Source organism: Lissotriton helveticus, chromosome 2_2 (assembly GCF_964261635.1).
Source record: "Lissotriton helveticus chromosome 2_2, aLisHel1.1, whole genome shotgun sequence".
NCBI classification, from domain to species: Eukaryota; Metazoa; Chordata; class Amphibia; order Caudata; family Salamandridae; genus Lissotriton; species Lissotriton helveticus.
The window spans coordinates 286,384,469-286,528,647 of record NC_136060.1 but is presented as its reverse complement, the minus strand read 5'-3'; positions in this window follow the sequence as shown (position 1 = coordinate 286,528,647).

The window sequence follows — 144,179 nt, the reverse complement described above, 5'->3', positions numbered from 1 at the left end:
TTTATTGCAAGTTTGGGGGGCCAAGGACCACTATACCAGCAGTGGCGGTGCGACCACAGTGAGCTCGCGGTCGGAGCACCGTATTATCAGTTAGACAGATTTGCTTACCAAAGACCGCTGCCAAACCGCTGACAGCGCCAGCCAACTCTGAGTTTGGCAGCCACAGAGCGGGCTTATAGGGTTGTGGGTGTCTCGGACCGCCAGTGAAACCACCTGTCGTATTACAAGTTACTTTGCTGGGGCCCTGTTTGCACGTCTGACATACTCCATGTGCACTTTGCCTGGAAACTGAAATATATCAGGGACAGCCAATACCATAATCAAGGGTCATGCAGGTGTAGGCAATGAGTACGTGCAACTTACGAAAGCAAACACAGCACTAAGAGCACATGTGGCACACATCTCAAATGAAGTAGCTGTATGGTACACACTACAAAATGGACACATGTCCATGCAGAACTCCACAAATGTATGACACGTTGACACCCTCCATGTGTGGATATGCAAATATCTAACTTCAACACCAGAGACACATTTCCAACTGATACCATAGGGAGAAGTGCAACCTAAAAGACGTTGACAGTGGCTAGGCTAATCTGAAATACTTACCACATCACATGTCATCCAATGCAATGTATGTCCCATTCGGATGTCAACCCACATTGACATCCATCCAACGTTTCCCCTTGTCCTGTCTAACTCCAGCACTGGCTCCAAAGGCACATCATACTACCCACTTCAACTGGATCAGCATTTGTGGTCATCTGATGACTAACCTCAACCCTGGTCTTGATCGACACTGTCAGTGCCAGCCCACTAACATCATGTATGCCAGGGCCATCGTACATGGAATGTGATGTGAGCCACCATCACACGCAATACATCATTTTTACCTTCTGAGCGGTAAACTACTTGTGCATGACTGTGCAAACACATTTCCTGCCAGGCTCATTGCATTGATGCATAATGTCCATTGAGGCAAGTACCATAATATACACAACATCCTAAGACTAAGGTCACAAGGTAAGGGCTGGAATGTGTGACATTGAGAGCTACCTCTCTAGGGGCTGTGTGGGCATGTGCACTACTTATTTGAGTATTGCAGTAAGTCAACATAAGTTTGTTAAGCCACTATAGGACACCCCTTTTGCCAAATGAGGCACTGTATAAGGGATCACAATCAACATCCCATTGTATGTGTTGTGTGATAGTGAATATTGTAGCTTAGCAGATGGTTCACATTTCTAAATCTCTTCAAGAGTAACCCACTATCTACACTGTTCATGTCTTAGATGTGCAATAGGCCTGTACATTGGAATCAGCCCTATTAGAAGTGTCTACAGCCCTGTATGAGTAAATGGACAGTCATTAGTGACAGACACACATTGACACTGTGGGTCAATGGAAAGAAGTATAAGGTCAGGGGTCACCTCAGTCACCATGTATCATATGATCCATATAACAGCTATTAGGGTTACTAGTGGTACAGATCCTTGTGGGAACATCCCTGGATCAGCAGGTCTACTGGGGCATGTCTCTGTGCCTTAGTTCTCCGGCCACAGAAACTGTGGCCCAGGGTGGGCCACGGTCCAGACTGACCACTTATCAAAGTCAGGCCTTGTTCCCTGCAGGCTGAGGCTACTTATCCCACATAAACCTCACATTCCCACCTTTACCACCAAATCAATACTGAAAAGTCAAACTTCTGGCCATCCCTTCTGTGAAAATACAGTTGTTTGGCTCTCTGAAGAGGTATAGCTACCTACGACGCAACTGTTTTTCAAAGTCTGATGTGGGCTTAGTGGTCAGTGGGAGGGTATACTTGGCTAACATCATCCTTACATGCTTTTAACAGCACATAGACATGTCTCATGGTGTGAGGCCTATTCATTACAATACACACATACCATGATGTGATTTCAAACTCATTGTAGCTACTACGACCTTGAGCCCTGCATAGAGATATGCCTATAACACAAGTAGAAATCACACTGTCCAATGTTGGCCTTCTCCCAAAGGTCTAGGGCCCCATAATTCATTACATGTGTGCCCTATGTAGGGGCCACATAAAATATACAAGCAACATATTGCTTACACTCTGACACCCAGAGGCAACTTATAGCCTATGATAATAGAAAGGAAGCACTGAAAATGAGTTAAATATGTATGTGGGAAACTTACTTGTTCCTCTGGTGAGCCATAAAGCTGAGGATACAGGGAAAGGTGTCCAACACCTGTGAGTGAAGGGACAGACACCATCTCCTGTAGTCAATTTCATGATTGCTCCCTGAGGGTTCACTGACAGAATATCAACACCTAAAATATCCGCAACAACTCTATGCGATGAGAGCCACCTACTTTGTGCACCGTGAGCTTGTCATCCAAAATATCAAATTCCTACAGCAATCTAATGACAATTTTTAGACACTCCACTTGGAATGGCCCACCGCGAAAGCCACTAAACTTGAACATTTTATACAATAACCAAGGAGTATCTTATATCCTAACTGTAAACTTTAAGAAAAAACACTTTAAAGCAGGCTTGCTTCTTCTTTTTATTTTCACACTTCAAGTGATTTTTAGACGAGATGATTCAATGATATCGATACAGTTCATATGTTGGTCAAGTAGAGCCAGATAGAGCCTACGCGTTTCGTCCCCCATGGGACATCATCAGGGCTGTAAAAAGTAGAAAGAAAATACAAATAACTAGCCATTCGCTGACATCAACAATATGTTTACCTTTAGTTCATTGATTTAACAGAAACTGGTCTTGCCCTGCCTATTTAACATTCTAAACAAGCTCCTGCCTATATACCATTCTACAAGCCAAAATCATCTTATTGAGATCAAAAACGGAACACCCCATACTAAGTGGGAACATTTGATGCCTTCAACCATTCTCATCATGGTATCAATAACACACCATATTAAAAAACATATTTATTTGAAAAACCACCCATCTTGTCAAATACATTAGTCATGACCTATAATCCCCTAGGTTAGCCGGAAACCCCAGCAGTCCCTCACCTTTAGCTAAGGTCAATGCTATCTTGTCTCAAAAATCAGGCAATCTTTATGATGCTCCCCCTTGACTCGTTCTGTCACGTTTGAGGGCAATCTGAATTAAAAAAGTAAACAAAACAGTACATTCAGGGTCAATAGGAGGGCTAAGTGACTGACCACTATCACCCGCCCACTACAAGTGGTGTAGAGAACAGAAATTGTACTAACCCACCTAATGTTCAAAATTTCATAGATGCGGTTGTGGGGTAAGTTTCCAATACATTTCTTTTTTTGATCAGAAGATAATCTCGTTCACGTGGTCTGTATAGCTGTTGAAATACAGAAGTATATATCCGGTCCTAACCGAATCGGTTTCTAAGCCGTATGCATCGTACGATAACCGGAAGTCGTTGAAGTATATCCGGTCGAAATATTTCAGCCTATTGCCATCAGTTATGCATGGGTAATACACCCACGCTACCCCCGTGCGTTCCACCAATCGAACCTCATTTACCCAATTATGCCACGCCCTCAAAGGCGCAAATGAAGTCCTCTCTACGGTCTACACCTTTCATTATGTTTCCACATTCCTCTAATGTCAAAAAGCGTGTATAATCTGTCCCAATCAAATCTACACGCATGTAAGCAACCACTTTCACAATATGCGTCCTCCATTCAAACAATCCCTCCTATGCGAGCACCCTCACATTTATGGCATTATCGTACGGATACCGGAAATCATTGAATTATATCCGGTCGGGATATTTCAGCTAATGGCCATCCAATATTCACGAGTAATAGACACGCGCTAGCCCCGGGCATTCCACCAATAGCGCATTATTTACCCTATTCTGCCACGCCCCCAAAGGTGCGATTAAAGTCCTCACTGCGATCTACACCTGTTAATATATTGTAAATACGGAATTTCTCCAATGCCAAACAAACGTATAGAGTCTATCCAAATTAAATCTTCCCTGCACGCATGTAAGTGACCACCTTTAAAACGTACATTCTATATCAAGCAATAGGCCCTATTCGAGCACTCTCACATTTGTTCGCCTTGTACCATTATGTGTGTGTACCCACGGCTAGCCAGAAATGTCTATTCAAAAGCGTCCATTAAACTTACAGCCTGTCACGTTCTCCCCTTTATCCTATGTTTCAAAAATGCTCTATTAATGTGTAAACGAAGCATGTTCTAAAAGTTTTCCCTGCTTAAAAGCCCAAAGGTTGCCATCGCGACAGTCTCATTCTCTAAGCCAATCAAGACTTTATTATCTCTATTAGTCCATATTATCCTATCTGGCATAACCGTATAATTGTATTTGGAACCGCCAAATCTCAATCCATTTCTAAAATTCACTGTAGCCATTCAGGGAGAATAGAAGGCTGGGAGTAATATACATTGAAACTGCTTCGACCTACCCTTGAGAGGTTTTTATACAATTCAATTTGCAACACCTTCCCCCAACACCACTTGTATCAATTCATGATGTACCACCCAGCATGAACAATTAGTCATATGTCGAAGTCCTACTTACATTATTACTCCTTCACATATTATAAAAAATGGTGCATTTCTGAATCACTGTTTAAACCCTCCTTTACAGCTCTACAACGACTTATCCATTTTGCTTCCTCCTTCCTAATCTGCAATTCCCAATCTCCTCCTCTTATATTTGGTTCTACTTTCTGGAGTCCATGAAATTTAAATTCTTGTTCACTTTCATGGAATTTCTTTATATGTGCAAAAATAGGCGATCTGGGATCTTCATTAATAATGGCTCTTCTATACTCTTGCATGCGGATTTTGAGCACTCTCTTAGTGCTCCCAATGTAAACTTTATTGCATGCACAGATTAATGCATACACAACTCCTGTACTATTACAGTTAATGAACTGTCTGATTTGATACGTATGTGAGCTGTTGTACTGGAATTCCTTGATTCTATTCAAACCCCAAGGGCACATGTTACAACTACCACATGTGAAAAATCCATTGGGTGTGATAGGCATCCACTCTCGTCTTACTCGTTGAGTGGGTTGGATATCATTTCTAGTGATGAGATTATCTTTTGTAGGGCTTTGTTTATACACTATTCTCGGGACTTCACCAATTTTTCCCAAAAGACCTGGTACACCCATCAACAAATGCCAATTCTTCTTAAGGATCCTATAGATTCTGTCTTTATCTGTGCTGTATGTTGTCAAGAACGCCAAATATCTGTTTGACTCTTTCTTGTTATTTTTCAGTCTCGGGGTCAAGGTTGTGTGTCTTTCTATCTGACTCACTTTTCTGCGCGCAGAATCCAGCATTTTTTTAGAGTAACCCCGTTTTTCCAACCTGTAACAGAGTTTGTTAATCTCCTCTTTAAAATCTTCTTCAGTACTGCAATTTCTTCTGATTCTAACCATTTCGCCAAATGGTATACCCTTAATAACTGATGCCGGGTGTGAACTGTCAGCCCTCAGAATAGAATTAGTTGCGGTCACTTTCCTAAATAGTCTACTTTTAATAGAATCTCCCTCTACAAAGAGTTCCACGTCCAGATACTCAATCTTTTCGTTTTGAAAGTTCATGGTCAAAGTAACATTGAACGAATTATCGTTCAAAAATAACAAATAATCCCCCATCTGTTTCCGTGTCCCTCTCCAGAGGATTAAAATGTCGTCTATGAAACGACCCCAGAATAGTATGCAGTCCGTTCAATTCGCGGCTCGTGGGCTCCAGGCATGCTCCCTCTCGTACCACCCCATGAAGAGGCTGGCATAAGAGGGGGCGAACCTGGAGCCCATCGCCGTACCCCTGATTTGGTGATACCACTCATTTTGGAAGAGGAAAAAGTTATTATTCAGGATTAGAGAGCTCATGGCCATGAGCATTTCTGAATATTCCACCAGACTTGCACTTCTCCGCCCCAGAAAATGTTTTAAGGCTGCTTCCACTTTGTCAATATTTATACAAGTGTAGAGACCTACTACATCCATTGTCACAAAGCTCATCCCCTCCTCCCAGGTTACGTTCTCCAATTTATTCAATATATCCATAGTATCTCTTACATAGGAAGGTAAATTATATACTATGGGCTTCAAGAATCCATCTACGAATTCTGACAGATGTTCTATCAAGCTTCCTATACTGGAAACGATTGGTCTTCCTGGTGGGTCAATTCTAGAGTTGTGTATTTTCGGGAGTGTGTATATAAAGGGAAAGGATGGATTTAAAACTCGTAGATACTTGTACTCAGCATCATCCAAATGTCCCGCTTCTTTACAAGGAAAAAGACGTTCTGCAATCATTCTACCTGCTTCTGTAGTAGGATTCTGTCTTAGTTTTTGGTAACAGTTCTGGTCTGCCAATTGTCTAGCAATTTCACCACAATACTGTGTTCTATCCTGCACCACAATATTGCCCCCTTTGTCGGCCTCTCTGATCACAATTGATTCGTCATTCCTCAAACTCCTAATGGCCAATCGCTCTTCTACCGTCAAATTATCAGAATTTTTTTATAAACCGCCGCGGCCGTTTATCCCTGTCCTGTAATTGATGTAAATCTTGTAATGTTTTTTGTGCAAACACATCAATAGCAGCGAACTCGTCCCCCTGTGGTGTACATTTTGACGCCCTATGTAAACTGCTTGTTAAATTGTAATTAGTTTCTACTCCTAATAAGCTTGCAACATCACTGATACCTAGTTCCTCCCCCTCTGTAATTGACAACAATAATTGTACTCCACGTAGATGTTCAATCGTCATTTCTGTTTCTTTAATTACTGTTTTAGGGTTAACATTCTTATTTAACATAGAGAAAAATTTAACAAGCGATAAAATTTAAACAAATCAATTTCAGTTTCAGTAAAGTCACATTGTTTCTGGGGACAGAAAGAAAGGCCCTTTTTCAACACAGCAATTTTAATGGCATATAAATTTCTTTGAGAAAGATTAATGACTTCCAATTCTATTCTTGGTGCTTCCTGACTAGTCTCTATGTTCTGGTCATTGTCTATTTCCTCAATAGGTCCTGGCTCCTAGTTCCCATTCTGGTACCGCCTGTGTTTCCTCCTCCCCCTTTTTGTACTTCTGGGAATTTTCTCTTGCCTCTCTTTATCCTGTCTATCTCTTCTAAAAAAGACGAGCTGGTGGATGGCAATGTCCCACCCCCTGCTGCCCCTTGCTCCTCAGTAGAAGAAATGCTAGAGCTACTAGCATTTATTGAACTTACTTCAGAATGAACCTCTCCACTAGATATTTTCTTGGATTTGGTAATTTCGTCAAACCCCTTAGCAAAGGTGAAGATGCGCCCCTGTTTGTAGTCGCGCACATCGCGTCTTATTTTGCTTTGTTTTTTTGTCCTTAATCTGGATCTGGTGATGATTAATCACCTCCTTTAAAATATTGTAATTTTTCTCAGTTACTTCTTTCATGTACATATCAGCAATTTCCTTTACAATTTCTGCAATTTGTAATCTCAATTTCTCTACCTTACGTTCTGAATTTTGAAATTTTTAATCAGTATATTCATCATGTTGAAAGACGAGGCATAAAGATTCTCTTCCCAGTCTTTTAAGAGATCTGGGTCTAGGTCGTCGAATGTAGGGAAGATTAATATTCTTAATCCCCTTGGGATATGTTTCTGGTCTAGATAATTCTTAAGTGTCATCCCGTTCCACCATTTTGAGAGTTCTGTTTTTCTCAATTTTTCTAACTTTAAGAATAAATTCTTAAGTCCATCTTTTGGAGGAGTGTGGCTGACTGATTAGAGCGGCAGACCCTGATGCAGAGGTCTGGCCCGGGACCAGGGTTCAATTCCCGACGCGGCAGGGTCCTGAGCCCAAAAATGTCCACGGACTCGATAATTCTCGCCTTGGTGCATGGGGTCCCACGCTACAACTCTGGGCAATAGTTGCTTAATCTCCACTACGGCGGCCCACCCGCTGCGGGATGCCTGGCTTTCACCCTGGGGATACCCAGTAGGGGTTATCTCACAGGGAAAAGCCAGGACGGGTTCCCAAGGCAAGCGCCTTGATGCCTTCGGGTGATACGTGCGCTATATAAGTCGCAATACATTTACATTGTACCACTGGCTTATTGGGTATCGCCCCATTTTGAGTCCCCTTATTTTGGAATATCTCAGCAGCCCACTTCTCACGATCATCTTCCATAATCTGTCCTGGTCTCACGTGCTACAACAGCCCTATAATTAAATGCAACAACTCTATGCGATGAGAGCCACCTACTTTGTGCACCGTGAGCTTGTCATCCAAATTATCAAATTCCTACAGCAATCTAATGACAATTTTTAGACTCTCCACTTGGAATGGCCCACTGCGAAAGCCACTAAACTTGAAGATTTTATACAATAACCAAGGAGTATCTTATATCCTAACTGTAAACTTTAAACAGTCACTTTTAGACATAATCAGTTAAAGAAAAAACTCTTTAAAGCAGGCTTGCTTCTTCTTTTTATTTTCACACTTCAAGTGATTTCTTTAAAAGAGATGATTCAATGATATCGATACAGTTCATATGTTGGTCAAGTACAGCCATATACAGCCTACGCGTTTCGTCTCCCATGGCACATCATCAGGGCTGTAAAAAGTAGAAAGAAAATAAAAATAACTAGCCATTCGCTGACATCAACAATATCTTTACCTTTAGTTCATTGATTTAACAGAAACTGGTCTTGCCCTGCCTATTTAACATTCTAAACAAGCTCCTGCCTATATACCATTCTACAAGCCAAAATCATCTTATTGAGATCAAAAACGGAACACCCCATACTAAGTGGGAACATTTGATGCCTTCAACCATTCTCATCATGGTATCAATAACACACCATATAAAAAACACATTTATTTGAAAAACCACCCATCTCGTCAAATACATTAGTCATGACCTATAATCCCCTAGGTTAGCCGGAAACCCCAGCAGTCCCTCACTTTTAGATAAGGTCAATGCATTCTTGTCTCAAAAATCAGGCAATCTTTATGATGCTCCCCCTTGACTCGTTCTGTCACGTTTGAGGGCAATCTGAATTTAAAAAGTAAACAAAACAGTACATTCAGGGTCAATAGGAGGGCTAAGTGACTGACCACTATCACCCGCCCACTACAAGTGGTGTAGAGAACAGAAATTGTACTAACTCACCTAATGTTCAAAATTTCATAGATGCGGTTGTGGGGTAAGTTTCCAATAAAAAGTGTTTTTTTTTTATCAGAAGATAATCTCGTTTATGTGGTCTGTATAGCTGTTGATCCAAAAAATATATATAATATGTTATAGGATCCGAACTGGGTGTGCCCTTACTTATTATTCGTTGCTGATGCAAAATCCTATGTTAATAACTCATCATTGGCTTGCTCATGTGCTATTGTTTTCAAAGCTTACCTTATTCAACTTAAATGCTGTCAGTCTATTTATAAACTCTAAAATCCTTCAAGAACCATTACGGTGTGGCTGCGCAGTCTATAATAAAAGAAACAAAATAGTCACAGCCGCTCCCCAACTAATTCACTAAAGTCACAAAGTCTATTTTCCCATAATTGCCAGGTTCCCCAATTCCTACCTCTGCAGTGTTCCTTTTACTGCTACTACGGTCAGCTTGCCACTCGTTTTCAGGGTAAAGTACCGACAGTTCCTCTTAGTTCTAGTCTTCTATCCAATTTGCTTAAAAAGGACCCACAAAAGTAAAGAGATCCTTTATCAGTTACCACCCTTAATATCCATACACCTTAAAATCTATTCCAATCTACATACTCAAAAGTTAATTCAGCTCTGTCGTCACGTACCTATTCCAATAAATCTCTTCTCTCACCGCATCATACTCCTCGGGCGATCCGCTTGATAATCCGTCGACAACCCCCAGTACATTCGAACCTCTATTTCAATTCTAAATTAACCAATGCCAACACGGCAAATTTTGCGCTGTCTCCGCCCCATCAATTAAATATTCGTTTCCTCATCAGTCCGCAGTTTCAGAAGCCCGGAAATACAGAAGTATATCCGGTCCTAGCCAAATCGGTTTCTAAGCGCGATGCATCGTACGATAACCGGAAGTCATTGAAGTATATCCGGTCGAAATATTTCAGCCTATTGCCATCAGGTATGCATAGGTAATAGACCCACGCTACCCCCGTGCGTTCCACCAATCGCACCTCATTTACCCAATTATGCCACGCCCTCAAAGGCGCAAATGAAGTCCTCTTTATGGTCTACATCTTTCATTATGTTTCAATATTCCTCTAATGTCGAAAAGCGTGTATAATCTAACCCAATCAAATCTACACGCATGTAAGCAACCACTTTCACAATATGCGTCCTCCTTTCAAACAATCCGTCCTATGCGAGCACCCTCACATTTATGGCATTATCGTACGGATACCGGAAATCATTGAATTATATCCGGTCGGAATATTTCAGCCAATGGCCATCCAATATTCACGAGTAACAGACACGCGCTAGCCCGGGCATTCCACCAATAGCGCATTATTTACCCTATTCTGCCACGCCCCCAAAGGTGCGATTAAAGTCCTCACTGCGATCTACACCTGTTAATATATTGTAAATACGGAATTTCTCCAATGCCAAACAAACGTATAGAGTCTATCCAAATTAAATCTTCCCTGCACGCATGTAAGCGACCACCTTAAAAACGCACATTCTATATCAAGCAATAGGCGCTATTCGAGCACTCTCACATTACAGCCTGTCATGTTCTCCCCTTTATCCTATGTTTCAAAAATGCTCTATTAATGTGTAAACGAAGCATGTTCTAAAACTTTTCCCCGCTTAAAAGCCCAAAAGTTGCCATCTCGACAGTCTCGTTCTCTAAGCCAATCAAGACTTTATTATCTCTATTAGTCCATATTATCCTATCTGGCATAACCGTATAATTGTATTTGCAACCGCCACTTCTCAATCCATTTCTAAAATTCACTGTGGCCATTCAGGGAGAATAGAAGGCTGGGAGTAATCTACATTGAAACTGCTTCGACCTACCCATGAGAGGTTTTTATACAATTTAATTTGCAACACCTCCCCCCAACACCACTTGTATCAATTCATGATGTACCACCCAGCATGAACAATTAGTCATATGTCGAAGTTCTACTTACATTATTACTCCTTTACATATTATAAAAAATGGTGCATTTCTGAATCACTGTTTAAACCCTCCCTTACAGCTCTACAACGACTTATCCATTTTGCTTCCTCCTTCCTGATCTGCAATTCCCAATCTCCTCCTCTTATATTGGGTTCTACTTTCTGCAGTCCATGAAATTTAAATTCTTGTTCACTTTCATGGAATTTCTTTATATGTGCAAAAATAGGTGATCTGGGATCTTCATTAATAATGGCTCTTCTATGCTCTTGCATGCGGATTTTGAGCACTCTTTTAGTGCTCCCAATGTAAACTTTATTGCATGCACAGATTAATGCATACACAACTCCTGTACTATTACAGTTAATGAACTGTCTGATTTGATACGTATGTGAGCTGTTGTACTGGAATTCCTTGATTCTATTCAATCCCCAAGGGCACATGTTACAACTACCACATGTGAAAAATCCATTGGGTGTGATAGGCATCCACTCTCGTCTTACTCGTTGAGTGGGTTGGATATAATTTCTAGTGATGAGATTACCTATTGTAGGGCTTCGTCTATACACCATTCTCGGGACTTCACCAATTTTTCCCAAAAGACCTGGTACACCCATCAACAAATGCCAATTCTTTTTAAGGATCCTATAGATTCTGTCTTTATCTGTGCTGTATGTTGTCAAGAACGCCAAAGATCTGTTTGACTCTTTCTTGTTATTTTTCAGTCTCGATCAGTCTCGATCATGAGGATAATGAGATCGATCGAGAGCTTACTGAGGGTTGGTTGAGTGGTATTTGACTCCCGGCACTCTCTGCTGAACAGCAATTATTTTTGGATAGTGATATCTCCGAAGGAGAGGTGAAAAGGGCCATTGAAAATAGTAAGAAGGGGAAGGCAGCAGGTCCCGATGGGCTCCCTGCAAAAATCTATAGAGCTTTGGAAAATGAGATTGTGTCCTTCCTCACTATTCTGTTCAATCATATATTGGTGGATGGCCAGCGTCCGCCTTCATCTTGGGATAGTGTATCTATAACCCTAATTTTGAAACCGGGGAAACCGCCTACAGCTTGCGGGTCTTACAGACCAATTTCCATCCTAAACGTAGATTACAAAATCTTTACTACGGTTCTTGCAAAAAGACTGGCATTGGTTGCACCGGATGTTTTACCTCACGATCAAAAGTGGTTCGTAAAGGGCCGCCAATTATATGAACTTACATATGATCTAATAGGGGCAATTGACATGGCATCGGCCGAGGCCCTTCCTCTTGCTGTCCTCATGTTGGATGCAACTAAGGCCTTCGACAGAGTCAACTGGTTGTACCTGCCGAGGACCTTGGCCAAGTATGGGGTGGGTCAGGGGTTTCGGCGAGCTATCAGTCTTTTATATCAAAGCCCCACAGCGCGTGTTTTGGTTAACGGAGACCTATCAGACCCCTTTAACATCTCAAGGGGGACGCGGCAGGGCTGCCCACTCTCCCCTCTCCTATTAGATTTGTATATTTAACCCTTCGCCCAACGGCTGAGGCGGGATATTGATATTAAACCTTTTAGATACAGGGGATGGGAGAGGAAAGTGGCCCTATACGCGGATGATATTTTGATCTTTTCATCCGACGTTCATACTGCACTACCGGCAGTTCTTAAAGCTGCTCTGGAATTTGGGTGAGTCTCAGGCTATGAGATTAATGCATCAAAAACCAAGATGATTGTCTGGAATGATGATGAGGGGGTTAGTAACTTTCAAACTGGTTCCAGTATGCGCTATCTCGGTCTCAATATTGTAGGAGACATTGATCAAAATGCTTCAATAAATTTCTCAACGGTAGCAAGAGACTGCCGTAAACTTATGAATGCTTGGTCTCATCTTCCTCTCTCTTTAATAGGGAGAGTTAATTTGATTAAAATGTCTATTTTACCTAAGGTCTCTTTTTTATTTAACACTATTCCGTTATATTTTGAGCCATCTTGGTTAATAAAACTACAGGCAGATATTACATCTTTTATTTGGAACAAGCATCTTCCAAGGATCGCCTGGAAAAAACGTAGGCGACGTAGGGAGAAGGGCGGGCTGGCAGCTCCAGATCTGCAATTGTAAGCATGGGCATTCCAGATGTCTCATGCCCGCATGTTGCTAAAGGTGCCCTCGGAATATGGGATAGGGACATTATATTCTGCCTTGCTCATGGGGGAAGGAGTTAACCAATCAAGCTTCCTGTTTAAATTTGGAAACCCCAAGTTTTTCAAGAAGATTAAATTAAAGGTCCTAAAGGGGATGGCTGAAACTTGGTCGGCATTAACAAGAGCTATTAAGGTGGGGTATTTCAACAGTAGAACACCCCTCTGGGACCTTCCCGAAAGCCCTGTTTGGTTGGTAGATAGCTTGGCAATCCCATTAAAGGAGGCAGGGTTGGAGGTTTGGGGTGATCTTTTTATGGAGGGAGAGTTACTTTCATGGGACTACCTCAAGACTAAGATCGGCGCAAATTTTGCCAGATTCAAATTTTTGCAAATTACAAGCTGGTCCCATGCATATAGCTCTTCGCACCCTAGACAGAATAAATTTCTGTCTTGGTGGCCATAGTCTGTTAATACCTCGCCTAATAGATAATCCTGTCGCTAAGAAGGAGATTTCCTTGTGGTACAATCTTATCTTGGATGAAGTGGATGGCGAATTTCTGCTACCTGACCAGTTGTGGGGTTCTCTCAACTCCAATTGCAATACACAAGACCTCTGGACCTCCTCATGTAAACTGTTATGGGATATTGTCAAACCTGCATGGCTCCGCAGGAACCATCTGTTTACCCTACATAGAGTGTACTATTCTCCTCTTAGGCTTTCAAAATTTTCCAAAGGGAAGTCTGTAGCTTGTGCTAAATGTGGCCTGGTGGCAGCTTCAGATGCCCATATGTTCTTTGAATGTCCCCACCTGGCCTCATTTTGGAATGCGATTAGTAACATTTTCACTAAATCTTCGGGCCTTCAAATAACCGTGGATCTTCCATCAGTGATCTTTGGAATTTCGGAAGGAGTCCAAAATCCAGCAAAAAGTTTAATCTTCTATTTTACGTTATTGGCCAGGAGGGAGATCTGCAAAAAATGGAAAGATTCTCTACCCCCTACTCTTAACGACTGGTACGCTTCAGTCTTGCAGGTCTCTAAGTTAGATTTGGCTAGGGCAGGCACTCAAAGCAAAAAGGCATTCTGGCACCTTTTGATCTGGGAGCATTGAAATCATTGAAATCCGTTTTTTTTCCCCAGGGTCCGATGATTACGCTACTACGGCACAGGTTATGCCTGGAGCCGCTCTCCGGTACCAAGCCCGGTTCCTATCGGCTGTAGTCTCCACCTATTTTTCCATTCTTTTACGGTTTCTCTGGTGAGGTCTGGCACTATGGGGTGGTCGTCATTGCTGAGGGATGAAGGTTTTTTCATCATACCTATTCCCTACCAGTGCATAACTGAGACAGCATGCCGTATCCCCTAAGGTAGGCTTAATCTGAAACCAAGGTGGTACATGAGGACAAAGAAAATAAATAAAAAATATCGAGTTTTAAATATAGATGTAAAAAATATTGACATCCTATATTTATAAAGGTAAATACAAAAATATCGGAAACATTTTTTGAAGTCAAAAATATAGTTGGGGAAAATATTGGTTTTGATATATATGTATAAAATAAAATAAAACATTAAATATATAAAAAATACAATTAATCAAAAAATATTAGATTTAACATACATTTTAACAAATATAACAATTAAACGTAATTAAAAAAGATAAACACACATATAATAATTAACATATATATATTTACTTTAAAACAATTAATAATAATGTAATTTTTTTATAATTTTGAAATTATATAAAAATGTAACAAATAAATATACACATATATACATATAGCAATAACATAAAATCTATTGAAAAATATTCTATTATAAATTAAAACATTAAACTATTTAAAATCTTTAAACTTAAATTTCCCATGGAGGGGTAAAAATTACTATTCCCACTCCAATGAGTGTAACAGTAGGGAAAGTATTGGATAGCGTTGGGGTAAAAATTATTATTCCCCCTCCGTTGAGTCTAACAGTAGGTTAAAGTGTTAGATGGTACAGGGATAACATTTAGTGTTCCCACTCCAGTAAGGAAAGTGTTGGATTGGGTAGGGGTAGAAATTCGTATTCCCACTCCAGTCAGTTCAAAATGAAAAACAAACAAAATATCAACAATAACAAAAAATATTCAAAAAACTAAATAAATAAAACATATATAAATATGTCAAAAATCTAAATACAAATATGTTCAATATTAAAAATAAAAAAATGCAAACATATTATAATGTTAAATACATATGACAAATACCTACAAATATTATATTTAATCAAATAAAGAAATCATTTTCGAACAATTAAGTATTTTCCATTAGAACGTATTCAGAAACAAAAGCATTAATTACATACATTTTGTTTTTTTATTTCCTACCCTATAACACCACACAATTCACAACCCACATCTAAATTAAAGAAAAAAATGTACTTAATAATGAACATAATTCATTATCAATTAAAGAAATATTATTAATTAAAAAAAGTAAAACACATTAAAATTAATTAGTTTCCCACCCTTTACCCCAATAATCATCACAATCCACAGCTAAAATTAAACTATACAAATATTAATTACACAATTAAAATTGATTTTCAAGAAAGAAACTAATAGTGTTTAACAACTAATTATAAAGTAAGTAAAAGTAATTTACTCCCCATCCTCTACCTCTATAAAACCAAAATCCATAAACAAAAAAGAAACAATTACCCTAATTAATTAATTAATTAATTATCAATTAATTGATTAATATTAATGATCAACTAATTATTAATTAATTAAACATAAATTACTTCCCACCTGTTACCCTATAAACCCCCAACCCGCACCTAAAATGAATTACACATTTTCCATATTTGAATTTCAATTAATTAATATTACTTAACAACTAATTATTAATTAATTAAAAATAAATCACTTCCCACACTTTACCCCTGTGCGCCCCACAACTGCACCTATTTTTTTTTACATGTTTGCCATAATTAATTACCAAATAATTAATATGAATTAACAACCAATTAATAATTAATTAATAATGAATTACTTCTCACAGTTAACACCATAAAATCTCAATTAAATAAATATTAAGAAATACAAAATTATCATAAATTTATTATAATTAAATTACTTCCCACTCTATTCCCTTACCACAGCTGAGGATACATTCCCTTATGTGAATACATGTTCCTTGATTCCATAACCTGAAAGTCAAGGGCATTAGTGCACAAGACGCTTCTGTGCACTGCGCTTTATCGCAGGCATGCCGATCGGGACGATACACTGACGGCTGCTACGCCAATGAGTACGATTCAGATCACAAAGGGAACTTTTGGCCTTTGGTCCCTTATTCTTTAACAACTTAAGTAACAAAGACAGTTATTCCTTCCCAAACATCCCTAACTTAGCTCAACACTCCCGTGACAAGCCATTTTGAAAATTGACAATAACTGTGAGTAAGGAATAAGAACGTTTACCCCGCAGTGATTCTTCCCGCAGGGAATCACAACGCGGTTGTTACAACGACCGCGTTGTGATTCCGCATACCATTACTCCGCAAGTCTGAACAACAACTTGCTGAGGGGGGCGCTGGATGTTGGAATAGTATAATTTACTAATCTAACTCCAGTCTGTACGGACACTAGGGAAGGTGTTGGATGTTAAATCCAACACCTCCCCCCCTCGGCAAGTCGTTGTTCCAACTTGCGGAGTAAAGGTATGCGGAATCACAACGCGGTCGTTGTAACAACCATGTTGTGATATTATTGGATTACTTGAACATCCTTTTTATCATTATTTTAGGCATTACGATCAACAGGGGTGTTGTCTAGCTGAGAAGGATTGTTATACATCAGTGTGCAAACTCACGCTGAATACAAATGTGACTAACAAATTGCACAATATGGTGTATTTTCTTAACATCAGACTCACCGTGCACAACTGATTAAGTCTCTGGTCTGGTCTAATTAGAACACCATCCCCCGGGGGTGTGGCTTACGCGCCATCGTGAAATGGCAGACCTCCCGTAAGCTCCGGAGAGTTGCGGGCTCCCGATGTGTTTCTAGCCTCTTCTACCTTCATTTCGAGGCCGGACTTTTACATTCTCCTTCAGCGGAACATGGCCCACTTCGATTGTGTGCAGTCCCGGAGTTTTTGAAGCAGTTTTCAGGGTGCTACGAGCTTGTACTCCCAGCGGCTGCATCTGGACGCGGGTGGCCGCCATTTTGTGCCGCCGAGCCCGCGTCCCCTCACAGAAGTTCGTGACACCTCCGGTTGTTCTCCTGGGACATTGCTAGCTACACGCTGCCCATAATTCGCCGACCACCAACAAGGTATGGCGTAATTGCGCTACTGGCCTCTGTAAAAAACGGCCGCCATTTTATAATTTTGGCGCGAGGGTGTGCTTTATGTCTCCTTTTTTCTGGTAACATGATATGGTGCTTAATTGCTGGCTCATCCTTCTAGCAACTTCAATGAACGCTTTGCTGCCATGCTATTCTTTTTGCCTTCTGTGGATCTCCTCCCCCTAACGTATTGTGGAGTCTGAGCGACCTACTCACTTATGTCGTACTTGAACGGGATGTGCCTCTTGTTTCTTCCGTGATTTTGAGCAAGTATTTTGCGGTATTCCTTTTCACTTTTTGCTCACTCTTTCTGTGCTTGGTGGCGTTTTGTTATATTTCTTCGCGGCCAACGTTTTTTTTCCTGCTTCCCTGGTGTGCCCATCTGCTGTAATAATGGCTCATGACACAGGCAGCATAAAGTCATCAAACACGGGCACCAAGCCTAAGCGCCTTAAAAATGACCCACCTTCTCTGATTCACACCTCCCAGAACCGGATGTATGACGTTACAACGCATACTTTTACAACGCATACCGTTACAACGAAACTTTTACAACGCAAATACTATTACAACGCATGTATTTACAACGCATGTTTTTACAACGCAGGTACCTTTACAACGCATACCATTACAACGTAAGTATTGGTAAGTATATATTAATTTTTTAATTGTAAATTAATTTAAATTAATATAATTTAATGTAATGTAACGTAATTTAATTTAATTTCATTTAATTAATTTAATTTAAATTTAATTTTACTTTATTTTTACCCTGTACTCCTGTACCCCAAAAACCCAAAACTGACCCTGAACCATAAAAATACCCCTGTACCCCAAAAACCCAAAACTGACCCTGAACCCTAAAAATACCCCTTTACCCAAAAACCCCAAACTGACCCTGAACCCTAAAAATACCCTTTACCCCAAAACCCAAAACTGACCCTGAACCCTAAAAATACCCCTTTACCCAAAACCCAAAACTGACCCTGAACCCTAAAAATACCCCTTTACCCAAAAACCCAAAACTGACCCTGAACCTTAAAAATACCCTTTACCCCAAAACCCAAAACTGACCCTGAACCCTAAAAATACCCCTTTACCCAAAAAACTAAAACTGACCCTGAACCCTAAAAATACCCCTTTACCCAAAAACCCAAAACTGACCCTGAACCCTAAAAATACCCCTTTAAAAAAAACCAAACATATAACATTTTAAATATAAATATATACTTACCAATACTTACGTTGTAATGGTATGCGTTGTAAAGGTACCTGCGTTGTAAAAACATGCGTTGTAAATACATGCGTTGTAATAGTATTTGCGTTGTAAAAGTTTCGTTGTAATGGTACTGCGTTGTAAAAGTTGCGTTCTAAAGGTTGTATACCCCCAGAACCATATCTTGGACTCCATCTTAGAGGAGGTACGTGGTCTCCAACCCTTTATGTCTGCCACCAATGAGAAGCTCAAGCAGATTGAGGAGAGATGGGTCGTTATGGAAGGCAAGGTTTTGAGTTTAGAGCAACGTGTCAGTGATATTCAAGATGTCTCTACTAAGATACCCCTGCTGGAAAAGGAAATTCAACAGCTAAAGCTACATACAGAGGACCTTGAAATTCGTAATCGTAGGAACAATCTACGTATTTATGGGGTTCCGGAGAATCTTGAGGGGTCTGACATGGTGTCTTTTATTCGTAAATTCCTACATGAACTTTTAGATCTTCAACCAGCTTCCCATCCCCTTAATATCCAGAGGGCTCATCGTCTCGGACGTCTTACTTCCAATTCATCTAAACCTCGTGGTATTATCCTTCTATTCCTCGAGTTTGCTGAGTAAATGACTGTCCTCAAAGCTGCCAGACTTAAACGTTGCCTCTTGTGGTCGGGTCATAATATTTTTATCTCTCAGGACCTGTCAAACGCAACAAACGCCCGACGCAAGGAATTTTTGAATCTTCGACCTCAAATGAGGCAACTGAACATTCAATATGGAATCCTTCACCCGTGCTTTTGCAAAATCACTCATAATGGCCATACCCGCTCATTTGATGATCCTCAGAAGCTCCACGAATATCTTCAAAGTGTCTCCTCACCTAACATGGACGTTAATACTTGATGACTTTCTTTTTCTTCTCTTTTTTCTCCTCATCTTGCCACCCTCTGTTGAGTTATTGTGATTACTCTGGCCTCACCATGTTTTCTCTCTCTATGTCATGCTTTTCTTGATTTTGTCTCGTGCTCTCCTGGCGCTCAGTGGGGTCTGTGATTCCTTCGGCGTCTCCTCGCTCCCGATGTCTTGGTGTTCTTTTTCCTCTCAGATCTGGCATTCTTGCCTTGATTTGTCTACTTATTCCTTTTCCTTCTTCTGTCTCTTTCCTTTCTTCTTCCTAGTTTGCCTTTTCCTGTTCTACCAACCCTTATTCTCTTCCTTCTTTTGTATTCCCTTTCATTTATTTTTTTAATGCTCTATTTCCTGGTCTTCGTTTTCTGTTCTTCGCTATGTTGTTCTCAGTGCTTTTGGGCATATTTATTCATGCTAATGTACATCTGTTAGGTATCATGTGTATCTGTAATGTTTGTGTTTATTGTGTCTTTTTTTGTAGCTGTTCTCCTGCAGTGTGTTGGCTCCAGGTGTTTCCCTCCTTCCTCACCTTCCACCATGTGTAACTTTGTCACGTGGAATGTTCGTGGTCTTGGACACCCCGTCAAGCGTCAAAAGGTATTGTCCCATTTATCCAAGCTAAATTCACAGGTTGTTTTTCTCCAAGAGACCCACTGTACTGATATAGAATCTTCTAAGCTCAAGAGACAATGGGTGGATCAAGTTGTGCATTCTCCTGCTGTCAACAAAAAGGGGGGTGTTGCAATTTTATTTCATAAAGGTTTATGTGTCCAAATTCTCTCTTCAAAGGCAGATGTCGAAGGTCGCTGAGTTATGGCTAAGGTTGTGATCCAAAACAAAATGATGGTTTTATTGAATATTTATGGTCCTGTCCGCCCTGACCCCAAATTTTGGAATGATGTTAAAATTCTTATTTCCTCCATTGACTGCCCTAATATTGTGATTTCTGGTGATTTTAACCAATGGATGGGTTCTTTTTCCGACAGACTCTCTTCAAGCAAATTTCATTCTGACAAAACACATAAATGTTTCCAATCAGCTATCTCCTCCCGCCCCCTGTATGATGTATGGAAAACTTGTAATCCCGACACCCTGGAGTATACTTTTTATCCGAATGTCCACAATACTAGATCCAGGATTGATTATATTTTAGTCAGTAAGTCTCTACTTCCCACACTTCAGAAATCCGAAATTGGTTCTATCTTTATTTCAGACCATGCCCCAGTTTATGCAGCCCTTGACCTTACCCTCACCTCTTCTAAATTTAGTCGCTGGAAATTCAACACATTCCTTTTGTCTGATACCGTTTATATGAAAGAGGTTCAGAATTTTATAATTGAGTTCTTCACCTTTAATGTTCCGACTGAGACCTCGGTTCCCAATAATTGGGATGCATTTAAAGCTGCCCTGCGGGCTTTTACAATTTCCTATGTCTCTAAAAAAAAGAAACTAAATAGAACTAAGTATACAGAGCAACTTAAGAACATTAAACAGCTGGAACACTCGTATTTCTCTTCTAAAGCTGCTGATGCCCTCCATAATCTAATTAAAGCAAAATCTGAATTGAATAAAATTGCTACAGTTGAAGCCTGTAACACTTTGTTGAAAATTAAATCTAAATTCCATGGGGGTCAGAATAAGGCTGGTAAAATGCTGGCGAACTACCTAAAAATCAAATCTGAGCGTAAAACTGTGGGCCCTATCCTAAATGACGCTACAAACAAACTAGTCACGTCCGATGAAGATATTGCGGAAGTCTTTCATAACTACTATCGTACTCTTTATACTGATGATACACACCCCAACACTCAAAATTTATCTTCTTTTTTTGAAGGTCTCCCCCTCCTCCTGCACTCCCTGATGAATTTGGTCAATTAGAACAAGATATTTTCTCTCAAGAGATCCTTCTGGCTATCAATTCCTTGAAAAAAATCAAAGGCACCTGGTCCTGACGGATTGCCAATTGAATTTTACTCTGCCTTCCATGCCATATTTGTGCCTAAGCTACTTCAACTTTTTAATTCATTCATTGCCGACGCTATGGCCTCAGGGTCTTTCTTGGATGCCCTAATCATTATAATTCCCAAACCAGACAAGGATCATTCCCACTGTAAGAACTATCATCCTATTTCCTTGATCAATTATGATTTTAACATTTTTGCTAAAATTCTCGCCTCCCGTCTTGATTCTCTTATCCCCCTTTTGATCAAAACTGACCAAGTTGGATTTGTCAAAGGCAGACTTGCCGCTGACATTGCCCGTATGTTTGCCAATGTCATTGCTCATAGTAAACACTTCAAAGCCCCTCTCGCTGCCTTGTCTCTGGATGCAGAGAAAGCCTTCGACCGCATTAATTGACAATTTATGGTCCGTTCTTTGCAATGGTTTGGTTTTGGTCCCTCTTTTATTTCCTTGGTGAAACTCCTTTACTCAGCCCCTCGTGCCAGTATTTTTGTTAATAACCAATTTTCTAGGTTCTTTCCCTTATCTAGGGTAACAAGACAGGGATGCCCTCTATCCCCGTTATTGTTTATACTTTGCCTCGAGCCCTTCCTTGAACGAATCCGCTCTAACCCCCAAATAACTGGGTTCAAAATTTCCTCTGTAGAAACTAAATTATCTGCATATGCGGATGATATCTTAGTTTATATGGCTAATCCTGTTACGTCACTTCCCCCTTTTTTGAACAAAGTCCTTCTATATTCCTCTGTCTCTGGATATAAACTCTCGGAAGTCTTACCTTTAAATTCTAACTGCTATCAATACATGTTTAATTCAACTGATTTTGCGTGGTGTCCCTCCAAAATTAAATACCTTGGCATTTGGTTTTCATCTTCCCTTATTGATACTCTCACAGTCACCTTTGCATCCCTCACTCAGAAAATGCAATCCCTCTTCCAAATTTGGTCCCCCTTATTTTTATCCTGGTGGGGTAGACTCGATACCATTAAAATGATGATTACGCCACATGTATTATACACTGTTTCGATGCTCCCCATGAAAATGCCGAATTCTTATTTTACTCGCTTAAACTCCATTTGCTCTAAATTTTTGTGGAATAATAAACACCCTCGCATTGCCTTACATAAGCTCATACGTCCTAAGAATGAAGGTGGGGTTTGTTTCCCTCATTTTAAACTTTACCACTCTGCCTTCCTTATTAAGCAATCCTTTTCTTTAGCATTTGATTTTATAAGTACCCCAATACCCAAATGGATTGCTTTTGAACGTTCATTGTTAAAGGATTTTTCATTTCAACATACTGTTTTTATGTCCAACTGTTCGTTTTTAACTAAACATCCAGTGTTAAAACACTCACAAACTCTATTGCATGATATATTCTCTAAAGATTTATCTCCACTCCAGTGTTTTTTGTCATCTAGTGTATGGTACAACAAATTCCTCAAGTATAAGGGCAAATCTTTCTATTACAAGTATTGGAAAGAAAAGGATATTGTATTTGTTCATCAATTTTTCACCAATAATACCATTATCTCTTTTCCTGAACTGCAAGTTTTGTACAACTTACCTATGTTTTGTGTCAAGGAATATACAATTATTACTAATGCTATATCATCTCATTTATCAACCTTTCCAATATCTGATGCCTTACCATCCTTTTCTCCTTCCACTCCCCTTTATCCTTTATTTTCCCTACATCAACCTAAAGCTGCCCTTGTCTATAAAATATCATTATCAAATGTTCTGGATCGGCCTAAATCAGCTCCTGAGCTTGCTTGGGAAACTGATTTGTCCGTTTGTTTTTCTGTTGATGAGTGCAATTGTCTATGGTGCAAATTGCTTAAGATTTCTGTTGCGGCTCGCATTATTCAATCATTATTTTTTATTTATCATAGAGCTATTCTCACTCCTGTTAGTATTGCCAAATGTTCGCCCTTATCTAATACTCTATGTTGGTCATGTTCTTCACAAACAGGTACACTTAAACATCAATTATATGAGTGCCCTTCTGTTTTAGCCTTCTGGAACTCTGTTTGGAATATTTGCATGCGCGTGTTTCATTGTTCTGTTCCCTTATCATTCTTGAATGTGTTTTTAGGCTCTGATTCAGTAGATATAGATATTGTTCCTTCTAATGCTAGATTACTTGATCTTTTCATTGCTATTGCGTTCAAAGTGATTTTATCCTGTTGGAAGGATAACTCCAAATTATCTGTTTTTACTTGGTGGAACTTCATATGTGATGAGCATAGGATTGCTATTGCTTCTTCCTCTTCTGTCTCCTCAAAAATTAAATCTGACCTTCTATGGCTCCCCTTTTCCAACTATCTTTTATCCACTTCTTCTGTCTGATTGCTGGGCTGTTATATCCTCTTGCTTTTACTTCTCCTACTATTATTTTCTCTTTTTCTTCTTCTTTTTCTTTCTTTATTCTTCCCTCTTCTCCTCTTTCCCTTCTTTTTTTAACTTTTTCCTATCTCTCTTCATCTCTTCTTCTCTCGTTGAACCTTTATTTTATAGCTTTTATATACCTCATGTCTTATTTCATTCGGTTCTTATGTACTATTTTATCACTTTGTATTGTGTTTTGTTCAAACAAAATAAAAACTTTCTTAAACTGAAAAAAAGAACACCATCCCCCTTCCTGTTCTCAGGTTATCCAAGACTTATAATATAAGAAGAATTAAATCAGCTTCCTGGTTCTGTGCTTACCACCAGGAGCACAGGTGATCCATAGGTAAGCCTTACTAAGTTCACTAATAGTAGCCCTTACATATCTTACTTCTGACACCACTAATGTAATTAAATGATTAAATTAATGCATTTTGTTCTCCCCAGGATACTCCTGTCCTGAAGAGGCCCTCTCATTTCAAGTAGGGTCAAAACGTTGTCTGCAGCTCCTAAGGATAATCTAATAAAGCACCAGAAAAGAATCTGGTTCTTGGTCTGGAATACTGAAACAGAACCACACAGACATCCTAAGACATATCAATAACCTGTTGTTTGATTTTAAGTCACTGTATGTCCTTTAAAATATATGGTTGGTTATGGTAACTTCAGTGGGGTCGAAATCGTCACTATTTTCCTCCTTTAAAAAAAACCTACTGACCACTGCTATGTGCATTGTTTCAAAAGCTTTATTCGACAGTAAGTCATAAAAGCACATTACAATACACAAACTATCACAATACACAATAAATAATACATAAACAATACACAGAATAAAAAAATTATTAAATTCCATTTAGATCAAGGAAACTATTAAAATGCATATCTAATAGTTTAAGATCACTTCCTGAATTAAAAAACGACATAAAATTTAAAAATGATTCATTATGGTTAACTAGCAGCAGGAGACAATACAGTGCGTGTGCGGATAATCCAAACCCATCTTAAGAATTTAGCTAATGCAATAGCTATAGGTGGGGAGCAATCAGAGCCTAATATTCTTAAAGCTTCAATATGCCTCACGGTACCCAGAGATAAACAAATGGGTCTCAGCCATTTGCGCCGTGGGGCTACATAGAGGGGACAAACAAAAAATAGATGGGCTACAGTCTCTGCCATATCTAAACAATTGTGGCATTTTTCATCATGAGATGGCGCCCATTTATGAGTGAAAGCTTTTAATGGTAAAGTTCCTATACTAAATTGGAATTATAGTTTGCGATCACGGGAACTCTCAATTTTATCCCAATATACTTCACATGCCGGCCAAGATTTGTGATCCAGAAAACGGCCTGTCAAGTTAGTATTCATACAGGACCGATATTGTGACATCTGAACCATTTCCCAATATTTTTCTTTCAGTTGGTTTTTTGTGGGGAATTTCACAATCTCTGGTTCATCCCATAATAGTCTTAGATCCAGCTTTACTAGAGAGACCTTAAGTCTTTTAACCACTGAATTTTATGAAAACAATATACACGGATCACATCCTTCAAACCCTGAGCATAGAGTGAATAAGTTCTGGTGTGGTCCAGATTCGTCTCCAATAAAGAAGTGGGCGAAGCCTTGCCAAATCTACCACATTTTTTTCTGCCCAGGTCTAATAGGATTGGAACCATGGGAGTACTTGGGGAACACCAATTAATCCACGTAAAAATTTATTTTCAGCTTTTGCTAGGTGACTCAAATTATTAAATCCCCATAACTCTGCTCCATAGAGGGCAGAGCTTTTCACTTTGGTGTTATATATTTCCATAGCTGGAGTAATTGGTTTTGAGAAAGAGGATTTATGTTTGGCGGATAATGTACCTGCAAGCTGGTGGAATTTTAAGATGCTCTTATCCGTGTTACTTTTCCATCCCATGTCATTCTGTAACATTATACCTAGGTAGGTGAAAGCATCCACCTGCTCTAAAGGAATGTTATTCAGAAAAATTTGACCTTTAAAGGGTTTGTGCTGGGTTAATGACATGAACTTTGTTTTTGCGGTGTTGACCTCAAGCCCCCGCAAGTTGCACAATTCCCCAAAAGCATTAACAGCCTTCTGTAAGCCAAGTGGGGTCCTGGAGACGATCAGAGTGTCGTCCGCAAACATGAGGTCAGGTACGCGAACCCCAGCTAAAATGGGGGCGTCAGTGGGGGATCTGGAAAGATGGTCCACAATTCCATTGATGTATAGGGAAGACAGGGTTGGGGCCAAGACACAACCCTGCCGAACACCACGTTCGACAGTGAATGAATCGGTGACCTCACCCTGTGACCCCCATCTGATCCTGGCAAAGTTACTCTCATGTAAGCGAACGAGAAGAGTCAATAATTCCGGTGCCATCCCCAGTTCTTCAAGATCTCTCCAGAGTTTGTGACGAGGTACCAAATCAAAGGCCGACTTCAAGTCGACAAATACCGTGTAAAGAGACCCTTTGGTCAAGACCACATTTCTCCAGTAGATTGTAAGGAAGCGGAAGACTTGATCTATGGAACTGGTGCACGGGCGATAGCCTGCTTGGAATGGAGAAAGTATGTTATTTTCCTCAGCCCGCGACTGTACTTTATTTTGAACTAAGCGGCCTATTAGCTTTTGCGCTGAATCTATAAGGCTAATAGGCCTGTAATTACTAGGGAGAGATTTGTCTCCCTTTTTAAAAACAGGGATTATTTCTGCTCCCTTCCACGAAGGTGGAATAGGAGCTCCATTTGCCACTGAGTTAGCCAAGTGTGCAAAATACTGGCACCAGGTAGGTCTATCACTTAGGAAGACATCCGCAGGGATACCATCCATGCTTGGGGCTCTTCCACTTGTCATGCAGTCTAATGCTATATTAACATCTTCAGTAGAGAATACCTGATTTTGATAAAAAATATGAGAAGGTAAGGAATTATCATCCTTTGTCAGGATACAGGCATACAAAAATCTAACCACTGGGATTGCGCAACATTATTTTGAGGCGGTTCTGCACATCTTCCCCTATCCCATTTAACAATATTCCAAAATTGTTTGGAATCTTTACCTTCACAAGCATTTTTCATATCCCTCCACCTTTCTTGATCCCACTCTCTTTTTGCCACCCTCTGCGTGAGCCTGTAAGAAACCCTTGCCTCTCTTATTTGAGCGATGTTCTTGGATTTTAATTCTACGCTCAATTTATGGCGAGCAAGTTTACAGGCCTCATTGTACCACCATGCCACATTAGTGTTTGAGCCTCGACTACCTGTTTTTGACTCTTTAGAGAAGAAGGTTTTTAAGCTAGAGAAGAGGCGGGTATGTGTTCTAGCATGATTTGAGGGAAATCCAAGCCATTAGTTTGAGAAGTTAGGTAGATTAATTCACTCACAACCACTGCTTTAAGCACAGTCAATTGGTCTGGATTTTCAATAAATGTATTCCACTTAACGTGGCGCATGTTATTAGAAGCAACGATGTCAAGTGTTAATACCCCTCCCCTCGCTGACTCCTCTCTATCCCCCTTCTGAGATCGAAATGTAGAACAAAGGGGGTTGTGGTCGCTTTCCAACCGGGGTTTGATTACCATGTCTACAAGACTATGCCATAATCTTATATCTACCAGCAAATAATCTATGCGGCTCCTTTTACGTCCATTATCAAACGTATTTGCTCAAAGTTGGTCAGAGGGGGTTTGCCCATTTGCCGCTCTAAGGCCTCTCTCTAGGCATAAAGCATTTAGATGAATTGCGGTTGCTGACCCTTTTTTTACGGCTGGAATACCGAGTTTGGGGATACCCCATCTGGAATCTTGATCTGCTAATAATTTCTGATCTTCTTGCCCGAGTGGTTCAAAAGTGGTGTTAAAATCCCCAGCCACAATAGGAACAATTTGATCTGCTAATGCCTCTAGCTGGGTGTCAAGAGCGGCTATTGTCTCCAAGGTGTTCCCCCCAATTAACCCCCTAGCATAAACATTAAAAATAGCCACCCAGCAATTTTGGCTCCATTCAATCTTGACCATCAAGATATCCTTGACTGGGGACAGAATATGCGAGACTTTACAGCATAAACTCTGGCAAACCCACACCACCAGGCCACCTGCAGGACAGCCTTTATATTGTTTTATTGCAGGAATGTAAACATTAAGGAACCCCACCCAAAAAACTGGGACCACAGACAAAGACTCCTGGAAGAGGCAGATGTCAAACTGGTCTATAGAGCTACACCATTCTGGGGACAGTAGTTTACTACCAATGCCTGCAACATTCCATGAGAGTAGTGTCAGGTTTTCTTGAATTTCCGTGGCTGTACTAACATATGGAACCCTCTCTATTGTTACTAAAGCGCCACTCTCTCTAGCTGGTATTAACTCGGTAGCGGTAGTTTTAGTGATCAATGCTGTGGCCGGAGTTTGATTCTTTATACCGACTCCTGGATCTATGGTGGATTTGGGATATTCCACTAAGGAAGTGTTCAATTCTTGTATAACCCTGATGTTACTCAATACACTAAACGAGGAGGGGACAGGCTGCATGTTATCTAAATAAGTGGCCACATTATCTTGTACATGGGGCACAGCGTTTCTTGTACTAGGTAATGTATTTCTCAATAAACCACTAGTATCATCCTTTAGTCAATCGCATGCCTCCATGTCAGTCAAAACACAAAAACGATTCCTCAAATCTATTCCTTCAAACAAGGTGGCAGACGTGCAAGAAATCGATTTGGTCTAAAACTCATGGTTCTCCTTTTACACCATGTCCTATCATAGAAAAATTCCAGAGTTAAAGGTATTACTGCAGAGCCCCTTTGTTTTGGAGGGAACAAGTTTGCCAACACATTAGGTAACACTTCAGGACCAGAAAAGTTCACGGCTATGCAATCTCCCCCAAATCTTTTCTTATGGTGACCCACCCATGACACCCTTCTGGCCATGATCATTTCCCTTGCTAATTGCTGGCTACCCCTTTCGGATATCTTCATATTATTAATCAGCCAATGCAATGCTTTATCCATTAGGGATACTGAAGATTCCACTTGGTCTTGACCCAGAGGCGGAACATTGGCCAGCACAAGAACTAGAGGTGTGGCCTCTGGAATAAACTGGAAGGGCTCCTTCTCTAAGTATGATTTATGTATGTTCAAGGAGGATACTGGGGGAATGACTAAAGGGTGGCCACTCTCGAGATTTACATGCTCTCTAATAGGATTTAAAGTGACGCTATTTAAAGCTGAATTATGGGTGGATAAACCACTCAGAACAGAGGGAGGATGGGCTACACTCTTAGTTATAAGTATCTGTGGATCCTGCCCCATTGGCTTTGCTGACTAGCTTGCAGTGTCATGAGTTTCTGGGGCTAACATTATAGGAAAATCATTCAAAAGGACCGCACCTCGTATTTGCTCAAGAGCTATAACTCTTTCTTCAATTGAGGTTAGTCTATTCATAATGGGAGCCAGAATTAGGTCTAGATTCTCTTTAAATGTTACCCAAAGCGAATTAGAAATATCTTCCATAGATGGCTGAGTATTAGGGAGTGAATGTTTAATTAATTTAGGCTTTGGTTTCGGATGCCTTGCTACCCTCTGTTGTTTTACTTTATTAGGGGGTGCCAAACCACCAGCTCTGGTACATCTCCTAGTAATCGGAGCGGGTGGCGGCGAAGAATTACACAATGAGGCATCTTCAATGAGGCCTGTAGGGGATACATTTTGAGACTCATCTTGAAAACTCATAGACATACAGGGTGGGCCAACCAAATCTATCAAATCCCGAGGTAGTCCAGGAGTTAGAGTTACTGGCTGGGAATCTACGTCCTCGGGGATATCATGCACAATAGCGGTGATAGTGCGACCTGGGTCCATAGAAAGTCGCATTTCAGTTCTTTCTATTTCCTCTGTTATTAAGCTGGTCACTTTCACTAAATTCGAGTCCAGAGTAGCCCCTCCCTTTTCCTTCAGTTTGTCGGTCCTCTTCTTTCCCATTGTTGATTAGTAAAAGAAATAATATATTACAGTACCTTTCTTTAAGACAAATGTCAGAGGAGGGGCCTGGCCCGACCTCCTCCGGCCACAGACGGTCCCGTCCTTGTCCCGGGCTTCATCCAGTGCTGCCCGCGCACGTCCCGTGGGACGGGAGGCGTTCCGCTCTTTAATGGCGCCTCCGGGCGCAGGCAGTGACGTCCCGGATGCGCCACTCGTCTTTGGGGCACCTGGGAAATGTAGTTTGTGGAGTCCGCGGTGTTGCTGCAGCCATTGCCCTCACGACGCTGGAAGGCTGTGCAGGAGTGTAGGAACCGTTGCTTTCACGGCAGGATTACCAGATGCAGAGCTGCTAGCTTGAAAGGCCCCCCACAGAGCGCTCGGCGCTCCGCTCTTTAATGGCGCCTCCGGGTGCAGGCAGTGACGTCCCGGGTGCGCCACACGTCTCTGGGGCACCTGCGAAAGGTAGTTTGTGGGGTCCGCGGTGTTGCTGCGGCCGTTGCCCTCACGGCGCTGGAAGGCTGCGCAGGAGTGTAGGAGCCGTTGCCCTCATGGCAGGGTTACCAGATGCAGAGCTGCTTGCTCAAAATGCCCCCCACAGAGTGCTCTGCGCTCCGCTCTTTAATGGCACCTCCGGGCGCAGCAGTGACGTCCTGGGTGCACCACTCGTCTCTGGGGCACCTGGGAAATGTAGTTTGTGGAGTCCGCGGTGTTGCTGCGGCCGTTGCCCTCACGGCGCTATAAGGCTGCGCAGGAGTGTAGGAGCCGTTGCCCTCACGGCAGGATTACCAAATGGAGAGCTGCTTGCTCGAAATGCCCCCCACAGAGCGCTCGGCGCTCCGCTCTTTAATGGCGCCTCCCGGCGCAGGCAGTGATGTCCCGGGTGCTTCGGCAGCACATATACTATGTGCATTGTATTTATAATAAACTTGTGCCATAGGATATGTACTAACTAGTGAATACATGTATTATTCATTTCGGCTGAATGGAGTACAAAATTACCATATCCTTTGGACTACTTTCTTCTCAGAACAAATAACTATAATATATTACTGCAATTGATTTACTGCATATCGATTCTACTTTATTGTTATTCCAATATACTTTTTTGTCTATGACTAAACCAATGCAAAGTAAGACCTTGTGATAAAAAAATGACTCTTGAAAATTAGTTCAATGCGAACCATTGTTGCTAGGTAATAGCCAATACCCAGTTCGCATGGATGTATGGGTTGCTTTTGTTCCTCTGAAATGCCCTCACTATAGCCGTAATATAAAATCTCTGAATTGATGATGTGCATAACTCTGTTATAGACCTGTGAAGGCCACCTTGTGGATGACGGATGTAAGTTTAAGATTTTACACTGATAATGTAAAATGTGTACTGCTTCATGAACATTAATCATCAGAAAAATACAAGATCGCCCCGGCGTAGGAGCTCTACATGGGACCTCCTAGGGTTTGGAATACCTTCGGGTAATAATCCTCAATTTAACCCAGATCACCACTCCCCTCGATTGGCCCCCTGCATGCCCCGTCACCTACCAGAACCAAAATCGCAAGCCGGTACTGAAGTGGTGGCGGACCCATCGCATACAGGCCGGTGAAAAAGGATCGCGTATTGAGCCAGCACCGGGAAGAGAGGACCAGAGAGAATCGGACTTCTAGTGGCTCCCAGTGGTCCTAAGACATGCCAATGCTGAGTGCGCAAACATCATTTTCTGACTTGCTGGTGAGTGCTTCGATCGCCCTGGTCCCAGTGAGAACTGCAGCGTCACCCCTGAACTACAGGCTGCTTGACAAATGCACATTGGGGAGGCAGATACTGAGGCCTGGCGTCTTGCGCTTGCCCCATGGGGCAGTGGCGAAGATCAACGCTGCCAATAAATATGTACAGCAGACTGGTGGATGCCTGCATGGGAGGGGAGGATCGTGAGGGTGTTTTTAATCATGCTATCCAACCGTAATGAAAGGAATCTTGCCACGGTTGCCTCCGGTCAATTGCCGCATTAATCGTAAAGCATTAGCATCATTCTTAAAGCATTCTGAAACCTCTTACTAACATTATGGAGAAGAAGGAAATCACTGAAGACTCTGGTCATCTGCACCAACAATCTCAATTGCCCTGAAGCCTCCAGTCTATGGCACCACTAATTTCAACATTTCCTGATCGTGGGACAGTCCCCCCGGTGTTTGGGGACTAAATCCTCCATTTTGGGTTAACAGTGCAGTGGAAGAATGGCACAATGCCTTCCAATCCACACTAGAATGAACTTAACCTACATTATACAAATATATAGAAGCATTACAAACAGAGCAAAGCTACCAAGAACTAAGAATGGAGCAATCTGTTAGTCAAATTGGCCCTAAACTTAGCAAACAAACCAAAAGAATGTACAAGAGGCTATAATTTAAAGTTAACTCTTCATAAATAACAAAAGACTACGTTAATTAGAAATGATAGCTGAAAGCATACTATAAAATAAATCTTAACCTACCAAAGTCCTCAAAAAGTACCATATTAAATAATAAATGTAATATTTGTTCAGATAAGAAAAACAGCTGTTTAAATAACAATATTAATAAAGACTGATATACTAAAATTTTACATAATCTATTTTAAAAAAAAAGTAAATATCAGCAACCAAAATAAATCAAATAAAAATTGGTCCATCACATAAAATAATTACACATAATCCAAACAAATACACATAACAATTCCATATATTTAATCTAAACAATGTAATATGACATTTCCCACCCAAAATAAATGAAAGAACTAAGGGCCTCATTACAACTTTTGCAGTCTTGGGACAGCTGTAGCGACTGATTCACCACAGCCTACTAGGTGGTCCACCCGCAGTATTATGAATGCCGGAGTACTGCCTCCACCAACTGTCATTCGCAATTTGCCTCGACTGCAGTCGGGTAAAAGCAGTTGTCATAGTGCAGCACAGAGAAGTGCACCGCAGTCCAAATTATGATTTTGCTTTCCGACTAGCTGAACTTGGCAGGAAGACCTCCTTCTTTAAGTCGGTGCAATCAAAGGGTATGGGTGCATACTCACCCATTTCCTTTTCTTACCTTTAGTCTCCAACGTTAATCCCTTTCTCCAGGTCCCCATTTCACAGCATCATCTTGACCCCGAAGAAAATGACCCTATTAGCGCTCAAATGAAGGTAAGCCCGTTTTGTACTATTTACCCATTGACTCAATGGTCCCAATTGGCTTGGACTACTCCAATGTTACAGTACTCGTAGTAGGTATTTTTTCACATGTGTAGTGCATATGGGTACACTGCAGTCAATATATACACACCAGCATTGACACATATGACAAAATACTTCTCTCCATCAGAAACACCACCACAGGGACAACGGGAACATTGTAATACGGTAGGTGGGTGGGAGACCTAGGGCCTAATAATGAGTTTGGCGGTGCGAGGACTGCCAAACTCACGGTAGCGCAGAAGTGGTAGTCCAGCCACCACTGCACCGGCAGTCCGACTACCATAATACAACTCAGGTTGTCTGACCACCATCGGACCATCAAAACCACTAGGGATCGGAGATCTCTGGCGGTGTTGAGTAGGTCTTGAAGCTGCAATATGCTTAGCAGTGCCACTGCGGCACTGCCAAGCAGATTACAAGTTTTCTCTCCACCACGGTTTTCATGCAAAGCCTGCCATGAACACTTTGGCAGAGAGGAAACAAAGGGGCCCCCCCCAGGCACCCCTGATGCCTCAGGGCCATTGGGCGCATGCAGGGTTGCACAATGCATGCACGCCAGTTCCATGATGTGCAAGCACTACCTTTGATGTTCCCATTGCAGGGCCCTTTTTCAGAGGCACTGCCAAAGAAACGCCTGGTGGACATTAGAAAACTTGTGATCTGGGGCGGTGCTCACACAGCTTTGGTGGTGTGGGAGCAGGGCGGTGACCCTACTCCCATACTGCCGAAGTCATAATCAGGCCCTACTGTCCTGTAGATGCAGAACTTTCTCTGACTCCACGAAACAAAAATCAATATTCCACCAAAAAATAAGATAAATGAATCCAAACATCCCTTCAAAAAATGAAAATACATGACAATTCCAATCGAAATCCCTTGAAGAAATCCATACCAAACCTGAAAACCTGCTTTTAAAAATGGAACTGCCCAAGGAAACTCCCAAAAAAGAAATCAAAGTAAAAACCATTGATTTATTAAAAACCAAATTGATTTTCATAAAAAAGACAACTCCAAATGCCCAATACATTCCTTGAGAAAAACCTGTAAACAGTTAATCATCAAAATATAACTAACACCATACAAGTTTTCATAACATAGTAATATATTATTATAACAGTGTTAAAAGTGCAAACGTGAAACTAGTGGAAAGTAGTAACAGCAATAGATCTAAATATACCAATAACCAACAAACTTCCTTCTCAAATCCCCCCTACCATCAAACCTCTTACAAAAACTCTGTAAAAAAGGACTTGCATTTTCCAACGAACAGCAGCACCTTACCGCCACCTGGTTCTGAGAAAGTAGACTAAAAATAACACAAATATGTTACAAAATAGAGGGTAGCATTAAAAAAATGGCAGATAAATGAAACAAAAACAAAATAAATGATGGGAAATATATCGCAAAAAGTTGAATAAATGGTTAAGAAAACTGCTAAAATTGCACCGATGTAAAACATATCAAAAAAGGATTAAAAAATATTGAAAACATTGTAAAGTGTAAGAATAGTATAGGATGTATACAATTATCTAATACATGTTACAAAAAAATATGTAAAAATATAATAAATGTAAAAAAATTGTTAACAATAAAAAATAAAGTTGAAACTATATAACATACTCATGTGTATAAATATGATTTAGCTAATTTTTTATTATTAAAAAATGCTGAAAAAATTAATAATTTACTTAATTTTATATATATTTTTTTACTTGTGTGTTTGATGCATATTGTAAAACTCCAATTTAGGGAAGGTATGTACCAATAAAGAGGTAACATTTACTATTACGACTCCTATCTAAGCCATATTGGGGAAGTGTTGGACAGTAAAGGGGTGTCATTTACTATTCACACTCCAATTTAAAACATATTGGGGAAGATGATGGACCCTAAAAGGGTGACATTTACTATTCCGACTCCAATCTAAACCATGTTGAGGAAAGTGTTGAACTCGAAAAGAGTACCACTTACTATATCCACTTCAATCTAACCATATCGGCAAAAGGTGTAGGACACTAAATAGTTTAAAATTACAACATACACTTCAAAATAAAACCTTTTACATGTTGCAAAAGAAACATATTACAAAGGTAATCATTAGTACATAATCTCAATTTTTTGTGTACTTTAAAAAAAGTAAAATATGTTCTAATACACACTAATTGAACTACACACCTTTATATTCAGTTATATTTTAAATTATGAAAGTACTATTTTATTTACTATTAACAAATCAAAAATGTTTAAAAATATTTATTAACATTCATAAACTTTAAACAATGAAAAAACATGACATTAACAATAATATATTTAGATTTTTGTTTTTATTAATTTCATATTGTCTAACGTTTAGGAAAAAAGTAACATACATTTGGAAAATACATTTTAACAAAATTAAAAAAAGACTTTTTAATAATTATATTTTAATATACAAAACATTCTGAATATTCTACTTACCTAAAAATCTATTTGTATGCTTTAAATACTTAGGGGTCTCTTACAATTGCGGGCGGACAAAATCTGCCCGCCATCATTTCGGCAAATGGGAACGCCCGCTATGTGTGCGGCGGTCCCACAAATATAATTAGGATACACCCGCCACACTGACGGGCACATCCCGCATTTTTAACATTGCAGCGGGCGGTGCTTTTAGCAGCACCCGCCGCAATGTTAAAAAAGCATTTGTGCATTTGCATGCACAACGTGGCAGGCACCGCGCGGTGCCTGCCTCGTTGGTCATGCAAATGCCAGGGGTACCATAGGTACCCCCCATGTGAACCCCCCACCCCTCAACACCCTAGTGGCCCGCAACGGACCCCCACATGCAGACTCCGCATGCCTTTCGGAAAGGCACATCACCGCCTGCATCTTGATATGGATGGCGGTGTCTTGCAGATACCACCACTATATCAATACCCTTTTCCACCCGGTCTCCTGTTTGACCCGCGGAAAAAATGCGGACGGTCTTTCTGTCCACCGGGGTCCCCCCCGCCATCCTAATATGGCAGGGGGAATAAGGGCTGGCGGATCGCCACTGCCATTCGGGCGGTGGCGATCCGGCCGCCATTATAATAGACCCCTTAAAATTATATATATACATATTATTTTAAGAAATATATTATTCCATTAACATATAGCTTAATTAACATCAAATTCAAATATAGTACAATATATTAAAATATTAATATGGTAAAAAAATCTAAAATGATTAATTTATATGTTATTTAAATATGTACCTTATATATTAAACTTAATGTATACATTCTGTAAAAATCAACTGCCCTTATTCCCCAAAAACCCAATATCCCTCTGCAAATGCCCCAAATTAATTATTTACAGTATTCAAAAGAAAAACACAAGCTTCCACATTTTCATTAAAAAACACATTACTAAAAAAAGTTAAAACATACAATCAAACATACTGCAATACATTACATACTAATTAACACTTACAAACATTATACATACAATAATAGTTTCCGCATCAATATTTTTACAATGATAATACACCAGTAAAAAAGATATTTTTACCTTCAAAATTCCTGCAACAGATATTATGGATGTCTCGATATTGTTGACACAATATTTATTTAGCACAATTTATTTTTTGATTTTCTGTCCAAACACCAATTGCAAACACAGGGTGTATTACTGTTCCATTGTGCGGTAATTTTTGGAGCGCATGTTAATGGTGCAGCGCAGAATAAATGTCCAATAATCAGATTTCCTGATATTTTTACTGCTCAGCACCATTTCAACAATCATTAGTGAGGGAGGTAAAGAAAGGTGAAAGGTTGAAATACAGTTTCTGCTGGGCTTTTCCTCAAAATTCTACATTTTATTTCAGGTAAACTGAGGAATGAAATGCATATTTTACTATATCCCTTTGCACATTTGTGTGTTAGCATTTAGCAACAATTTTATTGGTGGTAGTGGAGTATCGCTTTCCACATCATATAAACAGTTTAGCTGCTAAATTCAAATTGGTTGCACATAGCTGTGTGATACTGACAGTTAGACATTGTGAATTCTTCCCAGACAGTCATACAATAGAGGGATTAAGTATGGCTGAATCGGCCATCTGCTGGCATGATGGGAGGAGCTACGCACAGCACCACTTGTAACTGAATAGCCTGTGCTCTGCCTTCACACAATGCACCTAACAAACTCAAATTGTCACTGCAGCCAGCTTGGAGCCAGGGGAGGGTGAGTCAGGAAATTCCATGCACTTCAAAGCCATTGTCTAGAAGTTTCTCCCATCTTCCAGAAGGAGGGTACAAGGGTGTAAAAAGGGGACCTCAGACACCAACTGTTCAGTAAACTTCTGTACCTATGGATACTCTTCCAGGAAGAAGGACTGCCACTCCGCTGGACTGCTACTCTGAAGGACTGCTGCCCTGCTGGTCCTGCTGCTCTGCTACCTTCTGCCTTCTGCCTTGGTACATGAACAAGATCTTGAACCTGCTCCAGGACCTCCATAGTGACTCACAATGCCCAGTTTTCTGGCATCCTGTTTGAGCCACAGGGACACAAAAGGTTTCTCCCATCTAGAACATGTACCTGGACCCAGCCAGGTCATGACCTTCCAAGTGATGTCCCTCCTGGCCTGGACCCTTGGAAGTGGTGCTAAAGGTGCCAAGATAGGCAAAATCCTAAAATGGGAATTTAGAAACATTTTGGCTAAAAACTGCTCTGACAACCAGGAGGAGATTGGAACCAACCTGCTTGCCTATTCTCCGAGGCGACAAGTCGGTACTAAATTTCTTTGGGGGGGAGTTTTACATAGCGCAAACTTGACCCAAAGGTATCACAGCGCTTCACAAGAGCACCAGTTGTGGATGGACACATTCATTTTGTTAGGCACAGGGAGATTAAGTGCTTTTCCCATAATCACAGGATGTTAAGCTTCCCTGCTGCAACTCCAACCTGGTTCCCCAGCTTCAAGGTCACCACTCTAGCCATTTGGCCACATCCACTTGACTTTGTGACTTTTCCTGCTACTTTCTTTCCTTTTCAGCTGTCCTTTGCAAAAGGGTAGCCAGCCTTGTGGAACTGTCTTTGGCTACAGCCATCTGCCATGCCCTGCTGGAGATTTTCTACTTCCATTTCAGAGACGAAGTCAGAACATAGACATTTTCACAGCGGCTTTGTCCAAGGCTATCCGACGAAGATGCTCCCTCCTCAGACACCTCTTGCAGCCTTCTCTGCTAAACTATACCTTCTCAGAACATTTGTTTAGGAATTTTTTCTTAGTCTTAAGGTAAGCGCTGACCAGGCCCAGTCAACTTCTTGTATCCGACCCTTGCTCCATCGTGCTTAGGCATATTTTTTCACTTTGACCCGGTCGAGCGCTTCTAGATGTCCGTGGTTGGCGTTTTGATTTTTGAGGAGCTAGTTTTCACTAAAAACTACTAAACCATATATCAGAAGTAAAACCTAAATGAGAATTTATCATAGGAGGACATAAGTGATAAGAAAAAATGCCAATAAAATCAAAGAATAAACAACTTTAACCAATAAATTCAGGCAAACAAATAAATCAATAACATAAAAGTCACACTAATTTAAACAACTAGGGGGTCTTTTGCGATCTTGGTCAGAAAGCCTCCAACATTAGGTCATCGGTTTCAGTTCCCAGCCTGGCTCATAATCCCAATGGACAGCGTTTCTGCCGTTGGAATTACGATACTCAGTTTCCAACAGACGTTCCATGCCAGGCTTTCCAAGATTAAAAACCTGTTAGAAAGTGAGTTTGAGGGCCCCTAGCAGGACCCCTTCTCTCTGCGGCCTCTAGTTGATGGCCAAATGGGCAGCTATGGTGCCCCCTTGTTCATCACAACACTACGTTGCAGGCACCATGAGGTGCCTGCCACGCGGTGCCGGGAAGAACACAATCTCCCATTTCTCTATGAGAGCTTGTGCTACGGCCTGATTACGGCCGCAGCACAAGCTCTAATAGCAAAATGGGAGTATGCGACCCCACCATGTGCGGTCGCATGGTAATTCTGCATTCGGAACCACTGACCAGAGTTCAGTTGTTCCCGATTCCGCGATGATGTCGGTCGGAAGCAACTCCAACCAACATACTAATCGGGCCCAATGTACTCCAATATCAATTAACACTAATAGACTAGGAGACAAATTCTCAGGCCACACCTTTAAAGAAAAAATATGCACATCTCAGTAACTATCTGATCAATTAAAACTTTTATTCAAACTAAAGCATACTTGTTAATAAACTTTAAAAAAACGATCACAAACCAGCAAAAAGAAATAGCAAAGTAAACAAGAAATATAAACTCAAATGAATAACGAGTAAAAATAAACCTAACAACCTCAAACTCTACAAACTACCAACAATTAACATTTAATCCGTTAACCGCGGCGGTAATTCCGCCGCTTGTGCGGGCGTTTCTGTGCGTGGTTGGGGCTGCGTCGGCCGTTGGACGTGCGCAGCACTACGAAGGTAGTGCTCGCGACGGCCAACGGCCGCCGGCAGCACGTAAGGGGTTAAAATGAAACAGATTTTTTTCATCCAACAGAAAAGATAGCGCCTGCTCCACATTAGAACACTTCTAATGCAAAAGCTGAAAAACAGTGTGAAACATATAAACAGAACATAGTTGTAAGTATACATGTAAGTAGTTGCATATTTTACATGTAAATAACATACAAACTTTGATATAATATATAGATTTATACTATTAAACTACTTTCAGATACAATGACAGAATGAGCCAAACACATAACATCACAGAAAGGAAAGCAGTTACTAAATCACATTGACTACATATGATGAGGGACCTTTCTGTAAGAAAATGGGTTATTGGTTGACTGGGGTGTAAGCCTTGGTCAAGCAGCAACCACAATCCTTGTCATGATAAGGCACAAGCAAACCCCAAATTAGCCTGTACTAAACCCTCTGGTAGCTTGGAACAGAGCAGTCAGGCTTAACTTAGAGGCAATATGTGAAGTATTTATGCAAAACATCAAACAGTAACACAGCGAAAACATCAAACAAAAAGATCCCACCCCAGTGTAATTCATAAAACATGAACAAAATAACAAAAATCCAACTAGTAGAATGGGAGATATTGAATTTAAAAGTGTTTAGAGAAAATAGCACCAAAAGGCGTAATATCTGGTTGCGCTGGACCGAGACAAAGTCACAAGTTCAGGCCTACCACAATGGAGTGCAGGCTGACTACAGCTTCTCAGTTAGACCCGCTGCACACAAAGTAGCTTACACCCTGGTTTGTGGAGCTTTGTGTGGATCTGCTTTGAAGGGTTGTATGACAGAACCAACCATGCCTATGTCCTTCCATGCCTGTACAATGCAGTCATTACAATGCATGCATCTTTACCATGCATGTCTTTACCACAAAGTATATGCCTTTACCATGCATGCCTTTACAACGAAAATTTAAGTATTTTGCAGGTAAGTATAAGCCCTATATATGGGAGAGGAGTCCGAATCTATTTAGAGTGCAGCGCGTGAATACAGTTTACGCTATTGTGTCATAATAGGACAAGTTTTGAAACTGTATTGATATAGCAAATATTTAGTTGAAATTATGAATTGAATAATTGAAATGTACAGTTTAATGTATTTTACAATTGAACAGATGAGAAATACGTGTATTAGAATAACTTGCATAGACCTGTGGTGCATTACAACATGTCTGCCGCTTTCCATCAAAGAACTAGGTTGAATTGCAGTGCTATGTTTATGTCTATGTACACGGGTGGCTTCATAATGCTTTATTTGTACGTTTTGTGCACTCCTTCCTTTAACGTGAGCAAGGCTTTACAGCCGAAACATGTGGTTGGTGGAATAAACACCCCGAATTCACTGCTGGCATTGTGTTGGGTTATTGAGAGCGCTCGTCATTTGGAACTTTATCGAATATTTGGATTTCCGCCATGCTCCGCCGGCGTTTGTGCCAATTCCCGCGAGCCCCAAGGTAATCAGAAGGAGCATCTTGTTGAAATATATATACTCCGTTTTGCGTGGTGAAAGTTAATTTATTGCATTAAATGGCAAATCTTTGCCCGACGCGTTTCGGAGCAGAGGTCCTTAATCACGGGTCATTTTAGTTCGTTTTCAATAAAGTATATATACACAAAGAAAGTGACAGCATCACAATAACATAGACATCAACAAAGGACTACTGCACCACATCCAGGGCTTCGTTAGAATGGCAGCCATCTTAGAATATTGTTATTAAAGTTGTTACTGGTCTAGTTAAAATCCACAGGAACAGGACATCAACTTCATTGTGTCACATATAAGCAAAATGAAAGTCATGACAACTCGCTTTAAGAACAGGGGGTATTCGACAAAAATAATAAATCAGGCATGTGATAAAATTCAACTAATAGACAGAAAGGATTTACTAATAGACAAACATGAAGATACCAACATAGAAACTCCCACATGTTTTATCACAACGTATAGTAATCAGTCTTGGGAAGTGAGACGTTGTTTGAAGAAATTTTGGAATGTTCAAGGTACAGATAGTACACTCAAAAAATATGTAGGTGATGATCCCAGGATCACCGATAGGAAATGTACGGCCTTAGGAGACATGTTGTGTAGTAGTGATCTAAGTAATGCAAGTTATAAACACGTGGTAAAGGGATTTTTCGCTTGTAGGGCATGTAAGGCCTGTAAAAACAGTGTCAACACAAAGCAAATAGATTTGTATGTACACCAAAAACCATTTGTCATAAACAAACATAAACAAACATTTAACGTGTAAATCAGACTTTTGTGTATATGCCCTGATTTGTCAATGTCCATTGATTTACATTGGAAGCACTATGCACCACGTGAAAAAACGTGTTCTTGAACATAGAAGAGCTATTGTTAATGAGGCACTTCAAGGATGTTCATGGTAAAAATGTGGAAATATTGAGGTATTGTGCTTTGGACAGAATCCCCAAGATGGAGCGGGGTGGGAATCGATTGAAAGAATTAAGGCGCCTTGGGGTAGATGCATCATGCCTTTTGCGATTCGCAAAGGCTGGAATTCTGCGGATTTCGGCCTTTGCGAATCGTAAAAGTTTTTTTTGCATTTTTTGATATGTGTCAAAAAATCGCAAATTAAGAAATCGCAAAAATTTGCGATTCCTTATTTTGCATAAGCATTTTAGGAATCGCAAATTTTGCGATTCTTTAAATGCGATGTATGTAGGTTTTAGAAATTGCGAATTTGGGTTAAGAAATCGCAAATTACCACCAAATTGTAGTTGGTGGTAATTTGCGATTTCTTATAAAAATGCCCTATTTGGCATTTGTGAAGGTGGCATGTGACGCACATACATGCCCATAGGGAATGTATGTGCACCATATGCACACACATGTACATTTCAGGGGTGCAGCAGGGTGTCTTTGAGACACCCCTGCACCCTTGAAATTATTCTCAATTTGCGATTAGCAAATTGCAAATCGCAAATTGAGAATTATTTCACAATCATTCCTATGGGCCTCCTGGCCCATAGGAATGCATGGGAAATTATTCCTTAATTGCGAATTCGCAAATTGCGAATTCGCAAATAAGGAAGACTATGAAATCGCTAAAAAATAGCGATTTTCTACATACATTCCATTTTGCGAATTCTAAAAAGCGATTCCTTAAAAATCGCTATTTAGAAATCGCAAAATGGAATCTTGATACATCTACCCCCTAGAGTCTAAAATGATTATAAATATGAGACAATGTATCCCCTTGGGTTGAACAAGGATGAGGAATTGTCTGTTTATTTAGGATGATGTAATGTACTGTTTAAACTAATCATGTAGCCTTTTAGTTGTTTGTATATCATTTTAATAGGTATTAGGTAAACACTGGTCACTTGTATGTTTTTATCATAGGAGACGGAGACACCATCATCAAAAAATGGGGATGTTAGTGAGAAGCCTAAGATGTACAAGACACATTGTGTAAATAGCCCAGAGGGGCAGAATTGTCAATTGTGTGCTATTAGTTGAAACTGGAGTTATATATTTGGAACTTTGGACATATTAATATTGTTTGCCCACTGGGGCTGAATTGTAAAATATATAGGATGATATTTCTGCATTTTAATATGTTGAAATTATTAAATGTATGCCTAAATCAGGTATATTTTGCTTACATGTGACACAATGAAGTTGATGTCCTGTTCCTGTGGATTTTAAATAGACCAGTAACAACTTTAATAACATTATTCTAAGATGGCTGCCATTCTAACGAAGCCCTGGATGTGGTGCAGTAGTCCTTTGTTGATGTCTATGTTATTGTGATGCTGTCACTTTCTTTGTGTATATATACTTTATTGAAAACAAACAAAAATGACCTGTGATAAAGGAGCTTAGCCCTGAAACGCTTCGGGCTAAGATTTGCCATTTAATGCAACAAATTAACTTTCACCACGCAAAACGGAGTTGGGCTTGGTTCTTTTGGTACTAAATCACCAAAGGTTGGAGTAAATTGGGAGTCATGCTACCTCGCCGGAGTCCTCGGCCATTGGAAGCAGAATAATCGCGACCTTGTGTTTTTCACATATATATATATATATATACATATATATATTCACTGACAAAACCATAGGTTTCAGGTCATATATAGTTAGGTATTAGCATTTAAAAAACCATTGAAATTCACTCAAAAAACTATAAGTTTTAGGGGTGTTATAGTTAGCTGGACATTTTACTCATACAAAACCATTGAAATTGCTCCTATATAGTTAGTTGGACTAACCCTATTTCGCGCACCCGCAATCCACTGCTGATGATGTCACATATTACATCATTCATGACATGGTCAGTGACATCACTGATGACATCACTGATGACATCTCAAATGATATCACTGATGACATCATCCAGTGACTGTGTGTTTCTGTAAAGTTTAAATATGTTTTACATATTGAAGAATGAGTAGATGTATAAGTGTCTGGATGAAGGATTTAGTAGGTGCGTGACTGACTGTATGAGTGAGTGAGTGATTAAATGTGTCTTACTGAATGCATGGGTTAGTGACTAAACTGTCTGAATGTGTGCATCAGTATGTCTGCTGTTGTGTAAGATGCTGTATGTGTTGATCAGTAGCTATATGAGTGGCTATATGGGTCATTGATTGGTTGCCCAACTATTTGTACATGAGACTGTGTCTGTGTGTGGGTGACTGGGAGGTGTGGAAACAGCTGTATGGGGGGTTTACTGTGTGCATTGGTGTGTTGGTGACTGAATGTATATCTCAGTGCTACATGTCCAAGTAAGTACATATGTAAAACACAGTGCATGTGAGAGCTGGTATATATAAATGCCTATACATGAGAGCCAGTGATTATGCAAGTGGCTGTATGGATCAATGTGTACTTGTATCAGTGATTGTTTAAGAGAGTAAGTATGTGTTAGTATATGTTTGAATAAGTAAGGTGTTGTGTGTATAACTGTATAGATGAGGAAATGGGAGTGTGATTGATTCTTTGCATGACTGACTAGGTGTGTGAGAAACTCCATGGATGAGTGAAAGTGTGTGAGTGTCTCTATAGGTGTATAAGTGCATATGATAGTATTGTATTGATGAGTGACTGTATGTATGAGTGATTGTATGGGTGAATGAGTGGATGTGTGTGTAGACCTAGGCTATATTAATATATTAGAGTGTGAGGAGGTGCATCGTATTTTCACATGAATGATATCATCAGTGATATGATCAGTGATGTCAAATGAGATGAGTGAGATAGATTAGGATGAGGGGGTGTCGCAAAGTCTAGGTCTCCTGTCATGGAATGTAAACGGGCTAGGCAATGAGAAAAAGAGAGAAACTATAAAGGAGATAGTAAATAAAGTGGACATTGCCTGCTTACAAGAGACCTGGTCATGTGACGAAACCCCGTTTAATGAAGGATACCTACAACTAAACTGCCCGGCCAAGAAAAAGAACTTTGGTCGTCCGTCGGGTGGTTTAATGACTTTGATTTCAACGAAAGTGCTCAGAGAAGTAAAACTGATAAAAATGAAATGTAAATGGGTTCAGACTAGCAGAATAGAATTATTGTCAGTGGACAAGAAGTATAAAATGCTGACTATAATGAATGTATACATGCAGTGGGAGAATGGGGCAGAGTATGAGAAGGAGATGAAGCTGTTTAAAGAAGATGTAGATTCTGTTGCAGAAAAATATGTATTGGATACCGTGATAATAATGGGGGATTTCAATCATAAACTTAACCCAAAAAAGGCGGATATCTGGAACAGAGAAATGCTAGAGGTGTTTGGTATAAACCCAGCAAGGTTCCCAGTAGGGGAGATATCAAAACATGAAGCAGCTCTGGTATACTTCCTCGGAGGCAGGGGTTTCCAATGCCTGAATGGAAGAATGAAGAACGACTGCCCAGCAGGGAAAACTTTTAAAGTAGGCTCCCAGAACTGCCCAATTGATTATATGTTTTTACATGCCTGGAACTTCCCCCAAGTACAGGAATTTAGGTTGGAACAAAAAGAGATTAGCGACCACATCCTTCTATATCTAAAAATACAAGGGGGAAGAAGCCCACCCAGAGATAAAGTGATCACCCAGGAGGTGGAGTACCCTAGACGTGTGACGACACGACTCACGGAGGAATATCAGGCAAAACTGCTAGCTATGCAAATTAAAATAAAGCCGGAAAATCTTGAGAACAAAACCTTGAACTGGTTCATAGATAAACTAGAGGAAGTTGTCTGTTGTTTAAGAATTGAATTGAAAAGGGTCAATAATACAAGTCGTAAACCACCCGGTAGAGTAAAATGGTTTTCAGTAGAGTGTCAAGCCAAAAAACGAGAGATCCGGGCAGCACAAAGAAAACAAAAAAAGAACTTTAGCCAGGAGAGACAAGATCAGGTAACCCGTTTAAACAGAGAGTATAAAAAGATGGTAAATGACGCTAAAAGGGCATTTAAAGAGAAATGCTGGTCAAACCTGCTGGAAGCGATTGAGGATAAAAACCTAAGACAATTTTGGAAATTGGTAAAGGCAGCATTTAGCCCCCCAGAAGGGGAACTAAAATGTGTAGTTAGTGAGGCCGAATGGGAAAAGTATATTAGGGAATTGTATGGGGCAAGACCCACCACAAACCAGGTAGTGACAAATAAATGGCAGGAAATATCAGCAGACCTAAAAGCTAAATTTAGCGTAAAACAAGTAGAAGATACAATAAGAGAGCTGAATTTATCCAGAGCAGCAGGTCCGGACAACCTCCCAGCAATAATTTTAAAGTCAGACATAAACTGGTGGGCAAGATTCTTTGCTCAGATGTTTGGTACAATACTAACAGAAGGCAAAATGCCAGCCAACTGGAAGGGGGCTATAATTAGGCCCATCCATAAAAAAGGTAGCATGGAGGCACCTCAAAACTACCGCCTGATTAACCTCCTTGATATAGGAGAGAAAGTTTTCTCTAAAATTGTATTGAAGCAACTCAACATATGGGTAAAAGAGCGCCAGATTGTCCCTACAGAGCAAGGAGGTTTCAGGGAAGGGCACTCGACTATAGACCATGGGTTTGCACTGTGGGCATTGGCGAAGAAGTCAACGGAACAAAATGGCAAGTTGTGCTGTTGTTTCGTCGACTTCCGAGCCGCATTTGACTCGGTTGATCGCGCGTGCCTATGGGAAGCATTACTTAAAGTAAACATCCCGAGTGACCTCCTGACAATAATAAAGGAACTACATAATGAGAACTGGGCGCAAGTCATCAAGGATACGGAGGGCTCCTTAACGCAAAAAATACCCATCAGAAACGGCCTAAGACAGGGGTGTGTGTTAGCGCCGCAGTTATTCTCCTTATTCCTGTCAGACCTCCCAGCCCATCTAGAGGTCGAAGGTAGTGCAAGTCCCAGAATGAACGGAAACAAGGTGGCCTGCCTACTGTATGCAGACGACCTTGTTATTGTAGATCAGACAGAAATAGGCCTCCAGCGTAAGCTCAATGCCTTCAACGCATACTGTGCTAATAAATTTCTTATTGTCAACCTGGATAAAACTGAAGTACTTTGCTTTGGGAAAAAATTAACCAGATTCAATTGGTACCTAGGGGAGCTCAAACTGGAGACGGTGAATGAGTATCGCTACCTAGGTATTTGGTTCGACAAAAGCCTAAAATGGGATATGCATTGGGATACACAAAAAGCCAAAGCACACACATCGATATGTGGTCTAAAAATGTTCAACAGGGATTACGGTGAGATGTCGCACAGACCAATGCTAAGGGCCTTTGAGGCAATGATACCTCCCCAGGTGCTGTATGGGGCAGAAATCCTTTATTTGAGCGGTAAAGGAGCCTGGGACTTGGTGGAGGGTAAATGCCTCAAAGGTCTCCTCTCTCTCCCACAATCTGCGATGGTGCAAGCCATAAGAAGGGAAATAGGCACAAAGTCCTGGGAGACATTAACTCAAATGGCAATACTTAGACTTTGGAAACGTCTGGAAGACCCCGAGGGACAAAAAGTAGCACAATGGTGCAAGAAGGAAATCCAAACGAGTAACCTAAAATGGGCAAAAATGTGCAGGGAAAGAGTTACGCAAATCTGTAAAAAACTAAAGGTAGAGGTAAACCAGGAAACTCATCAACTCCTTTGTACTAGGAGTGAGTTGAAATCAAAGGGGAAGGAAATATCGGGATTGTCCGATATGGAATATCTAGCGAAAAAGAAATCAATAACATATATGATGGGCGCATGGCTAAATGAAAACTGGTTCCCCTACCTAGACATCCTACCCAACCGCGGACTTAGGCAGGAGATCTTAAGGCTGAGGGTTGGTCTAAACCCATTGTTAACAAATAAAGATCTGAAAAATAAATTGTTAGACAAAAATGGATGCTGTAAATGTAATCTGGGGTGCAAAGGAGACCTGGTACACATCCTACTTGATTGTCTGTTTTTACTGGAACAGCGGAAACTGTGGTTACGTCCCGTGTTCCTAAAATATGATATAAGCTCTAGAGCGGAGGCAGCCAACCTGTTAACTGAAATACCCACTATTGACATTGCGATTGCTCTTGGGAAATATATAAAAGCAGCATTAAGTGAGCTAAGGAATCGGGAATAACAGGTACATTCTAAAGCACTCTAAATCAATGAAACTAGCCTAGCTGAAGGAAGTAGCATGGGTTTTTTTATTTTATTTTTTTTCTTTCTCTCTTTTATTCACAACTGTGGAATGTTAACTAAAATGCAATTTTAAGGGCGTCGATAAAGGATGAAGCGTGCGTAAGAGTTTTAACTAATATGTGATGGATTTTATTGGGACAATGTTTTAAATGATTTGAGCTCATTGTTTTAACTTTTTGATACTCGCTTGCACTTGTTTAAATGACTAAGGTCATAATAAACATACCTTTTGACTTGACTTGACATTTGAGATGTCATCAGTGATGTCATCAGTGATGTCACTGACCATGTCATGAATGATGTAATATGTGACATCATCAGCAGTGGATTGCGGGTGCGCGAAATATAGTTAGTCCAACTAACTATATAGGAGCAATTTCAATGGTTTTGTATGAGTAAAATGTCCAGCTAACTATAACACCACTAAAACTTATAGTTTTTTGAGTGAATTTCAATGGTTTTTTAAATGCTAATACCTAACTATATATGACCTGAAACCTATGGTTTTTTCAGTGAATTTCCAAAGTTTTTTAAATGCTAATACCTAACTATATATGACCTGAAACCTATGGTTTTTTCAGTGAATTTCCAAGGTTTTTTAAATGCTAATACCTAACTATATATGACCTGAAACCTATGGTTTTTTCAGTGAATTTGCAAGGTTTTTTAAATGCTAATTCCTAACTATATATGGCCTGAAACCTATGGTTTTTTCAGTGAATTTGCAAGGTTTTTTAAATGCTAATTCTATTAGCGGATAACGTTTTTATATATCCAGACGTTTTTTTAATGCTAATTCCTAACTATATAAGGTCTGAAACCTATGTTTTTTTCAGTGAATTTCGAAGGTTTTTTAAATGCTAATTCCTAACTATATAAGGCCTGAAACCTATGTTTTTTTCAGTGAATTTCAAAGGTTTTTTAAATGCTAATTCCTAACTATATATGGCCTGAAACCTATGGTTTTTTCAGTGAATTTCAAAGGTTTTTTAAATGCTAATTCTATTAGCGGATAACGTTTAAATATATTAATATCCTAGTGGGACCATCTGAGCACCCTAAGGGGTCAGGGTGTTTCAACCCTGCCCCCTTTTTGTGTTCTACACGTTTGTTTTTCTGCTTTTTTGTGCCTCAGTCTATTAAGACCCAAGATGGATGCCAACACTTCCTGGTTAGAAGTGTTGACAGCCAATGAGCATGCAGCTTTCTCAGGAAGGCATGCTGATTGGCTGTCACTGTCTGTCAACACTAGCACAAGATAGATGCCAACACCTCCTGGTTAGAAGTGTTGACAGCCAATGACCATGCAGCTTTCTCGGGAAGGCATGCTGATTGGCTGCCACTGTCTGTCAACACTCAAAACCAGGAAGTGTTGGCAGCCATCTTGTGCCTTGTTAGAACCAAGGCACAAGAAAGCAGTGAAACAAAGGTGTGTAACTCGCAAAGGGGCCAGAGTAGAATCACCCCGACCCCCTAGGCCTGCTCAGGGGGTCCCACAAAGACCCCAAAGGCAAAAATAAATAAATATATATATATATTTTTGGGGGTAAATGTTGGGGTACGCGTAGTAGGTGAGCAGGTCTAGGGGGTCGGGGTGCTTCTACCCTGCCCCTTTTTTGAGTTCTACACGTTTGTTTTTCTGCTTTCCTGTGCCTCAGTCTACCGAGGCACAAGATGGCTGCCAACAGTTTCTGTTTTGGAGTGTTGACAGACATTGGCAGCCAATCAGAATGCATCTTGAGCTCAAAAGGTAAGCTTACAGTAAGCTTACAGTAAGCTTACACGTAAGCTGCTATAGATATATACATTTTTTTAACCTAAATTACTCAAAATCCACTGGAGCACATATCTTGAGACATAGCAAAGGCACATCGGGCTACCAGTCCCTACAATTTTGCCAAGTTTGGTGAAAATCCATTCAGCCGTTCGAGCTAAAAGTGCGACTGACCGCCCTATGGAAATTAACATGGGGAAAACACGTTTTGGGACCCCCTTTTATCTCGGCCCCCGCTTGACGGATCCCCCCCCAACTGTCAGGGAAGGACCGAAGCGCTGCGAGGCAAAGTTGCTGAAAAATTCAGGCAGATTCCTCAACCGGCGCCAAAGTTATTCCCAATAGAATGTTGCGATTTCCCTATGGAAATCAATCCTAACTATATATACCTACTGGCTATCGCGAGTAGGTAATATATATATATATATATATATATATATATATATATATATAATTTTCATGGAAAAAAAACAAAGGTTAGATGGATGTTCTAGTTAGTCTGACATTTCACTTGTACATAACCATATAAATTCAGCTGTTATAGTTAGCTGAGGGAAATATAACTCACCCCCCCCCCCGCAATGCACTGCTTATGACTTCATATATTACATCACTAATGACATGGTCAGTGACATCACTGAGGACTTCACTGATGACATCTCAAATGACATCAGTGATGACATCATCCAGTGACTGAGAGTGTTTTTTTAAAGTTTATGAATTTATGAGGTCCAAAGACTAAGAATGATCGGAGTGGCAGGAACTGCATTAGAATGGATACAATCTTATCTAGAAGATCGATCCTTTTCTGTTTTTGAAGATGTTTCCATCTCCAAGAGAATGCCACTCAGATGTGGGGTGCCTCAAGGCTCGTCCCTGAGTCCCACCCGATTTAATGTGTGTATGAGTTTGCTAGCGGACATAGTTACTACTTTTAGTATTCAAATTATTACCTACGCTGACGATACTCAGCTGGTGGTTGCACTTGATGGAAAAGAGAACTTCGGTTCGAATCTAGCTTTATGCCTTTGAAAGGTGTCTAACTGGATGGATGACTCTTATTTGAAGGTAAATGGAGCCAAGACTGAGGTCATGCTTCTGGGTAATCCCACTTCTTTGACTATGGGATCCATTTGGCCCAGATGTTTGGGTACTCCCCCGTCCCTAAAGATCATATTAAGAGTCTAGGGGTATGGCTTTATTTTAAGTTAGATTTCAATGAGCATGCATGTAAGATAACAGCTAGCTGCTTCGGAATTCTAAGAATGATTAGCAAGATTCTTCCCGTGCTTCCTTTTCCAGCCAAAAAGATATTAGTCCAGGCATTGATTTTGTCATGCCTGGACTATGCTAACGCTTTATATCTAGGAGCCCCAGTGAAAACTATAAAGAAATTACAGATTGTTCAAAATTGTGCCGCTCGCCTGCTTCATAACACACCAAAACGCCTTTTAGCTAAACCAGCACTCGCATCATTACATTGGTTACCCATTCAAGAAAGAGTCCAATTCAAAGCTCTGTGTATTATGCATAAAGCATTTTCAGGCAATGGCCCATATATGATCAGAAGCATCATTCATCGCTACCATCCGAAGAGATCTCTTAGGTCAGACAATAAATTATTGGCGGTAATACCAAAAATAAAAAGAACGCGAAGCGGTGGACGTCATTTCTCATTCAATGCTGCTAAATTATGGAACCATCTACCGACCAATATCTGCCTTGAGTCTAACTATTTGATCTTTAGAAGACAACTTAAAACGTATCTATTCCCGTAAGGCTGTTTATAGTTGGAATGCAATGCTATTTGCGCTGGAATGGTCTCGAGTAGCAATGCGCTCTAGAAATGCCCTTCTATTCTATTCTATGAGTGTTCAATATATACACCAAGGTGTATTGTTGAATCAGTGGGTTTATGGGTGACTGTATGGATGACTCAGTCGGTGCATGACTGACTGTATAAGTGAGTGATTAGGTGTGTCAATGAATGTATGGGTGAGTGATTGGTTGTCTGAATGTGCATATCTGTCTATCAGTTAATGTCTAAGTGGGTGTATGAGTGTGTTAGTGGGTACGTGAATAGCCATTCACGTACATATGGGCGGTTGATTTTCTGACTACATCTATGGTTGTCTGGCTGTCTGTGTTTATGGGCAGGGAGGTGTGTGACTGCCTGTATGAATCAGTGAGTGGGTGTGTCAGTGGCTGTATGGGGTACTGTTGCGTGTGTATAAAGTTGTATGAGTGAGTGAGTGTCTGTATGGCTGTGTCGGTGATTAAGTTCATATGTCAGTATGGGTGAGTAACTGAGTATGTGAAAGGCTGTATACATGAGTGACGGGGTATATGAGTGACTATATAAGTGAGAGTGAATGTGAGAGTGACTATATAGATGAGTGCATGCTTCTGTCAGTGACTGTGTGCCTGAGTCAGTATGTGTTCCTATTTGTATGAGTAAGTAAGTGGGTGGATGTGTAACTTTTTGGGTGCGTAAATGGCTCTTTGATTAACTGTATGGGTGAGTTTCTAGATGTGTGAGTAGTTCTATGGGTGATTCACTTAGTGTGTCAGTGCCTGCATACCTGTATGAGTGGATATTTCAATAGCTGTATTAGTGAGTGAGTGGGTCTATGAGTGGCAGTATGTGTGAGTGAGTAAATGTGCATATATATCAATGAATCAGTGAGTGGGTGTGTAAGTACTGGTATGGCTCTGTGAACGGGTTAGTGAATGGTTGTGTGGGAGTGGTAATGGGTGTATAAAAGATTCTACAGTGGTGTGAGTGGGTATGTCAGAGATGCTGTGGATGATGTAATCACTGATGTCATCGGTGATGCCATTTGAGATGTCATCAGTGATGTCATTAGCCATGTAATGAGTGATGTAATATATGAGGACATAAGCAGTGCATTGCGGAGTTGTGAGTTATAGTTACCTCAGCTCAGTATAACTGCAGATTTTCTATGGTTTTGTACCAGTGGCATGTCAGACTAACTATAACGTCCCTCTACCCTCTAACATTTAAGGTTTTTTAAATGCTAATTTCTAACTATAACGTCCCTGAAACCTGTGTTTTTCTCAGTGAATTTCTAAGGTTTTTTTAAATGCTGATTTCTAACTATTACGTCCCTGAAACCTGTGGTTTCTTCAGTGAGGTTTCTTTAGGCTTCTTGGCCCCCAAGGTCCCTCTGGAGTAAAGTGTACTTCATTCCTCAACTAGTAGTGTGCCAGGAGGCATGTTTGCAGAGTGGTGGACAAAGGGGGCATGGCCTCTGAAGACCTCTTAGCAATCCTGCTGTGTGGGACTTACTGGAGGTAATAGGAGGGGTAGTTGGCCCCCAAAGACGTCCTCGGGGGCCATCTACCCCTCCTTTTACCTCCAGTAAGTCCCACACAGCAGGATTACTGAGTTCTGATAGCAGGCCACGCCTCCTTTGTCCAACACTCTGCAAACCCACTTCCTGGCATGCTCATCATTGGGGGATGAAGGCCTCTTCACTGCAAGAGGCCAACTGCGCTACCTGTTACCTCCAGTATGCCACACACAGTGGGATTGCTGAGATGTGGTCGTAGGCTATGCCCCCTTTCACCACCACTCTGAAACCGCACCCCCTGTCACACTCTTGGTTAGGGGACGAGGTCCCCTGGCCTCTTGAGTGTCCCTGGAGGCGAACTAGCCCTCCTGTTACCTCCAGTAAGCCCCACAAAGCTGGATTGCTAAGAGGTGGTCCGAGGTCACGCCACCGTTCCTCTCCACTCTGCAAATGCACCTCCTGGTGCACTGTTGCTTGGAGGATGAAGTCCACTTTAGTCCTGAGGTCCTCAGGACACAAGTGGACCTCATTCCCCACCAGCAGTGCACCAAGAGGCACGTTTGCAGAGTGTTGTAAATAGCAGCGTGGCTTTCGACCACCTCTCAGCAATCCCACAGTGTGGGACTTAACTGGGGTACCTGGTGGGCTAGGTGGCCCCTAAGGACCCTCAGCAGTGACAGGGACTTCACCCCCCAACCAAGTGCACCTCAGTAGACATGTTTGCAGAGTAGTGGAGAAAGGGGGCAGGGCCTCCAGCGCCTTGCCGGTTTCTATATTTTATTTTTAATTTAGGAAAGGGGGCAGAGTGGACCCCAATCCCTTGGTGCTTTTGGGCCCAGGCAGAACTCATTCCACAGGGCCTTACCTATTTTATTATTTTAGGGGGGCTGTGTGCTCCCCCTCCTGAGGCTGATATATGCCCTGGGGACCCCATCCCCAGGGGCTGAGCCATGCTATTCTTTTTTTTAAAGGAGAGGGTGGAGAGCTGCCTCTCCTCCCCTCTGCCAATTTTGACCCTGGGGCCCCATCCCTCGGGGCTTGGCCATTTCATTTTATTTATTGTGGGCCCACTCCCCAGGCTAATTTTGGCCCCGGGTACCTGAACTTCCGAGGCCCGGGCAGTTTGTTTTTATTTTTAAGGGGGGGGGGGCTACCTGCTTCCCCTACCCAGGCCATTTTTGACCCCGGGGACCCCGTCCCTCAGGGCTTGGCCATTTCTCTGTATTCTTGTTTAAGGAGGGGGCTGGGCATGCCCCCTTCCCAGACTGATTTAGGTCCCGGGGACCCTGACTCCTGGGTTCCAGCCATTTAAAATAAAAAAGGAATGTGACGAGTGGCCCCCATCCTGGGCCATTTTTGGCCCCAGGGACCCCATCCCCCAGGGCTTGGCATCTCATTGGGGAACATCGGGGGAGCCCCAAGGCTCCTGCGATCCCTGTTGGCTCCCCGCCTCCTGTGGGAGCCAGCATTGCTTTTGGGCAGAGGGAGCTGCTAACATGCAATTCTGCTTTGCTTCAAGCAGAGTTTGCTATGGCTTGCCGGGAGCAGTGCTCAAGCCAAGCCATGGCAAACTGCAATGTCAACATAGCCCTGGGGCGTTGGCAGTTCCCGGGGATGTGTTGGGAACAGGAGCCCCCCCATGCCTATTTATGTAAATAGCCCTGTTGAGGTGGTGGTCCCTTGGGTTGTGGGGAGGGCCGAGTGGCCCCCCGCATTTCATAAACAGCCCCCCCGGGGAGGTGGCAGTCCCGGGACTGTGGGGGCTATGTGACCCCCCCATTTAAGATAATTAACCCCGAGATGCATGGAGGGTAGGAGCCCCCACTCACTTTCCTTATAAATTAAGCCCCATGGAGGTGGTGGTCCCTGGGGCTGCAGGGGGAATGTAGCCCCACATACAATCTATAAGCCCGCATGGGCCCCCACATCTCATTTGTCGTTGCCCCCGGGACCTCGCCCATCCGGGAGCCTAAAGAAACAAAGCGCTTCATTTAAAAAAAAAAATCACCCGGATTCGCTGTTCCAATGCAAATCCCATTGAATTTCTTTTCTTTTAAATGCTTTTTTTGGGTCTGGGGTCCCTGTGGGGCCCTCTGAGCAGGCCTAGGGAGTCGGAGTGTTTCTACCCTGACCCCTTTTTTTTATTTTTGATATTTATTTGACGTTTTTCGTGTGGCTTGGTTCAACCGAGTCACAAGATGGCTGCCAATGCTTCTTGGTTTGAATTGATGGCAGCCAATCAGATCTCAGGCACAAGATAGGGAGGGTTCACGGATCCTCCATGGCCATATTTGTATATCTGAGAAATGTTTACATTTTTTAGGATTTACTGAATGGATTTACCACATTGTACAAAAAGAGTGCACTCTGGACCAAGAGCTACCTTTCTGCCAAATGTGGTGTAATTCTGTTCAGAAGTTCGGGCTGTAGCCGTGTCTAAAGTTTCCTATAGAAATTAACATAGAGAAAAAGCATTTTGGGCCCCCCCCCTTTTTCTCAGCCCCTGTATGATGTCCATATGTTGCCACTGGCTTACCCCTCAATATTGCTGATGTCAAGATCTAGCCGCTGGCTTATCCCATACTTTTTACTGATCCATACTCCTCTCATTAGAGCTTTCATTGCTTCTCAGTGTTGGTGCCCAAACTTGTCCTAAATGATCATACCAAAAGTCACACCAACAGCTAGGACCATAAGTCATGTATTCCCGATACAGACTTTGGTGCTCCCTGATTGGACCCGTAACTAATATAATTATATTCAAGTTCAATAATTAAGGCTGAAACATTCTCATAAGAATGACAGACAAGAGTTGCCATTTGATATTTTATGTAAAGAATTAATAGGCAATAGACATGAAATATGCCATCAGTAAGTTCAGCAGCAAAGCGTACAGGTCATAAATACAAAGAGCTCAGTAAAATTCTACATGAATTCGAGCATAGATTCACCTTCTAAAGAGGGGTTCCAGATTACAAAAAAATACACTCCCTTTAATAGGGCTTTCCACAAATATTTTCATACATTTTACACAAGTACATGGTTCTCATTATATGCAGCATTAGGGAAAAGGCATGAAGAAATATTTTACTGCAGAATATGTTTGGAGATTCTCTCATGGTAGTAATACATTGGATTTCAGTCATTCTCACAGTTTATTCGAGCATGCTAGTTGATACATTGTACATCAATAGCTTGAGACACTTGGGATGTACTTGGTTAGGTACACTGCAGGAAAAGTCTGTTTGGAACGCTCTCTGTTTATTAAGTTTATAAAGTTATTTATTTAGAAAAAGAAACAGTAGTAGTAGTAGTAGTCATTATGGGATATATTGTGACATTAATGCAAGAGGGAGGAAAGTCTAAATACAGTTTAGGTTAGCGTAAGCATAGTTCATTATGCATTAATATGAGAATGTTAAAAAAACCAGGAGGGGATTATGCTCCAATTAACATTAAAATTGCATTGGAGTAATTGCCCACCTTCCAGTTTGAAGATATAGTCATTCATTTTTTACAGTACTTTCAGAACTTTTGTTTTCTTAGTACACTGCGATAGCCTAGGGTGGAAGATTAAAAGCTCTTAGGGCAGAGAGGAGGTACTTTACTCAATGGAAATTGTTAGAATTTTTCTGAAACATTCACACTGGCTGTGGTTTAAATTGCATGAGTCATTACAATCACTCTTGTTAGCAACAACGTTCTGTAGCCCAAATGTTGACCACATTATATGCACAAAAGTGAAAACCTAAACATGTTATAGGTATACATTACTTGGCTTTAAAACTCCACTTCAGTGCCAAACTGACACTTTTCAGAAATGAAAAACTCTTGATATTTTGAATAATTACTCCCTGAACCACTGAAAACATTAACACGCACATACAATTCAGCCTATGTATGATACATAAGAGATCAACTTAAGTTCATGTTACAGGGACCATTTATTTGAAGCTGAGTCATAGTTCTAATTGGATAGTGACCATATTTTTTGCACTACTCTCTCCTAATTGTAAACCTAAGAAAATAGATGGAATAGGAGTTGGAGTAGGAGTGTTATATTGAGAGAAAATAGAATTCACACAATTACTAAAAAGTGCAGTGTTTGAAATTGTGAACTGTCTGCTTTTCTAAAACAAATTCTGATCTCATTGCCATGGCTATGCTAGCTGTTAGGAGCAGCTCTTTCTGTAAGCAGTAACCACCCTATCTGCATAGAATGGTAGGTGTGACTTACGAGGTGACTGGAATATGCTTGCAGACTTGATCCAAGATAAAATGGCTAAAAACCTGAACAGTACTGAAGAACTTGGGGTCATATAAACAAAAGCATTTTTGTGGTCAGAAACGACCCGATTTGCAGATTTGGGCCATTATAAATGTAAAATAAAAACCTCAAAAATGCTTATTCATATGAACAGAGCACACATTGTGATGATTTGTGCTTAACGGTTCTGAATTTAGAAATGGAGTGTTTCGGGTGCCCCGTCTAAATACTGAATTGCAGTGCATTGAATGAATGTTTTGCGAGAGGGAAGGGGTCCCATAGGGACCACTTCCCTTCCCTCTGTGAATGTTGAAACAAATATATTTTTCAAGAGCAAGCAATGGTCCCTTGGACAACTCCCGGCTATTATATTATTTTATTTTTTAAACTCAACTCATTGTCCTTTAAGGCTAATGGGTTGCATATAAAAAAAAGATTGTTTCTTAAAAAACAATCACAGACATGGTGGTCTGCTGATCCCAGCAGCCACCATCCCTGTGAAGGCAGCAATTCCTAAGGGGTCGCAAATTGTGACCTACCTCATTAATATTCATGAGGTAGGTCTATTGCAACCCCATTAGAAATCGCAATTACTAACCTGTACAGTTTTGTACATTAGGAATTGCGAAATCCTAATTGTGATTCTCAAAGAATGACAATCTATTTGAGGGAGGGATTATATTTTTATAGTATGTTATAAGGCTGTAGATGCTGTTCTGCCGTATTTACCAAAATCGTACCAAACACAAGTGAGAGTTAGTAAATATTAGTAACTATGAAAACAATATAGACTGGAAAACTCTAATCACAGACTTTAAAACAGGCTGTGCGCTTCTGAAAACTTGCAGTAGTAATGTAGTAGCCCTCTGTGCTGGCAAGTCAAAAGGGAATAAGGCTGAGGCACTGAAAATACTCAGCCTCATTGATTCCTATATGTGTGGTAACTCCGATTACCACATATCACAGTTATCTGTTGAGTAATAAACACTGTATTCCCTTCATGTATTCTAGCAGGTCAAACCTGACAACATTTTCTACAAAGAAAAGGCCTGGTAAATAACAGTACATGCGGAATATTTTACCCAATTCTGAGGGTAATAATCATAATTGGCTACTATTTATTGCACCGAATAAATTAAGATCCCTGTGCAGTATATCGAGTGTGAAAACATCAATCCCTTTTCCAGGCCCACCATAATTTGTAGGATCTGTTGTATGAACAAAATGCCCACACGTAAGTCTCCATTTTAGTTTGTACTTGACATATTTTTCTAAACTGTGACTTTTTACATGCCTTGCACTCACACATTAACATATTTAGACATTATTCTGCGTGCAGCCAATTTCTTAGTAAGCATTTTATCATGTAATTTGTACACTCTGTCCAAGGCTAAGGGACTTTCAACGTGATGCCCTTCCATTTGATTGTCTGGTTGGAGACAGCTCTGAGTCTCAAGACAAACAATCACCACAGCGTTGCACCTTTGACAATGTGCAATTGGAACAGTGCTTTTATTATTTAAACCACCTCTGAGCCAAATTTGGCAGAGGAGCACTTCTGCAAATTATCCTGGAACGATGTGCCCGCTAACTCTAATCTACATCCTGCAAAGGACGGTAGCCTGCTCTATACCAGATCGGCTTCTGGATACATCATTCATGGGAACGGGGGTTGGGTTGTCCCAATAGACCTGGCATGCTTGCGATATATAGATATTATTAGGTGGGAGTATACATATAATCATAATCACACTGTAACGTTATAATGGTTGAACTGTTTATCTTTTTCACAGTTCTGGTTTCAATGCTTTATTTCATTCTATTAATAATTGCAGCTCATGCTTTTTACACAAGACTTCAATTTTTTCAATAAATGTTTGTAAAACCAATTTGAAACTTTCTTGTGTCTCTCTTAGGCATGCCTGAGTAACAACGAAATGTAGATCTGTTTCCATGATTTTCTTGGGTAATTAGAGTGGTCATGTTCTGAGGTTGCAGATCTGAACAACATGACTGTCAGAATATAGGGACTAAGTCCACATATGTCATCAGCGTATGTTGGCCCAATTCCTAGCCAGTTCACAGTGTGCCATCTGATATCCTTGAAGGTTTAGTGGTGGCTACAAATTTAACTTCCAAAAAACAAAAATTGACTACCTCAATGACCTATTTTTTTATATGAGTTATCAAATGAAGGCAAAAGCCATGCACCACATTTTCTAAAGAAATGTGCAATCCTACCAAAACCAAACACAATTCAAACGCTACAATCACTTTTGGGCTTTCTCAACTTTGATAGAACATACATTCCAAATTATGCACAATGGGTAAAATCGTTGCATGAATTAATTTGTCCAGACTTTTCAAGCACCCAAATAAGCTTATGTGACTCTTGAAAGACCCTATTTTATGATGGGCTGTTAGCGGTTGAAAAAGAAAGAAAAAAGGGAGCAATCAACCTGTATCCCAGTGATATTGTAAAATAACTTAAATGGAGGGGGTGCTAGGGGATGGGTACTAGGTACCTTGCCCCCTATACGGCCTATTTTGGGGTGTTCAGCAATGGTCAGTCTGAATAAAGCAGCATGGAGTGCATTTTAAAGTCTCATGGACACTGGTAGCATTTGCTTACAATTATTGTATGTTTTTTTTCCCTTTTTTGATTTATTATGATATTCTTATTATCCTCAAACTTTTGTCATCCCAGGAGAGCTTCTATTTTATTTTATTTTCAAGTTACCTTATACTCATGTCTTTGGGCTTTATGCGGGAAGGCATTGAATGTTGGGAAAGATCCTTCTGAGGCACATTTTGATTACGCAGAGATGTGGGGTTAGCGGGAAAACGTCAGTTATTTTTTAAATTGGGCATGGTTTGTTTGGTGTAACTTTTAAATTAGCTCAGATAGATTTGGGAATGCAAATTAATATTGTTGTTTTAACATTTATTGTGAAACCCCTGAAGAAGGGCTAAATAACAGCCCAAAATGCATTGGGTAAAAAAGAGATCTGACATCGAGGATGGTTTACATACACAACATGCTTCAGAAAAAGGCTTGGATGGGCTTATCGGATGCAGTTGAAAAAGATGTACACTAAACTGAGCCTCACATGTGACAAAAGCAAGAGTTTGTGAAGAAAATCATATTTGGAATAAAATTGGATTAAATTTGGACAAGCTGTAAAGTATGGTGTGATTAATCATGGAATTGCTGTACGTCTGTTGGGAGTATAAATTCGCTCCACTTTTTGATGGTTTCATAAGTTTGTTGGTACCTGGGCAAACCACATCACCGGGCTGCATGCGAAAGGATTACATTAGGAATAAACTGATAATAAGGAAGAAACAGGTGTGCATTTGGCTGCCCTTCAAAATTGACAACAAACCTTTTGCCAGGCCTAAACATTCCCTTCTAATCCTTATAAGTCACCCTTAAAGTGGAGGCTCATGGGGCAGTGTCCATGGTATTTGAAAAGTAGGACTTGCATGTTTTAGTTTCACATGTTCTGGCATGGTAAAAGGAGTTTATAGACTAACACTGGGTTACCTTATTACACTTAAGAAGTGATAACTTCAGTTTGGGATCAGATAAATAATAATAATAATAATAATAATAATAATAATAATAATAATAATAATAAGCAAGCTTATAAAGTGCATGGTTACACTCACTAGTGTGCCCCCGTGCTGCAGCTAGACCTCATCAGGATCAATAATGTGATATAGTTAGAGGAGAACCTATGGGCGGAAGAGCCATGTCTTCAGTTTTTTCCGGAAAATAATTTCAGTAGGTGCCTTCCGGAGAGCGAGAGGGAGGTAATTCCAATGTTTTGCCGCAAGATAGCGGAAGGATCAGTCACCCATTCTTGCTCTTTTGATAACTGGGGTTTTGAACTGTCCAATATTCGAAGATAGTAGATCTTGGGATGGAGTATATAGGGGGACAGCAGGTTGTGTAGATAGATTGGCCCTTTCCCCTGCTTAATACGGTGACTAACTCACAGGGCCTTAAAAAGTATTCTCTCCCTCACTGGAAGCCAGTGCAGGGCGGGGATAGCATTTTTGGAGGAAGTCCTCCTGGGCAGCATTAGGACAAGGCGGGCCACTGCGTTCTGAATGCATTGAAGTCTCATTAGACAATGACTACTTGCTTCCAGGTGTAGAGCATTTCTGTAGTCCAGATGGAAAGTTACCAGTGCATGGACTAGGGTTTTCCTTGCTGCCACGGGAAGCATGTCTAAAGTTTTCCAGAGTCATTTCATTACTCCAAAACACTTCCTGGCCAGAAGGAGTCCAGCCACATCCCCAAGTTCTTGACTGCTGGGGGAGGGGGTCGGGCCCAGAGTCTGCAGCCACCAAGATGAGGACCAGATCGAGGGAGCATTCCCACGACTAGAACCTCAGTTTTGCTTCCATTTAATTTTAAACAGTTATTCGTCATCCAGGATGCCAGCTCCTGTAGGCAGTAAGAAAAGTTGGTGGCTGCCTCTACATGGGACTATGACAGTGATCCCCGTATGACACCACACTGATTCCATATTCAGTAATAATCTCTGCCAGTCGGGCGATATAGAGATTAAAAAGAGTGAGGCTTAATATAGAGCTCTGGGGGAACATTGAGCAATCGCCATGCTTTTGGAATAATGAGGTTGCTGAGTGACCTGAAAGCTGTGATCCTGTAAGAAGGACCTCATCTACCTTTCTGCAGATAGTTTCAGTTGACAGGAGCAGGGCGGACTCAGTCGAGTAAGTTGTTCGAAAACCAAATTGCATAGTGTGCAAAAGGCTGTGCCGGTGAATGTGGTCCATTAGTTGTATATTGACCTCTTTTTTTGTCTACTTTCACAAAATATGGCAGGAGTGAGACCAGACCAAGGTTCTCCAGCTGACTCTCACTTGGATTTTTTTTAATGGGGAGGATAATCACTTCTTTCCAGCTTTTTGGGACCACTTCCAACTCAAAGGAGAGTTCAAGGAGGTTCCTAATATAGTGTACCAGGATTTCCAGGCTATCTCTCAGAACTTTCGGAGTAGTGGGGTCCCTAGGTGAACTGGATTTGATCCCGCTAATTGTCTTTTCCACACGCTGCCTTGCTTACCTGCTGTCCGCCCGGTCCAAGAAGACCGCAACGCCTGCTGTTCTGCTGTTCCTGCCTGCTCCCACAACTACAAGGCACAAGGGGACTACATTAACCAGCATTCCTGACGTGGCGCACGGACACCTGCGTCACTAGGAATGGCCATGAGGCGCTTCAAAAGTGGTTGCGGGCTCCTGCAACATGGGACGCGGGTGTGCCCAAGCCACGCCCAGGCAAAGCCCGGGCCAAGGGCAGGCCCATCTGCGTCCGTCAGAGCCTGGATGAGGCTGGGCCATACCCTAAAATCTGGACCTATTTGGGAATCGATTCAGTAATAACTCAGCGTGTGAAAGTATCATGATATTCTTATTGTGAACTTCCATTCATATTGGGTTATTTGTGAGTTAACTCAATATGGATAAGCGTAAGGGAGTTGTAGGTACTTTGAATGCATGTTAGTGAGAGCAGAGTCATTATTGACGCATGAAATAGAAATAACTGAACAGCGTCTTTCCCTGGATCCATCTATTTTCTATTGATGATCATCAGTGGGCTTTCCTGCATCTACTTCGGGGGGATTCTGTACAAATATGCCTGCCCATTACACCTATAAATGTGCTGTTTATCCCTTATGTGCCAGTTTTAAACTCTCCAGTGCCTGTTGCACCAGAAGTGACCCGTAGAGCTACCAGGACACGGGTTCCTAACATACCTGATACAAGGAAGGTGGCAGAACTACCAGCAAAAGGGAAACAGGGGTGTGGTGTACAAAAGGCTAAGAATTCAAAGGGATCCCAGGTGACTAATCGTGCTAATAATGTAAATGTTGATTTATTGAAAATTAATTCTGTTGGCACACAGACTGATGCGGTCCCATTGACGTCTGTTCCAAGATATGTTAATATTGTGGATGCTATGACTGAAACTTATGCCACTCTTGATGACTCTGTATTAGGAGTAGTGTTAGCCTATGTTCATGATTTTGTTGAAAAGAATTTTGCACTTTTATGGGAAAAACGGACTCAAGTAGATACTGCTATAAAAAATTTAAGTTGCAGTAATGTGGGCAAGCAATTGAATGGAGTAGGAAAATCATATGACAAATTCTACTCCCAATGGTACGGAAGGTAGAATTCATATAGAATGCTTAGATCTAGGAACCGCAATGAGTACCTCCATTAAGAATATAAGAGTTGATTAACTAGTAATTGTCTGAAGCCCAATGTAATGTGTTGAGCTTACCCCCAGCTTCATGCCCTTATGCTTTAATTTTGGCCAGTGTTCCTGCCCTTAGGGAGGGCCAGAGAGAAACGTGGGTTTGACTGTAATAAAACGATAGACTGGCTGACAAAGCATAAAAGGTTCCACCCTACAGACACGAAGGAGATTTTAATGGTTTGTAGAGTGGGATGGGTTGGCCGATCTTCTGAGTGCATTAATGGCGACTGCGTTGTGATTAACTTTCACAGGCCACAGATGGTTTGCTATCTACTAAATTATTATGAGTCAACGCTTATTTCTTACACTAGTATCTGTGCACTCCTTTTGGGGTACTTCTATAAACCTCCGGTTAGGCCCCTTCTAAGCAGACCTACTCCAATTTCTATGTGCAATAGGTATCAGGTATTGTCGGACGTGGATGCCCAAGACTGACAACTACCCATATTACAACAAGAAATGGTGTCTGTGCAGAGGAGGGGGGGGCGTGGCCAACAGCATGGCCGACTAGACGCGCTTTGCCGGAGCTCCGGCCGGGCCGCGTAGAAATCCGACATCCCATATCCCCCGCGATCCACTAACGGCACCAAACGGAAGGAACAGCAATCTGGCACCTGAAAGAAGTGCCACAGTAGCGGTGGCGTGCTGATTCTACCAGGGAACCGTGTGGGACGACTGCCCCAGCGAACCCTCAGCGGCCAAGATGGCGACCGCGGCGCTCGGCTGATCGCCGCGATCCTGGAGATCCGCCTGTGACCCTGCGGTGCCGAGCCCAGCTGACGGGGGCTCCGCGACCCGACTGGCCGCCGAGAGGAACCGGACTATCGCTGCCAGAGGGACGGAGGTGGGTCGAGGCGATCGCGGAGGGCCGGCCGCCTTTACCAAGATGGCGACCGGCGGTGTCCGGAACAGACAGTGACGGAGGAGCCCCCCTGCTGCCCCCCCGTGCCAAGGTGGGACCGGGAGTCCCCGGAGAGGCAGTACGGAGCTGCGGAGGTGAGGCTGGGGTGGAGGAGGCGGGGGCCGAGCCCACAAATTGCGGGAAGCAGGGACAAGCTCGCCTACAGCCCCCGCCTTTACCAACATGGCGGCTGAGCTGAGGAGATACCCGGAGGATCGGACACCGGCGAGGGTGGCATAGCAGAGGGCCAAGACCTGCTGGGAGCGCGGAGACCAGGGCCTACACGAGTGTGAGCCTCATTTACCGGCTTGGGGCATAGACTGCCGAGCAGCGTAGGGGCGATCCGGCATTCCACAGCCTCGCCTGCAGAATACTACTACGCCCACCACAGCACATTGCGACACCTGGAGGGGCTCAGGGCGGAGGCGAAAGGGCTGCCTGGGAGGCCGCAAACGGGGCACAGCGGACGGAGGTGCCCAGAGCTGATACCACCGACTGCAGCACACGGCTGGGCTCCTCGGCGCCGCAGAGACGGGTGGCTTGCAGAGGGAGCCCCTGGCCTACGGACTGAGCAACCATGGGGAAGGGGAACCCGGTGCCCAAAACCACGAAACAGGGCCCCATGGACAGCTTTGCGGCACCGCGACATGCGGCGGAACAGCAGTCCGTGCAGCCCGGCACGCGAAATGACACGGCCATGTTGATGGAGGCCATCCAGGCGTCCAGGACGGACATACAGGCATCACGGACAGCCCTGGAGATGAAAATTGGAGAGGTAGGGTCCGAGGTGACGCTGCTGCGGCAGGATTTCCGAAACCTGACGGAAAGGGTAACGGCGACGGAATCCAGATTGACCGACAATGGGGAATCGATCACAACACTCAAGAAGGACATGGCGGAACTACGGGACTCGCACCGACAACTGCAGTGGAAGGTGGACGACGCCGAAAATAGGTCAAGGCGCAACAACCTTCGCTTTGTAGGCTTTAGAGAAGGAATTGAGGGAAGGAACATGTCCGCCTTCCTCCTCGCCTGGTTGAAAACCACCTTCCCGACAGCGCAGTTCTCCTCGTGCTTCATCATTGAGAGGGCGCACAGGGCCCTTCTGGCCAAACCACCGGAGGGAGCAAGACTGAGACCAGTTATAGCGCGCTTCTTGAACTTTGCTGACAGAGACTTGATCCTACGAGAAGCCAGGAAAATGGGGGAGATCCGCTTGGAGAATGCTACCATTATGATCTTTGCGGACTACATTCAGGAAGTCTCAAAACAGCGCCGCTCGTTTGACTCGGTAAAGGCAAAGCTGAGGTCCTTGAACATTGCATACATGCTCCTCTTCCCCGCCAAACTCAAGGTAATCTACAAAGACAAATCTGTCTTCTTTACACACCCGGAGGACGCGTGGCGATGGCTCGAGGAACGCCCTATCCTGTAAGGAACATTTTCCTTTTAGGAAAAAATTAAAAACTTTTCTGTTCAATTATTAATCTTGATAAGGCATCGGTTACTCAGCGGTTAGGGTCCCTGCTCATTGATGTTACCAAAGGCGCGGATATACTCCTCAGGGAGTCGAATTCCTAGCGCGGTATAAGTCAGTAAATAAATAAATAAATAAATAGCAGAGAGGCAGCAGTCCAAGCAGCGCTGGACAGGTCGATACGGGAAAGGCCGCGCTGGGAGGTGCCGAAACCACAGCGGCGGAAAACGCGGAGGTCGCAGCAGAAGACACCGGCAACACCGTACAGAACTCGAGGCGCGGAGGACAGGAGAGGAGGCAGATCGGCATCCCCGGGCAGGGCCTCTGAGGCGGGCTCTAGGTTCAGTTGTCTGAGGAATGGTATCCGTTCGGAAGGAGAAGACATAGAGGAATCGGAGGGCCGCGCGTCCGGAGAAGAGGAGGAAGAAACAAGGGTGATTCGATACACCCGCTGGTCAAAGAAATTCAGCACTTGGAACAGGACTCCTCAGGGCAGGGGCCGACCATGGACACGCAAGACTCACATTCGTGAACACTGGTGCACGGGGATCGGGGACGATAGCGGCTCGGCGATACGGAGCACGCAAGTTGACACACCCCCTACTGTTATTTGAGTTTTTAGTACTGGTTACTGTTTAGTGTGGGGAGGGATGTATGGGAGGGCGACAGGCCTTCTCCCGTGGATAGCTTGGTCCCAGGTTGGGATGCAACTGGAAGGGGAGGGTGGTGGGGAGGGGGGTGCGGGGGGGAGTTGGTTCCAATATTACCTCATGTTGGGGTTTCAGAGGGTTGCGGGGGGGAGGGGGGAGTACATTGAGAAACAGCAGCGACATGCCATCCCACACTTGATGCCATCCCTACTCAGAGGTCCCCCATGGGGAGGACGCTGTGACTCACAATGGCAGGTACATTAGATACTCCACACGTGGGTGGCGCAGGGGTCACGGTGCTAACATGGAATGTAAACGGCCTGGGGTCAAAAATTAAGAGAAGTTTGGTTAATGCTTACCTCAAACGACTGGCGCCTGACATCATCCTCCTCCAGGAAACACACCTTAGAGGAAATCAATGCGCATTTATAGCACGAGGACGATATGCTGTCCTGGCTCATGCAGGATACACAATGGACTCCAGGGGAGTTGCGATTCTCATTAAAAAAACGACGCCATTCACGGCAACACGCACTTGGCTGGACCCACAGGGCACATATGCGGGAGTTCAGGGCATGTGGAGGAGACGTAGGTACACGATACTGTCAGTTTATGCCCCACCTAAGTTACAGACACGCACACTGAAGGCAGTCACGACCATACTACTGGACACGGCCGACACAACACAAGTAGTGGGGGGGACTTTAACGATGTTATGTGCACTTCACAGGATAGATCAGGGTCACCTCACACAGTAGGGTCCACTACAGCCCTAGCGCGGCAAATGAATACCATCGGCCTCACTGATGTCTGGAGATGGCTCCATCCTACGCACGAGGCATATTCGTTTTACTCGGGGGCCCACAAAGTCTTCTCTAGATTAGATTATATCTTCGTATCCAGGCAGGAGGTCTCAGCGGGCGATTTAGCAGAGTACAAAGCGAGAGGGATTTCAGATCACTCCCCGCTATATGTACAGCTGGGGCGAGAGAAAGGAGAGAGACAGGCCGAATGGCGACTAGCGGCATGGGACATCCAAACGCCGGAAATACTCAGGGGTATGCGAGCGGATGTACGGGTCTATATGGCCGAAAATGAGGGATCAGTTGATTCCGGAGTTACCCTTTGGGAAGCAATGAAACCAGTCCTGAGAGACCGCATTCAGAGTAGGCTAGGGGACACTAGGCGGAAACGACAGGACAAGATAGCGAGTGAAGAGGTGAACGTCTTGGATTTAGAAGCAGAATACCACCGACAGAAGGGAGAGGCGCTCCTCAGGAAACTGCTAGACACACAGAGACAATACAGGGAACTAGTCACAGACGAGGCACGCACTCAGGCACTGGCAACACTACACCGATTATATGATGTAGGTGACAAGTCCGGCAAACTTTTAGCTTGGTTGAGCAGGAAAGAAAGAGCGGCAAGGTGGGTGGATCAGATCACGTTAGCAGGGAACAGACAGGTGAACACGGATGAGGCCATAGCGGACGCCTTTGCGGCCTATTATGAGGACTTCTATAGGGCCAGGGACCTGGGGGATAGAGAGGACGCCCGACGCTACATGTGTGATATGGAGGTGCCGACTCGGTCCACAGAGGCCAGTGTAGCCCTGGAGGCGGACTTGACACTAGAGGAAATATCGGAAGCCGTAACAGCGCTGAAACCGGGGAAAACTCCGGGGCCTAATGGTTTCCCGGCGGAATTCTTTAAACGGACTGCGGATTTGTTGCAGCGACACATGAAGGCTTTATTCAAAGACTCATACCGGGCAGGGAGTCTCCCGCCGGATCTAGCCTTGTCCACTATCGTCCCAATCCACAAAGAAGGAAAGCCCAGGGACGATTGTTCCTCCTACCGCCCAATATCCCTCCTAAATATAGAGACGAAAATTCTGGCCACTGTCCTAGCTAGGCGTCTAAGACAGGCCATTACAGACCTGGTACATATGGATCAGTCCGGCTTCCTTCCGGACAGGGCGACCAAATTAAATCCACGCCGCACCCATAATTGGCTACAGGAGGTCCGTGAGAGAAGTGAACCCCACTGGTTCCTCTCCCTGGATGCGGAGATGGCCTTCGACGCAGTCCACTGGCCTTTCCTGATGGAGACCCTCCACCGGTTTGGGTTTGGACCCAAGTACTTGAAATGGGTTCAGCTCCTATATTCAGACCCGAGGGCGCGAGTGCGGGTTAATGGAAGGTTGTCCCGTGAATTTCCAATTGGAAGGGGAACACGCCAGGGCTGCCCACTGTCCCCCCTTCTCTTTACCCTTACAATTGAAATCTTAGCGATACAGATTAGGCAGAATCAGGAAATCAGGGGCTTTATGTGGGGAGACTCGGACGCAACACAGGAGAAAATATCCCTGTATGCCGACGACGTACTATTGTTCGGGACGGACCCAGACAAGACAATCCCAGCACTGTTCAGGGAGCTAGGCGACTTTGGGGAGAGGGCGGGCCACACGATAAACTGGCACAAATCGGTCCTCTACGATCCACAAGGCAATGAGCGGAGGGAGTGCCTGCCAGAGCTCCTCATCCACACTAAGGACGGCTTTCAATACCTAGGAATATTTATAACGCTAGATAGGGAACGTTCTTTCACTAACAACTTAGCCCGAATAATGGTAGAAGCAACGACAGAGATGGACAGGTGGAGACAGCTCCCACTCACCTTACTGGGTCGCGCCGCACTGTATAAAATGGTCCTATTACCTAAGTTTCTCTATGCACTTCAGAACGAATATTATCCTCTGCCGGCTAAGACCCTGAACAGAATCCATGCTGACCTCCGTGCCTTCCTGTGGCTGGGGAAGCAGCCAAGAGTGGCTCTTTCCACACTACAGCGACACCAATACAGTGGGGGGATTTTGCTTCCCAACCTAGAGGCGTACTATTGGGCGGAGCACCTCGCCCCGATTAACGAGTGGCTACATGCGGCAGCCAATCACCCTACCTATGCACTAGAGAGGTCTAAATGGTCAAACAAGACTATACTGCACTACCTCTATGGAGAGACGGTGGGACAGCAGTTCCTACCTGCCACCAGGATTACGTTAACGGCGTGGCATAGAGCGACAAAAAGAATGGGCTGGGACAAGAGGCCCACTCGACAGACGCCACTATGGTGCTGCAAGTGGCTAGGGGAGCTTAATAAGCTGAAGGGCTTTAGATGATGGGACGACATCGGCATTTCCACAGTGGGAGACGTGATAGCAAGGGGGGAATTGAAAACCTTTCAGGCGCTTCAGGATGAATTTGGCCTGCTCAACACCCAGTACTACAAATACGTTCAACTGCAACACGCATGGAGGGCACAAAATACCGCACTTACAGACATCCCAGAATATGCGCCATTAGAGGGTAGATTGCTACAGGAACAGATACAGGGAGGGGCAATATCCCTAACATATAAAACTCTGACCAACAATATACTAGGGGACCTACAGGTTCTACGAGACAAATGGGAGGAAGACGTGGGAGGCATGGAGGATCTGGATTGGGAGCTCGACCTTATGCAACCTCGCGAGGTGGCGATTAAGTCAAGACTCCGTCTCATACAATTTAAGGTACTCCACAGAGCCTACTTTGACAGGGTGCGACTTTTTAACATGGGTAGGATAACTGACACAGCATGCCTTAGATGTCATCAGCAAAATGGCGATTTTTTCCATACACTCTGGGGCTGCGAAGTCATTCAAGAATACTGGGAAGGTGTGTTCCTGGAATTGGAGGAGGTACTGGGGGTGGACATACCGCGCGACCCTAGATTGGCGCTGCTGGGCATTATAACAGAAGTGGACCTAACCCGCCCCTTGGTTATCTTTCTGGTATTGGCTTTAGTGGTAGCGAAAAGGGACATCGCAAGACACTGGGGGGCGTCCGAAAGGCCAGATTTGGAGGAATGGAGGAGAGGGCTGGATCTGTACATGGCGGCGGAGAGAGTGACTTACAAAGCCAGGGGTTGCCCCAAAAAATTTCGGAGAGTATGGGCTAAGTGGAGACAGTACCATGGACTAGACTGAGACATTGCAGATTAGCAACCGGAGGTCAAGGAGACCCCGGGCGAGACAGTGTGCAGGTCGGGGATCCAGGCTCAATATATGTATACTTGAATGCTCAGATCATGTATATGAGATAGACGGGACCTCCATAGCGGAGGAGGGATGGGACCAGGAGGGGGGAGGAGGGAGTGGGGGGTTGGTGGGCTGCTGTTTAGGGGACTATTTTGGTTAATTATGTTTTCCTTATGTTGCTAGTTCAAAAGCAAAGTGTTCTAATGATGGGTATGGCATCCAGTAACAATAGAAAAGTTGCGTGACTGACGGCCAGGGCGGAATGTTGACGCTCTACCGTGTGCTAATTTTTCCATCTGTGATACTTCTGATGCAACAATAAAAAGAATTTAAAAAAAACAACAACAAAAAAGAAATGGTGTCTGTGGATGGTGTTCATGTTTTGGCATCTACTCCTTCTGGTAATGGTCAGGATATAAAATCTGTTGCAGATAAGGCGAACGTAGGAACTGACTCCAGCACTCTAAAAGAGGATGTAGGTGGATTACACTTGAGGACCATCCATTAGGATCAAATTTGTAGCTTAACTGAGGCAATAGCTGAGGCTACCTAATTACTGCAGAATAATGGAAGGGACATTTTCAATTATAACTCAGAGCAAGGACACAGCTGCCTTTTGGAAAGCGGTGAATGCCCCACTTTTTAGTGATAACACCAAGGCGCGAATTGAAATAGCGATCTCAGTAGAGGAATGGGTAAATCACTATGTCCAACTGTACAGTGCACCATGTGGAGCTCAGAAAACACAACCTATATCGATAGTGGCACAAAGGGCATAGGGCAAGACTTTGAATTCCAAATTGGATATCACAGTGGAAGAGGTGAACTTAAGCCTAAAAGTAACCCAAGGTGGGAAAGCCACGGGCCCAGATGGTGTACCAGCTGACCTGTTCAAATATAATATGGATTTATGGGGGCCTATTTTAACGCAGTTATTTAACACAACCTCTGAGAGAGGCTTGAGCCCATCATGGTTTACATCTATCATTGTTACCATCTTTAAAAATGGAGATAGGCAATGTTGTGCATGCTACCGACCAATCTCACTACTGGATTCATCCATAAAAATCTTTGGTTGAGTAATTTTAAGTAGGTTACAAAGCTGGGCAGGCGAAAATTCAATTATTAGTGACCTTTAATATGGGTTCAGGAAGGGCGTAGGGACTGTAGACCAGGGCCTTAACCTATCCATTTTACAAGAAAAGTATACCAGGGCTAAGAGTGAACACATTTCTTTCGCCTTTGTTGACTTGACGTCAGCATTTGACTACGTTACACATCGTAAATTGTGGCTAATATTGGAAAATATGGGGGTGGATAAAAAAATAATTCACTTCCTTAAGGACCTCTATGCAGGTGCTACGGCATCAGTGCGTTATGGAAGAAACGGGGAATGCAAAAGATCGTTTGGCATAGGGAGAGGGGTGCGCCAGGGGTGCATCCTTGCTCCATTTTTATTTTTATTCTACATTAATGACCTAGAGAAAATCTTGCCCCAGGAGTGCAGGGATATGCCTATGGTAGCTAAAAGAGCGATCCCAGCACTCTTGTATGCTGATGATGCGGTCATAATGGCCCGGACGCTCCTTGCCCTGCAAAGGATGATAACCTCCTTTAACACCTTTATGTCCAATTTGGATTTAAAAATTAATTGCACAAAAACGCTCTGTATGAACTGCGGCCCAGGGGCTAATAAACGATAAAAAACATGTATATCAATTGTAGTCCCCTGGATTTCACCCCCACTTTTATCTACTTAGGCATACTTTTCCACGAACATGGTCTATGGACAAGTGGAGTTAGAGCAAGAAGACTCATATTCCGTAAAGCCATAAAAAATGTCTCCCAAAAAATGGGGAAAAAGCCAATTGGGGAACTTTTAAAAATCTATAATGCCACTTGCATAGCAATTGCTGTCTATGGCGCAGGTATATGGGGATATGCCAGCGTAAAATGCATCCAGTTAGCGGAAAATATGTTCTTGAGATATCTCCTAGCAGTACCCGAGAGTGTTTCAACCTACATTTGTCACACAGAACTTGGCCAACCGTATATAGAAGACACTATCAAGGCCCAACCGATACTTCTGTAGCATAGGGTGTGGACCACCGAGGAGTGTGCTCTGAACCGCACTATTTTAAAGGATGCGACAAGTTTAGATCATGCAAGCAAGATGGAATGGCTGACATATGTAAAAAACGTCTTCATAAAATTGGGCTTTCGAAAATACTATGATGATCCACTTTTAATGTGCCCTATCCCCAGGAAGGAGCTGAAAAATCAATGTATGAAGTACCTGGAAGAGACAAGAACAATTGATGAATTGAAAAAAAAGACAGTAATAGCTCACCAATTAATAATGACCTCTAGCAAATTACAACCATACATAAGTTTACATATGAGTGATTGCGAAAGGTTCTTATTAATATGTTTTAGGTTAAACATCCTTTTCAGAGTATTTAGTTTCCCTGAGATGAACACCTGGTCACGACACATGATTAAATGCCCTTGTGAAGATTTATCGGAACAATCAGATATTCACATTATATTTTTCTGTAAATTTTACCCATTGCCACGGAAGAGATTGATTGTTCCTATATTGAAGGAGATGGAAGTAAATCGGTGCCGCACTGCTTTTTTAGTAATACAGAAACTAGATACTCTATTAACAGTTGCATCTATTTCCGATTTTTTTATAAATGTTTTTAGACTGCGGAAATCAATTTGTATATGAGAATCTCTCTTTAAGCAATGATTGGTTGATGTCCTATTTTTATTTTGTAATATTTTGAGTGTAGTTTTTACTCATTGTATTTTTACTGTACTTTTATGGTTGTTTTTACTGATAATACCCGAATAAAGTTTGTAATGAATTATAACTATAATTAAAATGTTGCTGTTGAAAGTCAGGAAATTCCAGGATTAAGAAATGAAATGGAAGAAATATTTACTAAGCAAAGTAGGGAGGAATGTCGAACAGAGATACGATTGACTTCTTGAAAAATTGTGGGGCTAAAAAGAAACCAAGGGGATGTAGTATGGCAGGAGTATATTGGACAAAGTTAAATAATTTTATTACAAGAAACATGGGCTTGGGAAATGCCCATAAAGTAGGATTTAAAACATATATATTGTGACGTGGTTAATAATATTCCCATGTTGGAAAGTAGTCTGGTAGTGCCCTGTACATCTGCTCTTGCGCAGTTAATAAGACTGGTCTTGGGACACGGACTTCAAGCCTGCAATGGTCGATTGCCTTCTGACACCCCGAATGCTGCCACATTTAGCAGGGGTAATTCCAAGAGTTGCATAGATTATACACTGGTATCCATTGGCCTATGGCCAACTCTACATGACTTGATAGTTGATGATAGATCTGAGAGTTATCACTATCCCCTATGTTTGACAATTGCGGCCCACCTTTTTCAGCCAGCTACTTTGAGGGTACGAGAAACCAATCGTAGTGTTACTGAACCAGTATTAAGCAACAATCTAACGGGCACATGCATCATTTGAAAATGCATTCGCAAACCGTGCGAATCGCAAAATGTGCCCGTTTGCGAATGCATTTTCAGTGTTTGGGATGCATTATCCTTAAACTTATTTTCGCATTTTTAGGAATCGCAATATTTTTTGCGATTTCTAAAATAATTCGCTGAATGTAAAGAATCGCATTTTATGTTTGAAAATGAGCATGCATGAAAATTCGCAATTTGCGATTTCTATAGAAATCGCAATTTGGAATTCTTATTTTTAGAATGACTCTGACCAGATGGTACATTTTTTTTCATTCACAGAAACAGGTGAAAATGATTTCAATGGTATATAAGGGGTCCCAAAATGCATTTCACAATTTTACACAATGGCAGCAGTGATTGTAGTAGCACGTAGGAGGAGGTTAAGGGCAGCTGGTCTGAGGAGAAGGATGATAAATGAAAGAATTTTTAGAGTGCGCATTACTTTGTTAGTACAGACAGAGGCAGAAATTTATGATAAATATAGGCTCAATGGTGATTCTATTTTGGACTTAATTGCAGATTTTGGACCCAATTGTGCATGCTACCGACCAATCTCACTACTGGATTCATCCATAAAAATCTTTGGTCGAGTAATTTTAAGTAGGTTACAAAGCTGGGCGGACGAAAATTCAATTATTAGTGACCTTTAATATGGGTTCAGGAAGGGCGTAGGGACTGTAGACCAGGGCCTTAACCTATCCATTTTACAAGAAAAGTATACCAGGGCTAAGAGTGAACACATTTCTTTCGCCTTTGTTGACTTGACGTCAGCATTTGACTACGTTACACATCGTAAATTGTGGCTAATATTGGAAAATATGGGGGTGGATAAAAAAATAATTCACTTCCTTAAGGACCTCTATGCAGGTGCTACGGCATCAGTGCGTTATGGAAGAAACGGGGAATGCAAAAGATCGTTTGGCATAGGGAGAGGGGTGCGCCAGGGGTGCATCCTTGCTCCATTTTTATTTTTATTCTACATTAATGACCTAGAGAAAATCTTGCTCCAGGAGTGCAGGGATATGCCTATGGTAGCTAAAAGAGCGATCCCAGCACTCTTGTATGCTGATGATGCGGTCATAATGGCCCGGACGCTCCTTGCCCTGCAAAGGATGATAACCTCCTTTAACACCTTTATGTCCAATTTGGATTTAAAAATTAATTGCACAAAAACGCTCTGTATGAACTGCGGCCCAGGGGCTAATAAACGATAAAAAACATGTATATCAATTGTAGTCCCCTGGATTTCACCCCCACTTTTATCTACTTAGGCATACTTTTCCACGAACATGGTCTATGGACAAGTGGAGTTAGAGCAAGAAGACTCATATTCCGTAAAGCCATAAAAAAATGTCTCCCAAAAAATGGGGAAAAAGCCAATTGGGGAACTTTTAAAAATCTATAATGCCACTTGCATAGCAATTGCTGTCTATGGCGCAGGTATATGGGGATATGCCAGCGTAAAATTCATCCAGTTAGCGGAAAACATGTTCTTGAGATATCTCCTAGCAGTACCCGAGAGTGTTTCAACCTACATTTGTCACACGGAACTTGGCCAACCGTATATAGAAGACACTATCAAGGCCCAACCGATACTTCTGTAGCATAGGGTGTGGACCACCGAGGAGTGTGCTCTGAACCGCACTATTTTAAAGGATGCGACAAGTTTAGATCATGCAAGCAAGATGGAATGGCTGACATATGTAAAAAACGTCTTCATAAAATTGGGCTTTCGAAAATACTATGATGATCCACTTTTAATGTGCCCTATCCCCAGGAAGGAGCTGAAAAATCAATGTATGAAGTACCTGGAAGAGACAAGAACAATTGATGAATTGAAAAAAAAGACAGTAATAGCTCACCAATTAATAATGACCTCTAGCAAATTACAACCATACATAAGTTTACATATGAGTGATTGCGAAAGGTTCTTATTAATATGTTTTAGGTTAAACATCCTTTTCAGAGTATTTAGTTTCCCTGAGATGAACACCTGGTCACGACACATGATTAAATGCCCTTGTGAAGATTTATCGGAACAATCAGATATTCACATTTTATTTTTCTGTAAATTTTACCCATTGCCACGGAAGAGATTGATTGTTCCTATATTGAAGGAGATGGAAGTAAATCGGTGCCGCACTGCTTTTTTAGTAATACAGAAACTAGATACTCTATTAACAGTTGCATCTATTTCCGAATTTTTTATAAATGTTTTTAGACTGCGGAAATCAATTTGTATATGAGAATCTCTCTTTAAGCAATGATTGGTTGATGTCCTATTTTTATTTTGTAATATTTTGAGTGTAGTTTTTACTCATTGTATTTTTACTGTACTTTTATGGTTGTTTTTACTGATAATACCCGAATAAAGTTTGTAATGAATTATAACTATAATTAAAATGTTGCTGTTGAAAGTCAGGAAATTCCAGGATTAAGAAATGAAATGGAAGAAATATTTACTAAGCAAAGTAGGGAGGAATGTCGAACAGAGATACGATTGACTTCTTGAAAAATTGTGGGGCTAAAAAGAAACCAAGGGGATGTAGTATGGCAGGAGTATATTGGACAAAGTTAAATAATTTTATTACAAGAAACATGGGCTTGGGAAATGCCCATAAAGTAGGATTTAAAACATATATATTGTGACGTGGTTAATAATATTCCCATGTTGGAAAGTAGTCTGGTAGTGCCCTGTACATCTGCTCTTGCGCAGTTAATAAGACTGGTCTTGGGACACGGACTTCAAGCCTGCAATGGTCGATTGCCTTCTGACACCCCGAATGCTGCCACATTTAGCAGGGGTAATTCCAAGAGTTGCATAGATTATACACTGGTATCCATTGGCCTATGGCCAACTCTACATGACTTGATAGTTGATGATAGATCTGAGAGTTATCACTATCCCCTATGTTTGACACTTGCGGCCCACCTTTTTCAGCCAGCTACTTTGAGGGTACGAGAAACCAATCGTAGTGTTACTGAACCAGTATTAAGCAACAATCTAACGGGCACATGCATCATTTGAAAATGCATTCGCAAACCGTGCGAATCGCAAAATGTGCCCGTTTGCGAATGCATTTTCAGTGTTTGGGATGCATTATCCTTAAACTTATTTTCGCATTTTTAGGAATCGCAATATTTTTTGCGATTTCTAAAATAATTCGCTGAATGTAAAGAATCGCATTTTATGTTTGAAAATGAGCATGCATGAAAATTCGCAATTTGCGATTTCTATAGAAATCGCAATTTGGAATTCTTATTTTTAGAATGACTCTGACCAGATGGTACATTTTTTTTCATTCACAGAAACAGGTGAAAATGATTTCAATGGTATATAAGGGGTCCCAAAATGCATTTCACAATTTTACACAATGGCAGCAGTGATTGTAGTAGCACGTAGGAGGAGGTTAAGGGCAGCTGGTCTGAGGAGAAGGATGATAAATGAAAGAAGAGTGCGCATTACTTTGTTAGTACAGACAGAGGCAGAAATTTATGATAAATATAGGCTCAATGGTGATTCTATTTTGGACTTAATTGCAGATTTGGACCCAATTTTACAGAGACAAACACATAGGACCCAAGCCATTCCTACCCATGTACAGGTATTGTGTTCCCTCCATATGCTTGCTTCTGGATCTTTTCAGGGTGTCATAGCCATAGCTGGTGGTGTGTCCCAGAGTTCCCTTTCCAGATTTTTCAACAATTTCTTAAATGCAATGTTACAAAGGATTAGGCATTACATTAGCTTCCCAAGTTCCCAGCAAGAATTGCTGCAAACTAAGTTAGACTTTTACAACATGGCACTTTTTCCACATATCATAGGTTGTATAGATGGCACGCATGTTCCAATTTGTCCAACTTCAGAAAATGAGTACATTTTCCGCAATAGGAAATGTTAACATTCACTGAATATTCAAGCAATTTGCAATTCCAAAACAATTATCACTGATTTGGTTGCTAGCTACCCAGGAAGTGCCCATGATTCCTATATATTTAGGCATAGTGCTATCTATACACAACTGCTGGCTGGCGTATTTGGAGATGGATATTTGCTTGGTAAGTACTGTAAATATGTATGATAATTTACAAATGGCATGTTAGCATTCATTTTTACTGAAAGTTTGTTTTATCATTTCAAAATGCCATAGGTGACATTGCATATGCTATGAGAACATTCATACTCACACCCTATCTCAATGCAACTCCCCGTAAAGAGCAGCAGTACAACCATGCCCATATAGCAACCCGCAATGTCATAGAGAGGACTTTTGGTGTAATGAAGTCAAGATTTCGCATATTACATAAAACAGGAGGAGCATTGCAATATCGTCCAGATGTCTGCTGCAAAATTGTAGCAACTTGTGCCATGCTGCACAATGTAGCCATTAAGAGAGGTCTTGAACTAAATGTAGAGGATGTGCTACCTAACATTGACAACCAACCTCAACAACTCCAAGCAAGACTACATGGGCCAGATGCAGCTGAGTGGAGGAGAAGGAGGGCAGAAATTACACAACATTATTTTTAAGAAAGGTATGACAATAACTTTTTTTTCTGATGCCATAAAGTAATTTTTATTAACTTCAAAGGTAAATGAAAGTCTTGAAACTCTTAACACCATAATGCATGTTAGTAGAAATTAAAATATTTTCATCCATTTGTTCTCAAAAAATTGTTTAACATGTAGTCTTATGATGTCATTCATTGTGCTAGCAATTGCCAAAATGTCAATTTTTTCTCCCTCGCACGCCTAAAGCCTTACAGGAAAGATTTACATTTCCAATGCCTTTAGTGCTAGCTTTCTCCTTTTGTCTGTTGCTACGGCGTTCAACCACTTCTGAAGCATTCCCTTGAGTATTCATTGTTGAACAAACTTCAGTGACTCCTGTTTCAAATGACATTCCTGCAGTTGGCATCACTTGCATGTCTTTTGCAAGACTTTGGAGTGCCTTCATTCCAGAGGTAATTTCTTCAGAGCATTTCCTCATGTCCTTCTGCATGCCAACTGCATGCTTAATGAGTTGAGTAGTGCTGTTACACATCCTATTCATTGATCTACAGCATGACTGCATAGTAACACATGATCAGCTAGACCTAGATGAATTTCCATTATGATGTGCCTGCATTGCTGTACTCATATTTTCTATAGCTACTGTCATGCAGTCTAGTTTGTCTACTGACACCATATGTGATTTTTCTATGACGTTAGTCATTTGACTGAGACACTTACTAATGGCACTGATGTCAAGACTAATGTGACTAATTTTTCCTTTCAACACGCTTACCTCTTTTCCCTGCAGACGTCGCACTTCCAAAAGCTTCCTCTCTACAACACTAGCTCCTGTGTCATCATCTAAGTCTGTTCTGTGCTGAGCTGGACGTGCCCTTCGCCTGAAAAATTGCTGTAATCTATGTCGCCTTCCAACATGTCTTGGTTGTGATGTAGGGGTTGGAGCAGGGTTTTGAACACCAACAGGGACATTTGATGGTTCACTACTGTCAGAGTCTGCAATTTGACGCACTCTTTGTCTATTATTTCTTCCATGTACTGTGGGTGATGATGGTGGATCATTATTATTTGTTGCTGAATTAAGCATTTCTTCAGTGAATGACTCTGCAAATTCAATGAAGTCAGTGTCCAGGTCTGCATCTAGGTTGAAGAGAGTGCAAACAGTGTATTACTTTAAGTGTAATGGCTGTGCTGTAACAGTTAATAAAATGCTTTAAAAAAATAAAATTTATGTTTCAAGCCTAATTGCCTACTTAGCCTACTGTGAAGTTTCAAATAATTTTAACATGTTATTTTAAAAAAAATACATTTGCAAAAATTGCTTTGACTACAAGTCCCATGATGCATTGCAACTAACAATGAAAGTAGCTTTTTAACACCTCCCATTGAGTCACATGGACAACACCTTCATAGATTTTTAAAGAAGCATATGCAACACTATCAGTTATTTTAAATGAAAAGCAACTAACAGTAAAAATGATTAAAAAGTATCTTTACCTTGAGAAGTGCCAGCTTGCTCAGATGTATCAATGTCTATGACTCCTATCACAGCCTCAGTGGTAAGGGTCCCTTCTACCAGGTCCTCCAGGGGGGTATTTGGTCTGTCCCTTGGTTTTCCACCACCAGTTTTTTGGGCACTCTTGAGGCGGGTGGCTAATCTTTCTTTTGCACGACTACGCAGGTCATACCATCTTTTTTGAAGGTTATTAATGTCTCTGTGTGCGACGCCCACAGCATTCACTTTAGCTTGAATGGTAAGCCAAAGTTTTCTTGTAATTCCTTCAGGAACCTTGAGGGACTGCTTCCCAAACAGCTGTTCCTGCCTTGCAGTCACTTCTTCAATTAAAATTTCAAGTTCCTGTTCGCTAAATTTGACTTTCCTCTTTCTGGCATGTTGGTCTTCTAAAACATTTTCTGAAGCCATCTCAAAAGCAGCACTACACAAACAGCCTCCTCCAGTAACAGAAACCAGAGCTCCAACTGCCAAAAGACACTCGGGGCTTCAGGTGGGTGTAATTGCTCTCCAGGCTCCCAGGCTGTAATTACAATGAGATGCATCATGTGTGACTTTTCGCTAATTGCGAATTCTTCAAAATGCGAATTTGCAATAAAGAAAACGCAATTTTTATGCGATTCGGTAAAAATAGCGATTTTTACCGAATCGCAAAAAAATTGCGATAAAATTGATGCATTGCTTTTTGCGATTCCTTATTAGCGATTCCTTAATTTTCGCAAATAAGGAATCGCAAAAAAATACAATGATGCATGTGGGCATAAGAGCCTTAAAATGGCCTCCTATGGGGGAAATGAAGTGGCTATGAAGCAGATTTTATGATATTTTTGTAGAGACCATTACCCCGTATCTAGATTAGTCTCCTTCAGAGATCCCAATCACGAATATACATCATGTATTCGTAGAAGCTCTGACTCCCATATTAAGCAGGATTCCCAAAGAATGCAAAAACGGGATAACAGATGTGAGTAATCTGGATAATCCCTGGTATAATAAAGAATGCCGGGAGGCAAAAAAGGAACTCATTCTGGCAACAAAAGTCAAAAATGTAGTGGCCTTAAGGGAAACAAGCATTGGCATTGCCAATAGGTCTCGCATTTGTGGGACCTTATAAGTATTTAGTTTTGCAGCACAATATCCTTGTTGCATAATCGGATATTGTGCTGCAAAACTAAATACTTATAAGGTCCCACAAGCGAGACCTATTGGCAATGCCAATGCTTGAGGACCCCCTGTTACCCGCCTCTGTGATTCCCAGACTATGTTTTCCTTTTGTTAATAAACGCTTGCAAACAGCTGGCGCTTGCGCAGAGCGGGGGCAAGCAAGGGAAGGTGTGGACACAGGAGGGAGCCGGAGAGAGAGAAGAAAGGAACCTGGAAGTTATGTCACGTTGGCTGCTTATTATACGACAGTAAAGTTGCCCTACATTTATAGTGCAACTTAGTACTTTAAGGAAGCAGTAAAGGTGAGGAGAAACAAGTGGACGGAGAAAAGGAATTAGAGAGAGGGAACAGGAAAACCCGATGTAATATGTCAGCAGTTTGCATAGATAGTGCTTATGCCACATGCAGATAGGGTCAAAGCGCTGCATCTGAAGGGGAAAGGTACACAGAAGTGGCGAGGGGAGGATGTCACTTTATGTAATGTATTGGCTTGTATAGTGCTTATTGCGTTTAAGACGTTTAAAGCGCTGCAACACAATTGAAGAGGGAATGACAGAGCATGGGGGGGGGAATACTTTAGGGAATTGGAGTGAGGGAAAGAGGGAACATGATGCTACGTCACACTGCTTGCTTGGATGATGTTTAACCCTAAACTGCTCCAGAGCTGCAAGGAGGGGACTCTAAAGAAAGGAAAGCAAAGAAGGAAAATATGTAAAGCGCTCTGATACCTGATTCCGTTCGGGTCTAGTTCGCGCTATATAAAACTCGGCAAAAAAAACCCTCAGTTTACCGCCAAGGCAGATAGAGTCAAAGCGCTGCATCTGAAGGGGAAAGGTACACAGAAGTGGCGAGGGGAGGATGTCACTTTATGTAATGTATTGGCTTGTATAGTGCTTATTGCGTTTAAGACGTTTAAAGCGCTGCAACACAATTGAAGAGGGAATGACAGGGCATGGGGGGGGAATACTTTAGGGAATTGGAGTGAGGGAAAGAGGGAACATGATGCTACGTCACACTGCTTGCTTGGATGATGTTTAACCCTAAACTGGTCCAGAGCTGCAAGGAGGGGACTCTAAAGAAAGGAAAGCAAAGAAGGAAAATATGTAAAGCGCTCTGATACCTGATTCCGTTCGGGTCTAGTTCGCGCTATATAAAACTCGGCAAAAAAAAAACCTCAGTTTACCGCCAAGGCAGATAGAGTCAAAGCGCTGCATCTGAAGGGGAAAGGTACACAGAAGTGGCGAGGGGAGGATGTCACTTTATGTAATGTATTGGCTTGTATAGTGCTTGTTGCGTTTAAGACGTTTAAAGCGCTGCAACACAATTGAAGAGGGAATGACAGGGCATGGGGGGGAATACTTTAGGGAATTGGAGTGAGGGAAAGAGGGAACATGATGCTACGTCACACTGCTTGCTTGGATGATGTTTAACCCTAAACTGCTCCAGAGCTGCAAGGAGGGGACTCTAAAGAAAGGAAAGCAAAGAAGGAAAATATGTAAAGCGCTCTGATACCTGATTCCGTTCGGGTCTAGTTCGCGCTATATAAAACTCGGCAAAAAAAAAACCTCAGTTTACCGCCAGCTTGGCTTGTAAAAAAAAAAAAAATGCGTGCGCCGGGAAAGGAAGGCAGAAGGCAGAGAAGGGGAGGGGGGAGGAGAAATGCGACACGGCGGGCAGGGGAGCGGCGAAAATGACTAATTAGGGGAGGAGAAGCCGAGAAGCCGCAGAGCGCACGCTGGGCGAAGCCCTTTGATGTGCTCTGCGGCAAATGGAGGGAGGCTGATGCGCGTTCATGTTTGAACACGTGGTTCACATGAACTGCATGAAAACGCCATGAAAACGCCAGCAAAAAGCTGGTGGTTTCATGATGTTTTCGCCGCTTGAATTCTCGCTCCGCTCGATGCGCATGCGCGCATCGATAGGTCGCGAGACCTAAAAAGGAATAAGTACAAGAGATTACTAATCCAAATTAAGAAAAAATTGGATGATAATATTTGGACTGAACTACTTAGTACAGCTAAAGCCAAAGATCATTCAGTCTTTTGGTGCCTAATATCGAAAGGTAATACAGCGGGAAGATGTAGCAAGGACCTTTTTCGAGATGCTAAAAGTTGGGTAAGCCATTTTTCTTGCCTTTATTAGATATCCATGAGTGACATAGAGTTCAGTCTACAAGAAAATGTAACAATCCCAATCATAGCCCCTTTGTCCTTTAGTTTGGATGAAACATTAGCAGCAATAGATGCAGTAAAACCAGGAAAGGCACCAGGAACAGATAAGATACCAGGAGATCTATGGAAACATGACAAAGAGGTTTTGAGCCCCCATATTAATCTTTTGTGTAACTCAGTCACCGCAGCTGCACCTATACCGGAATCATGGAAAGGGGCTGAGATTACAACTATTTTTAAAAAGGTAATCGCCAAGACCCTTTGCATTATCGACTGATTAGTTTAATAGATGTTTTATAGAAAATATAAACACAGCAAATTTAAAATAAATGAAATGATTGGATTGAGGAAAAATGATTTTATGGCAGGCTGGCTTTAGACCCCAAACTAGCACAATTGACCACGTCTTTAGATTCCTCTGCATGAGTTTGAGATACGCAGTATATCGCCTTGCTTGACTTAAAGGCCGCTTTTGACCTCATACCTAGAAATCTCCTCTGGAAATCCCTTAAAAAAACAAGGGGTACAGGGGGAAATAATGCAGATAATAAGATTGCACAAGGACAATTTTGCAAGGGTTAGATGGGGTCCGAGGGGCGAGCTTACTGAATCAATTCAGGCAAACAGGGGCATAAGGCAGGGATGTGTGCTGGCACCAGGCCTATTCTCACTTTACGTAAATGATATTCCAGAATATCTATTGGGCTGCAAACATGATTCTCCCAAACTAGGGGGGGTGCCAGTACCGGCGCAATTATTTGCGGATGATACCATCTTAATATCCCAAACCCCTAAAGGTTTACAAAGTTTAATAGATAGTTTTGGGGTATATTGTGAGGCTAAGGGTCTGGAAATAAATTCTAGCAAAATAAAATATATGCCAGTTAACCCGCATACATCTTTTAAAAAGGACTTAACTGTTAAAAATCAGAAGCTAGAATATGTGCATAATTTTAATTATTTAGATATTACTTTGGATACCAAAATGACTTGTAAACCGCAATTGGAGAAAAGCAAGACTATTTTACTCCAAAACTCTCTCCCAACAGTAAAGAAACATGAGAGCAGTTGGTCGAAAGCGGTATCCCCTGCCCTCGAGGTATAAAATTACAGGGCAAAATCGGCATCCCTATTTAGGGCAGAATTGTGGGGGCCCTCAAGTAATAATACTTTTATGGTGGGTGGGAATACGTTTTTTCGGAAATTACTATGCCTTCCGATGCGCACACCACTAATACCCATTGTAATGGACCTAAACATATGCCATACAGATTACCAGGCAATTCTACGACCACTATTGTTCTGGGTGCGACTGTGATCCACAGTTGAACTCGTCCACTATAAAGAAGGGATAGAGAAAATTCTAAGGTTCAAAATGGTATAGGATTTCCATGGTTGAAGCATGTTTATGGTTGGTTTTATAAATTAAGACTCAAGCATTTTTGGAGGGCCCTGCTCAGTTGTCTATGGCTTCAAAGAAAAGACTAAAGCTAACTTTTTGAGCTTACATCCAAGATAGTTTGTCTCATAGCTCAGCCACAGGTACATTAACATTATGGTTCCTTTCAATGAAACCAACTTGGAATTTCGAGCTACTCTTGGATGAATTGCAGCCACAGTCAGCAAAATCTTTATATCTGAAATTTCGATACGGTGTATTATAGATAAATTAGAATACATCAAAATGGGTCCGCAAACAAGGGGACGAAAGTGCTGAGTGTTGTGCAATATGCCACACGGGTGCAAAAGAAAATGAACTACATTTACTATTATTTTGCGCAGCTTATATAAAATATAGAAGGAAATGGATCAAACCCATTTGCCAGCCAATGGGTACAAGATCCTGCTATGAGGCAGAAAGAATACCGAGAGCAGATACATCTCAAACTGTGTTTATCAGTGTTAGTAGGTACCTGTTTAATGTAAGTTTAATAACAAAAAATGAAGGTTTGAAATTTTAGTTTATTATGCCTGAACTATACCAGTTTCTGGATTTCACTTTCTTTAGTACATGTGAAACATTATCATTACTATTATGTTAGCTTTGCATCATACTAACAAAAAATGTGTTTTTTTTAACAATGTATCTGGTATATATTTTGTACTACTAATATTTTAAACTTTTTAGAGTTCTAAACCGGGAAGTTTGCTTCACGGATGCCAGAATGAAATCTTTAGTCATGGTAACCTACAATGAGATTTGCTGTAACTCCTCAATGTCTTTTAAATTTTAACATTTTAAATATATTTATCTTTTAACGAAAAAGAAAGGTCTCGTATTGGAAATATGATTTTTAAAAACGTATGCATGGGTCTAGCAACACCTTTTTGAAAGGTTATTACATGATATGTTTTTATTGTGATGTGTAATTTGTTAATTTATATCTCTTATGGTTTTTAAACCGAAATAAAGATTAACTGAACTGAACTGAACTTTGAGGTCTTCACGGGAGGGGAGCTCAAATCTGGAGAGGTAGTCTGCCTCCTGCACGTTGGTCCTTCCCTCGCTTTCGGAACTCCCAATACGTGCCTCATCCGGGGAGGTAGTGTAAATCCTTGCTACCTTATCTGCAAAGAAGTCTGCTACCAAATTGCAAGAATCAACTGAATTTTGGAAGCCGTAGTTCTGGCTAGAGCCGATATGTCTTTGAAAATTGTGAAAAGTTCTCTAGAAGGGTTCTCAGCTTGTTCTATCCTATCATTGTAGTATGTGGCACAAGTTTTTCTTATTAGGGAGTGATAGTGCTTTAGACTGATTTTGTATTCAGTCTTTCTGTAATCTGAAAAGCCTTTCCTCCATACTCGTTCTATTTGCTTGCAGGAAATATTAGCTACCCTAAGTCCTTCATTAAACCATGGGGCCGATTGTAACTGTCTCCCCGGGGCTCTAGACGACCATGGGGCTACTCTATCTAGTGCCTCGGTAATCCGTTCATCTAATAAGCTACAGGCAGATTTAGGGGTCGATCCTGATTTGGGGAAAAAAACGTCTGTACGATTTGTATCCGGAGTCCTCTCCGTACAAATCATACCCGTCCGTCCGAGTCACGTAGTACGATCCGTATTCCGTGAATCGGTCCAAATCGTCGCAATCCGTACGTATTGCAAGGCTGAAACCGTGAACCGTACGACTCGTACACATGCCGTACGACTCGTACACATGCCGTACGACCCGACGAGTATGATCCGGACCGGGGTATGAGGACGCAATTTGTACGGTCCACGTCAGGTAAGGGCGAGTCGTACGGAGAAGCACACAAACACAAACACACCATACGGTCCATACCCCCCATGATCGCAGGGGTATGGTGCATACCCCTGCGATCATGGGGTGTCGCACCGTACCCCATGTACGATGGGTGTACGCACCGTACCCCATGTACGATGGGTGTATGCACCGTACCCCATGTACGATGGGTGTACGCATCGTACATGGGGTACGGTGCATACACCCATCATACATGGGGTACGGTGCGTACACCCATTGTACATGGGGTACGGTGCGTACACCCCATGATCGCTGGGGTACGCACCGTACCCCTGCGATCATGGGGGGTACGCACCGTATACGGGGAGGCCGTTCCGTACCTGTTTCGGCACAAACTCTGCTTTTAAGGCTGTTTTCAGCTCTCGTAGAAAAAGGACTGTACGGTGCGTCCCCGACACGTATCGTACTTGCTGGGTCATAAAAACCAGCCGGGAACCGTACAGATGTCGCGTACAGCGGGGTTCCGAGGGAGAATCGTACGGAGTACGGCTCCTGGTACGAATCGTACTTCGTCGTACGTACGGGGACGTTGCAGGGTACTATTCGTACGGGAAAAACGCTCCGAACGGCTATTCGGAGCGGTTTTTCCCGAATCGGAATCGGCCCCCATATGTCTTTGCCACCCGGTGGGCCTTCCTGTTGGAGTGCGTGATTGAAATTTGCTGTTGAGAACCTAGGCCACTTCCTATGCATCGTCACTGCACCTGATGTCTTAGGCATAGGGGTATTAGGTATCAGGGCACTAAAGGGAACCAAATAATGATCAGTCCAAGTAATCGCAATGGGGCATTTCATTACTAGATCTCCCCAGCTGGCAAAAATCGGGTCTAGTAGGTGGCCTAGTCAGTGGGTCGGGAGAGGAGATTGCGACACCAGCTGCAAGGCAGCCAATTCCTGGCATAGCTCTTGCGCTCTGGTATTAGCCATCTCATCAAAGTGTAGGTACATGCCCCCCAACACCAGCACTTTATTATACCGAAGTGCAGGTTGCATCACCTTTTCCATTAGGCTCTATACAAACTGGGTGGAGAGCCCTGGTGGTCTGTAGATAAAAAATCCTTTGATAATATAATTAGTGGCAACTGTGATCATAAAAAAGCTAGCTTTGCTCGCTCGCTCGCTAGAGAAATTCTCCACTTTTATAAAATTGCCATTTTTCTGCCTAAACAAAATGGGCCTCTCTCTCAATTCGCAGGGTTAGATGACTGTGAATGGCTGTTTTGTGATGGTTTGTGTATTTCTTACAGACATGGCATGGTGACAAAATGGCCTTGGGTGTGGGACAGGGTGTTTCTCTCCTGAGCAGGTTGTCCTGGGGTGGGCGTCAAAGGGTAGCCTAAGGGCTGGACTAAATTCTTCCTGACTTGTAAAGGTTGCCTGCCCTGACACTGACAAATGCACTCACACTTAGAACTGCCTGCCCTTTGTAACCCTTTGCAGTGAGGATCCAAACCCAGGAAAGGAGGAAGGTTCAACAAAATGGGCATCCCCTACCACAGGCTGGCACTGTGGATAAAGTACCACATTAAGAACCTCTCATAAGAACATCAATGGACCTGTGAAAATATTCAGAAGAATGACTGCTCTGTTGTCTAAAGAAGGAAGACTGGACCTGCTGGCCTTGAACCCATGGTCCACAGAACTGACTCCATGGGTCAGTTGGCTCCTGTTTGAGCTACAAGGACAAAACAAGCATTCAGGGGCATCCCTGCAACTACCTAGCTGAGCAGCGCTAAATGCTCTTTCCTGGACTTGCAGAGCACTACTGCAGACTTCTGCTGGAGTGAGTCCGGATCCCCAAAATGTGCCCCTCAGGTCCTGTATCCAGATCCAGTGGTACTCCTCCTGACCCCCAGGTGAAAATTGCGAAGTTTTGGGCTCTTTTCAACCGCAAAGCGGACTCTTCATTCTGAGCAACAACCATCTGTGACACCCACCAATGTAAATTTCCAGTGACGACTGCTCTTTGCGCCAGCCCCGACAGCCCACATCAGCAGCAACAGTTTGTGTCAACTGCCAATGCAAAGCTCCAATGACAATCGCCTCTCAATACTACGAAAAGCCCATCCACAATGCAAGAACTGCTCCTCATGCAGACAATGGTCTATTCACATTTCCTGCCAACGCAAACCTCCATCTGCGGCTCCTTAGTGTGGTCCTGAAATCAAGAAGGAAAAATCTTCAACAGGATGTACTGGGTCCCTGGATCTGACCTGTGCTCCATCATGGACAGCCTAAACTTGTGACTTTACCCAGGTACAGCGCAACCAGATCACCACAATTGGTGCTTTGTGATTTTTGGCGCTATTTTCAAATTAAACTTTACAAACTCGTAACTCCTGTTTTACTGGTTGGATGTTTGTCATTGTTGTGTCATTTTATTTATTATTTATTACTCTATGTCTCTAAATTGGTTTAGAATGCAGCACACATGTAAAGAGGACAACGTTAGGAGAATTAAAGCTATTTCTTCTCATTGTGGCTCCCTTTGGGTGGTGTAAGGTCTTGGCATCCCCAGATTTACATGGTTTTGTAAATCTGGGGAAGCACTAAATTCCATGGGTGTTGCGTGGGAACATCCACCTCAACGCCCATGGAACGCCTCCCTTGTGCAGAGTAAGGCAATGCAGTAATTTTCGATTGCCTTGTCTTTCTCCATATCTATGAGGCAATTCAAAGCCATGCAAAGTGTCTTTACTGACCTCATAAATATGATTTTGTGATATGCGCCTCAGGAGCATTCCAAAAAGTGATGCTATGGTGACGAAAGGGGCTCAAAAACATGCCTCTGAGCGGAGCAGTGCATGTGCTGTGGACTGGACAGAGCGATGCCTTTAATTACGGACACTGGGCTGCCTTATGTGCTGTGCCAAAGCATGCATTCTTTCAAACATTTTTTAATAAATAATATTTTTGGCAAGGGTTTAAACATCACATAAAGTTAAAGTAGTAAATCTAATTGACCTTCGAGTTTATTTTCATCTTTGCCGCTACAGCTTAGTGACATGTAAGTTCATGGGAAAGAAAGCTTACAATTTCAATGCATACAAAAATATAACATTGTGTCTAGATAACTTTGAAGTATTAGGAATTGTTTTAGTGCGCATTTCATATGCTAAGATGTAAGCTGCAGTTATTGTCAATGAAATATTCGCTTTCCCCATCCAGATTGCATTGTTTCCAATCATTAATTTAGTAATTATTCTCAAGAGGCACATAGTATCCATTTAATGTAGAATAAACGCATTGAAAAAAGTCTTGCTGTATACATCAGTGAATGCGCTGGTAATTAATACACACTGCTTCGCTGCCTTGCGTTCTTAGCTTTGCGTGGTTTGTACAAAGTGACAAGAGGTAGGCATTTAGCGAACACAGCAAGGCCAAGTATAAGACAAAAGAAACGACAAAAGAAGAGGGAGAGAAAGCGAGTGAGAGCGGTCGTCTGTGAATGTACAAAGGTGTGCAAGTACATTAATAAATGACCTTCGCCTAGAATTCATGATAATGTATGTGGAAAAATGTTATCTTTCTCTCTGATGAGCAGTAGAGCTGCGCCTTTACCTTCATTTGAAAGCCCTTTGGCAGCTTTCTTTGTATTACTGGAGTCACAAAAAGAAGGAAATATGCAAAGAAACATGCATACAAAAATGACTTAAATTACAAAATCATTTCGCAGCGTACTAAAGCGCTGTGATTGCTAACCATTAACATATGTAAGTGGGGGAAGATTTTCTGGCTTTAACAGTGCACCACGTCCATAGGCAATCTTATAAGTGAAGAACTCTCCACTTTTAGCCTACTTAGAGAAGAATTTAGGTGGCTGTCAGGTGTTCCAGAGTTTATCTCTTGGTGTGTGCAATTTAAACGTGAATCACAGGTCATGAAAAGGCATCCTTCATTTGTTTAAACTAAGATCATTTTAAATTTTCTTTCACTTGAAGAGACCACTATGTCACAAACACCATAATAGTGAAATATAGCAGATTCTTCTTTCACTCTATGGCCCTCACTACGATGGTGGGGGACCACCATTGACAGGCCGTTGGTGGCGGTCCACCCGCCATCCAGGGCATCGGAATGACTGCTACATTACAATGCAGCCAGTCAGACCGCAGAGGTTGGGGGTTAGGACCGCCGCCTCTGACAGGATCAAAGATATCCAGATGACATTCATATTCCTAACCATACAATGGATTAGGATATCCCTTTCTGACTTTCTGTTCATGGTGGTCCCACCAGCATGAAAAGGCAGACTGAAAAAGACTTTGGGTGTCTCAAGCAGGGACCCCGTCCCCCGTAGGCCACTTCTAAGTAAATGTAGTGCCCCGCCACACATCCATGTACCGTGTGCCAGGCAACACATGGTGCCTGCCACACAGTGCACGGATATGCACAAAGTGCCTTTTCCTACTGTGGCTTGTGCTGCAGCCCTTTTCCTGGTACAAAAGGGGGTGGTGATGGACGGAGCATCTGAACCAATCAACCACTCACACCCAGTCAACAGATCTGGGTTTAATCCATCACTGTGCTTTAGCCCACTCTGCCACCCCAGTTCAGACATGGCCATATGCAAATCAGTCTGACCCTGTGCCTCATGGGAACAGTCCAGCCCGAACTGCTAAGCCATGCCTTCCCTGGACCGGAATCAAGCTTCCTAGGACCGGTTTCTGGCATTACAGCCGTCTTCAGCCAGGCTTGCTTGAATCGATTGGCAAAGTGAGCAAGGGACTCACGTCTGAGCAAACCCTGCCAACTTATGGCGAACAAAGCGGTACAAAAGGGGGTTGTGATGGACGGAGGATCTGAACCAATCAACCACTCACACCCAGTCAAAAGATCTGGGTTTAATCCATCACCGTTCTTTAGCCCACTCTGCCACCCTAGTTCAGACATGGCCATATGCAAATCAGTCTGACCCTGTGCCTCATGGGAACAGTCCAGCCCGAACTGCCAAGCCATGCCTGCCCTGGACCGGAATCAAGCTTCCTAGGACCGGTTTCTGGCATTACAGCTGTCTTCAGCCAGGCTTGCTTGAATCCTTTTTAAAAAAAATGTTATTTATTGTTTTTTTTGTGGCAGTGGAAAGTTGCATGACAGAAACAGATACACAGATAAAATATACAAATCATAAAGAACAAGATAAAACGTCGGAAGACCTAAAATAAAGAAAGACATACAGAAGAAATTAACAATATCCAATTAGCAAAAAAGTTATAAAGAATAAACAACAATCATATTAAATCCAATTACTAATCGGTGACCATAGTTTTTGGCCAAACATTTTTTTTTCCGACCCATAAGTTTATACACTGGATTCTCAAGTTGATATATACTTAGCAATTTAGATTGCCAGAGATGAAAGACCGGGGGATCGGGGTCTAGCCAGCGTGAGGTTATACAGTATCTATATACGGACATGGCTATAAATAGGAAACTTTCTTCTTCAATAGTTTTACGACCAATTTGATCAGTTTGAATTCCAAATATAACTAATTCTGATGATAGTACACATGTTGAGTCTAGAATGCTGTTCAAAAAGCATTGTACGTCTGTTATAAATTGTGTTAATTTCGGACAGCAAAAAAACATGTGGATAGAGTCAGGGGCCAGGTATCCGCAACAACTACAATTGATACCTTTCTTAGCCTTCCATTTCATCAGTTTTGATGGTGTATAATACAAATCAAAAATGGTCATAAAATGCTGGCTCTTAAATGAACCATTAAATATAACCTTATTGGCCATTTCTATGGACCTGGTTATATCAACCTTTTCAATACCGAGGTTTCTTTGCCATCTTTCTATGTATATGTTTAGATTATCTTGCATTCTGTTTAACAGCATTTGATATATCGCACCAATCCTATTTTTTTTCCTACAGCTTTCTAGCACCTCTATTTTGCTCATTGCGCGAGTATTTAACAAACATTTTGTCTCGGGAAAACTCCGAATTTGAAGATACTTAAAGAAGTCTCCTCTTGCAAGGCTATATTTACTCTGTAAGTAAGAATATGATACAAATTGCTCATCCTGATACAGGTCTCCAAATGTACCTATTTTGAGATTGTTCCATCTCTGCATCACCGGGTCTCTAAAAATATCAGGGAGCAAAGGGTTCTTCAAAAAGGGCGTGTAGTAGTTCAAATTTAAACAGGAGCAGAATCTCTTTTTAAATTGTTTCCAAACTTGTAAAGCCGATATCATGACTTTAAATTTGTTTATTTTATGATAGCTGGGTTCTATCAAGCTACTGCTCCCAACAACATCTCATAAATTGTGGGCTTACATGCTCCGTCCCAACTAAAATCTGAAAAAAATAAAATACCCATTAATCATAGTGAAACTGCCCAGTAATATATTTATTTTATTTTATTTATTTTACTTTAAGCTGTTTTATAACGCGCTCTATTACTACCAGAGTATCCTGGCGCGAAAAGGAAAAACAAGCAGGTGGCCAAAAGGAAACATAAAAAAAACTTATAAAAGTCTAGTAGGCAGATCTGAAATGATGCGTTTTAAGTGCCTTCTTGAAAGGAACAAAGTTCTGGATCAATATCAAGGATAGAGGCAGAGTGTTCCAGGTCGATGCCGCGAGAACAGCAATTGACTGGCCTCCAAGGCGCACTCGACGAAAGCGGGGCACTCTTAAAAAATTGCAATCAGCTGAGCGTAGTGACAGAGTGGGGGTATAACGGCTAAATCTTTTCCTCAGATAGGAAGGCCCAAGTTCATTGACTGCTTTAAATGCTAATGTTAGGATTTTAAAGGTAATCCTTTGAGCAACCGGCAGCCAGTGTAATTCCTTCATGTGTATACGCACACTTTCTCTACTAGGCACATTGCACAGAAGTCGTGCCGTCGCATTTTGGATGATCTGTAGTCTAGCGACTAGAAAGGCTGGAGTTCCGCTAAGAAGAGAGTTGGCATAATCGAGCCGAGATAAAATTAAAGCCCTCGCAACAGACTCTCTTGCTGAAGATGGCAGATATGGAAAGAACTTTCTCATAGCTTTAAGAGATCCAAAGCACATCCATGTGAGTTTTTTTATGTGTGCCTCAAATCGCAGATCTTCCCCAAACCATACTCCCAAGTTCTTTGCAGGGATAGTAGCTGAACTTGGCTGGGGAAAATCAGAAGGCCACAAAAGTTCTCTAAATTTAGGCGGAAATTGGCCATACAACAAAATTTCAGTTTTGTCTTCGTTGCATTTCAGCTGTGCCATTGCTAACCAGTTGAACACAGCAGAAAGACACGAACAAATGACCTCTGTGTTGGTTACTGCCTCAGGACATGTAAATAAAAGTTGCGTATCATCTGCATACGCCATAATTTTGTCTCCCATTTGTTCGGCCAGTACAATAAGGGGGGTAAGGTATACATTAAAAAGCAGAGGGCTTTGTGTAGATCCCTGAGGAACCCCGGTAGTAAGAGGCTTAGCCGAGGATGAAAAAGGTGGGATCCAAACCTGCTGGGACCTATCAGATAGGAAAGATTTCACCCATTCGAGTGCTGAGCCCAGCATACCAATCTCAGCCAATCGAGTCAGGAGGAGTGAATGCGGGACAGTGTCGAATGCGGCAGAGAGGTCCAATAAAATTAGAACCGCTCTGCTGCTACTGTCCAGACACTCCCTAATCGCCTCAGTAATCTCCACCAAGGCCGACTCCGTGCTGTGAGCTGCACGAAAGCCAGACTGAGCAGGGTGGAGGGCCTCCGAAGTTTCCACAAAGGCATTCAATTGAGCAAAGGCAAGTTTCTCTCCAATTTTTGCCATGGCTGGAAGTAAGGATATAGGTCTATAGTTGCTCGGCACAGCAGGATCGGCACCTGTTTTCTTCAATAAGGGAAGAAGCTTAGCCTGTTTCCATTCCTCAGGAACCCTCGCTGTTATGAAGGATAAACCCATTATTTGTGAAACCTCTGATGCCACTAGTTCTGCCGCTTCAGCCAACACCCGGGCCGGGAAAGTATCACCAGGGGCACAGGATCTCAAAGATTTAATTGCCACCAGGGTGTCATCCACTGAAGGGGGGATAAATCTCTCCATAGTGTAGATGGGTGGAGCTTTAGATCCAACATTGTCAGCAATCCTACTCCCCCCACTGATTGCTCTAAGACTTTGTTGAATTTTGTTGTTAGAAAAAAAGAGGAGAGATTCTCGCACCATTCAGTAGAGGGTTTCACCGATATTTGCTCAGCACAGGGGGAGAGAAAGCTCTTAACTATGGAAAAAATTTCACGGCTGTTATTATTAGCTCTCTCAATTCTTCTGGCAAAGTATTCGGATTTGGCCAGTTTAATACTAGCATAGTATTCTCGCTGTGCCGAGCGGTAAGCAACCTTGGCTTGTGGGCAATAGGCAACCCTCCATACTCGCTCCAATTTTTTACATGCAAGCTTAGAAATGCATAATTGGGGCGAATACCAGGGTAGCGAGGGGGTCATCCTATTTCTACCTGATTCTGTCCCCTTCGATGAAGCGGACATTGCTGCTCTCAGCCAACTATCAAAAATTTGCAATGCAGAATCTAATTCCCCTCCCAAGATAGGTCTATTATGATCAAGCCAAGAAATAAAGTTACCTACATTAATCTTCGGGGGGAACGTATCCCTGCAGGACTTAGGTATATCATTTATGGCCGACCAAGTAAATCTAATAAGCCGATGATCAGTCCAAGTTAGGATTTGAGGGGCATCAACCTTCACCGGAAAGTTTGTGCATATAACATCTAGAGTGTGCCCTCCTATGTGTGTAGGGGAGGATACCCATTGGATTAGAGAAGCCAGGTCAAAGGAGTCATATAAAAGCTTACTTTCCTGAAGTTCCCGACAATCAACATGAATGTTCAAGTCGCCTAGCAGTAAAAAGCGCAAAAACCTCACTGCTCGGGGAACCAGAGTCTCTAAAAGAGCTTTAAGAAAAGGACCCGAAGGGCCCGGCGGTCGGTAAATAAGGGAACCACCTAATGTAAAATGCGGGGACAGAAGCAAAGAAAAATTCATAATCTCACCATCGGCTATAGCATCCAAATTTTCAATATTAAGGGCCCAAGAATCTCTAAAAATAATAGCTAACCCACCACCCCTACCGCTGGCTCTATCTTTCCTTCGAATCTTAAACCCTCTGGGAATGGCCAGTTCGATATCGGGAGCACATGTGCTATTCAACCATGTTTCTGTAATGAACAACAGGTCCAGTGTACCTTCTTCCAGCAAAGAAAAAATTTCTGCTGTATGTTTGCACATTGAGCGCGCATTTATTAAAGCTGCCGAAATAGAGGCTAAATCTAAGGTAGAATCTAATGGAATAGTCTCAATAATACGGCATGCAAAACCGCAAGCAGAACAAGAGTTAAGGCTAGCTGGATCTATCTTTACACAAGTTAATCCCATCTCAAGCGGCGGGCGGAGCGCCATCAAACTCGATCGAGTGTATCTAATCGTAGTATTGATCGGGCTCTGTGTCTGCAAGGTAGCCCGTTCTGCGTCCGCCACGTCCGAGGCGCGGACGGGCGCAGACGGGCTAACCTTTGACTTACCTTCGGCGCGCCTGAGGCGCGCCCGCCATGCGCGACCGCTGTGCGCTAATGAAGGCATGCTAATTTTATGCCGTGTCCTCTCTCCCCCAGCTAGAACGCTGCCACCAGTTCTGCTGGGGAGAAGGACTACTCACAAGATGGCCGCCCACCCTCGCCACGACCGTAGCGCCAGAAAATTCGGGACCCCCCATCCTCCTTTCATTTTTGGTAAAGTGCACCATTTAAGAGATCTTCGGGCTCTACTGTAACCCCATATAAACCTGGAAATAGTTCTATCCAATTTGTTAAAAAAAAACAGAGGGGAACAACAACGGTATGGTGCGAAAAAATATAGGAACTTAGGAAATACAATCATCTTAATTACATTAGTGCAGCCATATTAAGATAAATGTAAATTATTCAATCGTTCCAAGGTCCTGCTAACAGAAAGTAGAAGGGGTCTGAGTTAAGCCCTACGATGTCCTCCACTTTGGCAGAGATTGTCACACCCAAATATGAAGCTGTAGGTGTGATTACAACACCTCCTGGTCTACCTACAGCTGAATGTATTAGCTGAGTCTTTGAGATATTTAATGTATATCCAGATAGCTCACCGAACTCCTGGGTAAGTTCAATTACTTTGGGTAAGGACGACCCAGCGTTAGAAGTGACGATCACAACGTCGTCCGCGTATGCAAAGACTTTATATTCTACTTGATACCGTATAACCGGGGGGATTCCATTCTCTTTTATTAATCTATTCAGGTAGGGTTCTATAGACAACGTGAACAACAAGAGGGAGCAAGGACACCCTTGCCTTGTTCCCCTTGTGATCGTGAAAGGATCGGACGTGTTCGTGGCTAGCCTAATTGTAGTTTTAGGATTGATATATGGTGCCTGAACAGCATGAATATATTCTTTGGGGAATCCCTTCCATACCAGCACAGACCAGAGGAACCCCCAGTCGACCCTGTCGAAAGCCTTTTCGGCGTCCTAGAGGACAACGCCGACCGGGGATCCCGTGGCCTGCGCCCAATGTAATAAAGTAATGATCCGTCTTATGTGATCCGTAGTGTTCCTTTTTTTAATACAACCATGTTGAATCCTAGAGACCACAGCCGGCATTATGTCATTTAATCTATTAGCTAATATTTTCGAGAATATTTTGCTATCTGATGTTATAAGAGAGATCGGCCTATAAGATCCTAATTCCGTGCCGTCTTTTCCTTTCTTCTTAAATACAACTATGGTTGCCATAGACCAAGAGGTTGGCGGATTTCCTTAGAAAGCCTGTTGGAAGATCTTGAGTAACTCTGGTTTAAGCATGTTACGAAATGCACGATAAAATTCCAATGACATTTTATCAGGCCCCATTGCTTTACCTAAAGCTAGGCCTAATATTGCGGCTTCGATCTCTTCCCATGTGATAGGAGCGGCTAGTGCTGCATTATTTACATCAGTAACCATAGTGTTATCAATATTTTCCAGATAATCTGATGGATCCTTAGCTTCACTATTTTCATTATTTAGCTTGTTGTATAATAATTTATAGAAGCCACTAAACGCCTTTAGTATCCCAGTTTTCGATTCTTGAGTTACTCCTTCTAGATCAACAATTTTCGCTATATCATTCAGAGTTGCCTTTTGCCTTAACCTTTGAGCCAAAATGTTGCCAGTTTGCTCGTTTAGTTCATAGCATTCTGCTTTATGTTGCTTATATTTAACGGCAATCTGGTCAGCTAAATAAGAGTATGAAACAGCCCGTTCGATGGTTAGAAGGCGTTGAGCTTCCTCAGTATCCTGGCCATTTTTAATATTAGCCACAAGTTTTAACTCTGCCTTCCTCACATTATCAAGTTTGTTCTTAAATTCCTCCTGTAATTTTTTCAGTTGAAAATTAGAGTAACTGATGGTTTCCCCTCTTACCACAGATTTAAAAGTGTCCCACACGATTTGAGTAGAAGCTGTCCCATTATTACGTGATAAAAAATCTTTGATGATTTTGGCCATATGTAAAAGATAATGTTCATCCAGCAGCAAATTCCTTTGAAACGACCATTCATTATTTAAATTAAAGCTATGGGAGGGCAGAGATACTTCCAATAAGACAGGGTTATGGTCTGAAACCAATTGAGGCAAAACTTCCACTTTCGCATTCTCCCAAAAAAATGAAGAAATAAGAAAATAATCTAGTCGAACAAACTTTCGGTGTGGAGTCGAATAAAAAGTATAGCCAGGGTCAGCATGTTGTAGTTTATTCCAGACATCAAACAGCCCATTCCCTAATACTAATTCCCTTAAGGCACTGTAAGTCTTGGTCTTGCGGCCTTTATAACTCTTAGTGGTCCTAATATCACTGTCGGATTCGATATGGATATTCAGATCTCCACAAAGTATTATGGGTTGGCACCAAGCAGCTAATTCTAAATTAACCGAATTGAACACCTCATTGTCATCCAAATTCGGGCTATATAAACAACAAACTGTCATCTTATTGCCCTCAACAATTATTTCCGCTAATCCCCATCCCCCCCATTTATCAGCTAACGTTCTGACACACTTTCCGGCCCCTAGTTTCATGAATATAGCAATTCCTCTTTTCACCCCGGTCTGCCTTGAACAGACTAAAAGTTCGAGACCCAAGTTTTTTAGGCGATTTCGTATATCCCAAGAGATATGAGTCTTTTGTAAACAAAGAATATCGACTCGTAATAGCTGAATTAGTTTGTGTAAGATCCCCATTTTCTTAAAATCGTTCAGACCATTAATATTCAAATAACATAGTTTAAACTTTTTATCCATTACAGCACAAGATTAACACTAAGCTTAACAAAATGATTCCTTCTCTAACTGAATTCCAGCCAGATGAACATGATAAGTTAGTCTGCCTTTCTGTATGAGACAAATCAACTGCCACTGCCTTACACCCCCACCACCAACCACCACCAACCCTACCCCCCACCCCTACCCAGCAGCCAACCCCTCTCCCTCCTCCCCCCTCCCCAACATATGAGGCTCAGGAACTACCAGTTCCTGTAGAAGTACTGTGTGCCGTGTCCCCCCGCCTCCGGGAACCTGAAAGAAAGGACCGAGAGAAAAAAACATCAAGATAGTATCAGCTCTGCCAATATTCAATTATGCAGCTATACTCTCAGCTATACTATCAGCGGTACAGAATTTGTAAGCCAGAATCCCTTAAATCATACAGTCATCTACATATTCGATAACTCATAAATTCATAACGATTCTAAATATTCCTTGGCTTTAATTTCTGATAAAAAAAATTTAGTCTGTCCTTTCATCACTATTTTTAGTTTCGCTGGATTCTGCAAAAATACAGTGGCACCCTTCTTTTGAAACTCTGGTATAAACTGCCGTAGGTGCCATCTCTGTGACACCGTGGCGTGGCAAAAATCTGGTCTTACGAAAAACGCACAGTTCTTGGCTACTGCTTTTTTGTCAGGCCTTGCTAGCATATAAATTTCCTCTCTAGCGAGAAAATTATTAAAACAGACTAATATCGCCCTGAGATATTTTCCCTCCCCCTGACGAGGTTTCCTTACAGAAAACGGAAATCTGTGTGCTCTTAGTATTTCTTTGGACCAGTCCAGGATATTAGTTCAGGGAATGCTTCAGTTAATAACTCAATAATAAATTTTCTTGGATCGGCCCCCTCTTTCTTCTCTGGTATTCCAAGAAAGCGTTAATTGTTTCTGCGTGCCTGATTCTCCAATCCTGACAGCTTATACGCAATATCATCCTTGTGAGCTTTGACGTTCTCAAGTTCATGTTTTTGAGCCATTGTCTCTTCTTCAAGTGCAGTAATTCTAGCCTTGGCTTCTGTAACTCTGTTAGTCGTTTCCATACAGAGTTTGATTGCTCGCCGTACAGCATTTTTCACTTTAGAGCATGTTGCCTGAGTGCGCTGATTCTCAGCTTTGCTTTCGGCACGATGACTTAACATAGTATTATAAATGGTAGTTAAGGTAATCTCTGTAGGATTCATGAAGGCATTCTCACTCTCCCCAAGTTCAGTTCCTGTTACATTTAATCCGGCTCCTTCCAATAAATTATGGGTAGCCATTTCGTGTACTTCTGCGTTTAATTCAGTGTCCTTGGTATTGTTACGTTGTGAGCCCCTTTTTCTTCGCTTTTTAACCGTGGACACACTTATATTTGGGGAAATTGTATTGGGCCTTGACCTCTCGACCTTCCCCTCGACAGAGCTGGTTCCTTCGCTATACTCAGCCCAGTCATTACTAACATTTGTGCTCTCGTCCGACAAGGGGTCGGATAGGGAAAAAAGTGCTCCACTGCTTCTTGCATCCCCAGAAATTCCGATGGTTCTGATACCGATATGGCCCCCAATAGCATTGGTGTACTAAGTTCTCGGATCGGTATATCAGAATTGATATTCACAACAAGATTTTGCGGCAACCCGTTAGAAACTCCATCTCCCATCATGCAGTTGTTTCCAGGTATCGATTTGTTTAAGGCAGAGTCAACCGAATCAGCATTATTTACATGATCAGCCCCAGTGTCTAGTATCGCTACATTGGAACTCTCTCCTTGCTTAGTTGGCTCTGCTTGAGTAGCGTTTCTGTTTTTAGCGGATTGCTTCTTAAATAGTGCCGGTAAAGTAAGAGCTCCGTGTCTCAGTTTGCCCGGGGTCGTAACATGGTTCCTGGGTGATTGACTCTCTCTCCCCGTACCGTTGACATCAGTATTACCGGTATTACATCCCGTGCAATCCAAGTCTCTCTCACCTTGAGGTTGCACGGCGTTTCCGTCTTCGGCAGCCTTTGTCTTGTTTCTGCGAGTAGAAGCCTTCGCCTGTACCTTTGGCGGCATCTTCCTTTTGCGAGAGCCTCCTTGGCCCCGCACCACAGAGCTCCGGAAGCCGAGCACGATTACAGGGAAACGCCAAAGCGGAGCAGGCCGACGATGGAGAAACAAATCGGTCAACATTCACGGACCAAACGAAGACCAGGTTCAGGTAGCAGATGAACAGGTGAGGGTGCCTCCGTCAAAAACGAAAAAAAAAACAAATCGCTCAGTCCAGATTTTTGGTCGGGGAAATACACTATAATCTCTCCAAAGCAGTGTGGCACCCAGAGCAGTATCAATGTACGCCGCTTCTCCTTATTTAAAATCAGTGCTGAATTAGTGCAGAAGCCTCTAGCCGTTGCTCAAATACTTTCCCGGACAATAATCACTGATAGAGTCACTCGTTAACTCGACTCGTGCAGGCTGAAATGCGGCATTCAAACAGTCCTTCTCCCAGGGACTCGGGGCAGAGAGTTGAGCTGTTCACACAGCCCTCGCCATGGCAGCCATCTTGCCTCCGTTTCCCCAGGCTTTCTTGAATCCAGTGGCAAAGTGAGCAAGGGACTCACGTCTGAGCATACCCTGCCAACTTATGGCGAACAAAGCGGTAAAAAAGGGGGTGGTGATGGGCGAAGCATCTGAACCAATCAACCACTCACACCCAGTCAACAGATCTGGGTTTAATCCACCACTGTTCTTTAGCCCACTCTGCCACCCCAGTTCAGATATGGCCATATGCAAATCAGTCTGACCCTGTGCGTCATGGGAACAGTCCAGCCCGAACTGCTAAGCCATGCCTTCCCTGGACCGGAATCAAGCTTCCTAGGACCGGTTTCTGGCATTACAACCATCTTCAGCCAGGCTTGCTTGAATCCAGTGGCAAAGTGAGCAAGGGACTCACGTCTGAGCATACCCTGCCAACTTATGGCGAACAAAGCGGTACAAAAGGGGGTGGCGATGGATGGAGTATCTGAACCAATCAAACACTCACACCCAGTCAACAGATCTGGGTTTAATCCATCACCGTTCTTTAGCCCACTCTGCCACCCCAGTTCAGACATGGCCATATGCAAATCAGTCTGACCCTGTGCCTCATGGGAGCAGTCCAGCCCGAACTGCCAAGCCATGCCTTCCCTGGACTGGAATCAAGCTTCCTAGAACCGGTTTCTGGCATTACAGCCGTCTTCAGCCAGGCTTACTTGAATCCAGTGGCAAAGTGAGCAAAGGACTCATGTCTGAGCATACCCTGCCAACTTATGATGAACAAAGCGGTACAAAAGGGGGTGGTGATGGACGGAGCATCTGAACCAATCAACCACTCACACCCAGTCAACAGATCTGGGTTTAATCCATCACCGTTCTTTAGCCCAATCTGCCACCCCAGTTCAGACATGGCCATATGCAAATCAGTCTGACCCTGTGCCTCATGGGAACAGTCCAGCCCGAACTATATATCGCGCACCCGCAATCCACTGCTGATTATGTCACATATTACATCATTCATGACAAGGTCAGTGACATCACTGATGACATCACTGATGACATCTCAAATGACATCACTGATGATATATATATATATCCCACAAGAGTAATTTCACGGCACTCCTCTTGGTAAATTCAGGATAGTTTTATTTCACAAACGTGTCTTTCTCCTACACGTTTCGAACTATAGTTCCTGATCAGGGTAGTATGGTACATTGGTCCTTTCTCTCCTTCCCTTTATATACATACACATTGATGCCCCTCATAGTGCATTATGGGAATAGTCGTTTTTATATGTTTTTTCACATTTCAACAAACTTTATTACCTCGCTGTTTATTGGCTTTTTATTTTATTTTTTATTTTTTATTTTCTGATGCGGGGGTGTCGCTCAAGAGTGTTACACATATTATCATTTATGTTATGTCCACACTAGTGTCTGTTTCTAAAGTAGAAGCGTGGCACTTGAAAAACATGGATGCACCATGATTTACTAAACCATATCTGAACCATATATATATTCACTGAAAAAACCATAGGTTATAGACCATATATAGTTAGGAATTAGCATTTACAAAACCTTGAAAATTCACTGAAAAAACCATAGGTTATAGACCATATATCGTTAGGAATTAGCATTTAAAAAACCTTATTTTACTCACACAAAACCATTGAAATTCCATATATAGTTAGTTTCACTAACTATATATCGCGCACCCGCAATCCACTGCTGATGATGTCACATATTACATCATTCATGACATGGTCAGTGACATCACTGATGACATCACTGATGACATCTCAAATGACATCACTGATGACATCACTGATGACAACATCCAGTGACTGTATGTTTCTGTAAAGTTAAAATATGTCTTACATATTGAAGAATGAGTGGATGTATAAGTGTCTGGATGAAGGATTTAGTAGGTGCATGACTGACTGTATGAGTGAGTGATTAAATGTGTCTCACTGAGTGACTAAACTGTCTTAATTTGTGCATCATTATGTCTGTTGTTCTGTAAACTGCTGCATGTGTTGATCAGTAGCTATATGATTAACTATATGGGTTACTGATTGATTGTCCAAGTATTTGTATGGGAGACTGAGTGTGTGTGTGGCTGGCTGGGAGGTGTGTGACTCTGTGCAGATCAATGTGTACTTGTATCAATGATTGTATAAGAAGGTAAGTATGTGTTAGTATATGTTTGAAAATGTAAGGTGCTCTATGTTTAACTGTATAGACAAGAAAATGGAAGTGTCATTGATTCTTTACAGGACTGACTAGGTGTGTGAGTAACTCCATGGATGAGTGGCAGACTGTTAGTGTCTGTATAGGTGTATGAGTGCATATGATAGTGTTGTAAAGATGAGTGATTGTATGTATGAATGATTGTATGGGTGAATGAGTGAATGTGTGTGTAGACATAGGAATCAGTGAGTGCGTATGTAGTAACTAGTATTGGTGTGTCAATGGTTTCAAAAATTATACTCTGTATTTAACACTGGGTGAAACAGAGGTTATATTAAAATGTGAGGAGATGCATTGTATTGTCACATGAATGATATCATCAGTGATGTGGTCATTGATGTCAAATGAGATGTCATCAGTGATGTCATCAGTGATGTCATTTGAGATGTCATCAGTGATGTCATCAGTGATGTCACTGACCATGTCATGAATGATGTAATATGTGACATCATCAGCAGTGGATTGCGGGTGCGCGATATATAGTTAGTGCAACTAACTATATATGGAATTTCAATGGTTTTGTGTGAGTAAAATAAGGTTTTGTAAATGCTAATTCCTAACTATATATGGTCTATAACCTATGGTTTTTTCAGTGAATTTTCAAGGTTTTGTAAATGCTAATTCCTAACTATATATGGTCTATAACCTATGGTTTTTTCAGTGAATATATATATATATATATCAATATATATACGAACGGACCAACATAGCAAATCTCGATACTATCAAGGCGGAATATTACCGCAAACTATTGAGATGGAAAACAAGTGGCATGATTTCAGATATGGAATTTTTGAAAATTGAGAACCCTGTGATCCCTCTTATATACTTTATACCTAAAGTGCATAAGAATGTTGAGAACCCCCCTGGCAGACCTATCATCTCAGCCAGGGGGGGTTTATTGGAACATACATCATGTACATTGACTACTTTCTACAAGGATATGTACGATCACTAGAGTCATATGTACAGGACACAGGTGACTTTTTACAGAAGATCCAACACGTCGAATGGGTAGAGGGTGATTGGTTGATGGCCCTTGACGTCACTGTCCTCTATACCAGTATAATCCACACGGACGGTTTGCAAGCTGTAAAATATTATCTATTATGCTGTCTTCCAATTTTCAATGACCATAACAACATGCTGCTACAGATGTTGGAGTTTTGTTTGTGCAATAATGTTTTTTTTGTACAATAGCCTGCTTTACAGACAGTTACAGGGTGTGGCAATGGGGGCCAGCTTTTCTCCAAGCTTCGCGTGTTTACACATGGGAGCTTGGGAGGAGCTGGTCCTCAGAACCACACACAAGGAGGTATTTGAGACAAACGTGAAGGGTTGATATCTATTTATTGACGACCTATTTGTCATCTGGAGGGGCAGTGAACTACAGGCTAAGGAATTCATCAGTACAATTAATACTAACAATATCAATCTTGCATTCACAGCTACATTGTGTCAGGAATCTGTCACCTTTCTCGACACAGTGGTATTTGTTTTGAATGGCAAACTAGAAACTAAACTTTACCGCAAAAGTACAGCTGGGAACAGCATTTTACATGCGAGCAGTGCTCATCGTCCCATCTTATCGCAAGCATCCCCTACGGGGAAATGCTACGTATAAGAAGGATTTGCAGTAATCCAATTGACTTAGAGGCAGCCTAATCAGCAAGCAGGGAAAGATTCCTCCAACGTGGTTATTCTGCACAACTTATTGAGGGAGCTCGGATTAAGTCTATGGTACTGAATAGACAGGATCTGTTAAAAAAATATAACGAAGACAACAGTCACAATGAGATGACACTGATTAATGATGGTGACACCAATCTGAAAGATAATAAAACTTTCAGAATCATTACTGGATACAGTAGACAGCACTAGGCCATATATAACATAATCAACAAAAATTGGCCGATTGTTGTAAATGAGCCGGTGATTGGATCCACCTTACCAAACAGAGCTACACTTCCTTTTAGTAAAGCGCCATCTCTTAGAGATCAGGTGGTTGATACCTGCCCTGAGACCCTAGAGAGAACGACCTGGCTTCACAATAACAGTGGGTTCTTCCGAAGTAAAACCTGCAAGTCATGTACTCATGGGGTTAACAGGAAGTTTTACAGGGACGGGTTTAGTGAAATTGAACACCCGATCACACAGGTCCTAACGTGTAAAACTGAGTTTGCCATATATGTTTTAGAATGCCCTGCCCGTTGAGCTATGTTGGCAGCACCAAATTAGCTGTACACAAGCGTGTGCTGCAACACAAAAGAGCGATAACGAACCAAGACAATACGTACCCGGTAGCACGCCATTTTCGTGACTATCATCAGAGCAACAACACCAGCTTGAAGTACTACGTTATCGACTCAGTTAAGGCCAGTCGACGAGGAGGTGACAGGGAGGCCAAATTGCGGAGACTGGAAACCCGGTACATATTACAGTTGGACACCAAGACACCAGGGGGTCTCAACATAACGGAGGACATGTATACATGTCTACCATAATGATGGTGTAAAATCTTTTAGTAACGATTGGCAGTCTACTTTTAGACCCTGAATTTTGCAGCTGCCATCAGTTTGATGTTCTCCAGTCCACGCAGTTATTTGGCACACTATTGAGATGAATTTTATCTTCCTGGTATCATGTGGTCAATCCCAGGCTGGTCTGATATGACACTTTGGTTCCCCGGCTGGGGTTCACCTGGTATTTGACCATGATGATAATTGTAACTATAGACCATTTGGACTTGATCCATTATTATATATATTTGCATTCATGTTAGTTTTTCACGTGCAGCTGCTGATACGATTGATCAGATCAGAATTTTATGAATACACTATTGGTTTTAACATTACACTGGGGTTGAGTACTTGTTTATATTCCACTTCATATGATTTTCAAATCATGACATGGGCATAAGGAATTGTTATGAACAAACAACAGATTAAGCACTTACATAAGTTTCACTATATTCATTCTAGTTTGTGGGAGGAACTGAATGAATTAATGTTTATAGTAGCCCGTGTACATCTGTCAGCCTGATTACTGCATAATACAGATCTTGTACTGCCTTACTAGGTAAATATTGTTGTACATTTAAAGCAAACCCAGATGGGTATAACTGTTTACGTAAACAAGATGAATGCCAATTTATTATTTACGTATTTTGCTCATTCATTTAAAGTCTATTAATGCGATTTTGCACATTTTGCTATGTTGCACAGCATGAAATGCATCTATATTTTTATCGACCACAATAGGCTCTTTGTGGTATGAATAAGTGTACAATGCGTATTTTGCACATACTGCGACTAATTGCACAGAAATAGACCATTTTTTAACAAGGCGAGGTAATCTGTCATTGATTGCTTGGGAACTTTGACAGATGTACATGTACATCAACCCTTTTGTGACATTTAATGGTGTGGGTATTTTACCAGTATTCTATTACAATTAGGGAAGCTGCTACTTACGAATTAATTGTGCTTAACCATGTAATGTATTTAATTGCAAGTATTTTTTCCGTGTCTATGCGAATCTCACGTCACGTGATGTTAATTAAATCAGTCACTAGCACTTTAAATATGAGCAAAGGTATGAGGGACGTTGTCATGTGAGCAAGGCTCCAAGGAGCCGAAACGTCATGCGGCATACTCTGCTTGAATAAATGATTTGCACCTAACTGGTCCGTGTCCTGAGAATCTTTGGCGTCCTACCTGACGTTGATGTGGCAATTCGGAATATATATATATATATATATATATATATATATATATATTACCTACTGCCGGGCGCCAGTAGTTAGTTATAGTTAGGACCTAGTTTCCATAGGAAATCCACAACATTCTATTTGGAATAACTTTGGCGATGATGGACGGAAGTGGCTGAATTTCTCAAAGAAAACGGCCAGCTCCACTCCGCTCCTTCCCTGAAAGTTTCGGGGGGATTCGTCAAGCGGGGGCCAAGATAAAAGGGGGGTCCCAAAACGTGTTTTCCCCATGTTAATTTCCATAGGGCGGTTGGACTCACTTTTAGCCCGAACGGCTGAATGGATTTCCACCAAACTTGGCAAATTTGTAGGGACTGGTAGCCCGATGTGCCTTTGCTATGTCTCAAGATATGTGCTCCAGTGGATTTTGAGTAATTTAGGTTAAAAAAAATATATATATCTATAAGCGCGCCCCGGTACGCGCACCGGGGCGCGCACCAGCGCGCTACGCGAGTTCGCGAGCGGAAAGCTTATTGGCTCTTGGGTGTCTGTCAACATTCTAAACAGTCCGGAGCGGCCGCCATTTTGTGTCTCGGTAGGGTCGAGACACAAGAGGTGGCAAAAACAAAGGGGGAAATGACCAAAAGAGGGCAGGGTAGACCCCCCCTGACCCCCTAGGTTTGATGTGGGGGCCATAAAAGGGCCCCGCGGGGCAAAAATATATTATTTTTTTTTCGATTTTCACGGGGGGAGCGCCCGGTACGCGCACCGGGGAGCGTACCGGGAAGCGTACCCTGGAGAAAAAAGAATGACAGAGTTTTTTAAAAATGTAGCATTTTTTTATAAATTGGAGGTAGTTCTAAAAAGAACTGTTTTTTTATTCTTTTTGTTGTTTTATATTTTTTTATAGTTATTTTGAATTTTTTTAACTTTTTTTGGCTTTTATGAACAATTTTATATTTTTTTTGTAATTTTTATGGGGACAAACAAAAAAACAGGGAACTGTAAACGGCTCAACTGGAGCAAAAAAAATCAGGAAAAAATTAAGGTTTCTTTCTGCAGTTGTGGTTGTCTCCAGCACGGTTGATCAATTTGATACTTTGCTCTCCATAGCAAATTGTAGTCCCGCAAACTATACAAACTATTTTAAAATCTCCAAACTGGGGTTGGATATTTGGGACCATCTCCCTTGTCTCTGGACCCGATGGAGTGGGTTGTTTGCTTTTGGAGGTGCTGGGAGAAGATTGGGGAGGGTTTCTGGTCAGTTCTCTGACCTCTGCCGCAGCATAGTTGTTGGGGTGCCTGCTTTGCATATGGCGAATCATAGTATTGTTGCCCCTGGAAAGTACAGTGCCACAGATCAAACATGTCACTTTTGGCGCATTGACTTTCTTTAGTCCCCTTGGGATTTTAAAAAACTCCCACACAATGTGCTCCTTCCGTATTATCTTCAGGCAGGAACTTCCTCTCCTCCTCCTCCTCCTCCTCTTCTTCTTCACCACCACTGTGGTGTTGTGGTGGTCCTTGTGGTGGTGGTGCTGGTGGTGGTTGAGATGCTCCTGCTGCTGCTACTGTAGCCATTTCTCACTTACTAGAAACAGGTCTTCCTCAGTCAAAGTACAAAGTGAGAATGAGGAAAAAAGGTGGGGGCTTTCATCATTTGGAAAAAAAAACTGTTCTGAACCAATGAAAAGTGTTATTTTCAGGTCACATGACCCGACGCGCTTAATCTATGCGCCCCGGGGCGCGCCCCAGGGGGGGCGCTTACGTAGCGGGATCGTATGCGCTCGGGCGCTTTCGGGTGCGCTTACGCAGTGCGTCATAAGACGCATCGCGCAGCTACGCGATACGTCACGATGATGTTTTCGTCCGCGGCAATGGGCGCTAACGGGACGCTCACCGGTACGCGCACTGGGGCGCGCCGGAAGACTGCGCTTACCGGTGCGCTAACCGGTATGCGCTCCGAGAGCACTCCAAGGCAAAAAAAATAAAAAATAAAAAAAAACATGAACAATATACATAAAAAAATAGTAATACATAAATATACAATATAGGATTCATTATAAAAAATATTATATTTCATAGCTATAGAAATTTGCTATTAAAAAACCTTTGAAATTCACAGAAAAAAACATAGGTTTCACACCAGTTATAGTTAGGAATTAGCATTTAAAAAACCTATTAAATTCACTGAAAAAACCATAGGTTTCACACCAGTTATAGTTAGCTGGAAATTTTACTGACATAAAACCATTGAAATTCCCACGTTATAGTTAGTTGGACTCACTATAACTTGCGCGACTGCAATGCACTGCTGATGACGTCACATATTACATGACTCATGACATGGTCTCAATGGATTTCCACCAAACTTGGCAAAATTGTAGGGACTGGTAGCCCGATGTGCCTTTGCTATGTCTCAAGATATGTGCTCCAGTGGATTTTGAGTAATTTAGGTTCATAAAAATATATATATCTATAAGCGCACCCCAGTACGCGCACCGGGGCGCGCTCCAGCGCGCTATGCGAGTACGCGAGCGGAAAGCTGATTGGCTCTCGGGTGTCTGTCAACATTCCAAACAGTCCGGAGCGGCCGCCATCTTGTGTCTCGGTAGGATCGAGACACAAGAGGTGGCAAAAACAAAGGGGGAAATGACCAAAAGGGGGCAGAGTAGACCCCCCTAACCCCATGGATTTGATGTGGGGGCTATAAAAGGGCTTCGCGGGGCAAAAAAAATAAATATTTTTTTTGATTTTCGCGGGGGAATGCCCGGTACGCGCACCGGGGAGCGTACCATGGGTAAAAAAGAATGACAGAGTTTTTAAAAAATGTAGCATTTTTTTATAAATTGGAGGTAGTTCTAAAAAGAACTGTTTTGTTATTCTTTTTGTTGTTTTATATTTTTTTTGTTTTTTTGAACATTTTTTACTTTTTTTGACTTTTATGAACATTTTTATATTTTTTTGTAATTTTTATGGGGAGAAACAAAAAACAGTGAATTGTAAACGGCTCAACTGGAGCAAAAAAAATCAGGAAAAAAATTACGTTTTTTTTCTGCAGATGTGGTTCTCTCCTGCACGGTTGATTAGGTTTATACTTTTCTCGCCATACGAAATTGTAGTCCCGCAATAGATACAAACAATTTTAAAATCTCCAAACTGGGTTTGGATGTTTGGGGCCATCTCCCTTGCCTCTGGACCCGATGGAGTAGGTTGTTTGCTTGTTGAGGTTCTGGAAGAAGATTGGGGAAGGTTTCTGGACAGTTCTCTCACCTTTGCCGCAGAATAGTTGTTGGGATGCCTGCGTTGCATGTGGCGAATCATGGTGTAATTACCAAAAGAATACTTTTTTGCAGGGTTCCCCCTGGAAAGTTCAGCGTCACAGATCAGACAAGTCACTTTTGCCGCATTGACTTTCTTTTGGCCTCTTGGGAATTTAAAAAACTCCCACACAATGTGCTCTCTCGGTTTATAAGGGGGATTGTCTTCAGGCAGGAACCTCCTCTCCTCCTCCTCTTCCTCCTCCTCCTCTTCTTCTTCACCACCAATGTGGTGTTGTGGTGGTGGTGGTGGTGGTGGTGGGGCAGATGCTCCTGCTACTGCTGCTACTGTAGCCATTTCTCAATGGGGGGGCGCTTACGTAGCGCGATCTTATGCGCTCGGGCGCTTTCGGGTGCGCTTACGCAGTGCGTCATAAGACGCATCGCGCGGCTACGCGATACGTCACGATGATGGTTTCGTCCGCGGCAATGGGCGCTAACAGGACGCTCACCGGTACGCGCACTAGGGCGCGCCGGAAGACTGCGCTTACCGGTGCGCTAACCGGTATGCGCTCCGAGAGCGCTCCAAGGCAAAAAAAATAAAAAATAAAAAAAAACATGAACAATATACATAAAAAAATAGTAATACATAAATATACAATATAGGATTCATTATAAAAAATATTATATTTCATAGCTATAGAAATTTGCTATTAAAAAACCTTTGAAATTCACAGAAAAAACCATAGGTTTCACACCAGTTATAGTTAGGAATTAGCATTTAAAAAACCTATTAAATTCACTGAAAAAACCATAGGTTTCACACCAGTTATAGTTAGCTGGAAATTTTACTGACATAAAACCATTGAAATTCCCACGTTATAGTTAGTTGGACTCACTATAACTTGCGCGACTGCAATGCACTGCTGATGACGTCACATATTACATGACTCATGACATGGTCTCAATGGATTTCCACCAAACTTGGCAAAATTGTAGGGACTGGTAGCCCGATGTGCCTTTGCTATGTCTCAAGATATGTGCTCCAGTGGATTTTGAGTAATTTAGGTTCAAAAAAATATATATATCTATAAGCGCACCCCAGTACGCGCACCGGGGCGCGCTCCAGCGCGCTACGCGAGTACGCGAGCGGAAAGCTGATTGGCTCTCGGGTGTCTGTCAACATTCCAAACAGTCCGAGCGGCCGCCATCTTGTGTCTCGGTAGGATCGAGACACAAGAGGTGGCAAAAACAAAGGGGGAAATGACCAAAAGGGGGCAGAATAGACCCCCTAACCCCATAGGTTTGATGTGGGGGCTATAAAAGGGCTTCGCGGGGCAAAAAAAAAAATATTTTTTTTTCGATTTTTGCGGGGGGAGTGCCCGGTACGCGCACCGGGGAGCGTACCGGGGAGCGTACCATGGGGAAAAAAGAATGACAGAGTTTTTAAAAAATGTAGCATTTTTTTATAAATTGGAGGTAGTTCTAAAAAGAACTGTTTTTTTATTCTTTTTGTTGTTTTATATATTTGTTTGTTTTTTTGAACATTTTTTACTTTTTTTGACTTTTATGAACATTTTTATATTTTTTTGTAATTTTTATGGGGAGAAACAAAAAACAGGGAATTGTAAACGGCTCAACTGGAGCAAAAAAAATCAGGAAAAAAAGTATGTTTTTTTCTGCAGATGTGGTTCTCTCCTGCACGGTTGATTAGGTTTATACTTTTCTCGCCATACGAAATTGTAGTCCCGCAATAGATACAAACAATTTTAAAATCTCCAAACTGGGTTTGGATGTTTGGGGCCATCTCCCTTGCTTCTGGACCCGATGGAGTAGGTTGTTTGCTTGTTGAGGTTCTGGAAGAAGATTGGGGAAGGTTTCTGGACAGTTCTCTCACCTTTGCCGCAGAATAGTTGTTGGGATGCCTGCGTTGCATGTGGCGAATCATGGTGTAATTACCAAAATAATACTTTTTTGTAGGGTTCCCCCTGGAAAGTTCAGCGTCACAGATCAGACAAGTCACTTTTGCCGCATTGACTTTCTTTTGGCCTCTTGGGAATTTAAAAAACTCCCACACAATGTGCTCTCTCGGTTTATAAGGGGGATTGTCTTCAGGCAGGAACCTCCTCTCCTCCTCCTCTTCCTCCTCCTCCTCTTCTTCTTCACCACCAATGTGGTGTTGTGGTGGTGGTGGTGGTGGTGGTGGTGGTGGTGGGGCAGATGCTCCTGCTACTGCTGCTAATGTAGCCATTTCTCAATGAATGGAAACAGGTCTTCCTCACTCAAAGAACAAAGTGAGAATGAGGAAAAAAGGTGGGGGCTTTCATCATTTGGAAAACAAAACTGTTCTGAACCAATGAAAAGTGTTATTTTCAGGTCACATGACCCGGGCTTTCATCATTTGGAAACCAAAAGTGTTCTGAACCAATGAAAAGTGTTATTTTCAGGTCACATGACCGGACGCGCTTACGCTACGTGCCCCGGGGCGCGCCTGGGGGCGCATAGTGTTGCGTGATCGTATGCGCTCGGGCGCTTCCGGGTGCGCTTGCGCCGTGCGTCATAAGATGGATCACGCGGCTACGCGATACGTCACGATGATGTTTTCGTTCGCGGCAATAGCGCTAACGGGACGCTCACCGGTACGCGCACCGGGGCGTGCCGTAACACTGCGCTTACCCGTACGCTCACCGGTACGCGCACCGGGAGCGCACCAAGGCAAAAAAATAAAATAAAAAAAGGGAAAAATATACATAAAAAAATTGTATTACATAAATATACAATATAAAATTTATTATAAAAAATATTATATTTCATACCTATAGAGATTTGCTATTAAAAAACCTTTGTAATTCACTAAAAAAACATAGGTTTGAGGCCCTATATAGTTAGGAATTAGCATTTACAAAACCTATGAAATTCACTGAAAAAACCATACGTTTCACACGAGTTATAGTTAGAAATTAGCATTTAAAAAACCTATGAAATTCACTGAAAAAACCATAGGTTTCACACCAGTTATAGTTAGGAATTACCATTAAAAAAACCTAATAAATTCACTGAAAAAAACCATAGGTTTCACACCAGTTATAGTTAGCTGGAAATTTTACTCGCATAAAACCATTGAAATTCCCACGTTATATTTAGTTGGACTCACTATAACTTGCGCGTGCAATGCACTGCTGATGACGTCACATATTACATCACTCATGACATGGTCAGTGACATCACTAACTATAACGTGGGAATTTCAATGGTTTTATGCGAGTAAAATTTCCAGCTAACTATAACGGGTGTGAAACCTATGGTTTTTTCAGTGAATTTAATAGGTTTTTTTAATGGTAATTCCTAACTATAACTGGTGTGAAACCTATGGTTTTTTTCAGTGAATATATGGCGGTCACTAGTAGGTAGCTATAGTTAGGACCTAGTTTCCATAGGAGAAGCGTTTTTTTGATTTGCCAAAATCTTTTGCGTCGTTTGATGACTCTTCGCAAAATATTCAAAACGAATGGGGCGCTCCAGTCAGCTTCAAACACTTCCTCATGGTGCACTGGTGGTGGGCAATGAGGTCCCCTTGTGCCCTGAGGACCTCAGGACTAAACTGGACTTCATCCCCCAAGCAGAAGTGCGCCAGGAGCCATGTTTGCAGAGTTGTGTAAAAAAGGGTGTGTGGCCTCTGACTAAGTCTCAGAGATCCAGCTGTGTGGGGCTTACTGAAGGTTACAGGAGGGCTAGTTGGCCCCTAAAGTCTCCCAGCAGTGAAGGGGACTTAATTCCCCAACCAAGAGCATGCCAGGAAGCATGTTTGCAGAGTGGTGGGCAAAGGGGGCGTGGCCTCCTTTCAGAACTTAACAATCCTGCTGTGTGAGATTACTGGCGGTAATAGGAGGGGTAGCTGGCCTCCAAGGATTTCCTTGAGGTCTAATTACCTCCAGTAAGTCCCACACGTTGGGATTGCTAAGAGGTCTTTGGAGGCCACCCCCCTTTGTCCATCACTCTGCAAACATGCCTTCTGGCACACTACTGGTTGGGGGATGAAATCCACTTTACTCCTGAGGGACTTGGGGGGCCAAGAAGCCCTCCTGGTGTAAAGCTTGTCCTATGCATACACTAATATCATTGACATTAGTGTCTAATTAAACATCTCTTGTCTTCATCACATTCGTGTAATACAACAACAGCATCGGATCGATTATTCTTCATGCTACTCCAATAATAATTTGTTGGGTATTCTGTTGTTCCTTTATTTCATACGAAATTCACACGAAAATGCCCAGCCAACACGAGTTTTGTCGTGGGAAATGTCCCAAACGACTTCTTCAGGGCTACAAGAAAGAGAATCGTATATAGGAGCAGCCGATCCAATACTATCCTCTAAAAGACTTCATTTCATCGTAGTGAACACCCAGTGACTGTTTAAGTGACACATGTCACACAACACTGTGACCATTCACATAAAACTAATTCTGTGGTGAGCAACCGTGTTACCCCATAATTATAGCTCCAAAGGTGGGAAAACCTCAACAGTTTCAAACTGCCCTCCTGGTGCCTCCTGTAAGTCCTACACAGCGGAATTCCTGAGCACTGGTCGAAGGCCCAGCCCCCTGTCTCCAACACTCTGCAAACGCAACTACTTGTTAAAGAACCATTTGCAATGTAATAGGTTTCACATTTGCGAGACTTAGAGCTATTGGCATTGTAAATGTAAAAGTATTTTACTAATGTTTTTGGGAGTTGAGTGGATGTACGTTGTGTGTAATGGAATGATGTGGTATGATGTGCAGTGAAATTATGTGGATAGGAAGTATGTGGTATTTAGTATATAGGAATTATGTAGAGTGGGATTATGTGTTAAGGAGAGTAATTATGTGGTGTGATAGTCTGTGTTGTTGAGTGGTAGTCAGAGGTTTAGTCTTCCTCGTTTCCATAGAAGCTAAACTATAAACTTAATGAGACATAAAAAAAGAAGAAACCATTGAGGAACACTTCTGGATCTAGTCAGAGGTATGAACAGGGCCACTGGAATTATGTGACTGTTTGGCTGCAGCCATTTTCGCATAATTATACATTTTCTGCATTTGCCACATAATCCGTCATCTGCTGCATATTCCGCAGATTTGAACAAATAAAATTTGCTTCTACCTCAAACTGCTCAAACGTTACCAAAAATGCAGCTACAAGTGTTACAGCATGGTAGAAGGCTGTTTGCAAATGGTCACCTGTTACTTATTGCTAAATGTGTTTGTTAAAAGGGTACTAATGGTGCAGAAACCACTCTCGCTTCTTTCTGTGCCTCTCTTGCCTCTTTCTGCATTTCTCTTGATTCTTTCTGTACCTTTCTTCCTCTTTCTGCACTTCTCTTGCTCTCTTTCTGCACATATGTTCTGCTTTCTGCACCTCCCTTCTTTCTTCTGCACCTCTCATGCCTCTTTCTGCAACTCTGTTGCTTCTTTCTGTACTTTTCCTGCCTCTTTCTGTACACTCTTATCTCTTTCTACACCTCTCTTGCCTTTTTCTGGACCTTGCTTGCTTCTTTCTGTACTTCCCTTGCTTCTTTCTGTACCTCTCTTGTTTTTTTCTGAACCCCTCTTGCCTTTTTCTGGATCTCTCTTGATACTTTCTGTACTTCTTTTGCCTCTTTCTGCACCCCTCTTGCTTCTTTCTGCACCTCTTTTGCTTCTTTTGCACCTCTCTTGCTCCGTTCTGCACTTCTCTTGGTTTTTTCTGTACTTTTATCACCTCTATCGGCACTTAAATGGGAAGTGCAAGCTGTCAAGTTTAAAGGTCTGTGTGCTCTTGTGACTGAGGTATATGTCTACTTGTACGTATCCTCAATAATCAAAGAGGAGGGAAAAAGAAACTGTGATCCAGTCGGCTTTTAATGGGTAAGACGAAAATCAGAATGAAGGGGGAGAATGGACCACTTGTCCTATATATTCAGGGTCTTTGTTAGTTTGGGAACCGTCTTAAAAAATCCTTATATACGTACGAAGGCTAAAAAGGTGGTATATCTTGGCTCTCTGTCTGGGTGTACCATAACAGCATGATCATAGGGTCTTTTCCTTAATCAATATGATGACCTTCGCATGGAGGAAGACCAACTGGTTTTGTCAGTAGTGGCTAGGAATGAAAAAAGAGGGTGTGCTTGTGCTCTAGTTAAGTGCAGTAAAATTCCCTACATCACTTTTCGCATGTATTTTAATAAAAGGGTAGTGATGTGGGAGAGTAAAAACGTAGTTGTGCGTATATATAGACCCAGTTACTGGTCTATTGCACTGGTTTTGGTCAACATGTTTCAGCCCCGTGGATGCTCTAGAGCCTTTTGTCAGGACCGGGATATGTTTCACAGCGCATTGAACCTCTTAATCACGGGGGTGTACTCACCACCCTTGTTGTCTGAGGTCAGATCTGCAGTATATGTACCTGGAAGGAAATGGGTATAATCAGTCAAATGCTGTTTCAAACCTGCTTGAACGGTAGGCTGTTAATGCTGAGACAGTGATATTGAAAGATTTTTTTCTTAGTATCTCCATATTAGGGCTAAGATTTATTGGTGTCTAATTGGTGCACAAGGTGATTCTATCTAGACAGGGTTAATGGCAGAGTATGGGTATATTGAGCAATAGTTCTATAGGTGACCAAGTACAATCATCTGTATTTAAAATTTGTTAAAAAAGTCTTATGAGGCTTGAATGTACACGCCCGATATCTGATCAAGTGTATGTTATTATCCATGGATTACGAACGTACAACCCAATGCGGTGCTCCTAGTTGTTGCAGTTACAGGCATTCCTAGAGTAATACTACTACTCAATAATTGCGGTGTTTTGGCAAAAGGTTAAAGTTTCAGTGGTAATTTAAATGCGTTTCACCGTTAGTGAGTCAAAATGATGTACAAAAACGGCGCTTGATATTAGTGTGACCCTGGTAACTTATGAAGTAAATGAGCTTCATTACCTTTCAATTTGCAGTATGAGGCCTCCTCGGGGGACCAGAGAGCAATTAGAAACCTAGATGCTGTGGGAAAAGAAGTGGGTTAGTCACTGCTTACTTCTAGCCTCCCGCGACGGTGATATCTCCTAGTGGAGGCTTACCTGTTTCCACAAGAACATTGCTTGTACTTGCTCTGTCAGCAGTGCCCCGGGTAACGTGGGGCACGTGGGGCCGCTGAGAGCTGTTTTTCTTCTGTGCAGTGGCAAATAGTTGAATGACTATTGTGGATTAGGTTGGTTGGCATATTGGTATGCACTTTTAGATGGAGAAAGTAAGAAGACTATGTTGGGCTGAATTATAAGACTAAAGTTGTAGTGTATTGATTAGAATTATGAAGGGCACTAAAAAATAGTTGGCCCCATGCGTCAATAGATATAGCACGTTTTTTATGATAATATGTAAAATCTATTCAGGAATCAGGGCTCATTTAGTGAAAGTTTACCGGGTTCGTGTGATGGATTGTCGTTTCTTTGTGTCACTAAATACTTATTTTCACAAAATTCATGTCTCATTGGTCACTTGTCGGCAGTACTATTAGGGATGAGTTTTACCACGTCAATTTTGGCATGTACAGGGGATCCCTTATAGGTTGGATTTTTACAGGTGGTGTCTGATGTGTTCATGCCAAGGAATGCCAGGGGATATTATTGTTTAATCCCTCACTGTCAGTCTTAAGACGATGTACCAATGCTGCTCTTTTTCAAAGAGAACCCGTTCCGGGTTGTTGTTCTTTGCCTGTAATGTCTCCAAGACTACTCAATTGAGGTCTTCAGGGAGGTGATGATTGTCTATGAAGTGTCTGCTCATCTTCATAGTTGCTTTTTGGCACGTCACTTTACTCCTACGTCCAATTATGCATTGCTTGATTTTGCGGCACGTCATCCCTATATATTTCAATTCACAGGGGCACACAATCATGTAAATCACATGTGTTGTGTTGCAGTTCGTGTATTTGCGAAGCTTCCAGTCACGTTAGGTAGGAGTTATAGGTTCTTTGTTATTCTGGTCAGTTTGCATATTATATAAAATTTATAATGCGCTCAGTTACCCAGGGGCATCCCGGCGCAGTACAAAAACAAGAAAGAAGCACCGAAACAATCACTACACTGGAAACAGATGGGTCTTCAGAAGTTTCCTAAAGAGTAGAATCTTAGGCTCTGAACGGATCTTAAAGGGAAGGGAGTTCCACAGTGCAGCCACTTGCACTGAGAAGCGCCTACCCCCAGAGCGAGCTATCTTTACTCTAGTTGACTGCAGGAGATGTCTTTGGTCCGAACGCAGTAGGCGTGTGGGCTTATAGGGGCGTGCCATGGGGGCAAGGATCGGTGGGCCCTTACCATGCAAGATTTTGTGGGCCGTGCACAACGCTTTAAATTTCACCCGTTCCCTAACGGGGAGCCAGTGAAGCGTTTTCAGGGCTGGGGCAGCTGAATGTCTTCTGGGAACGTCCATCAATACTCTAGCGGCTGCATTTTGTACCTGTTGAAGGGTTTTCAAAGTCGCTTCGGGAGCCCCGAGAAACACCGCGTTCCTGTAGTCAAGCCTCGACAAGATTAGACCACGAATCAAAAGCTTCCTCGCTGGATCAGGGAGCAGTGGTAAAACCTTGCGAGCTGACCGAAGCAAACCGAAGCACACCCCTGCGGTCTTCCTGGCGTGGGTCCTAAAGGATAGATCTTCCTCCAACCATACTCCCAAGGTCTTGATCTCCTTCTTGGGGGACGGAGCGTCACCCAGGGACCGGGGCCAGCAGCTAGCAATGATAGAGGGACTGGATTTTCCCATGAGCATCAGCTCAGTTTTCTCCCCATTTAGCTTGAGGGCAGAGTGGGACATCCAACGATGGACGTTAGCAAGGCAGTCATGAAAGACTTCAGGTTGTTCCACCAACTGGGTGAGCCCTACCACCAGCTGAGTGTCATCAGCATAGCTAATGAGCTTCACTCCTGAAGGGGCGACCACTCTTTCAAGCGGAGTCATATAAGTATTAAATAAGGTAGGGCTCAAAGATGAGCCCTGCGGGACTCCACATTGATGAGGGAGCCAGGCCGACTGCTCTACCCCTTCCCAGACTTGATAGTAACGGTTAGAGAGGAAGGATTCGAGCCATTTCAAGGCCAGCCCTGTCACACCCACCTCTGACAGACGTTGGAGGAGCACCTGATGGCTTACGGTGTCAAAGGCAGCACTCAAGTCCAGGAGGATCACTGCCACTGACCCTCCTGAATCTAGAATGCTCCTAGCTTCCTCCACTACTGCCAGTAAGGCTGTGTCCGTTCCCTGACCAGGGCGGAAGCCCGTCTGGGAGTCTCCCAGCAGATGATGGAACTCAAGATGGTAAGAAAGCTGACGATTGACCAGCTTTTCTGCGACTTTAGAAAAGCCGGGCAGAAGTGAGATAGGCCTAAAGTTGGCCAAATTGGAGGAATCTAATGCTGGTTTCTTCAATAGTGCTTTTACCACCGCTTTTTTCCATCTCTGAGGCACTGTGCCCTGGGAGAGTGAAAGATTGATGAGGTCAGTAAGCGGAGAGGACAAGGTGTCTGCCACTAGTTTAAGATATTTCATGGGCACTGGGTCACTAGGAGACCCACTCTTCATCCCCTTCAAAACCTGTGTGACCTCTTCCTCTGAAAAGGGGCCGAAGGAGGACAACTCAGCGGGGCATATTACCGGGCTAAGGTCCAACTCAAGGAGCTGAGATGTCGCCGGTAATGGGAATAGGATCTTCTCTATTTTCGAATGAAAGAAGTCCGCGAGTTCTTCGCATTTTTCCTGAGGGTTGTCATGCACAACTGGGGGGATTGGGGCTTTCAGGAGTTCCTTAAAAATTTTAAAGGATTCCCCTGATGAGTTGCTTGCCCTCTCGATCCTATCGCTGAAGAAGCTCCTTTTGGCATCCTTCAGCGCGTTTTTATATTTCCTCATCGCTCTCTTATAGTCTAATCGACAGTCTTCCGTCCGCTTTCTCCTCCATGCACGTTCTAGTCTCTTGCATAGTGTTCTGAGATCCCTAAGTTCGGGAGTATACCATGGAGCGGAACCAACTCTTCTTTCCCTAATGAGCCTTCTCTTTTTAGGAATCAATAAATCCAAGGTATTAGTCAACCAGTTACCTATATGCTGGTCAGCAATAATGGGGTCAGTGGCAGGGGGAGGACAGGTTCTTGCAAACTCTGCCGCCCAATTATCCACTGGCAACCTTGACCAGAGTCGTTCCACTGTATGCTGTCTAGGAGCAGGGTCTCTCCACTTCCCCAGCTGCCATCTAAGAGGGACTAGATAATGGTCCGTCCAGGGGAGCGCCAGCGGCTGGAGGGCTTGCAGGTTCTCAGAGTTGGCAAAGGCAACATCCAGCTGATGACCCCTGTTGTGGGTACTACCGACATTCACAAGATGGAGATCGAGTGCAGCCAGCATACTTTGTAGATCTCTCGCCACTACATCAGAAGGATCATCAAAATGTAGATTGAGGTCCCCGAGGACTACAAAGTTGGAGGACGCGGCAGCCAATGGTATCACTGCCTCAATAAAAGAGTCTACGAAATTACCTAGCGTTGCGGGAGGCCGGTACACGAGAAGGCCAGATAAAGAGATAGTAGGAGATAAGCGTAGGGAAAACTGACAGCCTTCCGAGTTATTAATGCTACAATCTTCCGCTTTGCATACATATTCATCTCTGTACATTATGGCCACTCCTCCCCCCCTCCCGCCCGGCCTATCCAGATGGTACATAAAGTATCCCAAAGGAAGAGCTTTAACAATATCTGGATCAGAGCAGGGAGCTAGCCAAGTTTCCGTAAGGAACAAGGCATCCAGGTTGTAATCTAACATCAGGGTGTTAATTTCCGTTGCGTGGCAAGGTACAGACCTGGAATTAAGCAAAGCCATGGAAAACAAAGTCCGATCCTTACAGGAGTAACCTACGCCACATACAGAACATTGAGCGTATGGGGTCCCTTCTACCCACTGATAGCTACAACTGGAATGTCTGGGAGCGCGTAACGACAGCAGGGTATCCCTAGAATACCTGAGTGTAGAGTCCATGTGGGCAACGGTATTGAGCAGAGTAGCGTGCCCTGTGCCTGTCTGGGCCCGGACGGGCCCAGACGGGCTTAACTCTGGCGAAACTCCGGCGATATTCCGGTGAAGACGCTGCGCGTCGGCATGGCTGATTTTATGCACGCCGAGCGCCTGGAGACTATCGCGCTAACCGCGCCGCCGGCAGTGTCCCCCCTCCCAAGATGGCCACCACAACGAGGCAATGGGCAGGGACCCGCGAAAAAACGCGGAGATCTACCGATTAGAGTGGGGGTAAGGTGGCAGCAGTGCGAGTCAGCGAGTGGCCTTATTTAAAATCAAGGCAGAAGGTAAAATAATAAAAAACAATATGACAAAAACTGGGCTTTTTCTAAAAATGAATTAAATTGTGCAGCTTGCAGCAAGGAGGCTGTAATGCGCGGGCTTTCTTAGCGTTCTGGTTTAAGATGGTAAGGGAGCTCACCTGCAGGACGCCTGCCTTTATGCACGCCGAGCGCCTGGAGACTATCGCGCTAACCGCGCCGCCAGCAGTGTCCCCCCCTCCCAAGATGGCCACCACAACGAGGCAATGGGCAGGGACCCGCGAAAAAACGCGGTGATCTACCGATTAGAGTGGGGGTAAGGTGGCAGCAGTGCGAGTCAGCGAGTGGCCTTATTTAAAATCAAGGCAGAAGGTAAAATAATAAAAAACAATATGACAAAAACGGGGCTTTTTAAAAAATGAATTAAATTGTGCAGCTTGCAGCAAGGAGGCTGTAATGCGCGGGCTTTCTTAGCGTTCTGGTTTAAGATGGTAAGGGAGCTCACCTGCAGGACGCCTGCCTTTATGCACGCCGAGCGCCTGGAGACTATCGCCCTAACCGCGCCGCCGGCAGTGTCCCCCCTCCCAAGATGGCCACCACAACGAGGCAATGGGCAGGGACCCGCGAAAAAACGCGGTGATCTACCGATTAGAGTGGGGGTAAGGTGGCAGCAGTGCGAGTCAGCGAGTGGCCTTATTTAAAATCAAGGCAGAAGGTAAAATAATAAAAAACAATATGACAAAAACTGGGCTTTTTTAAAAATGAATTAAATTGTGCAGCTTGCAGCAAGGAGGCTGTAATGCGCGGGCTTTCTTAGCGTTCTGGTTTAAGATGGTAAGGAACAGGAACCACAAGTATAATGCCCCACCATCTGGCTCATGTTCCACATTCATGTTATGGTTTCCTTTTTTGTGATGGGTCCTGGTCTCGTGTGGACTAGGAGATCCTTGATGTTTCTTGTTCTCTTATTTGCAAATCTTGGTTTAGGCCATTTCAGTGTGTTTGATGTGAGGAGCCTCCAGTTCTTATTAATGATCTTCTTCACAGTGTTGGATGATGTGTTGTATGTCGTAACACAGGTTAACAGGTCCTCGCATTCTTGGCATGGGGTGATACGTATAGTCTCACATGTGTTATTCATCTGAAGATGGTAGATTAAAAAAATGGTAGCTTCTGCTATAGGTGGTCAAATCTTCTCAGTTCTGCTCTGTCATTCAGTTGCATAGGTAGACATGTCCTACATATGTAGGTGTTATAGAACCACTGAAATATACTATTGAATACCCATGTCTTTTTGTTTTGGCCCTGTTTTTCTTTTAATTGTGTTGTGTTTTCAGGTATGCAGTGAAAAGCGCCGGGACACTCTTTGAGTAGCCGTGCGCTATATAAAACAATTATAACATAACATAACATAACATGTGCCCTGTATTATGAGCAGAAAGAATACATACACCTTTTTGTACACACATTTATAGAGTATGCTGTTTGAAACACAGGTATTCAAGTATTTGTATGTTTATGTTTTTTAAACATGTCACTAGGTAAAAGCACAGACACACACATGCATACCTTCTCAAACTTTTTATGTTATTTCACTGGCAGTAATGCAACTGAGGCGCACCTCATTCAGCAGTATACTCAGATTAGGTCATACATTCAGGGATTAACAAAGTATGGGTCATGGGCATTAGTACATTTGGGGATGGTGCCTCTCGGGACAAAAAACACCCTACTACCTAGGTGTACATATACACGGGGATATCAAAGAAAATCCCCAAGTACCTCAAAATGAATAATCCAATGTCCCGGCACTCAAATGTGACAATTTAATTGCTTATATGTTTACAATAAAGGACTTATTTTGCGCACAGATCCTGAACATTCAGCCACAAATAACAATTTTGGTTCATATAAATGAATAGATTTAATTAACACACATTAGGAACACCATCAAAAATTAGTATACAAAACAACCAAAGAATGAAACAAATTTCATTGGTGAAAAGCTGGCCAAGAGAGGGTGATGAACAAAATATACAAGACAACTACAATTTATATGTCCTCCTCTTCTTGATCCTCAAGAAACAACAGCCGACACGTGTTTTGTCACGTCATGTGACTTCCTCAAGGCTTCTAAATATTTGTAGTGCAAGTTTATTGATGTCTGTGTCCGTAATCTTCTTGCGGATAACCAAGATTTAAAATTTGTTTAACGAGTGACTTTATCCATATACTTTGTAGCTCCTATTTACTGTGATTCATATGTCCAGCCCATATTCCATGTCTTAGTAACCTCCGTTACACGGAACCATAGTGATGCAACCGTTTTTTTGCAAAATGCATCACGGGGCCACCATAAAGTATCGTTAACTCAAGTCTAGGTTCTCAAGTAAGTTTTATTCTTCTCAGATGGTTATCCCTTAGGTCACTCTAATGTTTATTAACAATTCCACCTTAGTTTTCCTTTCTTACTTTGGTAGAATGAGATTACGGCCTGGAACTCGTTTTTCAAGTCGTGAACGTGTATATTCCTAAGAAAATATTAGCTTATTTCCGTTTTTGAAGGCGTGGGTGATGGGCTCTGATATGCCGCATGCGTGAACGTCCTCTCTATCAATGTCACCGTGTTCGCTACTGTTGAATACCCATGTGCCCTGTATTATGAGCAGAAAGAATACATACACCTTTTTGTACACACATTTATAGAGTATGCTGTTTGAAACACAGGTATTCAAGTATTTGTATGTTTATGTTTTTTAAACATGTCACTAGGTAAAAGCACAGACACACACATGCATACCTTCTCAAACTTGGTGAGACTTACAACAGTGATATGGTAAGGATTGCTGTTTTACATTTGGTAGGCCTAACATTCTGAGCAGTCGATGAATAGTGAACCTTCAACAGAAAAGTGAGGTTTAAGACATCTTGGGAGAAGGATTAGTGATTAGGCTAATGTGTATGAGTCTGTGGAAAGGTACAGTCGAAGTAGGCCTCTTTCTGCACCTCTGTTACTTCTTTCTGCACTTCTCTTGCTTCTTTCTCTACCTTTATTCCTCTTTCTGCACTTCTCTTACCTCTTTCTGTATTTCTTTTGCTTCTTTCTTCCTCTTTCTTCCTCTTTCTGTACCTCTCTTGCCTCTTTTTCCACTACTCTTGCATTTTTCTTTCTTTCTTTCTTTCTTTCTTTCTCTTTGTGCATATGTCGTACCTATGTAGACATAGTTAGAAATTAGCATTTAATAAAACCCCTAGAAATTCACTGAAAGAAACACAGGTTTCAGGGACTTTATAGTTAGAAATTAGCATTTTAAAAAACCTTAGTTATTCACTGAAAAAAACACAGGTTTCAGGGACCTTATATTTAGGCTGACATTTCACTCGTACAAAACCAAAGAAAGTCCGCTGTTATAGTTAGCTGAGCTAACTATACCTCCCGCTCCCACACCTCCCGCTCCCACAATACACTGCTGATGATGTCAAAGTCATCAGTGGCAAAAGGTGAAAGTGGGGTTGGTGATACATTTAGCGAGTGCATGAGTGCAGTGAAGAACCGGATTACCAGTATCAGTTTAAAGCTGAATTCTACAAAAAACACAAGGTTATTCAATTTGGTAATAATCCATTAATCTGGTCCCCTCACCGGTGGCCATCGATTCTCCAAAGTTAAAAACCTGGGGTTTTCGCTGGACAGTAATTTGAACTTAAAAATTCTAATTAATGTAACCTCCTCCTCATCTTCCCAATTTGTACCAGCTGTTCTATTGAAATCAGTAGCCATAGTCTTAGTGCTCTCACAATTAGACTACAGCAATAGTCTCTACATTAGCCTCTCTAAAGGCTCAGTTTGAAAACTTCAGACTATCCATAATGCTTCTGCTCGGTTTCTTCTCAAAATTCCAAAATTTCAATCGGCCAAGCCCGCCATTAAAAAACTGCAGTGGCTGCCAGTTCACCACCATATCTCCTTCAAGGCTCTTTGCCTAGAGTACAAGTCAATCTATAGAAATGCACCTGCATACTTGAAGGCTAATTTGACATGGTATACCCCTAGCAGATGACTTCGGTCAAGCACAGCAAACTTACTGAAGGTGGCTTCCTTTAGGCAGAAGCTTTTTTAGAACCACAGCTTTACTGTGGAATCGCCTGCCTTCAGAACTAAACGTTGCACCCATACTCTTGATGTTTAGGATGAACCTTAAAACCTGGTTGTTCAACCAGTAATCCTTTAGGACACCTGAGGGTATTTGTGCACTTTATAAGACTTTTAATTCATTCATTCATTCAATAAGGAAATTAGGAAGCTACATAACAAATAATTCTCCCAAGATGGCCACCAGAGGAAAAAGACCCAAATGTAGCACAAATATCACCTGAATGTAGCCCATGTATAGCCCAATGACGGAAGTGCGCAAAATAGTTAATTTCTTTTTTTTGCAGTTTTATATATATATTTAGCCAAAGGTATTGGAGTGCTTTACATGAACATCAGTTACATTAGACAAGGACACACTCATTTTGGTTTTAGGCATGGGGAGATTAAGTGATTTGCCCAGATTCTCAGGATGTCGAGGTGATGGCAAAACCCGAACCTGGTACCCCAATTGCAAAGTTTTCAGCTCTGGCCATAATGACACATTCTCTGCCTGAAAATGTAACATATAATCAAGTGGATAGAAATGATGTCCGCATTTTAGTTTTTTAGAGCGTATGACACTTACCATAATTTTGATGGTAATAAAATCCTCTTATTTTTATCATTTCTAAAGGAAATGCTTTAGGTATTAGAGTTTTAATTACATCAATATGACGTCAGGCGTGCCACACTTTTGTAATACATCTAGAATGTTAGCAATCTAGTTGTTCATTAGAATACTGTGGGGAAGCAGAGCTCAGGGGCAAGGAATCATATAATTGGGAGCAGGGAGGAGGGTGCAGTGGTAAGAAGTTGACCATGCTAGGCAGGCAGGAGGGGAAGTGGAAACACAATGTATCATGAAATGCAGGAGAAAGGAGGGCAGGGGTGACAACTCAGCAAAATAACAGAGCATTGTAGGCAGAAGTAAGAGGCAGTGGCAGCTCAACCATACATGCCTAAAGACCAGATTCATGCAGTAGACTACCAATGTTTTTAAGCCCAAAAAGGCTTTATTTTAACAGTCTCCTGCCTACAATCTCCTCTTTTCAATGTAAGTCACTAGGTAAAATCAATTCTTCAGGTACAACCTACCATGGAAAGCATTGGGAGGGGACAGGGCCATGACCTGGACAACAGAGAGCAGAGGGGAAAGAGGCAAGGCAGCTAGCGGACTATGCCAGACAGACAGGAGGGACAGTTGCAGCATAACGGACCATGAAGGGGCCTGCACATGTAAAATGGAGGGCAGGCGCAAGGGGGCATGGCAGGAGCTGCAAGCTGTCCATGGAGAGCAAGCAGGATGGGTACTAGAAGCACACCACACCATGGAGGGCCACATTGAGAGTATAATGGAATATAATATAATGGTAGAGGCCAGGGGCAGGAAGATGACCACCAGACAGAGCAGGTGGAAGGGGCTGTGGCAGCACATAAGTCAATGCATGGCAAGCAGAAGGGTTAGTGGCAGCACAATGGCCAAGGTAGGCAAGAGGGAGGGAGCCGGGGCATGAACAAAGACCACAGAGGACAGAAGAAGGGGAAAGGGGCTATACACAGATAAGAGAGGGCTGGGGAGGTCGTTTCACATAAGACCACACAGGGCAGGTAGGAGGAGCAGTTGCAGCATACCAGAGCATGGAGGATAGAAGGGAGTGCAGTAAAATGGACCATGGAAGACAGAAGGTAGGGGATAGGGGCATGAAACTCTGACAGGCAGGGTGAGGTGGCAGGGACAGTCGGCAGCCATCTGACTATGCTAGGCAGGCAGGAGGAGCTGTCCAAGTTCAAAAGAACACTCAGAGTATATAGGATGGGCAGTGGCATGTCCATGAACAAAAGGGAGGGAGTAGGGGGCATGCACACAGACATGAAGTAGGCCCTTGTCAGTAAGTACAGTAAGTATGAATTCACCCCAGAGGAGCGCTGGTTGAAATATAGGGGCAGTCAGAAAGTGTGTCACCAGTCCTGGGAGGATTTTGTGGGGTACTTTTGAAATGTTTGCAAAAAATACTGTTGCTTTTTAAGAAGTTTTTCTAATGTTAAACAGAAACTAAGAAACCCATAAAATATTTTTGCTGACAGTACTTTGGACATGCATGGGAATGGAAACGCAGTACTTGCTGTTCTATGCTATATTCTTCAGTGTCTTTTGGAATGGTATATGTGATATACTGTTCTATGAAAGAAAGTACAGACTTATCTGCATCTGTTCCAAAATTAGGTGCATCTTGTACCCGCAATAGCATATGAATATGAGGAGCACATCTTGCTTGGTATTCTTGTTGCAGGACAGCATAGTTTCAATCTGTGCTTGTCAGCGTAAAGATATTCCGCACAGCTCAGAATTAGAAACCAAGTTTTTTTTGTACAATCTTTATGATTGGTTTTTCTCCACTGTTCATTGATGATTCTTTCAATAGTACATTACAAAACAGTAAAAAAAGGGAAAATTCACTCACAGAAGGCGTCCGTATGGTGATAAGCATGTGGCATTTTGCACAGTGAGTAAGTATCTCACTTACATTTTAGAAGGCAGATGCTAATATAATGACTGTAGCTGGTGGTGGCTCTCCCAAGGGGCATTGTACAGGTGGACTCTGCTGCTGCATCTACTTTGTCCTGCATGATTTAACTGTGGCCCCTTTCTGGAATTGTTTTTAAGTGCTTCTACATTTAAGTTGTCCCATGTCAATAATTGTAGGTAGTACCACTGGATAAGTGTTTGCTGCAAGCACTGCTGTAGAGATATTTATCTGTAACCTTTTTTTCCCATGACATCACTTTGTTTTGTGCTTCTTGAAGTACTTGTTTACAAATGTGTATTTGTAAATAGTTAAATACGTTATGTTCGCTTGTCAATTGTTTGGTTTTATTTGTTTTGTAATGTTTTAATTAAATGCATTTGTAAAGCTATAAAAATGTATATTAGTAATTTTAGTTATAGGTCACACACACACTCCCATAGAGAGACTCACACATGAACTTGCACACCTATAGAATCATGTACACAGGTACTGACACAACCAAACATATACTCATACAGCCGCCCAAAATCTCATTCAGTCAGCCATGCACTAATTTCCACATGGAAACTGCTACTTGGATAAACTCATACACCCATGCAGCCATTCACACACCCATTTATGCACTCAGTCTCACACCAAGCCACACATTGATACAGTGACTCATACACTCAGTTATACATTGATACTCCTAATCACACTACAGCTACTCTCATACTCAGTCATTCATGGATAAAACTACACATAGACTGGCACATTCATGCACAAACTAAACCAGCCACTGACACACTCAGGCACTCCCGATACAGCCACTGACAGAAGCTGGCTCACACTGATGCAACCTCAGACACGCCTTGGGACATACTAATACAGCCACTCACTAACCCAGACACACACTGATACAACTACTGATAAACACAGCCACACTCTGATACACATTTATACAGTCACTTAGACATTCAGTCAAACACCAATAAAGCATCTCTAACACCCATATATATGCTGATACAGCCAGTTACACTCCCAACCACATACTAATAAAGACACTAACACAGCCAGACAAACACTAATGCATCCAATATTACCCCCAGACACACACTGATGCATACACCGACACACCTAGGCATACACCAATGCAGACAGTGACCCAGCAAGGCATACACCAAAGCAGACACTGACACACCCAGCCAAACATTAATGCATCCAAAAATAAACCCATGCACAAACTAATACATACACTAACACACTCAGTCACATACTAATACAGATGCTCACATCCCCCAGCAGACACTGAAGCATACACTGACACAGCCAGACACACTCTAATGCATACAATAACACACCTAGGCACACAGTCATGCATACACCGTCACTGGTTTACCCAGGAACATACCAGTGCAGACACTGACACACCCAGGCACAAAGCAACGCAGACATCTATTAACACATCCAGGCACACACTGACACACCGGGCATACACCGATGCATAGATGGACACACGGAGGTATACAGCAATGCAGCCAATGATAAACCCAGCCAAACTCTAATGAATCCAATAACACACGTAGGCACACAATGATGCATACACGGACTCATCCAGGCATACAGCAAAACAGAAACCGACATACCCAGGCATACATTAATGCATGCAATAACACACCTAGGCACACACTGATGCATACACTGACACAACTACTCTCCCATTGATACAATCACTGACACATTAAAAACACAGAGTTAGCTCTGTTCGGACAGATGGTGTTTCTAACAAGGATAGTTTTGTTTTCTAGAAGGCCTTTTTTTTACCAGTTTGACATTTGTATTCTTCTTTTTTGGTTTTTGAATAAAAAGTCAACAGGGTAGTAAAAAGGATAAGGATGGGGAGATGCAAAGAAGCAACTGGCTTCAGTCTTCAAAAACATGTTGTGGTTGCTAGAAGCAAAAGAACAAAAAACTAACAGTGCTGCTTCTTCACTGTATCCAAGACTGCACCCACGGAAGACATTACTAAAGGCTGCAAGCATGTGGCATTTTGCGAAGGGAATAATCATGTCACTTGCAGCTGGTATTGTAATGACTGTAGCTGATGATGGTTCTCTCAAGGCTGCTGTTGAGGAAGACTGTGCTGCTGTACCTGCTTTCTCCTGCATCATCTTATTGTAGACCCCTTCATGAATTGTTTTTAGGTCATTCAACATGGAACTTCTCCCGTCTGAATACTTCTTTGAAGTGCCTCTGTGTAACTGCTTACCACAAATATTGTTCTAAGAACAAGGGTACCCCATAAATTGAACCTGGGGTTAACAAATATATATAAACAAACAGTGGTTCGACAATTGCCTAACAAGGTCCCATGAAAAAAGTAAAAGCGTTTAGTAAATTCACGCTAAGGAACTAAATGCATAGGGAATTTATACAATGTTCATTTATTTGCAGTTTTAGTTTTTCATAGAAAACGTTTCAGGTGCTCACATAAGTGACAGTGTGCAGGACGTGACATAAGTGACCAAAAGTGAAAAAAGACATCACATAACAACAAGATAGATCCACATCAATATACAATAAAACAGGGGAATTTTCTTGTATGAGTCGACGACGTTTTGATCTATATAAATCTAGATCATCATCAGGACGGAAAGGAGCTTTCTGAAATCAGAGTTTATTCCTGACTTGTATTCATGTTGCGCAATAAACTTCATGAATATTTACATAAAATGTCGGAATTTTGGCACAAAACAATTGAAGGCTGCCCTGTTTATCCACTGTATTCCTAAGGGAACAGCTCGACTTCTCAATTGCAACTTGTTTGTTCAAGTTAAAGCTGTAACGGAGCCATAGTCCTCCCTCTGCAGCCGACTGGGCTACCACACACAAATCTCCCTAGGCGGGGGCAGCACTTGGGGGTCTCAAATCTAGAAGCGTCTCGCGTCCGCAGTCCATGACGCCGAGATGTCCTACTTCCTTTATTTTTTCATGGGACCTTGTTAGGCAATTGTCGAACCACTGTTTGTTTATATATACCACAAATATTGCACTGCAAATATTTTGCTGTTACCTTCTTTTCCCCAGAAGATATAGTAAAGTGCTTCTACACATCACTTTCTTTTCTGTGAGGTGGTATGTCCTCCTCCTCATCCTCAAATGGCTGTGGATGCTCATCTTGGACAGACAATGTAGCTTCAGTCATTCTCGAAAAAGCAGAGCACCACTGGTTCTCCATCCTCCTTCTAGAGACTTCAATGGAGAAGTATCTGGTTTGAGTTGTGGTTGTCCATGTGTATGGGTGTGGTCCTAATATATCCAAACAAAAGACAAGGTTTGGGTGTGTTTTCGAGCACATTTGTGAATCCGTTTGGTAAATTTGCAGGAAACTATGTTGAAAAACAGATACAAGGTGGTTTATATATACTTGTACCTATGTTCACACTGATGTTATTACTGACATTGGAAGGGTGTACATATTTGGAGTAATTTATAAGATTTTTGGTGAATACACAGATTCAGACTCGTGGATTCGATTGAATCACGTGATTGGGATTAAAAACCATAAAGTAGCAGTCCATCACCAAACCCAAGTACAGAGCTGGACACACCCTCGACTCCATCTTCTAGCGACAGGATCAAATTCACCCACACCACGGAGCTCACCTGGACCGACCACACTATCGTCCTTCTCACCATCTCTGACACACAACACACCATCATCAAACATCACAGCGCCATCCACCGTAGCTTGGTAGAGGTAACTGAGAGCCAATGGTCACAGACTCTTAGCACCACGTCACCCAACACGTCAACATACCGCGACCAAGCTATCCACAACTTCTCGGCCTGGATCAACAAATGAGGTGAAATAGTCGCCCCACCAAAACAGATGAAAACCAACAGAACCTCAAGTAATGCCAAATGGTACACAGCCAAGCTCAGATCCATCAAACGTAACCGATAAATGCCGGGTCTGGTGGCTCAGTGGACTAATGCGTCCATTGCAGGGGCCTGCGTTCGATCTCATGGTCACATGTTCAAATCCTGGGGGGTCCACTCAGCCTTTCGTCCATCTGAGGTCGCTAAAGTGAGTACCATTAAGTTGGGGAACAATGAACATCTGTTATTCAGCGCAAAGAGACCTCTAGGTGAACATGCGCTTTACAAATACACATGTTATGTTATGTTATGTAACTGTCTACCAAGCGATGGTGCATTACATACCTCTGACAGATCAGCAAACAAAACAGCACTCACTGACTATCGCCAGCACATCAAGGAAGCCGAAAGAGCACACATCACGGACCGCAGTGACTCCGTACCCAACCACACCAAGGAACTCTTCAAAGTCATCAAAACAATTTTCCAACCCAGCAGCCACTGAAAACACAATACACCCCTCCCACCAACTCTGTGACACACTATCCAACTAATTCCACAGCAAGATCGGCGATATCTATAACTTCAACCCCCAACAATCCTCGTTCAGCCTCGGCAAATTCCTCCAACCAGTAAGCTCCTGCCCAGCCAAAATGACCTGGTCCCCACTCGACATGCAAATTACCAATACCGTCATGTCCTCCATCATGTCTGGAGCACCCACCGACCCCTGCCCCCAACATCTCTTCCCCATCGGATGAAACATAATCAGCACTGAACTAATCAACACTTCCATCTCCACAGCAGCCTTCCCAGATGAATGTAAACAGGCAGAAGAGTCAAACCCCTCCTAAAGAAACCCTCTGCCAACCTCAAGAACTACCGACAGATCTCCCTGCTCCCATACCTGACCAAAGAACTCGAGAAAGCCATCAACTTACAGCCCACAGACCACCTGGAATGAAACCACCTACTAGACAACTCACAATCGGGTTTCCAGGCCACCCACAGCACAGAGACCTCCCTCATTGCTGCCCAGACAACTTCAAAGCCCTCCTTGACCATGGATAAACAGTGGCCTTAATCCTCCTTGTCCTGTTCGCAACATTTGACCTGTCGCCCACCACATCCTCATAAAAGGCTTCACAACATCGACATTTAACAACACGCCCTCAAATGGATTACCTCATTCCTCTTAGGACGCACGAGTATTTGTCTATCCCCCTTCACCTCTGCTTTCAAGCACATCATATGGAGCAGAGGTTCATCCCTCAGCCTCACTCTTTCTCTCACTCATCAAGGATCACTCCAACAGCAGAAACAATTTCCATAATGTCATGACCGATGTACCTAACTGGATAAGACAGCAAGTCTCAATCTCATCGCTGACAAAACAGAGGTACTGATCTTTGGAAGAAACACCTTGGCGTGGAACCACAGATGGTGGCCGGAAGAACTTGGACCAACACCCACTCCCACTGACCACGCTGGCAACCTCAGCATCATCCTCAACAGCCAACTCAACATGAAACAACAAGTCAACGCAGTTACCTTCCCCTGCTTCTACACCCTCTGCTTGTTCCGCATAATCTTCAAATGGATTTCTCTGAACACCAGAAAGACTATCACACAGGCCCTTGTCACCAATTGCCTCAACTACGGCAATGCTCTCTACATCGGCATTTCAACCCAACTCCTCAAAAGACTACAGACAATAAGGAACACCACAGCCAGACTCATCCTCGACCTCCCAAAATGGACCCACATCTCTCAGCACCTCAGAAAGATCCACTGACTTCTCATCCAGGAAAGATGCCTGTTCAAGATGCTCATACATGCCTGCACAGCACTCCAAGACCAAGGAGCATCATACGTAAATCACCCTTAAGAACTACGCTTCTCCTCACTAGCCCTAGCACACGCCCCCCATGTTCATTGCAGCTGCTGCACTGGCCACTCCGTCTCCTACACCACCACAAAAGCTTGCAATGACCTCCACCTCTGCACGACCCCCTCCCTTGTGTGCTTCGGAAAGAGACCTTCAACAAAGATGCAGAAGCCTCAGTACCCAGACAGCCCTAGGAGTGACAGCACAGAGCTTTACAAATACTGATTGATTGATCTATGTTTATGGACCCGTTAAGGTACTGCAGTATCCCCCAATTTTGTTTTTTAAATACAATTTGTTTAGTTTCATTTTTAATAGGTCATATACTTTACATTAAGTACATATGTGATGTTTAGGTTTTTAAACATATATAAAATGTATTTATAAAAAAAGAATGTCTACAGTTAAAAACTAAATTAAAAATAAAAATAAATTGTAATACACTTACTGTAAGCCCTACAAATTACCAAAAAAAACTAAATATTAGATGGACATAATACTTTAGAAACGGAATTTGAAAAATATTTGACATTCATGGAAAAACCAAAGGTTACAGGGCAATTATAGTTAGACTTAAATCTTACAAAACCAGTGAAATTTAGCAGTTATAGTTGCCTGAGCAAATTATAACTTATGCCACCCATTCATGACATGGTCAGGGACACTCATGACATCTCAAATGTCATCACTGATGATATCACTGAGCACCCACTCAGGGACCCCCACCGGCCCTTGACCCCTCACAAAGCATCCACTCGGGGTCCCCACTGACCCCTGCCCCCTCACATCTACCACATAGCTGTGGCCACCATCTCAGTCGAACTACAACGCACCATCAACACCACCTTCAAAACAAGCACCTTCTCAGATGACTGAAAGCGAGCAGAAGTCAGAACCCTGCTCAAGAAGCCCACAGCTGACCCCACCGACCTCAAGAACTATCCGCCCATCCCGCTCCTCCCCTTTGCAGCCAAAGTTGAAGAGAAACAGTCAACAGGAAACTGACATGATTCATTGCAGAGAACGCTGTCCTCGACCCGTCCCGATCTAGATTCTGAAGCAACCACAGAACAGAGACTGTCCTACTCGCTGCCACAGACGACATTTGTACCCTCCTGGACCAAGGCCACACCGCAGCCCTCATCCTACTCGACCTATCAGCAGCCTTCGACACCGTCTCCCACCGCACACTAGTCGCTAGACTACATGACCCATTCATACAAGGAACAGCCCTGGACGGGATCCGATCATTCCTCACCGGAAGAAGCCAAAGGATCAGACTCCCACCCTTCCTCTCCGACCCCATAAAAATCACCTGCAGAGTCTCACAGGGTTAATCCCTGAGCCCCACCCGTTTCAACATCTACATGGCCTCTCTCGCAGCCATCGTCCGACAGCACAGCCTCAATATTGTATCCTACGCCGACGACACCCAGCTCATCCTCTCCCTCACCAAAGACCCCACCACTGCCAAACTCAACTTCCAGAAAGGAATGCAAGCCGTCGCAGTCTGGATGACCAACTGCTGCCTGAAGCTCAATGCTGAGAAGACAGAAGTCCTCGTCCTCGGTACCACCCCTTCTGCATGGGACAGAACCTATTGGCCGACCACTGTCGGAAGCCCACCTACCCCCTCAGACCATGCCAAGAACTGCAGCGTCATTCTCGACTCATCACTCACCCTGAAGCAACAGGTCAACGCTGTCACCTCCATCTGCTTAAACACCCTCCATATCCTCCGCCAGACCTTCAAGTGGATCCCCCTAAATCAAGGAAGACAGTAACCCACACACTCAGCACCAGCAGACTGGACTATGGAAACGCGCTCTACGCCGGCATCAACAAGTCCCCACTCTGCAAACTCCAGACAATACAGAACACCGCCGCTAGACTCGTCCTCGGCATCCCCGACATGAACACATCAGCCAACACCTACGAAGTCTCCACTGGCTCCCAGTGGAGAAAAGAGTCACTTTCAAAATCCTCACTCACGGATACAAATGTCTACATAACAAGGGACCAAAATACCTCAATGACAGAATCAACTTCCACGTACCCAAAATAAACCTCAGATTTTCCAGCCTTGCACTGGCCGAAACCCCCCGCATCCACAGAGCAGGCGGAAGATCCTTCTCTAACATTGCAGCCAAGACCTGGAATGAGCTACCGGCAGACATCAGACGCGCCCCCTCCCTGAACACCTTCAGGAAGACCCTCAAGACCTGGCTCTTCGGCTAAACAGATCTGCGGATCCCCCCTCCTCAGAGCCTTGATACACTCACGGGTGAGTAGAGCACTTACAATTCCCCAATTGATTTGTCGATTGATTGATTGCTTGATGACAATATCCACAGAACCAGTCTCGCCCCCAAGCAACCTCTCATATACCCACTCCCGCACAACCACTCAGATATCCATTCACAGCCCCATACAAGTACTCACACACCCACTCACTGTTCTGTAGGGCTACTGACATATCCACTCACTCATGCAAGACTCACTACAATAGTATACACTGTGTCTGGTAGGCACAAGGTTCATAACAACCCCAGTGTAATAGATGAATGTATATAGCTTAAAGCAGCTCAAATGAAATCAAACCTAGTCCCAATAAACACTCATGAACTATAAATGATCGCAAAAATGGATTGAAACATATCAATGAAACTGGAAGGGGGACTTAACTGATAAAAAATACATTGTACTAAGGTAAAAATGTCAGTTAACGTGTAACAACAAAAAAATCATTGAAATTCACTTGTTATATTGAACTGAAGCAACTATTCCCACCCCCTGCTATGCACAGTGTTTACTTAGATTTTCTAAAATCAGATGTCATCAAAGATGTTATCAATGATGTCATAGAACATGACATATGTGGTGTACTGTGTGAGGTCATAAGCTGCGCATTTTAACTTTACCTAGTGAATTTCTGTGTTAATTACGTTTACCTGTTAACTTGCTTTTTCACTTAACTAAGACGTCACATTAACCTTTGGTATTCTCAGTGAATTTCTGAGGTTCATTTTTACTGGAAGTAGCAATACATAGAGATGCCCTTTTAAGTAAGGCAGACCTACTGGATTTGCCAAAGGGTTAGAACACCAAAATATAAAAGGCTGGTCTATGGATTTAGCAAGGGGTCAGCACACCAGCCTTTATGAAGCAGATCTATTGGCTTTGTCAAACAGGCACAAAAAGAATTTATGAATAACCATCTTCAAAAGTAATCCTTAAAAATGCACACACTGCAAGGCACAAAAAAATTATCACAATAAAATTAAGTATTTCTACTCCACGCAACCATAAATTTGTCCTTGTATCTTTTTTAATTCGTTGCTGCTGGCTACAGAACCAACCACAAGAGGTCACCACACTCCAGCTGAAGAGCATACAGCTCAAGCTTGGAGTGTTCTAAAATTATGGTAAGCTCTCCTAGGGTGTTGCATTCAACGACCAAGGAGACTTACACTTTTTTTTATTTCCTTACGGGCTGCTGTTCTACTTGCAATGACCCACAACTCTTTGCAAATTGTTGGCGTTCCTCGGGCAACCACAAGAACCTAAATATTTAAAAACAATTCTCACACTGGGTATTATGAGGTGTTTCAGCAGGAGTGCTGTGAATTTTTATTGAGCGAGGCCACAACTTCTTTTAATTTCTGGGGTGCCCCAGCCCCACCCAGGATACCCCTTTCCTTCTGTTTTTTTAAGCTCTAGGCAGCACGGATAGCCCAATCCAGCAATACCTTGCCTTTTTAGTATTTTACCTTTGTCCTGTGAGCCCCAATCCCAATAGGGTCCACGCAAAGCCTTACTTAAAAAAAAAAAAAAAGAAGTGGCAGTTCTTGTAGCCCACTCTTGCACTGCCAAGCCAAGTCCCCACCAGAAATTTCACTCCCCGTTCTGCCTTGAATCCGAAGTCGCAAGGCCCCCAGGGAAATTTCTGTAAAAGCCAGCTGTGTTTGCCCGGAGGCCCACTTGGGTTTATTATGGACTTTTACTGGTCGCAACTGAATGGAGGCCCACTGTGGTAATATTATTGCTTGAACATTGAACTACGTGTACCAGCATGCTTTGCTACTACACACCTGTGATTAATTTATGCATGTGGTTAAGTACTCGCGATGTAGTAGCTCCATTTTACTGCGACTTTCCCCTGATGAAGAAGCCGCCCTGGCTTTGAAACGTGTTGGGATGTTGCTGAATTTTGGACGGCTATGCTGGTTTTAATAAATTTCTGGTGTTAAAACCACCCTGTTTTGGTCTCGGTCTCACATGAGGGCATTGTTGGTTGGATTTACATGCGGCAGCCTGGCCGCAGGGATCCTGACACCACTTAGTTGTGGGGCCTTATGATAGGAGAAACCTCACATCAGATTCAAGGCAGAACGGGGAGTGAAATTTCTGTAAAAGCCAGCTGTTTGCCCGGAGGCCCACTTGGGTTTAATATGGACTTTTACTGGTCTCAACTAAATGGAGGCCCACTGTGGTAATACAATGGCTTGAGCATCGACCTACGTGTACCAGCATGCTTTGCTACTACATACCTGTGATTAATGTATGCATGCCGTTAAGTACTCGTCGATGCAGCAGCTTTAATTTTGATCACTTTTTGCACTATAATTGCACTTTTTAGGCACTACAAGTACAGTTTGAGCGTCATGGGCGTGACCCTAGATATTATACCTAAAGAGTTTTAGATAATACATTGTGAATTATGATATATGGAGTGTGCAATCAGAAGTAAGCTATACTCATCGAGTACGGGCAGACATTTTTGCACAAGACTGCATTCATAGGACAACTATCCTTGCGTATTTGCACAGCTATATTTGCACCATCAAATATGACCCATTCCAGCGTATTTGCACAGCTATATTTGCACTATTGAATAGGAGTATTTTTGTACATCATTTGCAATTGTAATTTGTCCTATGATCCTCGCTGAATTAACATGTTTTTCTGCGTCTCTATGCACAGAGCGGTTTTTTCAAATTAATTTGCATTTATATATGAATGTCTTTTGTGCGTTTTAAAATATCAGTTTTCCATTGCATTGATGTATGTATAATGGTTTTTAATATTGTATTTTGTACTGTATATATGCATTTCTATAGACATCGTATTGTGTGATATACATAGATGCATTTGCATTTGAACGCTATAAAGCAGTTAACCTATATCGATCTTTTTTTAGGCAATGGGACTTATTATCTAACATGCTCCCTTATAGCCGCATTTTTTTATTTTATGGCATTGGTGTCAGTCCTTATCCTATACAAATTCACAATGTTTCATGTCACGCCAGGGAGAAGAAATATGTTTTTTCCAGTATTTTTTCGATGTTCATTACATTGATTGACATCTCTGGTTGGCGCCAAATGAGTGTTTTTAAATTGCACCTTTTAGCTTCCCGTTTGTTGAGTGAGCAAGGACACAGCCCAGTGTCCTAAAAGCGTCTGAGGCAAGCACCGTTCCTTTTACAGCAAAAATAATAAAATTGAATCTGGCATCAGCTATTCCTGTGTCCGTGATCCTGTTTGTGCTAGGAGGCACTAGGGAAAAGTGGAGTGGATATATCCCAGCACAAACAGGAGTATATATATATATATATTCACTGAAAAAACCATAGGTTATAGACCATATATAGTTAGGAATTAGCATTTAAAAAACCTTATTTTACTCACACAAAACCATTGAAATTCCATATATAGTTAGTTGCACTAACTATATATCGCGCACCCGCAATCCACTGCTGATCATGTCACATATTACATCATTCATGACATGGTCAGTGACATCACTGATGACATCACTGATGACATCTCAAATGACATCACTGATGAGATCACTGATGACGTCATCCAGTGACTGTGTGTTTCTGTGAAGTTTAAATATGTTTTACATATTGAAGAATGAGTAGATGTATAAGTGTCTGGACGAAGGATTTAGTAGGTGCATGACTGAATGTATGAGTGAGTGATTAAATGTGTCTCACTGAGTGCATGGGTTAGTGACTAAACTGTCTTAATTTGTGCATCATTATGTCTGTTGTTCTGTAAACTGCTGCATGTGTTGATCATTAGCTATACGAGAGGCTATATGTGTTATTAATTGGTTGCCCAAGTATTTCTATGGCAGATTGAGTTTGTGTGGGGGTGGCTGGAAGGTGTGTGACTCTATGCATAGATGTGTGAGCAGTTTATTCACTAGGTGTATGAGTTCAAGACTGCATGTGGAAACAGCTACATGGGCAGTTGACTGTGTGCATGAGTGTATTGATGAGTGAATGGATATCTCAATGCTACATGTCATAGTAAGTACATATGTTAAACACAGTACATGTGAGAGTTGGCATATATAAATAACTGTGCATGAGAGCCACTGAATGAGTGAGTGGTTGTATCGATCATTGTGAACTTGTATCAGGGATTGTATACGAGAGTAAATATGTGTTAGTATATGTTTCAATAAGTAAGGTGTGTTTAACTGTATAGTTGAAGAAATGGAGGTGAGATTGTTTCTTTGCATGACTGACTGGGTGTGTGAGTAACTCCATGGATGAGTGGCAGTGTGTGAGTGTCTGTATACACTGAGTGTATCTAAGGTTATATTAGAGTCTGAAGAGGTTTATCGTATTAGCACAAGAATGATGTCAAATGAGATGTCATCAGTGATGTCATCAGTGATGTCATTTGAGATGTCATCAGTGATGTCATCAGTGATGTCACTGACCATGTCATGAATGATGTAATATGTGACATGATCAGCAGTGGATTGCGGGTGCGCGATATATAGTTAGTGCAACTAACTATATATGGAATTTCAATGGTTTTGTGTGAGTAAAATAAGGTTTTTTAAATGCTAATTCCTAACTATATATGGTCTATAACCTATGGTTTTTTCAGTGAATTTTCAAGGTTTTGTAAATGCAAATTCCTAACTATATATGGTCTATAACCTATGGTTTTTTCAGTGAATTTCAATGGTTTTTTAATAGCAAATATCATAAGCTGTCGAATGTCAAGTACGTGGTAAGTGAAAACATTTTCGTGTTTATGCACACTGATCTGCTTTGAATGGTGCCCCCCCCCCCTCATTTCTATTAGGAGTACTCTCTCTTTGCAGATAGTGAAAGGTAGTTAACGCAGGCCTTTGCCCCCGTTGTAATCCGTCTTGCCTGCTTCTCTCTCCATTTGATTGATTGTTATCCAAGTATTTACTATTTTAGAATTCGTTCTCTTTGGTTCATTCTCTATTTACAAACAAACACAGAGTCGCAATACTCTGTTTAGTCTTTGCAGATAACGAAAAATCGTGTAAAAAAAAAGAAAAGGAATCGAGCAAAATCAGTAGGCCACTAATGGGATCTCTTTTTGACCTCGCTAAAATAGAAACATTAGGAACAACCCCTCATGACAAATACAAAACTAGTGAGATGAACTGAACTCCACACAATGATGGCTGCAAAACAGCTCGGCTCCGCCACCCACCCCGCCCAAAATAACGATAAAGAGCGGCTGCCATGATTGGTTGCGGAATGGCCACGACGGAGCTACGAAATGGTGCTGCTCTCATGCTAACCCCAGCTTCAGTCTGAAACATCCAGAAACACTGTAGACTACCAATTCGATCAGTTCCGGTAGCGCCCCAATGTAACCCGGTAGAGAAGAACTAGCCCTCCCCTCTTTGACTGATGGTTCTTGTTGCCTGTCCCTTCTGTTGTCATTTAACAGAACTATTTAGCCTGCTGAAAGGGGTTGTGTTTCGACCGCTGGTTGGTGGAGACATTTTGACTATATTCTGGACCTGCGTTGTCGCGTAATGCGTCATATGACGCGCCGCGTTAGCGCATCCGGAAGTCATCCGGGGCGCGCAGCGCGTAACGTAAGCATAACAAGTCATGTGACTTGTTAATAAAACTTTTCATTGGTTCATTTTACTTTTCTTATTCTAATGATGAAAGCCTTGGTCATATCACCTAAAAATTACGCTTTTAATTACTTCCGAACATTATTTTTTCTTAAATATATGTTATAATGTTCCAGGCTAATGTACTTTCCCGGAAATTTTACAACTGTCCTGCAAGTAAAATATATTCTTTTTTCGAGAAAAAGAGCGTTTCTTCGTCCCATGACGGAGCCGTTGAGCAAAAGAGGGTCGACCTGCTGTCTTAGTCGCCGATACGCCTGAATATGAGATTCTTATCGATCACTTTATGTTGCAGGAATAGAAAACACAACAGCCCTTGACCATTTATCTTTACTGCGTTCCTTCGTATTATACCTTTTACCCTTCATGTAATTGGTCTGCTTTATTTCACTTGCCTTTTAATGATTCTAAAACAGTGACTATTATTAAAAACTTTATATACTACTACCATGTTTTCTTTTAAAAACCTTTATTGTGAAAATTTCATTATACAAATACGAGCCTATAACCACGTGGGCCTGCCACGGAGCAAACTGTAATCGTATATGATGAATAGACATTTACACTGTAGAGGAACGTAACGGGCGGGCCATTAGGTTGCAAGAACTAAGGTGTCTAACAGTTACGGAATCGGTGGACGTACATTTTATAATTAAAATACGACAGGGCCAGTTACAATAAAATTATCTAGATATACATTTGCGGGCAAGTACCATGGGTGACGTTAATTCGAACTTTCAACAGTACAGTAATCAATAACACATCAGAACTTAATATCAATAGGGATGTCGAAATATTCAATCAATTCTCGTCCCCGCCCGCCATGTGCTTCAAAACTGCATACGTATCTCGTGATTTCAAGGTTCTGCAACCAGTACACAACAAGGAGTTACGAGTCCCATTTATTCCGGCGCCATTTTGGGCGAGGACGGGCAGGTCCAGGATATAGTCAAAATGTCTTTACCAACCATCGACTATGATGATGTTCATATGCTGTATTTATTAGAGTAACACTCATCTGTCCACATGAAATTAATTTACCACAATCTAAACATGTCATTTTAATCTTTCCAAAGTTCTTCTAAATATTTGGGACCGTTTCCCTTGCCTCTGAAGCTCTCAGTGCCACTTCTTTGATGAATGTACTAGC